The sequence below is a fragment of the Cavia porcellus genome, unplaced genomic scaffold (genome assembly GCF_034190915.1).
Source record: "Cavia porcellus strain 051 isolate PalLab524CR breed Dunkin Hartley unplaced genomic scaffold, mCavPor4.1 scaffold_12, whole genome shotgun sequence".
Taxonomy (NCBI): Eukaryota; Metazoa; Chordata; class Mammalia; order Rodentia; family Caviidae; genus Cavia; species Cavia porcellus.
Genome location: NW_026947495.1, coordinates 55,248,328 through 55,392,506, shown reverse-complemented (window position 1 = coordinate 55,392,506; position 144,179 = coordinate 55,248,328).

Sequence of the window (144,179 nt, the reverse complement as noted above, 5' to 3'; positions counted from 1 at the left end):
AAATGCTGAGTGCCTCTAGTCTGTTGTACTTCAGTAAAAACAAATTCACTCTATACTAGTAAACAACATATGTAAGCAGTCTCACTAAATGATTTTCCTGTCTGTCCAGAAAGGATATTTTTCATAGAGGTAAAGACTACAGTTCTGACACTGGGCCAGAAAGATAACTGCAATGGAGATGACCATCGGAGGTGTTCTGATGACTGTTTTACAGGAGACTATTGGCATAACAGGACAAGTTTGCTCAGCTTGCATCACTTTTCTCAACCTCTGCTAGCTTGTTGCTACTGGTCCCCTAGCAGCTTCAAGTCTCTATTTCCTCCCATTGTCACAATGCTCTCTAAACTACAACTCTCTAGCTCTCCTTTGAGTCTCATTCCAACTGTGTTTGTAACTCTCTCTCTTAGGCATGTGATAAATTTTAATTGTTACTTTTATGCTTAAATATTATTAATTTAAAGATATTAACTTCTGTTTATATAACATCAGTTTCATAGTAAAATGATCAAATCCACAGAGTAAAAAGAGAAAAAAAAACCCATTTCTCTATGATTCCTGCTGAACTCTGGCTAAAGTAGCTCTGTTGTTAGAGGTTGAAGATATCAAAAGTGGTTAGAAATTGACCTTGCCTCTCAGGAATTTATAACATAGTAGTGGAAACAGAGCATAAACATAAAAAACACTGTTAGAAGAGAACATTTTGGAATTGTTTCCTTGCCAAGGAAAGGCCAAATTCCCATTGGAACAGATAATAGAAAAAGTCAATAATAAAAGATGATTGCCCCTGGACCTGAGGTGCCAGTGAGTACAGTGTGTGCCTGTGATCTGCTCGTTCTCTATTGCCCCCAGGACAGCTTGCTGGCAAGAGAAACATGGTGATGCTGGTGAGAGGAGACATCCCGAGGAACAGACACCTGCTACAAAAGTCTGAACATTAGTGATAAGGCTACCTAACATTAGAAACCTAAAGGCATCAACACAGGAAACAAATAAAATAGAAAACAGAAACTGATAAGTTGAAAAAGCAAAATTCAATCTCAAATGTCCAGGCTACACAGGATAAGTCCAGAACACAAAAAAATCTAGAAAATTGGAAGCCAACAAATGAAATCCTCTTAAATTATAGCAGCAGAAGTGAAAAAATAGAAGAAGCCATAGAAAAAGCTAATCTATAAGGTACAAAAAGAAATGACTCATATTAAAGACACTAAATCAGACACACATAAACAGAAAGAGGATCTCAGGAAAACAATGGAAACCATGATTGCCAAACAGACAAGAAATGGAATAAATGAAACAGATTCAAAGAGAAATGTGGTAGATCAGAAATTCCACTGAAAGCATATGCAGCAGGTTGAATGAAGACAAGAAGAGAATATTAGATCTAGAAGACAGGAATGCAGCTATCAAACATGAACAGAAAGATATCTTAAAAATCACAAGAGAACATGAAAAATCTATCTGACAACTACAGAACAAAGAAGAACATAAGATAGGAATCAGTGAGAAAGCTGGAGACAGTGCAAAAACCATTAAAAACCTCTTCACAGAAATAATGGCAGGAATTTCTCTAGCATGGAGAAAGAATTTGACATACAAATAAAGCATATAGAACTCCAAATAGCCACAATCAAAATAAATCTACACAATTCCAAAAATTCAGCACAAGGTAAAATATTAAAAGCAACGAGGGAAAAGAAACATATCACCTATAAGAGAAAGTCCTACAGAATTATAGCAGACTTTTCAACACAAACACTAAAATCAAGTAAAGACTGGAGTGAAATATTTCAAGCACTCACACAAAACAATCTTCAACTGAGACTGATGTACCCCACAAAACTATCTTTCAAACTGATGGAGAAATGAGATACTTCCATGAAAAATAACAACTGAAGAAATTTATGACCACCAAACTAGCAAAACAGAATGCTCTGAAAGACATATTAGAAAGAGATAACAAATATCATAAATGAGGAATATCAGTAGAAAGAAGCTGCCAGGCAGGGCAAGCAATTAAACAGAACAGAACAACAGAGATTAAACAACAAGGAAACAACGTGAAAAAGAAAAGTCTGTATATATGAATTATAACTATCTAGGTAAGTCATCTCACCTCACCAATCAAAATAAATAGACTGGGAGAATGGATCAAGAAGCAAGGTCCAGCAATGTTCTGCATTCAAGAAACACATTTAACCCATAATGAAACTGATAAACTAAAAGTCAAAGGATAGAAAGGATGGAAAACAATTCTTTGTGCAACAAGAACCCAGAAAAAAATAATGGATATCTACTCTATGTGAATGTTAAGCCAAAACTGATCAAAAGGGACAAAGAAAGTCACTACATGCATATTCATTAAGAGCAAACTCAAAGAAGAGACAACAATCACACATATTTATGCACCAAATACAGGATTACTAAAGACATAAAACAAATATTAACTGACATGAAAAATCAAATAAACACTAACACTGCTATAGTGGAGGATCCTAATATCCCACTCTCACATATAGATAAACTAGAAGAAAAAAATAAACCAGCAAAGAAATATTAGAATTAAACCAAGCCTGTGAACAAATGGATTTGGTAGATGTTTACAAATTGCTCCACTACAAAACATCAAAATACATATTCTTCTCAACTGCACATGGGATGTTCTCCAAAATATATCTTATATTAGCTGGTGAAAAATATTTAAGTAAATGTAGAGAAATCAAAATCATGCCACGGATATTATCTGACCACAGTGAAATGAAACTGGAAATCAGCTACAAAGGAAATCACAGAAACTACATTGACACACGGAAATTGAATAACACCCTTCTGAACAACTAGTGGGTCACTGAAGCAGTTAAAAGATGAAATTAAACAATATATACAAATGAACAATTACGATGATACAACATACCGAAAATTATGGGATGCTAGGAAAGCAGTCCTGTGATGGAAATTTATAGTGATAAACTCTTAAATCAGGAAAACAGAATGAGTTCAAACAAAAAAGTCTAATATTGAAATTCAAAATTCTAGTAAAAGAAGAATTAATCAACCCTAAAGTTCATATGACGGAAGAAAACATAAAGATAAGAACAGAAATTAATGTAATTGAGACTAAAACATAATACAAAGAATCACTGAATTGAAAAGTTAGTTCCTTGAAAGAATAATTAAAATTGATAAAGCACTAGCCAACTTCATCAAAAAGAAGAAAGAAAAAAACATAATATCAAGCAACTAGAAATGAAAAAGGGGTGCTACCACAACTGATTCCACAGAAACCCAGGAGATCAACAACACCTCCTATGAGAACCTAATAAGATGGAAAACACAGACGAAATGGATACATTACTGATATAATCCAATTACCAAAACTAAATCAACAAGATATAAAAATTCTAAATGTATCAATATCAGCCAATGAAATTGGGAATATAATTAAAAATTTACTAACAAAGAAAAGCCCAGACCCTGACAGATTCACTGTTGTATTGTACAAGAAATTTAGAAAAAAAAATGCTATTAATGCTGAAACTAAACTCTTTAAAGAAGCTGACAGGGAGGCAGTATTCCCAAAGCCATTCCTGGAAGCAAGAATGACCCTGATTCCAAAATCAGAGGAGTCAAACCAAGAAAGAAAACTATGGGCCAATCTCCCTAAGGAACATAGACACAAAAATCCTTGATAAGATACTGGCAAATAGAATGCATCAAATCACCAAGATTATACATCATGGCCAAGCAGCATTCATCCCAGGGATGCAGGAATGGTTCAATATACGCAAATCAATAAACGTAATATATCATAGCAACAGAGCCAAAGACAAAAGTCACATGATCATCTCAATAGATGTAGAAAAACCTTTTGATAAAATCCTAAAGTCATTCATGATAAAAAAAAAACCCTACAGAAAACTGGAATAGATGGCCTCTACCTTAATCTGATAGAAGCCATTAATGACAAACCAACGGCCAACGCTAAAAGGACAAAAGCTGAAAGCTTTGGCTCTAAAATCAGTAACAAGACAAGGATGTTCACTATCACCACTTCTATTCAATATAATTCTGAAAATATTAGCCATAGCAATCAGACAAGACAGAGAAAAGGGATAAGGATAGGAAAGAGAGAATTTAAATTATTTTTTGCAGACGACATGGTGATCAAATTCAAAGACTCAGTTCAAAAATTGAGATAAATATGCAGTTCTCAGTTGAAGCAATACAGATGGTAAATAAATACAAATGGTAAATAAATATATTAAAATATGTTCAACATTACTGATCAATTGAGAAATTTAAATTAAAACAACACTGATACTCCATCTCATCCAAGAAAGGATGGCTCTTATCAGGAAATCAACCAATAACAAATGCTGGAGAGGTCATGGGGAAAAGAAACTCTTGTTCACTGTCTTTGAGAATGTAGACTGTTTCAAAAATTGTGAAAATCAGTGTGGAGATTTCTCAGAAAAAAATAAAGATTAGAGGTCCCATTTGACCCAGCTAATTCTTTTCTGGATATTTTCCCAGAAAAATTAAAAACATCATACCACAATTATACATGTGCATCCATGTTTATAGATGCACAATTTGTAATAGGTAAATCTTGGAAACAACCCAGGTGCCTATCAACCAAGGAATGGATAAAAAGGATGTTTATTTATTTATTTTCTTACATACAATGGAGTCATATTCAGCCATAAAGAAGAATAAACTGGAGACTTTTACAGGTAAAGTGATGCAACTTGAAATCCCACTCATAAGTGAAATAAAACTGACCTATATGTGTAAAATTTGTATTTTCTCACTAGCATAAGAAATTCGACAATTAAGTAAGATCTGAAATGTACAATATATATGGTGAATTGAGAAGCAACTGTTGAAAAGAATAGATGTAACAGGAGAAAGAAAAAAATGGAAAAAGAAAAACAATATATTTTTATATAAGATAGTTAAGATAACTATACATGTAGCTTCTCTCTGTTCCTTGAAAAGAATGTTTGTGCTAATAAAGATGTCATGCTTATATCTTATGCTGCAACTACTACAAAGACAACAATACACAGTATATCAACTGTTGTAACTATTCTACTTACCTGTTTTGTAACTCAGTTTCATTATTTGTTTGTCTTTTATTTCTCCTTAAAATAAAATTAAAAAAAAAAAGTAAAAAGAGTAAAAGATGCTAAAATTTACACTGGATTACATGCTGCCTCCAGACATGTGTCTATAATACCAATGAGGGGAAAAAAATCATTACACACTTAAAATCAAATGCTGTGCTAGCCAATCAGCTAACTTGCCAACCATAAACTTAGACTCTCAGTCAACGACTTGTTACCTTTTGGCCATACTCAGCGGGTCCAGCTGTTCTGTGTCCAGATTTAGGTGCCTCAAACACACTTCTCAGCTCATCAAGGGCAACAGAAATGCGTTTGATCCTGCGGCGACCCATCAGGGAATCTTCCTTTATCACTTCAGGCCGATTGCATTCTCTGGAATGGTCATTCTTGTCCTCAGGATTTTTGTGTTCAGTCTCTGCACTTAACATCTGCACTTTACTGCAGGGCAGACTTTGAGGGTCCGGAACCTCAGGCACTGAGTGTACCTCTCCTTCAGGCTCAAGCCGTTTGCTTTCCACAGGCGGAAAGAACCTGCAGTGACTGCCCCCAGGACACCATTCGCTCCTTGGGTGATCACTGGATTCCCATTTCTGCCTCAGAAGATTGAGGGAGCCTTTCTGTATAGGAAACAGGGATGATTCCTGCTGGTCCTGTAAAACCAAAAGCACTTTTGTCAAAAATATGCTCAGGTGTCGAGACATTTTCAAAACACCCTGTATGTATAGGAACACCAGCACTTGCACTTAGCTATTATTATAATATTATAATCATGTATAATATTTTGGCTTTTGACTCCACAATGTTAAGTCAGTTAAACCTGAATTAGATTGTAGAGAGAACTGGTTTACACAGAACTGGTTACATGGCCATATGAATATAAAGAGACAAATAACAAGAAAATGTAATGTTCTTTCTTTTCCTTCTATATGAAATTATCCTTGCTAATTCCTAGCTTAATGTATTGTGAGAAAAGGACAATTTATGAAAAGGTCAGTGAAGCAAAGGGGGTCATTTTCTGCCTAAAAAAATTAATATTTCCATGAAATTGTGTTTCTGCAAATGTCTTACTTTAGAACTAATAAACTAATAGTTAACAGTTGTTGCGATTTTTCTGGAAGGCAAGCAATTGGTTAATAACCATATTTATAAAATAGATGATAGATGGATAGATAGACACAGAGATAGAGATAGAGAGATAGAAATATATATGCATCATTGTACTATCAGCATCATGGCACACATGTTGGGTACTGTTATTATTATTATTTTGCAAGTATGATATTTTTTATGAGAATAAAACCAAATGAAATAAAACAGAATAGAATTGATCAAAACAAAACGATTGAACATGGTTTATGACTTTAAAACAAAATACAAGGGAGTTGATAATGGCTACCATAATATCTTTCTTGTCTTCAAAAGAATGCCCATAGCATCAGGTATAATAAAATCAAACAAAATAATATAGAATAAAACCAATAAAAACAAGGCAATGGAAACAGTACTGGACTTCAAAAAAAGATAAGTGAGACCACAATATGTACCATAATGCACCATATTATCTTCAAAGCAAGCTAATAGGAAATCAAAAATGGCTATCATAATATATTTTATTATCTTTGAAATAGCTGTTCATGCCATCAAATACAATCAAATTAGACAAACTGAAACAGAATAAAACTGAACTATACTGAAAAATGAAAGCAATATGTAGGGGCTGGAGATTTAGCTCCGCGGCATAAGCATCTATCTGCCTTGCAAGCAGGCAGTCGTGAGTTTGATCCCCAGTACAGATAAAAAGGAAAAAGGCCAAAAAACAAAATAAAATAAAATAAAAAAGAAAGCAATATGGGTTTCAAATCACGATAATAGATTAACAGTGCCACTGCCTTCCCTTTTTAGATACCTCCTCTCCTTTCACTTTCATAGGATGTATTGTGCATTACGGATTCCACTAAATCATTTAGTTTTTATACTACGAAGAAAACACCCTGTTCACCCATATGACTCTGAACCTTTTTGTCCATGAGCATGATCTCAAGTTGTATCTATTTATCTACAAGAGCCTCAAGGATATTTTTCTTTATAACTAAGTAGTTTTCCATTGTATAAAAGTGGCATGACTTTCTTGTCAATTCTTCAGCTCATGGGCAAGCTACCCTTACTTCTTTCTGGTTCCCTGTCACATAGAACATTGTTCTCTCTCCTGTAATTTTCAGTCTATGAACCCCCTTTTGCGTTAAATATGTTTCTTGTATAAAGCATATTGATGGACCCTGTCTCCTGATCCACTCTGCCTGTGTTTCTTTTTACTGGTGAAATGAGGCTGCCTACATTAGTGATTATGGCCAACACATGCACTGCCTCGTCTCCATCATGCTGTTTTCCTGCCATTGGCTACCTACTTTCCACCTCCACATTCCATGGTCTGCCCCATGTGGTGAGCCCCCTCTGCGACTTTTCTTGGAATTATGGTCTTTTTAAAAAATCTCTCTCTAGAATGTCCTTCAGTATTTTTTTGTAGGATTGGTTTGGTGATCATGAATTCCTTCAGTTGTTCTTTGTCTTGGAAGTATCTTGTTTCTCCATTGATTTTGAAAGATAGTTTTGCATGTTATGCCAAACTGGGTTCAAAGTTGTTTTAAGTACTTGAAATACTTCACTCCAAGCTCTTCTTGATTTGATGGTTTGTGTTGAGAAGTCTCTTACGATTCTGATGAGTTTTCCTTTATAAGTGATGCTTCTTTTCTACAACAGCTTTTAATATTCTGTTCTTGTGTTGAATTTCTGGGATCTGGAGTATTATATGTGTTGGTTATGAATAGCTGGAGTTCTACATGCCTCACTGATCTGAATATCATTTCCTTTTCCTATGCTTGGGAAGTTTCCTGAAATTGTTTCTGTAAATAGACTTTTTATGTCCTTTGTGTTGATCCCTGCTTTTTCACTCACATTTGTTATTCTTAAATTATATTTCTTTTGGTTGTCTTTCAGCCTTTGAATTGTGACTTCTTGGTTCCTTGCTATTCTTATATGTTTCCTTTTGCAATTGCAAGCTGTGACCCTGTCTTCAAGGTTTGAAAATCTGTCTTTAGTTTCTTTCAGGCAGTTTTGGAAGCTTTCAATGGAGTTTGTAAATTCCTGGAAATCTTTTTGAATCTTTTTCATATAATCTAAGTCTTTTTTATTTTCATTCAAGGTTTCTCTCATTTTCCTATGCTCTTCTATTCTTCCATCTATGTCTTCTTTAGAGATGCTTAGGAATTCTTTCAGTATGTTTTTCATTTCTTCTTTTACCTGAGATAGTATTTCTGTTCTAAGTTCTTTTATAGCCTCATCAAGTTGTTTCTTTACTTCAGTTGCCATTACTTCAGTGCAACTCCCAATTTCTTCTATGTTTACATCTCCTGGGCAGGTCTGCTTGGGTTCGAGGCCAGATACTGCCTTTTGCTACTGCTTTTTGTTCATCATCTTCTTCTTCTTCTTCTTTTTTTTTTTAAGACAAGTTCTCTCTATGCAGTTTAGGCTGGCATTGAGCTCACTTTGTAGCCGAGGCTAGTCTTGAACTAGCAAATATCCTCCTGCTTGAGCCTCCTGAGTGCTGGGAATACAGGCATGAGCCACCATGCCCAGCTCTTTGCCCTTTGTTTCTTTGTCTAGATATTCCTGGGTTCTTCCAGACAAGTGGGTAGTGAGGTTCCAGGCACTTCCCATATTGACTATAATTTGTCTGAGGTAAGACACTTTGATTCTTCCAGTTAGTGCTGGTCACCATTATCTGATGGTGACCATTGGGTGTGCTGGTGCAGGACTGTCTGCAGCTTTTCTCCTGCTTGTTTTGGCTTGCCTATGGCTGTTGGAGTGCAAGGGTTGGCTGCCATCTCCCTATGGAGCTGATTAATGAGCTGGTTAAGGGCAGGGAGCCCCCATCATAGCTGTTAGAGTCCGGGGTGGGGTGGGGCTGGCTGCAGCCTCCAGGCCAAGTTGGTTGCCAGTGGCAAACCTCCTTAGCCCATAGCAAAGGCTGTTATAATGTGCACAGGGTGGGGCGTCAGTCTAAACAATTTCCATGATACTGCTCCCAGCTAGGAGCTGCTGGAGGGAGCTGACTGCAGTCCTGCTTCTGGACTTATCCTGCCTGACTCCAAAGTGGCTCCCGACCAATTGCTCTCTTCAGTCAGGAGAACTGAACTCTCTGTACTCACCACCAGTCAGTGCAGTCCTCTGCATCTGTCACGCCCTTCCACTGCTGTGTCACTTTGCAGGAGCTTCCAGGTCTTCCAGCCATCACAGTCACTGTGACCATGAGTCCCCAGGTTCTAACAGCTCCTCTCACACAGTGAGTCCCCCTCTGAGTGAAGGTCCCACCTGCTATCCTCTTCTTGGTTTAAGGTTTTCTTTTTTACTCTCTCTGTGGGCTTAAATCCTCATTATAGGGTCTTCCTCGGTCCAGAGGGCCCACTTCTTCCTTCTTGTCTCCCCATGATGCTATATTTCAGAATCTGCAGTGTTTCTCTCAGAGAGGGTGTTTACTCTGCTCCTTACTGTTCTGCCATCTTCCCAGAAGTTGGATATTTTGCAAGTATGATATTTTGTATTAGAATAGTTTGCCTAGGATTCTTAATGATAAGTCCCAGGTCTGAATTATATCTGTGTAACTAAAATATCTGCCTCTTAATCCTAGAATTTAAGGTTCTCTTTAGACTTTAAGTGTTAAATTCTCATTTTATTATGAAACTGATTGGACTCTCACCTTGTTTTATATTTGCAAGATATGTAGTTTAAAAGGTAAACTTTTATAAGAAACAAGTATGCATATACACACAAATCATGGGCACAGAGAGTTACATAAAAATTGAGCATGAATTTTTGTCATCCATTCATATTCTTTCTCTTCTAATCAAGAAGGTCTGCATTACAAATGTGGGGCTTTAAAAATAAGTTTTATTCTTGAAGGATCATGCATTTTCCTGGAAAGTCTCAGCACTATGGGTATGGTATACAATGCCATTTGGAAAGAGTCTTGGAAATATCTCACTTAATGCAGTAACTTTAGATTTCTCTGTGATCCATATTATGAAAATATATAAACCACTTTAACTTAACAGATTAATAAATGCACATGTAAAAGACCGTTTCATTAATGTTCTTCTTAATATTTGAAAAGCCAGCTGACATTTCTTTTTACTATCATATCATCTGATCTTATTTAAAATTGATTTAATCATCTTATTTAAAATTGATTTAATGATGTACTAATCATTTATGAAACTGCAGAATTGTTCTATACTTAGAGCAAAAGTCCAGCTGAAGCTTGTGTTTTACTAACTTTGCGACTTTAAGAAAATGTCACTGGTAAAATATACACATACATAAATGACTTGATTTTGAGAAATAAATTAGGAAAGGCATATACATATCCAGTATGACTACTGCTCATTGACCAGTCTTCCTTGTCCCTCCTGCTGCTTCTTACTCTTCTCAGCCCCTAGTAAACACCATTTGTTTTCAAGTTTTATAAATTAAATATTTTTTGATTCTCCATTAGAATGAAATCTTGACTTTCTGTGTTCTATTATACAACCATGTAAGTACAAATGATGATAATATGCTGTTAATTCTTTTTAAAAGGTAGAAGAAAGGAACCTCAGCATTTCTGTTACAAAGAAATGTTACAAAGAAGAGAAATATTACAAAGAAGGTCTGCATTACAAATATAGGGCTTTAAAAATAAATTTTATTCTTGAAGGATCATGCATTTTCCTGAAAAGTCTCAGCACTATGGGTACCTAACTTAATTTGAGCACGACATAACATATACATGCATTGAAATATATGAAATCCCATAAATAAAGACAAATATATTTGTTAAGCTTTTCAAAAGTCCCCTACTCAAAAAGCAAATTCTAATGTGCATTATATCTTTCAATGACTAGTACAATAGAACTTCCAGGCCCATTTGACAATAATGGGCATTGTGCTCTTTGTTTCCTGAAATAGATTTGAGTAAGATCCAGAATCTCCTAATACAAATGAAAGATACCCAGAGCAAATTGAAACCCACTCTTACCAAGTGAGAGGTATATCTAAATGTGAAAGGAAATCAAACAAAAGTGACCAACATTGAGATGAAGTAGACACTGAAATAATATGGCCAAAGTTTTAAAGTAGTCAACATAAAATTACTTAAATGAAGAATTGTGAACGTGCTTGAAAAAAGCTTTGAGTTGAAAGAATGAGGAAACAAAAAGTAGTGAAACAAAGAGGAAGATATAAGCCAGAAGGAAATGAAAAATTTAAGATAATTAAAAAGTTACTGGGTGGTCTTCGTGGGATGGGAAAAAAAAAAAAACAGACAGATGAAAAGGATCAACAATGACACCTTCTCCCCGTGCAAAATACTCACCCTGATGGAAATGAAGAAAAAAAAAAAAAAAAAAGAACTGATCCTCAAGAGAAATGGGACTATAGATGTAGAAACAACTCATTCTAATAAAAGTCCTTTATGACAAACTGGGGGCCCACATCATAATAAGTTGAGAGAATCTGAAAGCTTTTCATTAAAATCAGGAACAAAATGAAGACATCTATCAACCCTCAGTTTCTCCTTCTGTAAGACTGGGGTCTTAGTGATCACGCATGGTGGTGCATATCTGTAATCTCAGCACCCAGGAGACTGAGGCAGGAGGATTGCTGGTAGTGGGAGGCCAGCTGAGCTCCATGGTGATGCAGAGAGGGAAAGGATTCACATGGCTGTGCAGCCATCACCACCAGCCACGTCCAGAGCATCCCCATCAGGCCCCTCAGCAGTCAGCCGTCCCCTCCCAGCCTGGCACCCAATTCCACTTCCTGTCTCCAGAGCCGCCTGTCCTGGGCGTTTCCTGTGTGTGGAGCCCACTCCGTGTCCTCTGTGTCTGGCGTCTCCCACTGAGCACAGAGTCCTCGAGGTCCCTCCATGCTGTGAGGAGGATCACAGCCTCCTGACTCAGTTATTCACGTTCAATATAATACTTGAAATATTAATGAGAGCAATCAGGCAGGAGAAAGAAACAAAGAGATATGTACAGATTAAGAATTAATCAAATTATCATTCTTTGCAGATAATATGACCCTTTACAAAGAAAAATATCTCAACTTAAAGACTTGTAGAATTAATAACCTATTTCAGAAATGTAGCAGGATACAAAATCAACACTGAACCTATACAGGAATACTGAACTCCTTAAGAAAGACAGTAGGAAAACAGTAACATTTTTAAAACCATCAAGAAAATTTAAGCACTCAAGAATTAAGTTAACCACACAAGTGAAAGATCAATACAATTGAAACTATTGAATTCTGTAAAAGAAAACAGAAGATTATATCAGAAAATGGAAAGATAAACCATATTCACAGATAGGCAAAACAATTACCTGTCAAAGTGGCAATGCTTCTAAAACTGATATACACTTTAATCCAATTCCAACCAAAATACCAACAGCATTCCTTATAAAACTAAAAAAGAAATTGTCAACTTTATGTGAAACCCGAAGAGACCCAGAATATCAAAAGCAATCCCAAATAGCAAGGCAGGGCAGGAATCAATCCTGTAGTTACATTACAAAGTTATATTGCAAAGCCACAACATGAAAACACAGTATAGTAATGGCAGGAAAACTAATATGTGAATCAGTGGAGCAGAACAGAGAATGCAGAAACAATCCTAGATCTTTGGCAAGGGCTAAAAATGTGCTCGAAGAAATATAAATATAACTGCTTCAGTAAATGGTGCTAGCAAAACTGGCTAGCACATGCACAAGGTTTAATCTGGGTATGTATCTCTCACCACATACTAAACTAAAATCAAAATGGATCAAAGATCTAAATGTTAAAATAGAAACAATCTGTTGAAAAAAATAAAATGAATAAAACTCTTTAAGTCCTGGGTGTAGACAAGAACTTTTCAAACATCATTAAATGTACAAGATAGAACATCAAAAGTCAACAAATAGGAGTATATGAAATTAAAAATCTTTCTTGCAGTAAAGGAAACAGCTAACAGAGTGAAGAGACAACCCAAAGAATGGGGAAAACGTTTTGCCAGTGTTGTTGTCAGGGGCTGTGCTGAGAACAATTAGGATCAGAACATGGAGTTTATAATACTATTTTTATAATGGTCACCAGGAGTTAACACAGCAAAATGCAGGAAATCTATCCACAACAGCAAAGACATAGAATATTTAGTCAAGAGCCTGAATCCCACAGCAATGTCCCACATGAGTCCAGATAAAAACCCAGAGCTCATGACAATGCCTCCCACGAGTCCAACTGAAGATCCAGAGCCCACAAGGACTCATATCAGTCTCTTTTACGGATCCATGCCGAGAAGGCTCAAAGGTCAGCGGTGGAAACCTGAAAGTCCATGCCAGAGGGGTGAAGGAGATGTGCTGGTGGGATGGGGGTTCTATGCTGGAACCGAAAAGTCACACTCACAATAAAGACCAGGGCTGTCCTGAAAGGCACCATGGCCATCCTCAGCGACACGGAGGCCCTGAGCTCCTCTGATGAGAAGCACAGTTGGGTACATGCCAAGAAGCCAGCGTGATGAGTTCATGGAGACCAAGTGGCACACATCTTCCCCTCTGGAGCCAGGAAGCAATGCTTGATGTGAGGACCAAAGCTTCTCCAGGAGAACCAACGGCTCAAACAGCAACATGTAGGAAAACCCATAATACCTCAATGCAATGCAATAACCCCTTAATGCCTCAAGGCCTCAACACCTCCCTTCTTCTCCACCTATTTATCCTGGCAACTTTCTTCAGGTGGAGCATCTTCACTCAGTGCCATGCTGATGTAATCCAGCTGGTATTAAGTTGACCACCAGTTCTTAATCCATAACAGCCAGTTACAACTTGGTCAGAGGACTAAGATCTCGACAAGATACAACAAAATCAAGATGAAAGGCCCAGTAGAAAAATGGACTGGTGATATGAATCAAAACTGCTCAGAGAAGAAATACAAATAGGTAAATGAAAAATGTTCAACCTCACTGCCCATTAGGGAAACACAAATTAAAGCAATTCTAAGATTTCATCTTAATCTAGAAAAAAAAAGACAATCACCAGGGAATCGAGTAATAACACATATTTGCAAGGCTGTAATGAAAGTGGAAAACATCTATTTTCTTGGGGGAAAATGTAAACTGGTAAAACCACTATGGAAATAAGTATGGAGTTTTCTCAAAAAATTAAAAACAGAAATTTCATTCAACCTAGCGATTCCTATACTGGGCATCCCCCTCTCATACTAGGTATCATCCTGAAAGAGTTAAAGATATCATGTTACAGAGATGCATGCATACTAATATTTTAACAGCATAGTACATAATAGCCAAATCTTGGAAGCAGCCTACATCCATTAACAGATGAATACATAAAGAAAATGTGATATTTATACACTACTTTTCTTTAAAGAATATTAGAGTTGAACTATTGGTAGGAACATGATTGTACCTTGAAAACATAATGTTGAGTGAAATAAATTAGACACACAAGTTTAAATGCCACGTGGTTTCCCTCATATCAGGAATCCAAAGTATAAGTAAGGCAAAATAAAAGACATATAAAAAGAAACAGAGGGACAAATGTACTGCATATGGAAAGGGGATCAAAAAGGGAGGAAAGAAGAAATGACAGGAACAAAAGAGTTAAAATGTGTCATACATGTGTATCAAATACCTATAACAAAAGTAGTCATTACATATCACTAGCATATAGTATTATACACATGTTTTATTTTATTTTTTGGTACCAGGGATCAAACTCATGACCTCATGCTTGCCAGGCAGACGCTTATACCACTGAGCTAAATCCCTTACCCTGATAAATGCTTTTTTAAAAGGATCTAATTTTCATGCCGTTGGAATTTTAACCATGTATTTTTTTGAATTCTTTCTGAACCACACCATCTTTTCCTCGTTCTTGAATCCAATGACATGAAAGTTAGATTTTTTGATAAACTCATGTTTTAAAAAGGTCTAACTTTCACAACCTTGCGCTTGCCAGGCAGACGCTTATACCACTGAGCTAAATCCCTTACCCTGATAAATGCTTTTTAAAAAGGATCTAATTTTCATGCCGTTGGAATTTTAACCATGTATTTTTTTGAATTCTTTCTGAACCACACCATCTTTTCCTCATTCTTGAATCCAATGACATGAAAGTTAGATTTTTTGATAAACTCATGTTTTAAAAAGGTCTAACTTTCACAACCTTGCGCTTGCCAGGCGGGCACTTATGCCACTGAGCTAAATCCCTGGTTCCAATAAATGCATTATTAAAAAGATCTAACTTCCATGTCATTGAAGTTCCAGAAGGAGGAAAAGATGGGGTGGTTGAGAATGAATTAAAAAAATATAAGGCTAAAATTTCCCCAAATTTGGTAAAAGATATATAGATATAGATTCAAAGAATCCAAGATAACCCCCAAATCAGAAAACATTACATTTCAGGAAAAATGTTTTTTAAAAATTCTTGAGATCAATCAGAAAGAACACTTTGACTACAGAGGAAAAATAATTAGTATGATAGATTTTTCATCAAAGTCATGTAGGCCAAAAAGGAAAGCAACATGATAATTTTCAAATGCTTAAAGAAAATACCTAAGGGGGGCTGGGGATTTAGCTCAGCGACATAAGCACCTGCCTTGCAAGCAGGCAGTCGTGAATTCGATCCCCAGTACCGATAAAAAAGAAAAAGACAAAAAAAAAAAAAAAAAAAAAAAAAAAAAAAAAAAAAAAAAAAAGAAAGAAAAGAAAATACCTGCTTTTCTCAAATTCTGTGCATAGCAAAATTATCATTTTAAGAATAAGTGAAGTATAAAAACATTCTCAGACAATGTAAAAGTAAAATAAAGTTTTTTAAAAGCCTACCTTGAAATGTCACATGCTGAATAATTCTATGTGTGTAACATTCTTGCGATGGTGAGGTCATAAATTTGAAGAACTGATTAGTGATTGCTAAGAATCATGAATATAGAGTGCGGTCGGTTTGACTATAAAGGAGTTGCACATGGGAGATCTGTGTGGTATTTTAATATCTGTTAAAGATCACTTCAGGAGATACGAGTGATGCATAAAATCAGAAGACTTTCCCAGCATTTTGAAAATGGCATGGTAAGTGAGATTTTAGGTGTATGTGAATAGAGGAAAATCGCTGCATAGTTTAAAACAATGTTGCAAGAGGTGAGCAATGTGTTTTAAAGACCTGAAATACAGTTCTAAAGGGCCATCTGGGTGAGAGCCTGTGACCATGATGGAAGTTTCCAATTGCTTCCAGGGTCCTCTTCTCCACACTCAGTGAAGCAAGCACAGACTCACAAGAATTTCTCTCTGTTCATATATGTGGAGGTATATCGCTGCCTATTATGGGACCTACTTATCATTTTATGCAGCCAGGTAAGTGGGCAAAGTTCAAGAATAATTTTGAGTTCATGAATTTTGGTCTTTGATCTCTTCAGTGAAGTATCATCCTCACTAAGATTCAATACATGAAGTTATTGAGCCTAAGGATATACCAAGGTAGACTGAGATAAGATAAAACTAAACACTTCCATGAATGCTACAAGGTTACTTTATGTGTTGAAAAATTAGCAGGGGACAATACAGTCACTATTTGTCTTTCAGCCCAAGAGATACATGCTGCTTTGGACTGTCACACATAAAATAATTTGGTTATAAATGAACAAATTCTGTTTTTCTTTTTCTTTTTTCTCTTAACAGAGAAAAGAACATACAACATCTACTGCATGCCTAATGCATGCGGTTATTATGCTCCTGAATTATCCCTGTTGGGAGATTTTTCATAATTTCAAAGATTTTCAGTCATAATTATCCTCATCATTCTCTTCAGCATTTAATTTGTCTGTCATTCTTTTGTTGTGCTGTAGTTCCTCAATATTTTTTAAGATAAGTGCTTTGCAAATGATGTTCTTCCTGTTTAAAAATGCTTCTCTCTTCTGTTCTCTTGGAATATGTTAAATATGTTGCTGTTCTCAGTTTAAAGCACAACTACTTGATTTGCTGAGAAGTTATAGCTCACTATTTAATTTCCCTTTTTGGCTCTCTTTTTTGTTTATTGTCAAAACCAGTTTCACATTTGTTTGTGTGCCTATTTGATTAATCTGTTTACTAAAAGGTCATGTACATGGTTGTACTTCAGCACAAAAATGGCTGTACTTGACTACAAAAACAGTGACTCTGCAGAGATGGGTTCAATATTTATATAGAATTAGCAGTTCAGTACAAAAGTTAGAGAGTTATATATATATATATATATATATATCATTATTTTTCATCATACTACACCTAATGCATGGACTTGCAGTTCTGAAATTAACTGCGGTTCAGTAGGTCTTCATGGTGATTCAATTAAATATACTTTTAATAAGTAAAACTGAGATGATTTTAAGGAAGGTAGTATGAATTTCATAATTGGTTAAATACTAGTGAATAATGGTTTAAATACTTCCAGAGAGAAAAATCTGCCAAGATTTTGGAAGCACATATGAGGTGACATTCACATTAGGATTCCAAAGACAGTATTTCATGTTGCTGTCGACTGATCTGCTTCTTTGTATGAAAGCATATCAGGCCTACAGAGGGAGAATTTTTAAGCAAGGATAGGATACGCAAAGACTAAGTTGTCAGTGTACTGAAGAGTAGATTTTTACAAAGATTTTTGAATATCTTGTGTTCTCTGTAATTGTAAGAATTGCTTCCTACTTATATGATTCTAATTTAGATCTTGGTCCTAATCATAATAATGTTAGAATTTGACCCACTGCATGAAACAACAAAACAAAATAAAACAAACAACCCCAAAATAACCCCACTGATTTTTATCTACCCAAGTGCAGCATTCTGCTCTGAAAAAAACAAAAAAAAATCTTACAGTAAATCTTAGGGAGTATAAAAGTATTGATGCCATCTCAGTCCACTGCAGTTTTTTACAGTAAAATTTTAAGCAAGTTTTGTAAATACTCTCATAAGACTTCTTTTAAGTAATAATGCCTATTTCCTGTATTTGAAGACATGCTCTAGTATCCTTTTTACTTAGGGTGTTTCAAATTGAAAGCATAGCTATTTATCAAATTGAAACACATTTCCAAATCTACGAAATACACGATTTTTACAGAATGATAATGAGTAAAGTTTTAAACATTCTAATAAATGACAAGGGGAATAAAAGCCCTGGCCACCTTTAATGCATATTTCTATAAAGGATTTATCCAAAAGTAATGGTTTAATAAAAAAGCAGAATGTTATTTACATGCAAATGAGCCTTGCAGATTTTAATAGTCATTAAAAGTACAAGAAAATCCTAAAGAAATGAGAGCAGTGTTTTTAATAAAGTATGGCCTAGCAATACAATGAGATTAGATAGCCATTTGAAATGGTATATATAAAGACAACACAGAAATATTGAAATAAATTGGTATAATATTAGGCAAAGCAACACAGAGGGAAATATTTTATGGTTTCAACACATATGCACATATTCAAAAAATAGAGAATTTTTGAAAAGGAAAATGATTGTGTTGGTGTATTAGAAATATAAATAGTGTCTGCAGTACCACTGGTTTAAACTATTTCCTTCCACGAACAGAAAAGATCTTGAAAACAATTATAGATTTTTCTGGTATGTTTTTAAATTTTCCACCAATCACTCTAATATTTATAGCATCAAATTCCAATATTCTCACTTTTCACTAAGCAGAGAATGATCACTGAGGGTAATTTAAACCCAAGAGTCAGTTTACTGCAGTCATCTCTGTTTTAAATTACAACACTATTAGGTCCTATTGAAAGTCAGCAGGCAATGCCTCCCTTTCACCTCTGGTGATAATAAATACATTTATTTATACTGTTCTGTGGCATGATACCTGATCCTGACTGGGAGTGATGCTATTTTCACTGCTCTAAGAGTGTGGTACTCTGTGTCAAGCAACCAGCCAAAGGTTACACTGGAAAAGAATACAAAATTCAGCTTTATGGACTGGCGATGATACCTCAACGTATTTGCCATGGGGATACAGATGAATGGCTTTCTTCTGAAATTCCCTGGAAGCCTCCCCCAGATGTAAGAGACTGTTTAACTCTGTTATACTCTGCAATAATTTAATGTTGAATTTGAAGTTCTGAAAACCTAGCACTTTGCAGAGGGTCTGGATTGCTCATAAGTGATGATTTGTAGAAAAATTTCAAGCATGTTTATTTCATTTTTTCATGAAAGAACAACAAATGCCTCTTTTCATTCACATTGTTTCCACAGGTTTTTATCTGCTCTGTCTTCTCCCTTCACTCATCATCCTACCATCCACTATACTTTAGAGATCAGAGTACTTCTCCAGGGGCCCTTTAAACATGACTATAATTATATTCTTAGGTATCTAATTTAGTAATTTTATACTAACTGGAATCAAAAAACTTTTTTTATTAAAATGAAGGCTCAGCCAATTTGCAAATAAAAATATCATTTTATAACCAAAAGGTATGATGGATAGATTTTTTTTTAGTGGGCATCTTGATGTTAGTAGGTATAGCTATATGTCTATAAATGTATATGGTGTTAGTAAATATAGCTATATGTCTATATATGTTTTTACAATAAAATTCTAACCTGCTTCCAAATAGTAGCTAATGAACTCAACAAGATGACAGAACATAAGACTGTCAGGCTTATCAGCATCAGCAAGCTGCAGTTTCAAACTACAAAACAAAAGGTTTCTAGGAACCTGCCAAATTTGTTTTGTCACTAAGCCAGACTCTCCATCAAGGAAACACTTGGTCTTGCAACTGAAGAGAACAGTTGGGGTTAGGGAAAGAGGGATAGGGCAGATACCTTCCAACAAGGCTAAAGTAGGACTATCACTTTAACATCAATTCAATTTGGTTTTCTGTTTTGCCTTCATTTCCCATTACAAAAACTTCAGCATTTTTATTGTGGCTGATAAGTACTCTCAGACAACACTCTGTTGTTTCTTGCAGAGCAAAAATTATAATGACAATGAATAAAAATGTTTATTAAAAAAAGAATTGGCTGATCTTTTCTGGAGGAGGAAATTTTTAATTAATTTTGGCAGACAGTTGCTGAACATCTAACTGATAAGACTACAAAGAAAATGTATTAAGAATTTCAAAGACATGTCATTTTCCTTATTTTTTTTAAAAGCTAACTAAACCTTTAATGTTAAATATTGCCAATTCTATTAACTTTCTGCTTATTCTAAGTTCATCAAAAATAGATTTTCAATTAGTTTTCCTGATAGAAAAGTGCATAGCAATACATTACTTAATTTGCCTTTAATAAGATGCATGCATAATTCACATATATGATTAAAATGATATATATGATTAAAATTGCATTTGTTTATTTTTCTTTCTTTCACCTTTTATCAGTTATTAAGTGAACTTACTAAAACAACTTATTAAGTAAGACAAGTTATTAAAAGAAGTCATGAAGTGATATATTTACAATGAACTTATCTTACCGCCATGGCCTTTTCTGTCAAGTTTCTGTCCTGAGACTCAGCTACCAACGTCACATATCCATTAAAGGAAAAAACAAATTTAACAGTTCTTTAACTCACTGATCTCATCTAACAAATGAACTTCAAGCATGATGGACATACGTCGTTAGATAGAAGTTACAAGACACCAAATCCCTCATAGCAAGCTCTGGGAGCTACATTATTTAGTAAGTCATGGAAGAGAGAAGTGCACGCACTATCATAACCCCTGCTTGTTCTGGGTACTCAGCTTACAGGTTTACCAGTTAGAAGCTGATTGACCAGCTTTTGTTTCCAAATTCTATCGTCTAAAAACTAATCCTCAGTAAAAGGACACATCTTCTAGCATACCAGGAAACTGCCTTCAAGATGTGGAAAATTTGCATTTAACAAAAGGAGATATTCATTAAATGTTTTGTAGATTATCTCTGGCAGGCTGCATACCAGATAACACCTATTATTTAGTGCAAAGTTGATGTGTCATATGGCATGCTTTTCCCACACTCACAAGCAGGGGTATACATGTTGGAAAGCAACCATTAAGAACTTGTTCTGAGGAAGTTTTAAGTACAAATCTCAATGTTAGTGATACAAAGAACAACAAAATTTTACTTTACAGTGGAGAGTTGCCCACGCATTAGAAAATCTGTCCCAAATTAAAGGGTTCACAGTCGAGTCCACAATACTGGCACTTATTTTTTTTTCATTTTTGATGGTGAATGAGGATGGAATCCAGGGCCCTTGTACTGAGTTACATTCTGTCCTTCTTATACTCCTTATTTGGTAACAGTGTAGCACTATGTTTTCACCTTTACCTTGTGAAGACATTATGTGGGAAGTTAACAGTGCAGATTCCTAAAACTCCACATGGAGTGTTCTAGATTTCATAGGGGTGGAACATGGCCTGGGCTCTACCTTACCACAGAGCACCACAGGAAATTCTGACGCCTAGAGACTATGAGTTCCCATTTTAAACATTACAGAATGTTTCAATTTTAAATTGAATTAGCTTTAAATTTTTAATAAGACTTTTTTTGGTACAGTAAATGTTTGTTGATTTCTTATTAGGGGAAGGTACTATGGTAATTAATTATCTTTGAAGCATTTATAAAACAGCATATAAAAACAGAAAATTACAAGTATTGGCAATGGTTTATAGAAATTGGAATATGTTCATTGCTGGAGAGAATGCAAAATAGTGTAGCTTTTCTGAGGGACAGTATGGAGATACTCAATAAATTAAACATAAACTACAAGTAATCCAACAATCCTACTTCTAGGTACATGCCTAAAGGTATAAAATCAAGAGCTCAAACAGATATTTGTATAGCAATATGTATAACATTATTGACAATAGCAAAAAGTGGGGAAAACTCAAGTGTCCATTGGTGTAGGAATGGATAAACAAAATACATACAAAATGTGTATATACATGTATGTGTGTGTTTTGAACATACTTGTGTATGTGTGTGTGTATATATATATGTATATATATACATATTTATGCATTAATGTCCCTTAAAAGGAAGACAATTCTATTATAATATGCATGAACTGTGAAGACACTATACTAATAATCTAACTAATATACTAACTGTAGGATAAATATTGGGTAATTCTACTTATAAGAAGCATCTGTTGTTCAAATTCATTGAGAAAGACCCCTCAATAGTGGCTACCTGGGCCTAAAGGGAAAGAATGGGGTGGATTTTTCTTAAATGTGTACAGAGTTTCACTTGGAAATGATTAAAAATTCTGGAGATGGATTTCATGCTGACTGCACAACAGTGTGAAGATGAATATTTTAAAGTAGTTAAAATGGTAAATTTTATTTATGCTTATTTTACCACAATAAAATCCTCAAAAGCATGTAATTGAAGAATTATACAAATAGTGATCAAGAACAAAGAAACTATTATTAAATGATTATTGTGAGAAAATAAAATAGACCTCCAGTAAAGACAATTTTTGCATGTGAGTGTAAAAGCAAAAGGATTCAATTACTAATACGTCTTCCCTCCCTCTAAGCACACATATTAAAGGGAAACTGAAACTTGGTAACCTATTTTATAATGTAAATATCAGATCATATGACATTAAATGGTAGATAAAATCAGAAGTTGTTAAATTTCTGTATTTGAGAAGTTGCATAACTAAGATTTTTTCCCACTGAACAATAACAAAAATAAAGTCAAAATCATCTTAATTAATAGACATGATTGAGACTAAGAAGGTGAGTTAGGATGCTGCAATAATACTGGAATGTCACTTACAGTATAATAGTAAAAACTACAGAATCAGTTCCACTCATCGTAACTGTTCCAAAACACTGGCTATTCAGCCACCATATTGCCCTGAGACTTAGTTTCCTTGAGGATCACTTGGGACTCTTAATGTTGTCTCTGACCTGAGATTGCTGTGTGGATCACTTGCTGGAATGAATATCTGCAAATTTTACAGACTAATCAATTTAAGCAGCACAGATATGGTATTAAATAGAAATATTTCTTTTCAGGAATATGCTATGTACATTGTTATTCAAAATTAATATACACTTAAATTTTTCCAAAAATTGAAAATTAATTTTGAGTTTGTAAAATCAATAGTACCACAAAAATGGTAAGTGTTTAACGTGATAGGTATATTAATTACCCTGACTTATTCATTACATATTGAATAAATATATCAAAATATCACATTGTACCTTGTAAATAAGTACAATTGTTATGCATCAATTGAAAGTATTTTAAATTAAATTAGCTTTAAATTTTTAATAAGACTTTTTTTTTTTTTTTTTGGTGCTGGGGATAAAATCATGGCCTCACACTTGCCAGGTAAGTGCTTATGCCACTGAACTAAATCACTGGCCCTTGGACAAATTATCTTTAAATGATGGATATAGGTTTCTAAAATACTCACAAAGACAAGGGTTAAAGTGAAATAAGATGGTTCATTATATTCTTAGAAAATTTCCAGAGATATTAAAATTAAAATCAACTGTCCTGAGTGGTAAACGTGCTCTTTAAAACACTAAAAACAAGCACTGTTTCTCTCATGGCCCTGGTATGTTTATATTTATGTAAATAAGCTGGTATTTTACAGTTTTGGGTTTTGAGTCATATTTGCCAGTCTACTTTCTGAGCACCATAGAGACAGCTGGAGAACACAAGGTTCTGACTGCTCTGAAATTTCTAATTCTACACTTTCGCTTGGTCAGGACCCCCAGACTCAGAGGCGACTCTAAATACTCTACTTTGTTCTTTGAACCTTGACACAGGTGGTGAGAGTTGACAGCCAAATATCCCTGTTAGAAGTCATAACATGTTTATAATGAGGCAAGAATTGACTTTCTTGGGGAAAAGATTAATGACATCAGAAAATATGTCGTGTCTGCTCATATGGGTCAAGCTGCCCACAATAATTTGGCTTCAAATGTGATGACAGGCATAGCATATTCTACTCAGGTCTCAAATGTGATTCAGGCTCATACTCATTTGCAGCAATACTTTGGTGAAAGTCATCCCTAAGAATTTTGCTCAATAGAACAAAGTCTTAGAAAAACTTTGTTTACAAAATGAGCCATTTCCCAAGGCAAAACTTATCCTATGGACTGTGTATTGAGTCTGAATTTAGAAAAAAGTAATTCAGACGTTTAGACTCACTGCTTTTCCATTTGCTCTGAGACTGCCTCTACCTAGAAATGTACTGGTTTTTATTAAAACAAGTATTCAAAGTAAAAGTGGGGCTGCTCACTTAGAATTTCAGATTTAAGAGACATAGTCTTTAGATTTTTGAAAGAATTTTTTCCGTCTGAGAAAGGTTATCCCTAATGAGCGCTACATCCACACTGTAATGAACCTCACAACTTCCCTGGGTAAAGAGAAAAGAGAAAAGAGACTTACTCCATGACAAGACAGTCTTCAAGGAAGATTTTCCACTTAGTAAGAGCAGAGACCATATCAATAACTTTTAAATTGCGTTTCTAGAGACCAGAGTGCCTTCTGACAGCACCACTGCATCTGTGAAACTTGTACAGCGCTGTTGAAGAAATGTGCTGCTCCCTGATGAAACAGCCCTCAAGTCTTAAAAGGAGAAAGGAGTATTGCCTCATTCATGAGCTCTTAAGATTTTGCTGGATAAACACAAAGGACTTTTTCAAATATATCTTATGAAGACTTGTTTCATTTCTTTCAAGTTGCTAAATTAGAAATGGATAGTAAGCTATTCTGCCTTCTGTGGAGTACCCAAGATGTCACCCATGCTGGGTTTTACCTGGCCCCTTTACTGAGAGGGTTGCAGGGCATTTTTCATGGGCTTATTATTTATAAAAGAAAACTGAAATAATTGTTTTTAAAATGTGATGGTTTAAGTCTCTGGCTGATGAGCATTCTCTTCTATTTAGATTTCAATTTAAATCTTAGAAAACAACAAAGTTTTTTTTTTTTTTTTTTTTTTTTAATCTCTTTCCTTAGAAACAAACACACTGCTGAGGGTGCGCAGATGGATGTCAACATTTAACACTGTCCGCTTTGACTCAGAAGCAATGGTTTTTAAAATTCACTTTATGTTCAAGATAGACAAAAATATTTAATTTTGAGTAGAACTAACTTAAGATTTGAGTATCATTGTACTTATTAGCATTTAAGAACGAGTTATGACCACCCATTGCAGAAAATACTGCCACAGAGACATAAATAGAAAACCCCACAACAGTAGATACGTATTTGGATAAAATGAAAGTTTGCAAGGATGTATTATATCATAGACCTTCTTCATCATCCTCACTTTCCAGCCTTGAATTCATAAAAAGGACACCATAACCATAAAACTAAATCTATATCTAAAAAGGAAGAAAGAAGAAACACAAAATGATCTCTTTGGATAATGCTGTTTCCCTTAGATTTTTGTCTCCGAAACTTCAGTGCCACATGGCTAACTTAGCTGCAAAGTGAGTCTTTGAGATCTAGTATTTTTCCCTGCTCTCCTAAGTACTTCAAATAAAATCATGTCATTGTGTTTCTCTTGCAAGATAAAGAGCAAATTGAGTAGGTGGTGTGGAAGTGTCCATCATCAAGTTTTAGTCCAAACACATTTAGGATACTATGATTCTATGAAATATATTCTATAATTGGTAACAAAACAAAGTATTTTCCTGTTAGAAACTACCTAAAGAGAAGTAGGATCTGTGCGAAGTGAAGTGAAGAAGACACTGTTTTTCTTAGGAACATCTTTGTTTCTCTGTATATTCAAATCTCTGTGGATATTCCTGGTTAGCTATCTAAGGAACTGGTAGATTCCTCTAAATGAACATGACTTCTGAGATACACTCTATGGAAAACTTGCCTTGTGTTCATCCGAATCTGCTCATCGTTTTGAATTAGTTGGTTAATCTGAGGAAGCATTAATACATGCTGTCAAGTAAACCACCTTTTATTTTCCTGTAAAATTCTGGTGATAAGTATTTATATAACCTAGAAAGTCCCTCAGCAGGCAGTAAAAAACATTCCATAGGGACTGGAAAATCTTGGAAAAAAAAAAAAAAAAAACCTTCCCACGAAAAACAGTCTTTCACAGCTATCTATGGATACACACTTTTTTTAAGATAGATTCAGATAAGCCACTATTTTGTTTCTCTTACTCTATATGATTTTGAATGCTGGAGTAACCTTTATGGGCTGTATGAATGAACTGCACATCAATCATCACTGAACTTTAGGGTTTATGTGCATCATGATGAACACAGCGATTTGTGAAAGTTTGGGTTGCTTGGCATTATTGTGGAACAGTCAAGTGTGGGAAGTCCAGATTTAGAACCAACTGGCTTCAAATTCCTACAAACACTAGTGTTTATATAACTTCAGAGGCACCATTTACTGTATCTCAACATCAGTTTCCCTTCTTGAATACTGGAATGGCAATAGTGTCTTTCCACACAGCTCTGGTCGGGAAAATAATGTAAATGAAACCATGTTTACAAAGAATGAAAGCGAAGTGCCTAGGGTGAAATAAGTGGCCAGTGGATTAGACATTTATTAGCAGTGATTCGCACCCAGAAGCTACTTCGACATACTTGTCATCTTCCTCCATAAACTGTGAAAGACCAGAGGTTCTGAAAATATTTCATTTTGCTTTCACATATTTCTAACTATACAGTATTTTAAATGCAGTTGTTAAAAAATCTGTCCCTTCAGAAACTATAATCAAAGAGTTAACAATCTAATTCCTGTTTAGTTTTCTACATAGCTATTTATACTAGTCTAGAGATTTTCATATATAATTGTTTCAGTGAGTATTACTCATATGATAGTACCTTCTTTGTCTGTATAAATAATTTCAATGACAGAAATTCACTTTAACATAATATCTTTACTCTCAAATGTTTAAGTAATGGATTTACATACATAAAAGACTTTATAACCCATAAAATAGCTACTAAATTTAACAAGTTGTCAAACTAAGTTTGCAAAATCTTAACTAAATGTTAAATTTATAGGTCAACTTTGATACGGTATTTGAAAAATTTTAAGGGTTTGACATTAAGATTGTACCAGTAAGGCAAATGATAAACGACCATATTTGGAGCTGCAAATTCTAGTGATTTATGATTTTTAAGGGTTTCCCGAAGCCAATAGTCTTAGTTACTTTTCTCTTGCTGCTTAGATAGAATGTCTGACACTCAAATGTAAGGGTAAAAGTTTATTTAGCTCACAGCTTGTAAGAGATTTCAGTCCATAATTGGCTGGCTCCGAAGTAGGATGGTTTGGCAGATGGGGATCACAGAGGAGAACCAGTTCATAGCAAGCAGAAGACAGAAAAAACAGAAGGGGACAACTACTGCTCATTCTGATCCTTTTATTTTTTCAGGCTACTTAGTGCAGGTGAACCTTACACCTTAATCCTAGTCTCCTTGAGCCTAACATTGCCTCATGATGGAATCTGAGGAAGAATTAATATATGCTGTCAAGTGAACCATCTTTTATTTTCCTTAGAATTCTGGTGATAAGTATTTATATAACCTAGAAAGTCCCTCAGCAGGCAGGAAAAAAACATTCTATATGGATTGGAAAATCTTGAAAAAAAAAAAAAACTTCCCATGAAAAACACAGATTAGATACAGTCACTCTATAAAAGCTCCACCTATAACTGCATGAGGTTTTAGGGTACACCTGAATGCAAGTCATAACACCAGTGAAGAACAAACAGCTCTACAGTTTTTTAATTAAGAAAGACAGGTATTTTTATATATTAAAATGACTACATACAGTACTTATGGTGTCTTTTTTCCATCCTGAGAATATGAAGAGGAAAAACATAATAACACTAAAAATTACAGACCTCTCATCATTACAACTAGTTGAAATTTTACTGAAACATCACAAAAAAAGAATCAATTTTCAAGCACTTAGAAAATCATAGGGTACTGGATAAACTTGGTTGGCACTATAAAAATATTTATCAAATCAGTTTAATTTCTTCCTAGGATAGAATGACAAAGTAGACACACAGAACTTGATGGACAAAATATATCCTGATGATCAGGATATAGATGCAGTTCCATGTGAGACAGTGAAAAAATACAGTTAGGGGGACATTTTATCTTTTTAAATGATCCCATCAACAATTTTCTTAATATATCTGGAAATGATACTCATATGGGTCAGAGGATCATTACAGATATAAAGAAGATAGCATTCTATACCAGATTATGACAGGGCTAATTCTGATTTTTTTCCTTTCGAATAAATGCCATTAGAAAAAAAAATATTTTACTACTTTTTTTCAAAAAGTAATCATTCCTAACCAGCATATGTCTCATCTTGTCCTCATTCATACTTTTACTAAATTATAAAAGTAAAGTTAAAGATCCACAACTGGGAAAGATGAAGGGATTGATAGTGTCCATTTGGTGTTTCAGCCAGATTCTTATCTAAAGTTTGAGCATCTGGAGGCAAGGGTGGTTAAGTATATAATCATATAAAACAAGATGTGTCCTGAGTTAATGATTCACCCCATTAACAGATCTGTTTGTATTTGGGATATCAAATGGTTCTTCTCACCAGAAGAGTTTGATACATTCCTCTAATATCCAAAGATTCAGGACTTACAACAAAATGAAAACAGCGTACTCAAATCAGAGTGTGTCATATTTTCAAGAAACATCAGTAGATTCTAATCAGGAAGACAGAAATATGTGTGTATATTAAAATAACAAACCACTTATTATAAGAAAATGATTAAAGTAAATTTAATAATAATGTTATAGCAAATTCTCAAGAATTAGCATATATTTAGAATATTTGAAAATGTATTTGAATATTGAATATTTGAAAAGGGATCTAACTTTGGTATAGTAAGATTCTAGGTCAGACAGTTTATGTTCATAAGCATGGAAAACAGAAGATAATAAGATTTGAAAAATACAGTGTTCCCCAGACCAGAAATAGAGTGTTTCATTAGACAAGGAATTAGAAATATTTTCATCTTGCATGCCAACTCTCATTTGTAGTCACTGCCTGGATTGACTTGAGAGATTGTAGTAAGCGAGCTCTAAAGAGAAATGTGATCACCAAGTGAGCCAGAAGTGTAGTGACAATTCAGATTGATATCAGCAGGTTTTCTCCATTTCAATAATGAGATAGATTCTGTTTACATCAGAGGCTAACTACAGTTTTGTGTTTTTGTGTATGGTGGATCCACAACAAATTCTTATTTCTCAGCTATCTGTTAATAGTGATTCTCAGCTACACTTTGTGATATTCACTAAAACTTGAAATAAAGACTTTATCTAGGAATTGTGCACATATGATCTGAGTAAACCTACCTGGTTGCTGATGTCTAGACTCTAGTACATTGAATGTACAATCAAGACCCCTTGAAGAACAGTTTCTTAACAACTGTCATTTCTATGGAATATGTAAAAGCATTTAGTCTAAACTGTTAGCTTATGCCTGAGCTTCTTCTGTAGTACATTTTTGAATGGGTTCTCCAGACATACTCCAGTATGTCTGACATGAGACATATTTTACCCACCCATTTGACACAAATTAATTGAAATCCAAATAGTATTGGAAAAAGTCATCTAATACTCAACTAGCTCCTATGCAGTCTTTGACTTTCAGGATCTTATAGTTTAGTGAAGGATTCTGATGTATTAATCTCTGACTGTGATTCATTGTTGAAATTGCTCTGGCAGAGGTGCTATGAAAGTATAAAGCAGGCTCCTGAATAAACTGTGACTGGAAAAATTATTCTTACATTAATCCCCAAATATCTCTGTAACTTTTCCCAGTAAGCTTATTCTAAGATTTAGAGCTACACAGAGCAGGTATAATCCTTCTTCCACATGAGAAATGTTCAAATATTTGAAGAAAATTCTAATGGCTTTTCTGAATTATCTTCTTTTATCCAAACTAACCATCTCTAATATAGGTAGTTTTTAATTCTTCCAATCATTATACTTCTAAGCTGTCTACTACCTATACTCAGGATTAACCATGCCTTTTCTTAGCACTTTATACATAACTTAATCCTCTTCCTTTAGTAGTATGAGAAATTATAAAAGACATTTAATATTTTTGGTCACTTGCAACCTCCTGCACATTTTTCCCAGTGCCCATATCAGTGCATTTTAACTAAATATGAAAGAATAATTTTTAAAATATACCTGGAAAACAAATGTAAGATATCTGATTTTTTGAAAGTATATAGCACTGATTCTCATCGAAATCTCAGGTATTCCTTTTTTTTCTCTTAATATAACAAACTTTCTAAGGTTATTTTCTAACCACCTGTGAAAGTATATGGTATCATACCAGTGTGATACTCAAAACACTTACCACCTGGTATCAGATGCCCATGAGTTTAGTATTGAATAAGGTACTTCTTTGCCTGTTTATCTTGCCCAGTGCAATGTTTCTCTTACATAGCTCTTGTCTTAAGATCTTGACCTCTTTGTGTGACACTGTATTCCTTCTAGTTATAAATGGATTTACCAGATAGAAAACAGTAGAAAGTGAAACAGCTCATCATTTTCCTTGTCCACTGACATAAAAATTGTAATCTATGAAACTCCCATGCAAACTATAGAGTACTGATTTCAAGTTTTCATGTACCCAACAATTTCTCAAAATGTTTTTAGAAAATGTAGATTGTCAGGTTCCATCATCAGGGATTCTGATTCAGTGTTTGTTATATGCTGAATTCTTTCTTTCTAAAATCTATTGGTGGAAGTCTTGTTTAATACGACTGCGCTTGCAGATAGGGTATATCTGTAAGGAGCTAATTAAAAATAAGTTCAGAAGTGTGGAGCCTCAGCTGAATAACACTAATATCCTTAATTACCTAGTAAAGATAGTAAGAAGAGGAATAGATAGCAGAAAGAAATCCATATTCAGAAAAGGCCATGCAAGGACACAGCAGGAAAAGTGGCCATATTGGAAGACAGGACTAGAGGACTTATTAGAAACCAAACCATGTTGCATCCTTGATACTGAACTTCCATCCTCTAGAGGTCTGCAAATATAAAATTCTACTATGTAATCCACCCAGTATATGGTATTTTGCTATACCTGCACAGACTAACACAATCTTCACAACAATCCTATAAAGGAAACATTGTCTTACCATTTTGCAAATGAGAACACTGATATTCAGAGAGGATCAGTGTTTTCAAATTACAGTGCAAATGATGCATAACACAGAAAAATAGAACACAGTACTGTGAACTTGGAGCAAGAATCTTTGTGACAAGTTTATTGAGAACCTATTTTCAGTTATGTACTGTGTTAACTTTAAAGTGGTCTATTAATGTAAAAATCAAAAACATATATTTTTAGATGAATTGTTAGTAGGATCACATATTGCATTTAAATTTCTTTTTTTAAAATTTTGGTTCTGGGAATTGAACTCAGGACCTTGCACCTGTCAGAAAAGTGCTGGGCCCCTTAGCTATATCCCCAGCTATGCATTTAAATCTTAAAAAGAATGGCACATATATGAAAATTCTGTTGGAGATAAAGGCTTTCCCAAAATAAAAGAAAATATATTTTTATGTCCTATTTTTCAGCATCATCAGATTTGATCAAGTCCTATTTCATCTTTATTAGTATTGATATTTCTTGTTATCTTCAACCTCAGGCATTCAAAAAGAGAATTATAGAAATTTCTTTCCATTACCTTGTATATTGAAAAAAGTTAACACACACAAACACACACACACACACACACACACACACACGTTTCAAATGAATCCAAGTGAAACTTCAGGTTGAGTAAAATAAAGAAGTGATTCTACTTTCTTTTATTATTAAGCAAAAAATATTGGAAACTCTGGCTATAATTTGTTGCATCTTTGATTTTTGTATTCCATTAGAGATTTTATATTTTTCCAATTAATATTTATAATTGTAAACTTATTTTCTAAAAAAAATTTCCATTGTGTTGTACAAAATGTTAAATTTGGACAGGTAAACTATGAAACATTTCCATATTTTAATGGGAGAAGTATTATCCTGCATATATATGATACATCAGTTTTTAGTCCATATACATTCCAGAGAAAAGTCAAATATGTATCTCGATTCTGGTGTTACTATTTTTAAAAAGGATCAGGGGAACTGCAATAACTTGCTTACCTACTTCTGAATGTAACCATATTATTTATAAAAATATTTTTATCTAATTACCAACATTCAAAGATATTGTACCCAACACTGTGGTAATATGTATAGACATAGACTTCAGAGAAAGCATGAAAGCTATGTTTTCAGGAAAAAATCACTCCCTGACTGAATTCAAGATGGTCTTCTCAGCCATCTTAGTCTTTTCTAACATGTAGTGGGATCATATTTTATTGCTATTCTTCTCCCTTTCTATAGCTCGTTCTGTAAAACAAGGAAACAGGCAATACCAAGATCTGATCCCAGAAATGTTTGTTCAGCTTTCTTTGTCTTTTTTCCTCAGTTGCTTGCTGTATTTCCTATCCCACCAAAGGCCCATATGTTAAGTGTTTTGGTCACCGTACTATGTACTACTGGGTGGCAGCAGATCGTATAAAGAATGAGCCTAGTAGGTGGAAGTGAGGTCATTAGCTATGGCCTTTGAAAGTGATTTTGAGACTTCAGTCTCCTACTGCTCTTTCTGTCTCCTGGTCACCATGAGGTAAGTGGCATCCTCTCCCATGTGATCCAACCATTATTTATTATGTCACCACAGCCCCAAAACAATTAGTACCATGGTGTGAAACTTTTGAAACTGCGCCAAATCAAACCTCTACTCATAAAATGAGTCACACTGCTACTTTTTCATCATAACACAAAGTTGAATAACAAACTCTCTGTTATTGAATTCCTTTCTTGCCATATCACTGAATTGCCTCCGTAAGTCAAGAAAACATCTATATTATGGTACAGTACAGATATTTTGTAGTCCTTGTCTTACTGAAGCTCATAGTTGTTAGCTTTTTATACTTCCTTTTTTTTTCTTAGAACTAGGAGAACTGTATTGTGATACAAACTGATTACTTCTATTTTGAATATCATTTTGAAGTATGAATTGTAAGCATTTGAGTTGCTCACACTGATTACTAAGAAATTCAAGGTGTCTATGCATAGACTAAATGCATTAGCAAATAGTCTTGAGGTAAAAAAACAGAATGACCTCTGCTGACTCCCCTAAGAATTCCTTGCATAAGAAGCATTACTGTGTGATTGGCATAGTTTTATGAATAAATCAGAATTTTTCAATAATTCTTAGCAATTTGCTTATTTCCTGATATTGAACGATATATCCTATTGCTGAAAACCTGCAACTAGTGGGCTGTACAGGAAGATACTATATTTTTCTTAAAACAGTTTATAAAATAACTATTAGATATTATTCCAGATTGCTTTGTTGAATGGATGTCTTGTCAATAAATATAGAGTAAATATAAAATCTAATGAAAATATGATAATAAAGATTAAACTTATTACCCAATAATCTCTCATATCCACACAAAATACTCACCCATCTTACTCTCTATCTCTGTATTTACATGGAATATCCTTATGTGTTGTAATTTCTGTATGCTTTTTTATAGTTGTTCTAAGATACAGAGCAAGCATCAGTGGAAATTTTTACTCAACCTGAATTTCTAGGGGATATATTTTCTTTTCAAGAGGCTGTCATTGTCAGTAGTATGTTTATTATCTAATCCTGGACTTTTAAGGGTGCCTGGTTATGTACATGACATTTTGTCTCTTAAAATTGGTAGGTTGAGGAGTTTCTGTAGTTTGGGAGATGACTGAACACTGTAAGTTTTGACCAAAACCCACTACATTTTAAATAATTTAAAAAATAGTCATGCTCATTGGCCTCCTTAAATTAATGATAATAAGGAAACAAAGATTAAAAATGAAGCTTATAAGTCATAGCATGCTTCATTTTCCAAAGCAGTAGTTTTGAAGATTTTCCTTTTTTAATAGACATTTAAGTTACTCCCTTCTAACTTACTTTATGTCATAACTTGCCAACTCATTAAGCTGCACTGAATTTATGCCCATCTGTTGTTCTATTTTTGCTCTAGCAGAAGAATGCAAAATTGCATTAAGTAAACTACATAGTGATTTATTTTGCACCTTACTCAAGACTGGCAGTTTCACAATTAAACTGAAGTTGTTATTTTGGTAGATAGAGTGACGGTCAATGGAGCATTACTCCATCTTGTGTAGATGCCAGAAGATCTGAAATCAACCTCACTAGAGCAGCCTGATTCATCCAACCATACAGTATTGCTTATAGGAGTTGGAAATGTTACTTCTTTTCGCCTGTTAAATGGACAGGAAATGCAAAACAAGAAACAGACAAAAAATACAATAGAAAGTACGAGAAATAAAACTTGTATCTTTCCTGATGATTTGCTGAATTTCCAAATTAAATCCATAAGGTTCATTGTTCTAAACAAAATACTGGGAGATGATGAAATAGAGTTAGTATCAATGGCAAAGTGCTTAGGGACTAGACTAAATGCATAAACTTTTGAGGTCGCTAAAGCACAAACAAAATCATGAACACATAGAACAAGATTTTAGTTCATAATATTGAATGATTAAAGTTCATTGTTATGGGAGTAATGACTAGTGTATCAGAGATTTTGTTGGAAGGAAATACTTCAGATCGTCAAATGTGGAACTGCTAAAATTATGAAGTCTGAAAGTCGTTGTTATCTCAAAATGAATTCTCCACAGCAAACACATGCTCATTAACCCCACATCTTTTTTCTTACCTATCTCTTTCTTACTTTAGGAAATCCTGTATGCATCTATGCTGATAGATTGATGGGAGTAAGAATTGCACAGCTGGAAACCTCTCTCCTGTAAGTGAGATCCTGTGATTCTTTAGCTGTTCCTCTCATCATACACACCAACGTTCTATCTTAACTTCAGCCTCATTATTCTCTTTGGAAGACATCTCTCTGTTGTCTGGGTTTCAGCCATGCACATCAATCTTTTCATGACTTTATTTATTAAAATAACAACTTTAGATTTTTAAGTTGTTGGATCTGCCTATGTGATATGCCAAAATAAACTCACAGTACTGCTGTTATTTCCACAATAACCATGTTTTTTCTTATTGTTATTACTGACACTACTCTATTCCCCTATTTTCAACATTATTGAGTCACTTTAAGTTTCATATCTTCATGCCTAGTTATGCAATCTACAACTGTGAGTTCTTTTCCTTATAACTGACTTTAAAGAATTCTAATTAGCAGCAACTTTTCTCTCCTAGATTTTCACTGTCCAAACCCTTCTCATGTTAGATATAGTTTCATCTAGCTATCAATACTTCCATGCTCATTTTCTAATTTTGCTATCAAAAAATATGTCCATGAAAATGTATGGTCAGTTAATTCTTCATGTAAAAACTGTTAGTCCTCTCTTACAATTCACAATAAAAACCCCAATCCTTTAGGCTATAAAACTTATATCATTCAATGCTATTCAAGCAAGTTGTCTTATAGTCAATCAAATATTGTTCTGAATCTTCCAAAGCCTGAACCTTCTACATCAGGATGGCAGATACAGTGGTACTGCACCAGAAACAAATAGCCATTGGCTGTTCCACTGTTGTTATAACAATTAGTACTGCCAGTAGAACTAGGTGCTCTGGTTAAAAAAACAAACAAACAAACAAACAAACAAACAAACTAGTAATGTTTGGCAGTCTAGAGGTTGGGAGTGCTCAGTGAGTCTTAGGGAGGACAACCTGAGGTATCTGAAGCACTGCTCCACGTCAGACTGTTGAGAAGAATCTGTTTCTTGCCTTTTCAATTTTTAGAGCTTTATTCTTGACTAGTGATACCTCATCTATCATGTATTGTAGTACTGGACAATGAATCCAGAGCCTTCACACATCTGCTCTTCCATCTCTTCTTAAGATTTTTATTTTTTGACACAAGATCTAGCTAAGTCACTAAATTAGTCAGGCTGGCTTTGAAATTCTGAATCTCTTGCCTAAGCTTTCTGGAGTGGTGGGACTACATATTAGTACTTCCATTCCTGGTATTTGACTATTAAAGCCAGCAGCAAAGTATTTTCTCTTACGCTGCATTTACTCCTTGCCAAAATTCCGCTAGTAAGGTCTCTAGAGTGTGCTCCTTATACCACAGCTTGGAGTCAGTTTAAGGTCCATCCAAATAATCTAGAAGAATAGCCTCATCTCAAGATTCTTCATCCCCTTGCAAGGTTGCACACAAAGTACGAATCACAAGTTCTGGGATTAGAACATGGACATTTTAAAGGGGATTACTATTCAAGTTAACACAGCGGGTAGCAATTTCAAATAATATTAAGAATCTATTTTCACACTGTATTTTAAGTAACTTCCTACATTACATTTCCTTTACTCTGCTAAAGATTCTGGGATGCTAACCCCCTGCTCCAGGTACCAGAAGCTAAGATCAAAGTAAACTGAGACACAGTTGCTAAAGGAGAGAGATTTCAAATAAACTGTACTCTCCTGAAAACAGAAGACTCCAGACCACTGTAGTCAGCATAAAAAGTCAATACTCTTTGTTTTAATTTTGATTAATGATGTAACCTAATGGTAATCAATCACTTTTTAAAAATTGTTTCTCACTTCCACTTTGCAAAATCTACTTCCTGCCATTGCCTTGAAGGAGCATGTGTGTACTTTGTAGAGTGGAAGATATCATGACTTACTTGAACTAAAATGTTTACCTTTTGAAAACTCCTAAATCTCAAAATGACTTTCTACCAGTCATCAGTGTAATTCAATATATAAACAAAAATTAAATAATTTAATAGTACTTAATTTCTAAATGAATGTATTAGGCACTGTGTGACATGTAAAGACCTTTTCTTGTCCTTTTCTTATGAAAACAAATATACTAAAGAAAAATAACATGCTTTAAATAATTACCAAAAAGAGAAGAACTTGTTTTTACCGAGTCTTATTCCTTTATTTTGTTTTCTTTTGTTCTTTATAAACAGCATTTGTCCCTAACATGCATCAATGGCTGATCTGACACGAATCACAATATCTATGATTGCTTTTGTATTTTAGTTCTTTCACATTTTCAGCAGCATTTAAGAATGTTCTACCTCTATTCAACTAATCTGAAAGGTGTTTTTAACAGTAAGAGTTCCCCAGAGAGTCAAATGCTTTATAAGGGGTGTACATACATGTATGTAAAATGCTGTCCACCAGACAACTTTTAGTAAACACAGATTTTTAAATCATGAATTTGATTTTTTTAGTTTCCACACATAAGAAGATACACATAAGAAACAAAGGCATAGAATATCTACTCCTGAGATACACATTCAAAACTTTAGAGCAAAGGAAGAAGATTAAGCAAAGCTCCTAATTGAGTACTGAGAATATAGCAAAATGTAAGTACAGTTTCACAATGCAAGAAAATAGAGACTGCTATGATTAATTTTGTGTTAACCTGGTCAGGTCCTAACATCTTGTTTTTGGTCAAACACCAGTCATGCAGTTGCTGAGTAGGTAATTTTAAGATATGATTAATCTTTAAATCAATATACTTTGAGTAAAGCAAATTACTCTCCATTATGCGGGTGAACCACATCCAATCAGTTCAAGGCCTTAGAAAAAAAGGCTTGTGTAACTATAGGAAGAAAGAATTTTGACTTTAGATTAAAATATTAGCTCTTTCCTGAGTATTCTGTCTGTTGATCTGCCCTGCAAATTTCAGGATTTTCAGCTCTTGCAATTATGTAAGCCAATTTTTAAAAACAGTTTATTGCTACTTCTAACACTCTCTCATTTTTATCTCTGCTTCCATTGTCTTCCTTTCTGAAAGTCTCTTGAGACCTTTCATAAGGACCTTTGTAATTGCATTGGGTCTATTTGGAGGATCCAAGACACTCTCCTTATTACAATATCCTTAAGATAATTCAATCTGCAAGGTTTCTTCTGTTCCAAAAACTAAATTAGCAATAGAATCTTCCTTTATCATAGTCTTAATTATTGGTTTTATGGGCCCAAGTTTTGAGAAATTGTCTCTAGAGAGTGTGTGCATTTCTTTAGCTGACGTATAGAAATAAAAAAATATTTGGACCACTTCATGTTCCCTAGGAAGTTTTTGATTCTGAATGAAAGACAGTATGTGTCAAATATATCAAAATAATTCAATAAAAGGACTTTACAGAAATTTATTTTATTCAAATGCATTTACCCATTCTTTAAAAACTCATTTAGTATATTTTAAATGACCTCTCTTTTCATTTTAACTTGGATAACTGAATTTTAAAATGTTTTCTCCAATAAGTACCTTTGTAATAGAATTTCTCTATTTGAGTGAAACACTGTGAACAGCCACTGAATTCTCACTTTCTTTTAGGCACTGTACAGTGTCCCATCCTAACCTTGTATCTAAATTGAATCATGAATTCCTGTTGTTCAAAAGCACCTTAGTATCTTTCAAAAATGATATTAAAAAATCATAACCGCGGAGCTCAGTTTACATATTAAGTTCATATTTGCTATGTTATCAGAGTTGCTACGTCACTTCAGTGTATAGACGTACAAAAACAAATACTAAGATTTCTTTAAAAGAGGTGTACTTATTTATATTTTCAGTTTTAACATTGGCATTTGTGTTTAATTTTAAATTATTCAAAAATTGAAGTATTTTTTCTTCAGGGTGAAAGTATTTCTGACCAAATAAACCTGCTTCCATATTTTTTGTATAACAACCCCAAAAAGGGTGAAAGAGATGTAAATATTAAAAATAAAACATCAAGACAAGTTTGTCTTTCCCTGTATAGGAATTTTTTCTAGTAAGCAACCCGATAGGGATATATATACACAGTGTACTCTGGCAGAGAATCACTCATAATCTCCTACATGGCTACAGAAGTATTTACATGATGGATGATTTGTTGCAGTTTATTTCAAATTCAGAGCATTATCACTCCAACAGATGACGGTTGTATATTCTTAGAAACTGTCATTTTAGATGCTGATATTTAGATTCTGGTGGAGAGTGGTAGGAAGCAGCTTTATTGGTCTACTTTATGAGATATGGAAAAAAAAAGTCAGCAATTTAATCTCCAAAGCCATGTTTAAGTGTCTTACTTAGCCACCATCTGGTCTATCGGCCATGGAACACTGCAGAATTATATGCATAAGATTCATATATATAACTTTAGGCTCAGCAATTAAAACCTGTATATGTTCACATAGTCAATTAAATTTCAACTTTACAAATCCTATCTTGGGGCATTATTTTATTTACCTTCTTTATTTTAATAAGATTAAAACTCATTTCATTTTAAAAAAACCATAACATTCACTTACAAATGTAGTATAATTTCTTCCATATAGTTAAGCTAATGTTAGCAAATATAGACATAAATTTACAGTTACTATCATCAGTTAGTACAGTAAATCCCTTTGTTCAAGGAGGATTTTGAAGATGACAGTGTCTTGGAATTGCGTATTTTTGTAAGTCAGTACACATGCAAAATTTTTTGAAAATTTGCCTAAAGCTCTTTATTGTATATTATTATATATGTATATTCAGAGCCCTTTTGAATTATAGTCTGTTGAAAATTTTAATCTCTAGTACTAAAATACTATGTACATTCACCTTTATTAAAATATTAGAGAAAATATATCAGCAGCAAAGTAATTAAATTAGAAAATCACTTTTGCAAAAACACATAATGAAACATCTCTATGTATTTCAAATACAGATTTTTAAATCAGAACAATCAAGATTACCTAGTTGATTAAAACATATTCACTCTGGACTTGATGGTACAGGTAAGTAATTTTGGCATTCAGAAGTCTGAGTAAAGAGGGTCTCAAATTCAATGCCAGTTTGGGTAATGTGATAAATTCAAAACTATGTAGTGAATTTTTGGGCCTGAAAACCCAAAACAAAGCAACACTAAAAACCTTATCTATAGCAAAAATTAGACTATATGATTGTTTCTTAATTTAGTAACCATAAATTCTTTCAAAATTTTTTGTTCTATCTTAATTTAGTTAACAGTTTGGCTGTAAATTCTATAAATTCTAGTAAATAAATGAAATCAGTCAGAATAAAAGGATGCTATGGAACCAACTGACAATTTTGTGTGTAGTAACTACCTTTATTAATTTAAAATAAAAGCATATAATTATTTGCTAAAAATTTATTTTCATTTATCTTAAAGAAATAAAATAAAACAAAATAAAACAGAATAAGCCAATCAAGACAAACCAGTGAATGCAATATGGGGCTTCAAAACAAAGTAATAGGAAATCAACAATAGCTTCCATAACACCACTTCTTATGTTCAAAATAACTGCCCATACCATCAGACATAATAAAACCAAGTAAAATAGAACACAATAAAACCAGTCAAAACAAAACTATGAAGATGATACAAGACTTCAAAACATAATTATGAAATCAACAATGGCTACCATAAAATATCTTTGTTATCTTTGAAATAGCTGCCCATGTTATCAGATACAATAAAATCAAACAAAACAGAACAAAATACAACCAAACAAAACAAAACAATGGAAATGACACAGGACTTTAATACAAGATAATGGAAAATTTACAATGGATATCACCTTCAGAAGGAGATCCCCCATAATTGCTATATTGCATATTGTTATCCTTTTAAATAGATGCTCAGGTTACTGGCTTTAGGCCTACAAAGTCAATTCAAGAATACAAGAATGAAGAATACAGGAATTGGTTTTTTCACTTCAGCGGCTATCATCTCAGCTTTGTTTCTACAAATCAGTCAGTTGTTTATGGGAGGTGGTGGGGGGACCTCTTTTCTGGCTCACAAGAACAACTGGCCCATGAACAAAAAATTGTAGTGCCATTGTATATTATCTTACTTTTTATGAAGACTTTACACAAATTTTCTTTAATTCTTTTTTATTTTCCACATTTTTTTAGGAAAAATGGGCAAATATTAAAATTACTAAATTAAAAACATCTAGCTTTAAGTAACTTTTTCTTTCCTAATACTCCATTATGAGTACAAAACTTGAATTTTTTATGATATCACACTTTTTAAAAAGATTATAGCTATTGGTTAGAAAATAGGTAATTCATGGAGTTTTGAGTAACACATAAATGTTTTTCCAGAGTCATTCTATCTTTCCAATACAAACATACACTCCAGAAAACTATTCAGATGTAAATTTTTATATTTTCACAACACAATTATATTGTTTGCATTTGAGTATTTTATATGTTTTATTTGTTTGTGGTTCCTAATTCAAACCATCATTTTGAGATGCTAAGAACCAAACACATTTTTAGATCCAATATATCCGTATTATGTATTTTTATGAATCATAGCACTCTGAGACTCTGTTTGAAATTCTTTATCTTGAAAAAAGTGAACATAACACATAAAGTCACATACATATTTTGTGTACTTGTCTTATGCAGTTTAGGGCTCACTCTGAATAGTGAAACTGCTCAAAGTCGTGCCTTGAAGAACTGAGTGCTCTCTTGGGTGTTCTGAGTCTTTTGCCTTTAGAGAGAGTCTATGACAAAGTTCAAGGTCTCCTGTGATGATGCCAGTCTAATGGGTAAGGCAATCTGCTGGGTGTTTACTTCTGTAAAAGCACATTCCAGAAGTATGTGGAAACTTGACACATTGTGGCTCCAGATAACTTTAGGAACAGAGGAAGAAGAAAAACTCACCACCTGTGAGATTTCTATCTCCTCATAAGATGGAAAGTTCAGCTCATGCTTTTTTAGAAGCTCCTAGTCAGACATGCTAGTAATGAATAGTCAGGAGGGCTCTTTACAGGTGTGTATGAGTACTGTTTCCTTTGAGTATTTCGGTACTCTCTCTCTTTCTTTGACACACACACACACACACACACACACACACACACACATTTCTCCAGCTGGTAAAAGTGTGTTTATTCTAGGTCTTAGGATGTCTTAGATATGTCACTATATAAGGGTTCTTAGAACCAAGAAGGAAAAACTATAGTCTTGAATCATCTCTGTTTTATCAATACAAAACAATAAATTTAGGACCGTAACTATCTACTATTTTATAAGTAACAGCTCAGTGAACTTTCTAGTGCTAGAATATGCACACAATCATTAAAGGCAGATTAAAAGGGGGGAAAAACAGGATATCTAAAAATTGTATGACACCTTATAGAAAATATTGAAAGATATAGAAGGGTGACACAGCATTCAACAAATAATTGATTATTATTCATAACTAAGAGACCTACAATGTCAGCCCCGGACTGTGGAGTTACAAGAAGGAAGAAACAAATGAAAAAGTTTCAGACTGACTCTTTATCCATTCCACAAATGTTGGAGGGATTCTATCTCAAGCCATATTGTAAAGAATAAAACAATGAGATTTCTTCATTATTTTAAAATTATTTCTCTGGAAAGAAATTTGGCAAGAATAATTACTACAATATGCAGATGCTTCAAGTCACATGAAGTCATTGCCTCCTAGTTTCTATGGTCACAGTTCAGTTAAGTCATCTACTTTGAGTCTCAAAAGTTGTTATCAATGTATCCGTCAGGCAGGGCTAATGATGGAAGCATGTTGATAAATATGAGAGATGAAAAATCCAAGCACAATCCATTTCTCCATGGATTTTATAACACAATGGAAAAGTTCCAGTAGTCGATGGATTATGTCAGTATACTACATTATTTATGAGGTAGAAAAGTTAGAATTTCATGATTGACTGACTGTATCTGGAGCATCAAAGAAGACAGTCAAGAAAGACAGCAGGGTTCTGATTTAAACAATTTTGTGACTTGTGTGTCATATAGTGGTTTGAGTATAAGGGCATAAAAACAATGGTTTGACTTCAAATATACTTCTCAGAATAATAAAACATTTATTGATACCGATGTATTACCTTCTGCTTTCTACTATTCATTTACATATAAAAAATATGTATGAGCCTCATAATCAGCTTTACAAGAGAACCAGCTTGTCTCTTCTTGCTTATCTTTAATTAGCAGTATCACTCCCCTGACATGGCTGATTAAACCAAACATAGCTATCCAGCCTCAGAGGAGCCAATCTATTCTGATCGGAATTAATCAGATTCCCTTTTGAGAATTTGAACTAAGATGCATAGAAACCTATTAATTTGCTAGCTGAGGTAATGGTAGATAATCAAGAGTAAAGGTCCATGAACTCCTATAGCAGAGCTCTTAAGAGCTCTCTTGTAAAACTTACTGAAATTTAAATGTTCTGTTTTTTCCTTAAATTTAAAAAAATATCTTTTTAAGACAATAAATTCTATTATTGTGTGCTAAGTTGAGTAGACGTTACAGAAAACACTTTTATCTCCCTATAATGTGTTGAAGACTGATGTCTACTAAAAGATCAAGAAATAAATCTTAGATCCTATCTTAGTACTATGGGATGTTGTGTCTATCTGGATTTAAAAACAGAAAATTGATCATGATAGACTTTCTATATCTGATTCATCTTTTTATAGGTCCTTTCTTAATTGCTTCATATATGCTCCAGAATTTCCATGAACATCATGAGTATATATTTACCTTGGTTTCCCCACCATACCACAAAATCATAAAGGAAGAATTTTTAGGTTCTATTATATCCTCCAGAGTTCCTAGTATAGAGGTTTAATTAATACTTTTTGGCATTTTGATGAGTTGAAGCATATTTAATTTGGAAAAAAAACAAATCTCTCAGGACAAGCACAAATATTACAATCAAGTATCACTCAAATTATGGTTCAATTATGAACATAGTATTTCAAGTTTTGATGGGAAACACTGAGATTTGGAGAATATCCATTGTTAACCCATCCTTTGACTTTTATACACCACATATCATGTTTCTACCACTTCAACTGCAATAATATTTAGACGTTGCCCTAGAAAATTTAATTACTATACATATGAATTTATACCTAGGGTCTAATTAAAACAATATAAATTAAAAATGGTAATTTAGCATATGATACATTTTTCTGAATTTTTTTTTCAAAAAATATTTATCCTTTTAAAGGAAATATTGACTTATATGCTCTAGCTAGTAGACATTGTGTGAGGACAGATCCACTATGGATAACAGGGAGTGAAACTTAAATTCAAGAAGTTTATGGTCTACTGTAACTTTTACATACATTTATAATAAATTTAAAGTACAAAAGAAAACAATCTACTTGGAATAATGTTTAAAAATATTTTAAATGGGTTGTGCTAAGCCATCGATCCATTTCTTCTGGGATTTTCATGATGGAGCATAGTTTCAAGAAGCAGCAAATTAAATTCATCTTCAAAATGTCTTCTCTATTTTGTAGTTATGCTAATGATGAGAAGTAATTTCACCAACATATAGAATTTGGAATTCTAAATCTTAGTAGTTTTAAATGCATTGGCAACTAATATTTTCTAATTTAACAAGTGATTACTTTGTATCCTTTCACTGAAGCAGATGTGTAAAATGATGTATGAAAAAATTCTATGGAGTTATGACAGAATAGACAATACAGTATCCACCCAGTGTATTGTCACTTCCAGTAATTTTGCTAAGCTAAAGAATGTGAGAAATTGTATTATATTAAACAATCCACCAAATTTACAGAAAAGAGCTGCTTTAGCAAGTCGTCTTTGGCATGCAACTATTATCAGAAACCAGAATCACCAGTAATTTTATTTAAGCTCTGACAGAGTATTTGACATTAGAATTTCTCTTAATGTCAAATCTTTTTTCCCAGTTTCCTGTTCTTTAATGTTACCATCATCATTCTTTAATTTGTCTTCAGTTTATATTCAAGTACTAAGTGTTAATATTAAACACGCTGCTTTCATTCTATCAGGTAGATTGTTAAAATCCTTAGATTTTAGGTCAGCTTGCTGGCCATTTACTTTTGGGACAGATCGATTTGCATGTTTCCTTTGCCTTTTTTGAACTATCATCTGAAGGAGCCATTAACAATATAAGTTATGATTTTACATCCACCAAATATCTTTAATCTTAAATACTTCTTTAATGTGAAATATTCTTTTCATATGAAATATATATTATTTAATTAGGTGATTCATCTAAACTATATCTGCTAGCCTGGTTCGCTTTATCACCTACATGAGAACCTCAGCCTTATTTACTCCTGTATGCTAAAACTGCTATATTCCCTTGATTTGCTGGTTTGTTGTTGCTGTTGTTGCTTTGTTTTTTTGCTTTTGTTTTCCCCTGCTGTTTCTGAGCTTAAGTTTGCCACCTCTTCTTAGGAAACAGAAAATTGGTATAAAATTAAGTGTTTTCCCTTGTGTCTCTAAATAATTATCACAGTTTCTAATAACTTATGCAAGATTTATGTGATTCTTTTTGGAATCCTGAACTCATGAAATATCAATTAATTATCCAAACACATGTGATATATATACTTAATCTCACTCACCAGTTTAGTTTGTACTTTGATTGTTTGAACATGTCTCCTTTTAGTCTTAGGCATCAAACCAAGAACCAACATTTTAAAGAAAGACAAAAAAAAAAGACCAAAAACAAACAAACAAACAAACAAACAAACATGTCAGTTTGCTTAGCATTTCTCCTGGCTTTCCTGCCCCTTTTTATTGTTAACATTTCTACCTTAAATGATTGAATCCTTTAATTTGCATCTGCCATATTGAACAATACTAAACAATTGGCTTTCAAGTAGGTGCTCATTTTGCTTATTTACTGTACTGTGATTTCTGAAATGTATTTCTTTATCTTAAACCAATGTGAGCCTTTATTCTTCCCCATAGGCATTTTTTCTTTCGCTTTTTGAGGTGACAATGATGAGTGAATAATTCATCCAAATACTGTGTTTTTATACTTTTTTGAAGCATTATTCTAGGGATTATAAATGAATTTGGCACTGCAGTTGTACTTTCATTATTTACTAGCATGTAATATGGAAGAGGCAGGTATACTCAGGTTCAAAAACTGGCAAACCTTTAGGACAAGTTTCACCCGTAAAATTGTTTATATGAATGATATAATTTTCTTTAAGTTTGTTGGAGAGCATCAAAACTGAATACCTGTGCAGGGCTGTGGTGTGGCCGGGCACGACTGAATTGAGAACAAGAAGACTCCTCAGGGAGCAAGATAGGTCACAGCTGTGGCCACCTAGAGACTTCCTGGATAGTTTTCCTTAATTAACATAGTCTGTTGCTCTGAGGGTCCTTGAACTCCACCCAAGATCCTGTTCAGGTTTCCTCCATTGTCCACTCAACTTCTTGCTTGTTCTGATTAGATACAGGCTGCCTAGTGTCAGTTGGCCTTCTGCATCGCAGAGTTAGGAGCTCTGCTGAGAATTTCACTCCTCCTGCAGCCCTAAAGACCATGCCGTGTGTCTCACTCCTTTGAGTCTTCACAATCCACCCATTTGTGAGTTTGGGGGTCTAGGCACAGACCCAACATATATTAATATTTATTTCTTAAAGACAGAGTCTATATTCTGCTCCATTTTCTTATAGCAAGTTCATGTCACATATTTATATTCTTCCTGGCCTTTGTAGGCCTCTAAAATTGCAATTTTCTGAAACAGAAGAGGTCTCGGTTCCACAGAACCATAGAAAGGCAATTAACTCCCTGATATCTTACAATATGTTTAATTCTATCACTGATTTCTTATTTAACATTAGGCTATGAAAGCAAGATATTAGGGCATTAAATGTGGACAAACTGTAAGCCCCTTGCCTAAAGAGAAGCAATGAATGATCTCATTTAATTTGTGAAAAGTTGGATAAAGAAATTCTGCAAATGAAATTAAGTGCTGTGCCTCATCGAATGAGTTCAGGGCTTTCAAACAAAATATCTAAGCGTAGGATACAGCAAATAACAGGGACTGCCTTCCACTGAGCTGTAATTTTGAGTCGTTAGTTGGCAGAGGATATTGAAAAGAAGGGGCTGAAAATGATCTAAACCTGAGGAATCTGAAAATTGTACCTGTTAAAGGACCTTCAAAAATTCAAACTGCGATAAAAACGTTAGATTTACATTTTTATTTTCCATTGGTCAAGTAATTTTAACTTCCAGTTTCACGTACAGTTTCCAAAAAACCCACATGTATACTTTGGTGAAATTCCTAAATAGATTTTTCTGCTGGTGCTCATAAATGATCTTGCATTTTCTTTTTTATAATTGCCTTCATCCTCTTTTGACATTTTCTGATCTATCATTAATTTGGCACATTTTTTGATCTCTACAAGAAAGAAATTAGGTTCCACTGAAGTATCTGTCACTTTCTCTCGTCTTACTTAGATACCTATCCTGCAAATGCGGTTGTGATATCGTAGGCAGAGGCTGTAAATGGGACAAAACAAAGGTGACTGCCAGTGCTACAGGTGAAAATGACTGAAGCGTGCATTTCCACCATTAGTCCCTTCAGTTTAATGCAGTCATTATATGGCCTGCATTGAAACAGTTTTATCTCATTAGTCTTTTTCTACTGAATTTATTTAAGCCCTGTTTTTAAAAGATATTTTGGCATTGTAATAATTTCAGGCATGACATTTACTTTCCCCTCCTTTCACTTTTGGCTTTTATGAATGTGTCAAAAACTAATTTTGGTTTAATTCATTTGTTAGATCTCATATGTTGGGTAGAGCGCAAGGCAGAGAAACATACGGTCTGAATTTAAGTTCTGCTCTGAAACCTGATAGTTTAACCTTCTTTTAGACACATTCCCTACATCCAGTGATCTTCTATTTTCACATAAGTTCTGTGGAGGTCAAAGTCCATAACCCATGGAGTTGTGAACACTAAATGAAATAACAGGTGCAGGAGAACTTTGTAAATGGTTGAGTCTTACGTTAGGCATTGATATTAATAATAATTGAAATTATGTTGAGATTTAGGAATTATATGGCAGTTAAATCTGTGTAAATGAGATGTGTGCATATTGGCTTAGTGCCCCAACTAATTATAATAAGGCAATAATGAGATTATTCTGCTAGATTCAAATGACTGAGCTAACTTGTCTGGGCAGGTTGATATTGGGACTAATTAAAGCTCTGCTTATTACTTTATTGTGTATGACTTACAAAGAGATAGCCAGGCATCTTCAAGTTCACTTGTAAAACAAATTTATGATTAATAGCACTCTGAAAAAGATTTTCAGTGTTTAATTTTGAAGTATGTAAAAAATATTTCATAAATAATATGTGAAACTAATTAAAGTGATGCAAGTTATTCAGCATGCCTAGATAATCCCTAGTGGCATCATGTTTTTAATTAAAATATGAGTACCATGCTCTAAGTTCCACAGGTTTAAAGTTGCAATTTGACAAGATTTAGAAATGAATGTAACCATGTAAGCATCACACCAAGAAACCTGTTATTTTTATTTCCATCACTCCAGAAAATACCCCAGTGTCCTTTTACAGTTAATACTTTGATGTGCAACCGTTGCAATTATTCTTCTAATAATACATGAACATTAAACTTCATATAATGAAATAATAAAAATATGAGCTTTTATGTGGCTTATTTTATTTAACAAAATGTTTTATTGATTTATCAATGTAGCTTTATACACTCATTCATTTTTGTTCATTGCTAAGTACTGCACTAAATAGAATGTGTCACAGTCTGTTTATTTATTGTTACATCAATTGTACAGTTTTACAATTTGAGTTTGAGTAAAGTTTGAAAATATCTCTTAATAGACACATGTTCCATTTCTTTTTGTCTAAATACTCATGCATGGTACCAGGATGATAAATGATAAATGAGAGTTTTACAAGAAATTGCCACAATATTTTTTGAAATATTTGTATTATTTAACGTATGTGTCAGTAATAAATGTCTCAGGTGCTGATATACTCATAAAAATTTAATGTAGTCTTAGTCAATTTATTTTTGGCTATTTCAGTGGATGTTATATAGTATCTCATTTTTGTTTTGGTGTTCATTGATGACTGATGATATTGAATACATTTTTGTGTTACTAAGCACTCATGTATTCTCTTTAGTAAAGTTTATTTGCCTGTATTTGCAATTGAGTACTTTATCTTTTTAAACCCACCATTGTGTAACAAGTTACAACAAATTTAGTAGCTTAAAAATCCATTGATTATATTTCTATTCAATAGATTATGTAGCAAGTCTCTAATAATTGAGTGAATTTCCCCAGGTATATAACAGTTCTCACAACTTGGATAATATGAAGTCATTATTATATAAATAGCAAGCTTACATAAAATGGTGTGTTATAATCACAATTAATCTTCTTTCTATGATTAAATTACTTTTTACTAACATTTCATCTGGACTTCTTGGGGAATAATAATATTTGTTTACTGCATAGCATTTGTAGAATAGAGATCAATGTCTTTAATCAGCACACCATCACAGGAAGCAATACTTATATTTTTCAGATAAAATAGGCAAAAGCTATGTCATTTATGAAAATATAATTATAATTTTGCATATTTATTTTTAATTGTATACACAGTACTGTGCTAAACATGTCTCAGAACAAATATAGTACTATTATTATATGCCTTTTTAATTGTTCTTAGCAGTTAAGGACACTAAAGTTTAGGATATTAGCAATATGGTTAATTCAGGTGGTCTCTTTCTAAAGAAAAGCTCCTAAATGCTACATTGTACCATTATTAAATTACACGTATTTTGATAGAGTTAGATTTGTCTAGTTATTTCCTATTGGTAAGATCTACAGGAATAGATTGCTTCAAAGACAATAAAAGTAAAACAGAAAGACAATATTTTTCTCCTCGCCATGTAGGAAGTGACTAGATAGACAGTGATACATTCTGTGTCCTTCCAAAAGCTAACATGAATTACTGTAATGGATAACTTACATAGTATTTCATGTAGTTTGGTTTCTAAAGAATCAGATTATAATCTTAACATTTCATTGAACTCTATTGATGATTTAGCTGAGAAACATTGCTACAAAAATCCCCTCTATATTTTACTTAATCTATCTTTGCTTTTAACCTTCCCTTAAATTTTAGATCCTCTTTCTCTACAGAACTCTAAATTTAACAGCTACATACTGGGCTAGAGATTTGAAGAGGGCAGTAGACTACAGGCAATCATTTCTTTCACTTAATAAAGAAGTCATGGAATTGAGGAACACACAACAATGACCAAGGATAGAAAGGGCAGTGATTTCCCACTGTTGAAAAACAATGATAATTTCTTTTTTGAGTTCTGAAACTTCAGATTATTACGGTTTAGATTTAGAATGTGCCTCAAAAATCTCATATGTTCATACACAGGGCTGAAAGTTTTAAAAACTGTGGGAGAAAATGGATCCCTTCTCCTTTAATTTGTAGGTATTGGATAAGGTGTCTCATTGACAGGAAACTGACTATGATGTAATAAAACCAGAGTGTCTGAAACATAGTGAAACAATATTTTTTATACCCTAAGTGTCTCAGTGCTGTAGCCTGTGGGAAGGAAAGTAAAATTTGGGAGGAACTAGGAAAAGAAGGAAATAGAATAAAGGTTTAATTTTCCTTCAACTGTTTCATGTATTTATTGTGATATAACTGACATACATTGAATCATCCATACCTAAAGTGTGAAGGTTTATAAATTTTGGCACACATGCTTGTCTGTGAAACCATCATGGTAATCAAGATAATAAACAAATTTCTCACACCAAAATACTGCTCGAATTCTTCATCAAACTCCCTTCTGTGTTCTCTGGTATCTTCTACTCATTATGATTACTTTTAATTCATCTGAAAGTTTATCTTCTAACTGTTGAGTAGTATTCCACTGTAAGTATTTGCATCAGTTTCTCTAATCTACTTAGCTTTCGATGGATTTTTGGTTTTATTTAGTTTTGAGAATTAGAAATGAAGCTGTTATGACTATTAATATTCAGGACTTTATATGGACAAACGTTTACATTTCTCTTGGGTGAATACCTGGGAGTGAAGTGGCTAGCTTATAGAAAAATACATTTAACTTAAAAAATTAGTAAACTATTTTGGGCAATTAGGACTGTAAGGAAAATTTAAATAAAATAACCATAGAGCACCTACAAACCATCTGAACTATCACCTCCTTGCTACATTTTTATTTTTAATATCTGTCATTAGTATAACATATTTATTCCAATTAATAAAGTGTTAATGAATTTTATTGACTAAATTCTATAGTTTACATTAGCATTCACTTTGAAGCTATATATTTTATGGATTTTAACTAACACATAATGGTGTGCATTCATTATTACAATATCCAGAATTGGTTTCACTTCCCTAAAATTCTTCTAAGCGCTATTCATACATTCTGAATGCATTATTAAAGAGCAAATTGACAGAGAAATATTATAGAAAGGAAAAGCTTGATTCTCTATTTCTCTTCAACAGAAAGAAAAGTGAGCAGAAAAATGTCAGAAGTTGCAAAGATGGAGTCAGAGTAGCTCAGTGACCCATCTATTGTCTAGCTGTCCCCCATACAGCTCATACAGCTGAATATGATAATGGGTGTGACCTGGTAAGGTGTGTCTCCTTTTCAGGGTCATCCATCCTCATTCTGCTTCTCCAGCATCACGAAGGGAGCAGCATTTCCTCCATCTTCCTCTCTGTCATACTATCCTGCCTTGGAAACAGCTGAACATGGACTAAAATGTGAGCCAAAATAAACCACTTCCTTAAATTGTGGGTAATTACACAATTTTAGGATTGTTTCAATGACGAGAAAGTGACTAATTGTACTCATGGCTATTTCTTGTTTTGTTTGTATACTTGTGCATGTATACACAAATATTAAGGAGATGTCTTTGATTTTTATAATGTTAATAGAATGAATTTCAGTTCACACGTGTAGTGTTAAATTTCTATTTGGTTATTTAACTTATAGAATGTTAGCAGAAGAGTAAGCATTACTTAAAGAAAAATTTTACCTTCCTTTTTGGGGAGGAAATTCCTATGTTTCCTATGTTTCTGTTTGCACACAGAATTTGTTGTATCATATGAGGCATAATGAGAAGTTATTATTTTATAATGAAGCTATTATTTTATTTGGAGGTTAAGTATGATTAAAGGAAATATGTCTGATGGTCAAGTTGATAAGTGGTGGATTATGATGGTTAATAGTGATATGTCAATTTGAATAAGATTGACACCGTAGATTAGTAAAGCTCTGTGGATGGTGGACAGCTAAGTAAGACCTGGAAGCGGGTGGTGCCATCCACTAGCCTTTTAGCATATATGGCATAAAAAGTAATAGAAGGAAGTCTTTCATTTCTTTTTTTGAAGAACCTCAAGTCTTCACCATTGCCTCCAGGTATTTGTCTCAAGTTCCTTCAGGGCCCCACTGCAGACACTTCAGCCTTGCAATGCAGACCTTTTGACTTTCTAAACAGGCTCACACAGGACTTTCCACTGAGTTCTAGTCCAGCCTGCAGTCAGCCATTTTGCATTATTCTACCAAATCTGCAGTGGTCATTTTAAGGTTACCTAGTAAGTCTTTTATATAATCACATATGTACTTTATACTGAGTCTAATCCTCTTGTGAACTCTAATACACTATCCATCACCGACAGTACTGAAAATTGAAGTGAGTCGTGTCCCTTTGTCTCTTTCCTGAGAGTGGGAAGTGAAGTGTTAAATTGCTGAACATCACACACAGCACCTCAGCTAGGCGAGACTCTAGCACGGAATGTGTTGCCTCTTCTTGGAAATACACCTTCAGGCTGATTGGAACACAGGGATCATTTCTACACAAACAATTAACATTTTAAAAGCCTACTTTCACCAGGGTACACTGTGGGTAAATGATAATACTTCACAAAGAAATAAATTTGTTAAATGATTTGAAACGTATTATTCTAGACAGAGAGTACCAGAGTCTGCATTTTATACTGTGAAATTCTAGGGTAGGCCATGATCATACATGAGGACATGAGGTTAAATACAATCAGATTTGAATGTCTCAATTATAACTTCATGAGATATTTTGAAAAATGCTGAGACCAACTTATGTCCCACCAGATAGCTCCTTCCCTAGCTTGCCAAACTGCTGTCTCAAAACTCAGAGAAGCTAATTGCTTCAAGTTAATTTTCAGATGTTTGAAGTGAATGTGTTGTTTTTTATACACTTTCTTATCACAGTTTCTGGCACCTTTTCTCAGCCAAGGCATTGAGAGAAAAATGACTTGGATATGAAGGAAGAAGACAAACAATATTTATTTATTTGTTTGTTTATATGTTTTGTTTTTTGAGACAAGACCTTGCCATGCAGTCCACTTTGGTCTTGAACTTGCCTCTTGGTGATCTTCCTGCCTCAGCCTCCAAAGTACTGGGATTATGGGCATGAAATAATATAATTTCTCAGATGTAAATATCTGCAAAAGTCAAGTATGAAAAAAAATTATGGCAAGCAGATGGTAGTCAAAGGGCATTAGATACATCCAGAATTTAGGTAAATAAAATGTCTGAAAGAGAAAAAAAAAACAGCCAGGAAAGGGAAATGTCACTAAACTACAAGCTGTGCCTGTCAGAGGATTGAATGGGTCTGTTGTAGCCATAAGATTCAGTTTCATCTGCAAAGAAGAAATACAAAAGACTGCAGCATGGATACATTCGTCAACAACACTCTGATGCCTCTGTCCATGATCATTCATCTCTGTTCCACCCCAACACTGTCTCTATCCAACTGCATCACATGTTTCCAGAATACTGGGGTATAGCAGCATAAAGAGACAGAGCAGGATATAATTACAAGATATTTGTAGCAGATGCTGACTGTGCCTGGTCTACACCCCTTACATCCTTCCAGCTGACTGATAACTGTCAGTAGCTTCATCTGTGTTGAGTTTTTTTTCTTTTTTCCCTGAAACTGAAAAGTATCAAGAAATTAAATTTCCTCTCCCTCCTTCTTAGCTCTCCCTAAGCAATGCCTCTCTGGCTGCTTACATTTGAAATAGGTATTTTGTGTACATCCCAGAATTTTCTCAAGAATTTCAGTTCCTGTAGCAGTGAGGGCTCCTTGGAGGACTCTTTATCCATTGACTTCCCTTCCTAAGACCCTTTCCATTCCCCTGCCACAGCTACTGAATTTCCCAAACAGATTACTGCTCACTAATATGCACATCCCCAATTCTGTCCTAAGGATGGTGTAGACAGTGTATAAGAAAAAGAAAACTCATCAAAAATTAAAGTATTACCAACATCAGAGGTATACCTACATTTTTTCTTTTTCTTTTCTTTTCTTTTGAGATGGGGTAAGGTTCACCCGTTAGGTACACCATTTTTATCAGTCAACTTTCCTTTGGCTGGGACTAACTGACTTACAAATGTGAAGAAGGAAATGGTGTATCTGACTCATAGAGGTTTCAGTCTGTGGTGAACTGGCTCGAGTGCAGGAATACCATGGCCCTGAAACACCCATGTTCATTTCATGGTGACTGAAAAACAGAATACAAGGCACAAGTGCTGGAAAGAGAGATATCTGTTGCTACAGTTATTTTCTAGATGTTCTCCCCAAAATCTCGTGAGCTCAGAGGTGGGCTTTTGTAGCTGGCTGTATCTAGAGTATGTGATTCTGGGATTATGGGTGTGTGGTGCTAATTTAGAATAGTTCTAAATAGGCAGCACCAGTCAGTAGGCATATGTCTTGGATGGGAGAGTGAGAGTAGGCTTGTTGTGGCTTCTTGCTGCCTGCTGTCTGCTGTCTGCTTACCTTGGGCTCGTCCTCCTCTTTGATGCATTTCTGCTGGGCCACCCTGGGGTACAGCCTACTGATTATGGCTCTACACACCGTGAACTAAATTAACCTTTCCTCCTTTGACTTGGAGCATCCTGTATTTTTGTCTCAGCAATAAGAAAGGTAACGAAGACTCCTTCAAAGGCACTCCCTCAGTGAGCCATCTCTTCCACATAGGTCCCAGCATAGCACTTTCAGATATGGACATCAGTGAGGCAATCCACAGGTGAATATAGGGCTACTCATAGTCCAGGCACCTCTCCAACAAACCCTTACTACTGTCAAGAGTTAAGAATCACTGTACACCTTTTAAGACCCGTGGGCCGGGAGGCTTTAGTTATATTTAATAGAAATTTAATGATGGTTATTAATAGCAGATGGTTGATACATAGTGTTAACTTGAGAAGTTAAAAACTTTAAGAGACTCAGCAAGAAGCCAAGTTCTTTGTAAATATCTTCATCCTGTGCAAGAGGAGGGCAAAGGATTTTTGTGAGTGCTACACCCCAAGGAAAAGGCACTGTGTACAATATAAAGGAGGAAAAGAGACTTTTTCTTCCCCCATTTTTTGCTCTGGTTGCTTTTGCTGGCTGCTACCTTGAAGTGTTGCTCCTGTGCTATGCCACCCTGCCTTGGAGCCAGCTGATTATGGACTGAAACCTCCACAAACAGTGAGATAAATAAACATTTCCTTCCTTCATTTTGGGTATCAGATATTTTATCCCAGCAAAGAGACAAGAGTAACTAAGAAAGCAGATATTTTACTACATTCATCAGTATATTCTTAAAGTTTGACTACAATCTAATTTCAGTAGTGTCTCACTGTAATTTCTTCTATTTATAATGTTTGCCTTGATGGATTTCAACAGTCAGGGAATGAATCACGTTATGGTGATGGCCAAAAGAATAATGTGTGTGTTGTGTGTGTGAGTGTGCGTGTGCATTTGTTCTTTTCACATTAGCAAGCTGCCAAAATTCCTTTTTGAAAACTTGCATGAGTTTTATTACTCCTTAGTTCTTATTACTTTTTTTGGGGGCGTGGGGGGAGAATAAAGTCAAATATGGCAAAACAAAGCTGTCAGTCAAAACCAAGGATAGACATAGCACATGATGTAAAACAGTGTACAAGGTTTTCAACAATGGTTATCAACAATGTCTCTTGTTTCCTTAAAAAGAATTGTCTATCTCATTAGATATTATAATTTGAGCAACTATCTCCAAGATGATAATATGTAATCTATTAACTGGTGATTTCTTACTGTTTTTTTTTTTTTGTAGTTCTGTATTACTTGTACCCTTACACTGCTTTGTTTTGTTTTGTGTTTTTCTCTTTTTCCTTTTAAATTAAAAAAAAAAAAAAAAGAAAGAAAACCTGCATGAGTGAAATAGTGTGTGGCAGGGTGGATTTGATTGTTTCAATGAACAGAAACAAGCTCCTCTTCTTTATCATGCAACATCTACCATTTAGTTTCTCCTTCTACCCCTTGCTTTGCTTCCAAAGTGTCCAACGTTAGGCTGCTGATAGCTGTGAAGCCATCTGAAGGTGATGTTTTGCTTCTCTTTTGTACAAGTAATGTCTTAGCTTCCAGTAACAAAAGGTGGCTCAGAGTTGCTGAAACAAAACAGACTTGGGTTACCTCATATAGTAAGAACTCTAGAAATCAATCATCTTAGAGGTTGGAGTAGAAGCTTATATTATTATCAAGATCCCAGGTTTTTTTCTTTCTTTCTTTTTTTTTTTTTTTTCTCTTTATCTGCTCTACCAAACATAGGTTGTTGAAAATGTTGCTCGATTTGGACACAGAATGGCTGCTAGAATACCTTAAATGCAACATGCTAATTGGTAAGGAAAGAAAGGAGTGCTCAGACAAAAAGATTTTCTGTTTTATTAGAGAGAAAAACCTTAGGCAAAAGTACAAGCAGAGTTCTCTGTGTGTCAAATGGGCTATCATTGGTTTACTTGGCCACATTAGATGATTCACTGACAAGGATGACTGAAGCCAATCACAGTTTAAGTATATTTTTTATAAGTATATATTTACTTAAACTTGGAAGTTATCTAGTAAACTAGACACAATGGTGGATTCCTGTAGTCCTAGTTACTAGGAAGATCGAGGAAGGAATAGTTGAGCCTAGGCATAAAGGTGACCCTGGATACTATAGCATGAATCATTTTGAATAAATTCATGAAATAAGAAGGCATTCTTTTGACAAGTGTAAAGGAAGAGATGGCCGGTGGATGTAATCAACAGTATCTTCCATGCTGTCGTGCTTTTTGACAACAACCAAAATGCTGCTCTAGGGTAACACTGCACGATTGATTAATGAGAATTCCTCTCCGTTTCCTTTTAGATTTATTCTTTCATGCATGTTATATCCATGCTTATTTTGTTTCTACTATTTACATATTATTTTCTTTCAAAATTTCTTATATTTACAAGAACTCTTCTTTATTGTACGGGAGTCGATTGTCATGGACAGAAAGACAAAGAGAAGCTTCATGCTACTAGTACTGAGAATTTTAACTACACCAAACCCGTATGACTAATTCCTTGTCAACTTGGATTTTTTTTTCCTGTAACCCGTCTGAGTCCAGTATAAAAATTTTCATAATCTCCACAGAAATATCTGAAACATCATGTGAATATTCTTTATGATACTCATGTAAATAGATATCTACCTACTTCTACTCTTGTTTTTATGGGTTTCTGTCCTCTTATTCAGAATTTTGAACTTATCTTTTTATAACTTCATCTTTTATCAGAGTTGTGACAAAAAAGAGCATATTGAAAAGTGCAAAATTTTTCTATTTTCGCTTTCCTGACATCAATTATCATCTAATTTTTGTAGTATTCACATTGCTTTTTAAAGCAATGTAAAAACAATGTAAAACATGTTCAAGGACAAACTTTCCAATAGTCAAATTTATTTAAAATCAAGGAAGCATAATTTATCTTGCATCAATAATATAATTTTCAAAATATCAAGGTCCCATAATTCAGGCTTCTTTTTATCCTAGATTTTTTGTCGAGTGTATAAGAATATAAATATTGTGTGCTGTATTTTTAATTACCTTCAAGATGCATAAAAGCCTACAAAGTATATTGCTATTGATTCTAGCAAATCTTCTGATAGTCCATCTTTTTCTTTCCTATACTTGATCAATGTACACGGGATCTTCCTTATTTCCCACTGTCCTAACAAGTTCAGAGGTGTCAAAATACTGATGACTACCATATATTTACACTCCATGTAAATGTCTCGAGTAATAACTACCAAGTAATTCTTACTTCACTTTACTTCTGTTATAGTTATCTTAATCAGAGACCCTGGATTGAACATAGCATCTTTTTTCTAAATATATTCCTTAATGCTACCTCTTTTTTCAGGGCAATAAACAATCAGTCAGTCAGTTTTTAATGTCAATAAATGAACTAATTACACTTGATTTCTTACTTTCCTTAGTATTTCATCTTGTTTTTTCTTATGATATATAGCATGATGTTTGGCATATGTGTACAGTTGAGAATGGCTAAGTCAAATTTTAGTTTTTATGTATGGATTGCACACTTATTTTTTGGAGTAGAAACACATAAAAGCTATTCACCTAGCAATTTTCAAATATACAGTAGGTTAAGTCTAGTCACCATCTGTGCAATGATCTCTTAAACTTATTTTACCTGTCTAACTGAAATTTGGTGACCTTTAACTAAAAATTCCCTCGTTCCCTCTGTTTTAGTCACTTTCCTCTTTCTGGTATGAAATACTCAAACCCTACCTTTTACAGAAGAAGTTATTGTGGTTCACAGTTAGGTCCATAGTCTGAAGGTTTCAAGGCCAGATGGCCTCACAGAGGGACATGGTGGACAGGAGCAAGGTGTGATTAAAGTTCTGGGAATGCAGCAGCTGAGTTCCATTCAGGGAAGGCAAACTTTCATGCTTCATCCTGACGCGCTTTTTGTCACTAATCCTAGCACCAAAATCAAAACAACCTTGAAGATAAGTGTTTTGAATCAACTCAGGACACTGAGGCAGCCATTAGAGCAACTAAAGACACTCACAAAAGAGGACTTCAGGACTGACTGCTTCACAAAGTGCCATAACCAATGGGATACGTGTCTTTCAAGCAAGGAAGATCTTCCTGAGGGGATTTAATGCATCTGTCTTTCACTGTAATAATTTTTATAATTTAATCTGTAACCATAATTTTGATATATCATTGTATGTATACCACCTTTTCTTTATTTGTTATCTGTTGAATATATTCATAATATTATCCTGGGTATTGTGAATAATACTGCAATGAATATGTGTTACTTATTATACTGCAATGAATATGTGTTATTTATTATTGTTGGGGAGCCAAAATGTGTGACACTCACAATTTAAAGGAGGAAAAGTTTATTTTAGCTCATAGTTTATAGAGATTTCAGTCCACAGTTAGTGGTAGCATGGAGAGGCATATCAGGAGGAGAAATAGTCCCTGGAAAAGTGGGCAGGAGACAGTGAAGCAGCAGCCAGTCTGCCTTCTGTCTCTCCTTTTATATCCCATATACTTATTTTACCTGTCTAACTGAAATTTGGTGACCTTTAAGCAAAAATTCCCTCGTTCCCTCTGTTTTAGTCACTTTCCTCTTTCTGGTATGAAATACTCAAACCCTACCTTTTACAGAAGAAGGTTATTGTGGTTCACAGTTAGGTCTTCCTGCCTGATGCAATCCACACCCAGGGAAGAGCTCCCATTATCCATACCCAAAATTATGTTCATTTCAATCAGTTGGCCAATTTATTACCATACAACCTTAATCCTAGTATCACATCCTAGATCCAGCCACCCCTGAATGCCCCTCCTATAATCACATGAGTTTTGGGGGGACATCTAGATATAAGCCACAGCAATCAGAGAATATCCATGTGTTTTATCTTTTGCATACTAATTTCACATTAATTTGAAATAAACACAGGACTCAGATTGCTAGATCATATGGCAATTCTACTTATTTTATTTTTTAAGGAAATGTCATACAGTTTTCCCTAATGGTTATGTTAACTTGAATTCCTAAAAATGAATAGTAGTAGTAGTAGGTTCTCTTTTCTCCACATCTTCTCTAAGGTTACCTTTCTCATTTGGTAATAGCCATTCTCATAGTTGTAAGGTAATACATACTTCATTGTAGTATGAATTTGCATTTTCCTGTTGATTAGTGATATTGAGTATTATTTCACATGTCTGTAGGCCATTACATGTCTTTTAAAACAGTGAGTATTCAGTTCTTTTTTTGGTTACTTTTCTCTTGTTGCTGAGACAAAATACTTGATGTCCAAAAGAAGGGAGGAAAGGCTTACTTAGCTTACAGTCTTTGGAGTTTCAGCGCATACTCAGCTGGCTCCTATGTGGGGTGGCGTGGTTGAGGGTTAACCGTCCACGGTGCCTGTGGCGATACCAAAAGTGACAAGAGCAAAACAGAAAAAATGGAAAAGCACACTGTTTCCCTCCCTTATATTTTATGCTGACTACCTGCCCCTGGGTTCATGAAATGCACACATGGCCAGTCCCAGCGCTAGACAACAAGCCAATCACAAACGCTAGACTCAGCCTGTCTCCATGACTACATGAGGCTTTGGGGGGATATGCAGACACAGAACCATAATGCAGCTCCTTAATTCACTTTTTACCCAGGTTGCTTCGTTACTTACTGTTGAGTTGTTTGAGCTTCATATATATTTTGGACATTAAACCTTATGTGATACATGATTTACAAAACATAACCTCTGTTCTGTAGGTTTCATCTTCATTTTATTGGCTGTTTCCTAATAAGAAGCCTTTAATTTGGCATAATCCCATTTGTCTATTATTAAATTGTTATTGCCTTTGCTTTCTTAAAAAATCATTTCCCGGTCCAGTGTCATGTCTTCTGTTTTCTTCTGGATATTTTACAGTATGGGTCTTACATCTAAGGCTTTAATCCATTCTGAGTTGATTTTTGTGCCTGATGTGCATGAGATAAAGTTGTATTTTTATTCTGATGTGTGTGAGTGTTGTTCTGGCACCATTCATTAAAGAGACTGTCTTTTCCACATTTTGTGTCCTTGGCAGCTTTATTAAAAACTAACTATAAATGAATAGATTTAATCTTGGGCTCTTTGTTTTGCTCCATTGTTCCATATATCTGTTGTTCACTATAACACATATGTATTATGATATAAATCACGGTGCTATAAAAATGGGGGTTCAAATATTGCTATGATATGATGTTTTCAATTCTTCTGGGAAAATACCACGGGGAGGGGAATACTGGATTGACATTCAAACCTAGATTCTTGAGAAATCTCTACACTTATTTCCAGTGGTTGAAAGTCTACACTTCCATCAATAGTGGAGTGTAGACTTTTTCCCCATAGCCCCTCCAACATCTGTTATTGGTTGATTTCTTGATGATAGCCATTCTTTCAGGAGTGAAATGGAATCTCAATGTTGTTTTACTGTGCATCTCTTGAGTGATGTTGAACTTTTTTCATATATTTATTTGTCATTTGTATTTGTTCATCTGAGAAGTGAATATTCATCTCATATGCCCATTTTTTGATTTGGTCTTTGAATTTGGGGGTCCTGTTTTTTTTTTCAATTATTCATGTGTTATAGACAGAAGTCTCTTGTCAGTGGGCTAGATTTTTTTTCCCATTCTGTGGGTTGTCTTTTCACTCTGCTGGTGATTTCTTATGTGCAAAAATTTTTGAACAAGATTAAATCCCAGTTGTTGATTCTTTGAAGTACTTCCCATGCTTTTTGCATTTTGTTCTTGAACTCCTATGTCCTCAAGATTTCTACCTACGTTTTCTTAAAGTAGATTTAGTGTTCCCATTTTAATATTTAGATCTTTGATTCATTTTGACTTTAGTTTATGGTGATAAACATGTGTCTAGTTTTAAGCGTGCAAAAAACCATTTTTTTCCAAGCACCATTTATTAAAGATGTCATCTTTCTTCTAGTGAACATGTTTGGCTTCTTTGTCAGACATAGGTGGCTAAGTGTATTTGTGGTTGTGTCTGCATCTTCTAAACTATTCCACTCAGCCTCAGCTCTGGTTTTTGTTTGTTTGTTTTGCCAGTACCATGCTGATTTTACCACAGTAACATTGTAGCATAATTTCAAATCAGGGATTGTGATGCATCTTTCCTTGCCTTCATTTCCCATAATTACCTTTGCTCTTTTAGATTTCTTCTGCTTCCACCATGAATTTTAGGAATGTTTTCTCTAGGTCTGTGAAGTATGCTAATGGTATTTTGATTGGGATTGCATTAAATCTATATAATAGCTTTTGAAATATGGACCTTTCACAACCTTGACTATTCTTCTCCATGAGCAAAGGATATCTTTCTATTTTGATATCCTCTTCAATTTCCTTTTTCAAAGTACTGTAATTTCCAATATATACATCTTTTAGATACTTCTCTAGACTCAGTCTTAAGCATTTCATTTTTTGGATGTTATTGTGAAAGATGTTGCTTTCCTAATTTTCTTCTCAGTGAGTTTGTTGTTTGCATGTGGGAATGCTATTAATTTTTGAGTGTTGATTTTGTATCCAGCTACACTGCTGAATTTGCTTATTAATGCTAGTGGCCTTTTGATGGAGTGTTGGGGGGTGTTATGGTTTATGTCTAGTTATTCCCCCCAGACTTCAGGCAGTCATGGAGGTGGCTGAATCTAGATTGTGATTGGTTTGTTGTCTAGCACTGGGATTGGCAGTGTGAGTGTTGCACCTGCCTAAGGGCAGACCCAACATAAAACATAAGGGCAGGAAGAAGGTGTGTTTTTCCCACTTTTGCCCCATTTGCTCTTGCTGTCAGTGGTGGCCACAAATGACTGTCCCTCAGTCATGCCACCCTGCCTTAGACCCAGCTATGTATGGACTGAAACCTCCAAAATTGTAAGAAATAAACCTTTCTTTCCCTAATTGTGAGCATCAGGTATTTTATCTCAGCAACAAGAGAAAAGTAACCGAGACAGATTATCTATATAGATTATCATGTCATCTGCAAATAATGATAATTGATATTCTTTATATCCTCTCCTTATTCCTTTTATTTCTCTGTCTTATAGGATTGTTCTGGCTAACATTTCTAGAACTATATTGAATAGAAGTGATGATAGTGGACGTCCTTGTCTTGTGATTTTAAAGTGAAAGCATTCAGTTTTTGTCTGTTTAGGATGATGTTGCCTGTTGTTTTGTCATAAATGGCTATACCAGATTGAGCTAGAGACCATCTATTCTCATTTTCTCTAGGGTTTTTAGTATCAAATGAGTGTTGGAATTTATCAAAACCTTTTTCTGCATCTATTGAGATGATCATTTGACTTTTGTCTCAGACTCTATTCATTTTGGTGCACTATGTTTATTGATTTGTATATGTTGAACCATCCCTGCACCCTTGAGATGAATTACACTTGGTCATGGTGTACAATCTTCTTGATCATTTGCTGCATTCTGTTTGCTAGTATTTTATTAAAGATTTTTGCATCTATGTTCATTAGGGAGAGTGGCCTGATTTGCTTTTTTGGTTAGGTCTTTGTGTATATTTAAAATTTATTTATTTCTCTTAAGTTATCCAGTGAATTGGTATATCATTTTTCACAATTGTCTCTAGTAGTTTTTTTTTTTAATTTCTGTATCAATGGGTGCAATGTCTGCTCTTTTATTTCTGATTTTATTTGGAACTTCTCTTTTAACGAACCCATTAAACAGCTATCATTTTAATTTTTGGCTTATCATTTCAAAACCCAGGTATTAGTTTCATTTATCTTTTTCTAATGTTTCATGAAGATCAATACACTGAATATCTCATACAACAGAAGAAATCAAGGAATATATCTGTTTCATTTATTGCTGTATCTCTCAAATCTCATGCTCTATGGTTCTGTCCACGAATTGAACCTAAGGAAAAAATAACAATATGTTGCCCAAACTCCCTCAAGTCATTATCTTGGTCTATTTTCCCTGTTTTACGGATATATTTAGTGTGTGTGTGTGTGTGTGTGTGTGTGTGTGTGTGTGTCTTTTCAGAGCTTCTCCTTACATCTTCATCAAAGTTTTTTGTCTTTTCTTATACTTAAAGAATCTTGATGTGCTGAGTTTGACATTTTTCTTCTGCTTCAGTTTTCACTTGTACTTACTTTATGTTAAATAATGTTCTTTCCCAAAACTGTTCTAGGCAATATAGGCTTATAAACTCGATTCATTAATTATTATATTCTTAGTACTTTCCAGTATTATCTATAATACTTGAATGTATTATAAACTGAAAATAATAGATGCACATTTTTCTCAGTCTTAACTTTTGGTAAATGGTTGGGACTTCTGTTTCTTACCCTCCAAATCATCCCAGGCATTATTATGACTATCCTAAATTTGTTATTGATAATTAGTGCTTGAACCAACAGTGCAAAAACAGTTGTTTCTGAGGAAAAATAAAACTATCACAATTCTTGCTTTTAGAATGGATTTAAATAATCATTTGTGTTTCTTGGAACTAGTGCTGAAAAGAGAAATTTCTCACCTGAATTCTTATGTTTCAAAATCAGAAAAATATGTCAGGGATAATTGAATATTAAGTACCTTTCATGAATAAAAAAATTTAAACTTGCTGCCAAAATTATGTTTCGAAAGTAGTTGCAGAGAAAATACAAATTTGAGAAATTAAAGCTAAAGAGACAAAAATAAGAACACTGTTGCCAAGTTACTTGCAATTTAGTATAATCGCCTTCAGAGGAGTTAGTTGTCTACATTTAGCCTGAACATGTCAGTTGTTATATTAGATATGGGTAAAACATACATAATAATAGCGAAAGGTAAGATAAAGAGTGAAATTCTTAATTCATCATTACTCCTAGGGCTTAGATCAGTTGTTTTCCAATGGTACAAAAATATAGTCAAGAGTTACAATATTGGGGCTGGGGATTTAGCTCAGCAGCATAAACGCTTGCCTTGCAAGCAGGCGGTCATGAGTTCTATCCCCAGTACCGATAAAAAGGAAAAAGACAATATATATATATATATATATATATATATATATATATATATATGCCTTTATTCTCCAGGCCTTTTGGAGCAGATCTTTTAATACTTTGAGAAACAAAATGCCAAGATTATTTCTAGTAGAACAAAAATTTACCAAGCTTAGTTTAGGAGTCCTTCTTTAGAGGGACCTCAACCTAAAAATGTCCCCACAGGGGCTGGGGATTTAGCTCAGTGGCGTAAGTGTCTGCCTCATAAGCAGGCAGTCATGAGTTCAATCCCTGGTACCGATAAAAACAAAAAGACAATCAATCAATCAATCAATCAATAAATAAATAAATAAATAAATATGTTCCCAGGGTTCCACAGCCAATGAGGAGAGCTTTAATAATTTTAAATCCTCTCAGGCTATCTTGGAAGTTTCCATGTGGCCTTAGAAGATTTTTATTTATTTTTTTCTTGTGACCCCTGCTGAGACACGCACCAGGCACTACATCATAAGCACTGAACTCTGTTGAAATAAAAAGTGCTACTTTGTGTAGCATTAAAAGCCACCAACACATGGATATTTTGAGAAAAAATATATCAAATGGATTATACTTTCTAATGTAACAGTTTTGGTGCTTAACAAATATTAGATAATAAGTATTTTTAATCAAGCTTAATCTGTTGAATTAGTAAACAAATGAATCTTATATAATCTCTAGGCTATGTTTATAAGCCATTTAGACAATGGTTCGGGGAGGAGCTGTTGGAATAATAAAACTAAGAGAAAAGTGTAGCATTAAAAGAAGCCAATACCGGTATGACAACATGGGAATCAATATAAAAGAAATGCAGTTTTTGAATGTTTGCAGATAAGCTTCACTAACAGCAATCAAAGATCTGTTGCGGGAGGAATCTGATGTTTCATATGTTCTTAAGAGCTTCTGCAGAAGCAAAATTTATTTATGGACTTTTCCTTTAGGAATAAGAAAGGTAAAAAGCAAGTTTCACAAAGTAATACAAATAAATGATAGCCCAGAAGTTTTGAAAACTGTCAACTCATCCCAGACAACATGTAAATGCACATAATCTGAACTAAATGTGCTGATCTCAGATCAACCACATGAATTGTTACAACCATTGTCAAATCTCTCCACTTTATAATTCCAATTTGTAAAAGGAAGGGGGTGGTTTTAAAGAATGGCTTTTTTTTTTCTTATTTGTGATTCAGTGAAATGCTGATTCTACAGGATATAGTAAGAAACTTCAATTTGTATTGTCAAAATGTCCTTAATAATTCCCAAATAAGCCATGGTTTAAATAATATGATAGAGACAATATTCCATCATCATACCTTTTATCTCTTCCCAGGATTGTACATAATGTAAAGCTAGAATATATTTGAAAATAATAAGATGTGTTCTCAGTTTCAGAAGCCTACATGATCTGAATATTGTTTGATAGAGTCATCCACCTCTGTTTTTGAATGAGATAATTTGATAGTCTGAGAGCAATTTTTAGAAGGTTAATGAAATGCAGGGTAGATTATTACTCAAAATAAGGTCTAAAGACAGACATAATGATACTATTTATAACAGAATACTGATGTATCCTCTAAAATATTTCTGAACGAAAGTATTTCAAGCAATTTTCTTTGATCAGAAGGGCTAGGAAAGAAAATAGGAATGATTTTATTTCTGCATATACCTTGAATATTGGAAATTTTTAAATTATAAAGTAATATCACTACAGGTCCTCACAAACAAGTGAATATGCACGTTTAAGATGTCGATTACTATCTGTGTACATGATCATGACTGGTGATTATTGGGGTGGTCACCCTCTTTCTGACAAAGAGGTCAAAATAAAGAATAAAGAGGGTCTGTAACTTCATTTCCAGTTCATGTTCCTTGCTGACTTTTGAAATGATCCCTATGTATAGAGTGCTAGTTAAGTCTGATGTACTTTCTTCAAAATCAGCTGTGACTTCCATAAGGCAACTAACTGTCAGGCTCAAGATATATTGATGGTACCCCAATGTGCTATGTAGTCCACTGTTGTAACCTCATTTATTAATAAGGCCTTATTAAATATTTTGTCACATTCTTAACAAATTGTAAAATTTCTAGAGGTAATATTTCTCATGACTAAAAAGCACTGGTAGGCTACGCTTAATTATAATTTTTCTTCATAGCTTCCTTTTCTCCTAGTAAGCCAGTGTAGTGGCTCAACCCAGAAATATGGAATCCTAAAAAAAACTATTATTCATTGGTCAGTTTTGGCAATATAGGGACAGAACAAAGTTTTCTGTTTCTCTGGACTATCTCCAATGTAAATTTGTGAATAAGAGGCATCATAGAGACAAAGAGAATTTATGATAGATTTATCTTAGAATAATAAATTTCTGCATATATAGTATCCCCAAAAATAATGCAAAAATAGGCTAATAGACTGTTTAATAGCAGATGGGTGCTTCACAGCAACTAATAGAAACAATATAGTGAAATGAGAAATTGCACACTTGTAAATGTCTCCAAGGGTCATTATCATTTATCAAAATAAAATGTAGTAGTTTCAGTTTGCTAAGAAAAATTGCATGCTAGTTAGATGCTTTGTTCTATTTCCTTCCTCTCATGAAATATATTAGTCTATTTACAAAAACGTGTCATTTTGTTAATATAAACTGCACAAATCTACATTCCTAGGAAGATGAAATGTTTCAGAATGTCAAGAGACTGATTTAATAAAACAGCTAGTACAAAGTAATAGCAGGCCATGCAAAAAGAATTAAAAGTCAAGTCAACTATGAGAAGCAGCCAAGGGTATCTATTTCCTGTTTTAACTCCATTCCTTTAAATGATACAGTGTAAAAGGATTATTACCCCAGCGCTTCACGTAGTATGTATAAGTTCCCCAATTGTAGGCTCAGATATCTGAGGGGCTTCTGAATCCAGTTAGCTGGATTTACATAAAGAAATAAACAGGGAGTCATTCGGTCTTAAGAACCAAATGAAATAATTTTATCTAAGTAAATAATACCTTGCCTCCAACTGACTAATTTCAGGTACCTCTGTTTAGTGACCCAGTAAATCTTAAGATGAAACACAGAATTTGTAAATTTTGACCATAATATAAATGACATAATATTGTAAAGATAGATTTCCTTCTCTAAACCAGCATGGTTCAGATGACACGGCTTGCACTGTACTTCTTAGGGCATGAATCCACAGCAAGGAGATTTCATTACAGCATCACAACATGTTTTCTGATACCTAATTCTTCTTCTTCCTCTTTTTGTTTGTTTGTTAAGCTCCCTGACTACCTTATTCACACGTGCTCTCTTAGCGAGGTTCAGGTTTCACGGGGGCCAAGCTAATTCTAAGAGTCACTTGATGCTGTCCTCTATGCTTTCTGCTCTGCCCTGACCTTCACCCTCCCTCTGCTCTGCTCAGGATGCAGCTGACCGTGTCACACAAACCATTTCTTGATTTCTTGCTTTTTCCCCTACTTACTCATTCCTTTCACAATTCTTTGCTCTGTTTTTTTTTTGGCTTCCTGAAATTTAGAACATCCTATAATTTTCTTTTATGTCTTTCCGAAAAAGAAAGAAAGAAAATTCTGTGCATAACAGTATTTCCTATACATTTTCTTTTCTACCCATCAAAGATTGTAAAATAAACTTTGCTGGAATTGTGACCGTATCAAAATGAAGCTTTACATTTTACTCCATTAACTATTCCATGAAAGTAAACAAACAACAACAAAAATTAACAGCAAGGAATTTTAAGTCTGATGATAATAATAATATTTTATTTGAAAATACAAGGTTAGACAGGAGTAATTGAAAAGAAATAAAAATACATGTATTTTTTCCCTAACGGTCAATGTCTTTTTTTGTTTGTTTTAGGTGCAACTAAAATAGACAAATTACTTAAGTGACTTGGGAGCTTTATTCTCCTTTGTTTTGTATATTTGATTTGAAATCTCTCATCTAGTTCACCAACAATCATTTGAATAACTGTCTGCACTTAGAAACACTGTAAAAGGATTCTTTTAATGAAAGAGATAGTAATCCTGAGCTTGCAGGTATCTCCCCACCCTCCCTCCACTCCACTATTCGCATTTTTCCTTATACATACATTTTCTTTTAGGAATGCAAAATTTCATTAAATCCTCAATCACAAAATAACCTCAGAGAAAACTAAACCTTATTACCTTTCCCTCCGTCTTTCAGATGCCTAACAGATACTTAGAGCTTTCACCTGTTTCTCTCAGTCTCACCTTGTGTGTACCACAACACAAATACCATTGTTCATTCCTATTTTTACAAATAAAGATAATGATATTGAGAAGAAACTTATTCGTTGAAGGTCACAAGGTAGTTGTAAGAGAAGGATTCTGATATATAATGATAAATAAATATGAACTAGAATTAAAATTTTATTTTTTGAAAACCAAGATTAAGGATAACAATGTAAATTTATTGTCTTTGAAGGGCATGAGTGTTACTCAGAAATCCTTGTCTAATTTATTCCCCTTTTTCTCCCTTTACATCATGAGGTAATAGTATATTTTCATTATTCTTTTTTACTTGCAACTCAAGTTATTTAAATCAATAGCTTGTAAGATAAATATATGTTAAAATAAAGAATCTTGTTTTAATTAAGAAATATTTTGTAACTTTATTATCTACTGATTAAAAAGACAAATTGCACTGAATTTTATCCAATGATACTGCACAAGACTGCAAAAGAATTTTCAGAATTTATACTTCTCTAAGTAAATTCTAATTGAAAATTTTTCACATTTCATTGAAATATATAGCTTTTACTGTTTAGCCGTTTCTGAAGCTATAACAGGAAAAGCAAAAGTTAAGGCAATGAAATTTAGAAATGAAATAAAAAGTAAAAGACAATAGAAGTCATCATTTCATTATGTTAACATAAGTAATGTAATTAGGGGCGGGGCTGAGGAAGATGGCAGATCAGTACACAGCAAAGTAAAGAATTTCTCTGAGGGAAACAGCTTAGATGCTGTAATAAAACATTCTGGAGAAGACCAGATGGAAGGAGATATATCTTCTTGACCTAGGAAGAAACTAAAGGAGGAAAACAAGAAACAAACAAACAAACAAACAAAAAAAAAAAAAAAAAAAAGAAAAGAAAAAAGAAAAGAAAAACATGGACAGAAGGCTGTAGACAGACACACTCTTACCAGAGCCAGTCCCACTGTGTATGAAACGCTGCTGGAATCCAAATGCACAGTCATAGTAAAGTTGGGGACTGGTGAGCCTGAGGCCCTTGGTGGGAGGATGCGGATGTGGATGGGAGTGGCGAAGTGGAGAACAGTGCTGGCATGGAGATCTGCACCAGTTCAATTCATGGTGAGTGCAGGAAATTCAGTCCTCTCATAGGAGTGGGTGACATTTTGGAGTTGGGCAGTATAAGCCCAGAACCAGAACTGCAGTGCCTTCAGTCAGCCACTCCTAACCCAGAGCAGATTGGCCAGAATTGCTTGGAGTGAGTCCTGCCTCTGTGTGTGATTCAATACCCAAGGATGAGGTCTCCCTGAAGCTATCCCTAACTGGCCGTCCCTGTGGCACACAAGTGGTGAAGACTCCCAGTGGTTGTCCAGCTCAGAAGTGAAGTGCCAGCCTGCCCAACCCCTGCTTGTACTTCAGTGGCCATCAGCAGACTGGAGAGGGCAGCAATCCCTACCCAGCATGCTTCAGAGCAATTGTAACCAGTGCAGGAAGTGCCAGGGACCTCCTCTATCCGCTTGTCTGGAAGAAACCAGAAACATGACAAAAGGAAGTTTCCAGCCTCCAGCCCAAACAGTACTACCCCAAGAGAGAAGAGAGCAAGGGTTGCACACCTGTGATTTCAGAAAAAGCAGCATCTGACATAAAGAATTATCTTCATGACATTACAAAAGAACTAAAAAGAGAAATACTAATATATGTAAAAGAAGATACAGAAAAATAATAAAAGAAATGCTAAGTACCTCTCAAGAAGACACTGATGGGAGAATGGAGGACCATAGAAAAAGGATAGAGGGGCTGGGGATTTAGCTCCGCGGCATAAATGCCTGCCTTGGAAGCAGGCAGTCGTGAATTCGATCCCTGGTACTGGTAAAAACAAAAAAGACCAAAAAAAAAAAAAAAAAAAAAAGGATAGAAATCTTTGATGAAGAATATATTAAAAAAAAAAAAAACAGAATGCATGAAACAGATTCAAAGAGATTACCTGGAAACAAAAAAACTCCATTGAAAGCTGACAAATCTGCTTGAAAGAAACTAAAAATAGACTATCATACTTTGAAGACAGGTTTGCAATGTATGATCGTGAAAAGAAAGATCTCTTAAAAATATCAAGGAACCAGGAAGGAACAATACAAAGGTTAGAAGATGATAAGGGGATCTATAACTTAAAAATAAAAAAAATGTGAGTGAAGAAGCAGGGGTAATATGAAATACAAATTCATTTACAGAAATAATTAAAGAAAACTTTCCAAGCATGGGAAAAGGAAACAATATTCAGATATATGAGGCATACAGAAATCTAGCCAGCTATAATCAAAATAGAGTTACACCCAGATATATAATAATCAAGATCCCAGAAATTCAACACAAGAACAGAATATTAAAAGCTGTCAGTGAAGGGCTGGGACTTAGCAGCATAAGTGCCTGCCTTGCAAGTATGCAGTCATCAGTTTGATCCACAGTAAAAACAAAACACCAACAACAAAAAACACTGCCAGAGAAAAGAAACATCACTTATAAAGGAAAACCCATCAGAATCATGACAGACTTCTCAACACAAACCATCAAATGAAGAAGAGCTTGGAATAAAGTAATCCAAACCTTGAAAGAAAATAACTTCCAAGTCAGATTGATGTACCCTGAAAAACTATCTCTCAAAATTAATGGAAAAACAAGATGCTTCCATGACAAAGAGGAACTGGGGAGTTCATGACCACCAATTCAGTCTTACAAAGAATACTGAACGTCATTCTAGAAAGAAAGAAAAAAAAACAAGGTTTCAGGAAGAGTGACAAAGAGGGCTCACTGAATGGGGCAGACATTGGAATGAAGGGGAAAAGTAGACTAGCAATGGCAAAAAAATAGCATAGCACAGATGAGGGAGAGAAGGTTGGCCATCTATTTTAGGTTGGCTAACATGGATGGCCTTGATGCACTAGTAAAAAGAAACACAGGCAGAGTGGATCAGGAGATAAGGTCCATCAAGATGCTCTATACAAGAAATATATTTAACCTGAAAGCGGGTTTATGGACTGAAAGTCAAAGATGAGAAAATAATGCTTTATGTGACAGGGAACTAGAAAAAAGTGGGGGTAGCTCACCCATCAGCTGCAGATTGATTAGAAAGACAACACTTTTATACAATGGAGAACCACTCAGCTATAAGGAAGGAAAACCTTGAAGCTCTTGTGGGTAAATGGATACTTGAGATAAAGCTCAGGGGTAAAAAGTTTCAGAAACACTTAGGTAAAGAGTGGGTTGCCTCCCTAATCTAAAATCTACAAGAGTTAGTGGGATACAGAATATACAGTGTACTCTGGGAAAGTGAAAGGGAAGGAATTGTCTAAATAGAGAAGGCAAAGGACATTGTTAATCTTGTATCATGATTTGAAGCCCATCCTGCTTTCATTGATCTGCTTCGTTTGATTATATTCTGTTCCAGTTTGTCTACTTATACAAGATTTGAGGGCATAGAGAGCTATTCCAAAGATAGCAAGATGTACAAAACTAACCATTTTTAATTTCCTATTAACTTAATCTGAAACTCTGTATTGCTTTCACTGCCTTGCTTTGACTGATTTTATTTGAATCTGTTATGTTTGATAGTATCAAGTCTGAGAGTATAGGCAACTACTCTGAAAACAATAAGATTCACTATGATACCCATTGTAATTTCACTATTACCTTCTTTTGAAATCCTATAATGTCTCCGATGTTTTGTTTTTATTGATTTTGTCCCATACTGCTATGTTCAATTTTATTGTACCTGATGATATAGGCAATTCTATTGAAGATAACAAGAGAGATTATGGTAACCATTATAGATCACCTGGTATTTTGTTTTTAAATCATGTAATATGTCCATCCTTTTATTTTGAATGATCCCATTTTAGTTTTTTGTTCTCATTTGGCTTTATTCTTTTCAAAATAAAAAAAAAAATACTTTAAAATTTAAAAAAGTAACACAATTCAGTGGCATTTTAAACCTAATTGATATTAAATATGAATTGTTATTACATGTATAAAGCATGTTATATATCTTTTATTTAAAGCAGTATTAATCTTATAATTGTAAACAAAATCTTAGGAATTTCATTTGACTTTTTTTTCTTATACTCTCTTTTTTGTGGCAGAGTTTCACTGTTTAGTTCAGGTTGGCCTTGAACTCACTTTGTAGCATAGGGTGGCCTCACACTCACAAAGATTCCTCAACCTCAGCCTCTCAAGTCCTGGGATTACAAGCATGTGTCACTGCTCCCAGCTCATTTGACTTAGTTTTGCAAGGACACTTGACATTATATTAAATCTGTTACACATATTTAAAGAACATGAGAGGTAGACAACTATTTTTCTCCGGCTTTTATATCACTTTATATTTTCCTACAGTATTACTGAACATTTTTATAAACATGCTGAAATTATTTAAGACACTGATTTTAAAAAGAATAGAAATGATACTAATTGCAGCAAAAATTACTTTTTCTCAGAAGTTAAAAAAAGCATTTTAAATTTGAATTTTTATGGTAAATACAGCAGACAATTTGAAGTGAAATACACAACCAAATGGTGTTTATTTGCATAGTATTATATATGTGAAATTTTAACTCAAATGTAAGATATTCCTCTGTGAAAAATATGCTCTAGGAAAGCAAAGTCTTAGTTTGAGTTTTTAAGCAGCAGCGGGCAGGAAATAATAGATAATTTTATGATACAGGTAGTGATTCCTCATATAAGGATCTTTCACAGTCTTCAGAAAGAGAAGCTATTGAAATTTGTTAAAAAGTTTCGTTAATATGATACAGATTTGTTTCCATTGTAGTTGTTTAAAGACTCCAAAGATATGCCCAAGAAGAAAAGAGGTACCCAGCAATGGGGGTAGCAAACATAATTAGAAAGGGGTTGCAAACTGAAGGAGACCAGACCCAAGCCCAACATCAAAGGGATTTGGAAAGGGAAGAAAAGGGAAATCTCTCCTGACTGCAGTCACCCTCACACCCAGCTCACCTTGTGAGAAGATCTAAAGTCCTCAGTGAAGCAGCCTGCAGGTCGGTAGGAACCAGGTCTCTGACCTTCCTTCTGTGCACCTGCAGTAGGCTAAGGTTCCTCATGCACAGGCAGGCAGTTAACAAACAAGGAGGAGGATCAGCTCATAGGCTCACAGGAGGGGCCTGGGAGTGTAGACTGGTACAGCCTTTGTGGAGGTCTGTCTGGAGGTTTCTCAAAAAGTTGGGACTGGAAATCCCATTTATTCCAGCTATTCCACTTCTAGGCATATTCCCAGAAGAACTGAAAGCATCATACCACAGGGATATATGTGCACCTATGTTTACAGCAGCACAATTTGTAATCGCCAGATCTTGGAAACAACCCAAGTGTCCATCAACTGAGGAATGGATAAAAAAGTTGTGGTATTTCTATACAATGGAGTATTATTCAGCTATAAAGAAGGATCGCATTGAGATATTTATCAATAAATGGGTGCAGCTTGAGACCATACTCATAAGTGAAATAAATCAATCTCACATGTATGAATACCGAATAGTTTCCCTAATGTAAGTAATGATTCAAATATATAAAAATATGTGATAATCATGACTCCCCATTATGTGGCCTTGAAGCCTTATAAAATTTTCACTTATTAATTAGAAAGGCTTTATTCTGGGCTTCTTGATACGGAAATATTTGAAGCTATAGTATATGAAGTTTTATCCAAATATTTTAAGGAAAAAGACAGACACTGTGGTAACTACTATTCTTTAAAAAAAATTATTTAGCTATTTCTTATGTTTATTTTAATTAAAGGAAAAATTTTAAAAATTAGGATATATAATAGTAACTCTTTTCGATCTCCTATTAACTTGTTTTGAAGTCCTGTAATACTCCCACTATCTTGTTTTGACTGATTAGACTCTGTTCCATTCTGTGCAATAGTAGCAAGTTTGAGGGTATAGGCAACTAATTTGAAGGCAATAAGATTCACAAAGATGCCCATTCTGGTTTGACTATTGTCTCCTTTGGAAGTCCTGTAATGTTCACAATGCCTAAGTTTTATTGGTCTTGTTCTCCACTGTTTTGTCCAACTTTATAATATCTAATGAGATAGACAATTCCTTTTAAGGAAACAAGAGACAACGTTGATAACCATTTTTAATAACCTTGTACTCTGTTCTACACCATGTGCTATGTCTATCCTTGTTTTTGACTTACAGCTTTGTTTTGCCATATTTGACTTTATTCTCTCACCCCCCAAAAGTAATAAGAACTAAGGAGTAATAAAATCCAAAATGTGTAAAAAAAAAAAAAAAAGAATGGTAAAGCAAAGAAGCACCTTGTAGTGACAAAGTCACAAGGATCCTCAGAGGAGGGTGGAGGTGAGCAAAGAGCCAGATCTGGAAGCCACCCTTCTGCCTTCCCCAACACAGGTCAAATCAGCCCCACTAGAGAGCTTGGAGAGAGAGGCTCCCAGGTTTAATTCAGACTACAATGGCATAAGACTACAAGTGTGATCTAACTTTGTGTTTTGCAGCTGCATGGGGTTTTTCTTTTTGGCTGTTTCTCTCTCTCTCTCTCTCTCTCTCTCTCTCTCTCTCTCTCTCTCTCTCTCCCTCTCCCCTCTCTCCCTCTCTCTGTCTCCCTCTGTGTCTCTCTTTCTCTCTCTCCCTCTCTCTCTCCACCTTCCCTCTTTGCTTTCTCTCTTCCATATGTATATATGTGGAAATGGGCAAGTCAGGGAAGTCTTCTCCAAAGCTGTGTACAGAAGATTAGAATAAAAGCTACCAACACATCAGCAGGTTGTAACTTTTTCACAGCTGCTCTCAGCCTCTAATTACATTTGCCTCCTGCCACATCCCTTCTCTAGATCCTACAAATACTCACTGAAAAAACTCCTCCACTAGCCCTTTCACTGGATATGAAAATAATGTAAAAGAGTTCAAACTGCCATCTTTCTTTTGTTATTTCTTTTCTCCTTTTCTTCACTATGATCTGTCTCTTTCCTTTTCTCACTTTCCTTTCCCTACCACCATATTCCAGCCTATTTTTAGTAGTAATAGATTACAGCCTTTATTGGTTACTGATAAAAAGTGAAGTTTATACAAGTTGTATTATTTATTTATTTATTTGTTGCCTTTTTCCTTTTTATCGGTACCAGGGATTGAACTCACAACTGCCTGCTTGCAAGGCAGGCATTTATGGTTCTGCTCACAGGCTCACAGGAGGGGCCTGAAGAGCTAATTCTCCAGCCCCAATAAAACAAGTTTTAATGTACATGATTGATGTGTGCTTGGATCCACTGAGGTTAACTTAACAGGGTTGGATTTTCTCCTCGCAAAATAGGGACCAGATCTGATCCTATTAAATGAGTAGGTAGAACATAGAGTAGAACAACCAGATAAAGATCACATCAATGAGGAGAGATCAATTAAAATATTTCCATACTGATAGTAAAATCTTTCCATGCTAAGGATGAGTAAACACATACACACACACAATTTGAGAAAAGATGCAATGAAATGCCTCCAAGAAATCCTAACTTCCCTAAAGGTAACTCAATGGGCATTAATGGGGAGAAATTCAAAAATTGAAATGTATGAAGAGCTAAAAGAAATAGGTCAATCAGGTGTTCAACCAGCTCAAAGATGATGTAACAAATAATTGACTCAAAGACAGTTGACTCAATAAACCAGTCAGTGAGCTTAAAGATGTTAATAACTACAAGCTGACTGGGTTAACCAAATCCATAACAAGTATATGAGTGACCAGTTTAGTGAAAAATTGCAGTTTGTGAAAAGATAAGAAACAAATGTAGGATAAAAATTCTGAAGTATGAGCAATTGCAAACAAAGTGAGGAGAAAGCATCAGAACTAAAAGATAGGCTGAAATAAGAAACTATATGCTTAGAAATATTCTAAAAACAAAGAGAGATCATGGAAAATAGATCTAATTGATGCTAGATGATACAAAGAAGACTAATCTAAAATTAATAGCAAGTGAAGAAAATTAGAAATTAACATAATATTATTTAAAACTCAGTTTACAGAACTCTTAGCAGAAAAAATTTCCAAGTTTGGAGACAATATTTAACACTTAGGTAAAGAGGGGAATAGAAGCCCAAATAACTATGACCAGAAAGGATCTGTCCACAACACATCAAAAGTCTAGTGCAGGAGAAGTATTTTAAAACTTTTTAGAAAAAAGGGACAAATCTCTTATAAAGATAAGAGTCTGGAGTTACAGTGAATCTATCAAAACAAATCTTAAAGGCCAAAGAAAGCTTAGGGAGAAGTTCTTGAAGTTTCTCATCACAGTAAATAAATAAAATAAACTTGCAATTCAGATTAATATAGCCTACAGAACTGATAATAGTATACCCTGAAAAAATTAATGCATCTTTTCAAAACTGATAGCAAAATAAATACCTTATGACTAAATGAACTGTCAGAAATTCATGACTAACAAACCAGCAATACAAACAATAACCAAGGCTATTCTAAACAGAGATAATGAAGTTGACAAGACCAAAGAGCGTAACAGAGGGAAAACATCAAGCAAAGTGAGCATTTAAGCAAAAGAGAAAATAAAAAATTAACAACAAAAAATTTAGCGATAAGAATTAATATACAGTGTTTCTCTAATAACTCTTAATGAAAAATGGTCTCAAGTTTCTAATGAAGAGACACAGATCGGCAGTTTGGATTTTTTTAAAAAAGCATATGCTGCATACAACAGTAATACATATTCTTTAAAGAAGCTAAAAATTTAAAACAAAATAGAAAACAATAGCTCATGGGAGAATGAAAGCAAATAGGAATACGTATCCTATTTTCAGACAAAGTGGTCATCAAGTCAAAACTGATAAGAGATAAAGAAAGTATTGGTTAAGGGAACAATTTAATGGGAGAGATAACAATTATAAAATAATATGCATTCAACATTGATATACCCAACTTCATAAAACAATTGCTACTAGACATAAAAGTTTAAATTAACATTAGCAAAACAAGAGTAGGGAAACTCAGCAAAGAAATTTCAGAGTTGAACCTCACCTTCTAACAAATGGGCTTAATAGATATCTACAAAGTTCAAAAAAGCAACAAAATACATATTCTTATGTACATTATCAGATCATAGTGTGATAAAACCAGGAATTAGTAACAAAAGACACTAAAGAAGTCATTCAAATGTATGAATATTAAATAGCATGCTTTTGAATAATCATTGGATCAGAGAAAAAATCAAGGAAGAAATTTAATGTTCTTATAATCAAATGATATCAGCACAATAAATGAGAACCTATGGACACAATGAAAGCAGTCCTGAGAAGGAAGTTTATAGCAGTGAACATCCACCTCAGAAAAACAGAGTGATCCTGAGTAAGTAACCTACTGATTTACCTTAAATTTCTCAAAGTACAAGAACAATACAAATCCCAATGAGCATAAGGAGGGAAATCATAAAGATGAACATGGATATTCATCAAGTTCAGATTCAAAAACTTAGAATCAATGAATCAAAGAGCTAGTTCTTTGAAAAGATGAAATAGAGAAACCTTAAGCCAAAATTAACAAAAGAAGGAAAGACTCATAATAATGCAAGAAGAAATGATAAATGTTACATCATAATGGAAACCCCCAAAATCCAGAGAATTATAAGTAACTATCTTAAAAATCTGTATTTTGATAATCTGGAAAATAAAATAGATTCATAAACATATATGAATTATGACAACTGAAACAAAAAGATAAAAACCTAGAATAGTCCAGTAACAGTCAATGAAACTGAATAATCTGCCAACCAACGAAAGTCCAGTACCCAAAAGCTCTGAGAATAGAAGAAGATTTCCAACATGCCCAGGGGAAGCCTTGGAATAACACTTGAAACAAGGTAACATAGGAAAATGACAAAACGAAAGACCAAAATGCAATCTCAACCCTCCAGCCCATCCCAAGAAAGCTTAGGAGCTAGGTACATAGAAGAAAACATATGCCATGCACCTGAAATAGTGGAAATAATAGCAACTGAAATAAAGAAGCAACTCCAGGAAGCTTTAAAGGAATTCAAACTAGAAATAATCTCCCATGTAAAAGAAGAAATGATAAAAGAAATGAAAGAGATGCTGAACGTACCTAAAGAAGAGACAGTTAAAAATTGGAGGAACTAAACAAAGAGATAGAATCCATGGATGAACAATATAAGAAACAAACAGAATACATGAAGCAGATGCAAAGAGATATACAGAAAATCAAAAATTCCATTGAAAGTAGTAAAAACCGCCTCAGTGAAAGTGAAGATAGAATTTCAGAACTCAAAGACAAGATTGCAGCTAGTGAACAGGAAAGAAAAGATCTTTTAAAAAAGACAAGGAATCAGGAAATAACAATTCACCAGCTGCAAGATGATGCAAAGAAAAACATAAGACTGATAGGGATAAATGAAAAAGAAGGAGACAATATAAAGGATGTCAAGTGGATATTTAGAGAAGTAATAGCTGAAAATTTCCCAAACATGAGAATGGAAACTGACATCAGGATCAGTGAAGCATATAGAACTTCAAATAGCCATAACCAAAATAAAACTACACCCAGACATATAAAAATCACCATCCAAGAAATCGAATATAAGAATAGAATAGTAAAAGCTGTCAGAGAGAAGATACAGACCACCTTAAAGGAAAACTTATCAGAATCACAGCAGACTTCTCAGCACAAACAATAAAGTCAAGAAGGGCAAGGAGTGAAGTATTCCAGATACTAAAGGAAAATGATTTCCAACCTAGACTGATGTACCCTGCAAAACTGTCCTTCAAAATGGATGGAGAAATAAGATACTCCATGACAAAGAACATCTGAAGAACTTCATGATCACCAAGCCAATACTGCAAAGAATACTGAAAGACAGTTTAGAAACACTTAGGAAAAAAACACTAAGCAAAGCAGACAAACAGAACGGAAAGATAAAGATGCAACAGCAGAAAGATAACATGCCAACAATAAACCAATATATAAGTTATAACCATTAATATAAATGGTCTCAATGCACCAATTAAAAGAAACAGACTGGCAGAATGGATCAAGAAACAATATCCAACCATACGCTATTTACAAGAAACCCATCTAACACAAAAGGATACTCACAGACTGAAAGTCAAAGGATGAAAAACAGTACTACATGCAACAGGAACCCCCCAAAAGCGGAGGTAGCTATTATGTTTGCAGACCATGTGAATTTCAAACCAAGAATGATCAGAAGACATAAAGAAGGTCATTATATACTGTTTAGAGGGAAACTACAAGAGGAACAGATAACAATCTTAAATATATTTGCACCAAATTCCAGAGTGCCCAGTTCTACAAAGCAAGTATTAATAGAAATGAAAAATCAAATTAGCTGTAACACAATTATAATAGGAGACCTGAGCACACCATTGACACCAAGGGACAGATCAACCAGATAGAAAATCAGCCAAGAAATAACAGAACTGAATCACACCTGTGAATAAATGGACTTGACAGACATCTACAGAGTGTTCCATCCAAGAACATCAGAATACACACTCTTAGCAGTACACGGGACATTCTATAAAATAGATCACATACTAGCCCACAGAACATATTTAAATAAATGCAAAAGAGTTGAAATTATCCCATGCATATCAAATCATAGCGCTATGAGACTAGAAATTAATGATAAAAGATACTGCAAAATGCCCACAAACACCGTGCCCATACATAGTCAGATTAACCACTGACTTCTATAAATATTTCACCAAGGCCTATTTTAGCACTTCTCCAACTCTTCAATGAAATTAAAAGGCCAGGAGTATTGCCAAACTCATTCCTGAGAAAGTATTATCCTGACACAAAACTACACAATAATTTAATTTTAAAAAGGAAAGCTACAAGCCAATCTCTGCAATAAACATAAATGCAAAAATTCTCAATAAGATACTAAAAACACTGCAACAAATCATTATAAACTATTTTGTATCAGGCAGTGGTTTACTAGAGAAACAGATATAATTCAAGATATATAAGAAATTACAAAACTGGCTTATGTTGGTCACTCACCAAGTTGGATGAAGAATGAGAGGATGTGTGCACACTGGAGATTGAAGGATTCAGCCCAAAGTCTGGAGTTCACTGCAGTGTCCTGTGTAAGTCAATATCAGGAAATTGAAGGATCTATGAGGAAAGACTGAAGAGACTATAATAGAAATCCAAAGACTCTCACCAGAAGGCTTAAGGATCCAAGGCAGAAGCCCAAGATTGTGCTAGAAGCCAGAGGTGACAACCAAGCTGAAGGTGAACACTGGAGCTCTTCTGAAGAACAGAAAGAAGCATTCCTCCTCATTTCTCCTTTATACAAGCCCCACCCTAGGGTGTAGAATTACTGAGGTGATTTATTTCAGCTTCTGAACTCAAACTGACAGACTCAATCAACAATTGCAATTATGTACCATAACCAAATAGACTTCACCCCAGGGATGCAAGGATGGCTCCACGTAACAAATCATTTTATGTAGTATATCACATAAACAGAATAACAAAAGTCACATAATCTTCTCCATAAATGCACAGAAAGCCTTTGACAAAATAACAACATCCAATCATGATGAAATCCCTGTAGAAAGTAGGCATTTGAGGATCCTATCTCAATGTAAATAAAGCCAGTTATCAGAAACTGACTGCCAGTATATTAAATGGGGAAAATCTGACAACTTTTTCTTTAAAGTGTAGAACTGAAGATGTCCACTCTGCACTCCTGTTCAATGAAAGAGGAAGTTAGACTTTGCTTACTGACAGACAACAGGATTGTTTACACACAAGACCCAAAAAATTCCAGAACTGGTAAACTCAGTGAGGTAGTGAGACACAAAATCAACACATAAAAATCAATAGTATTTTTGTACACCAACAATAAGCACACAAAAAATGAAATCATGAGAACAGTATCATTCACAATAGCTTCAAAATATTAAATACTTAGGAATGAACCTAAAACAGAAAATGATTGATCATTATAATGAAAACTACAGTACACTGAGAAAGGAGATCAAAGAAGACTTCAGAAAATAAAGACATACTTTAATGTTAAATAGGCAAAACCATCATTGTCAAAATGGTCATGCTAATGAAGCTGATAGATTTTATGCTGTTCCAATCCAAATGCCAAAAGGCTTTTCTTCACAGCATTAGAAAAGCAGTCCTAAAGTTTATACAGAATCTGAAGAGATTGAGAACATTAAGTAAAATCCTGAGCAAAACAGTGAACACTAGACATCACAATTCTGGATTCCAGTTATATTATGAAGATTACAAAGCCACTGTGATCATAAAAATGACAACTGGTACTGGCATAAAAACTGACACGTGGATCAGTGAAGCAGAATAGCGGATGCAGAAATTACCCCAGGCACATTTAGCCATCTAATGTTTGACTAAGGAGACAAAAACATTGGCTAGAGAAAAAAAAGCATCTTACAAAAATGGTGCTGAGAAAACCGGTTACTCACATGGCAAAGATTTAATGTAGACCTGTATCTCTCACTATGTGCTAAAATAAAATCGAAATGGACCAAAGGCCAATCTCTAAATGCAGAAAAACTGCTGTAAGCTGAAATGAGTAAAATTCTTGAAGACATAGGCATAGACAAAGACTTCTAAACAGTTTCAGTTGTGCAAGAAATAACATCAAGAATCAATAAATTGGATTATATGAAATTTTAAAGATTTTCACAGAAAAGGAACCAGCCAGAAGAGTGAGGCGACCACATACAGAAAGAAAAAATTTCAACTATTCCTCAGAGGACTAATATATAAACACATAAAACCTCACAAAATTAGATTCCCCAAAAAGACTTGCACTAAAAACGTACAATTGAAATTAATAGACATTTCTTGAAGAAGACGTACAAATGACCAATAGGCACATGAGAAAAAAATATTGAGCATCTTTGAGCATCAGAGCAAATCAAACTACTACCAAAATTCTATCTTATTCCAGAAAGAATGCTTACCATCAAAAAGTCAACAAACAACACATAATGGTGAGGCTTTGGAAACAATGGAGTACTTTTACATTGTTGGTGAGAATATAATCTAGAGCAATGGTTATGGAAATCACTATGGTAATTCATTTAAAAAAAGACAACAGAAACAGAAATTCCATTCAATGCAGCTCTTCCTACTTCTAGGAACTTTCCCAGAGAGTTAAGGACTTCATATTTCAATAATACATGAACACTCATGTTTATGGCAACAGATTCATAATAGCTAAATCCTGGAAGTGGCCTACATACCCAGAAACAGATGAATGAATAAGGTAAATGTGGTATTTACACATGGTGGAGTACTACTCAGCCATAAAGAAAAATTTTAGTCATTTGTAGGACAATGGATGAGCCCTAGTAACATCATGTTAAGTGAAATAAGAAACAAAATGTTTTATTTTAATATATGGGCTTCCAAACCAAACCTTAAATATCTCATAGTTTTTCTTATATGAGAAACCCAAAATATAAATAATTTTAAAAAGACAGAAAACACAAAACAGAGATATTTTGCAGGTGGACAGGAACCTACAGATGGAGGAAACAGAGGGGAAGGGGAACTAAAATGATGAGTGATTCTTTCATATATGACTTTACCATGGTGAATGCATTCGATATACATTGCAGACATGTACTAATAAAAATGAATTCTACTAGACATTTTCAGGATACATAGTACTCTTTACTATGCCCCACTTTCTTTTCACAAATGAAGTCACTCAATACACTGGTGTTTTTAGATAGAAATATTCTGTAGACATGAATTTAATTAGGTATATAAAATCATTTTAAAACTATTTTGAATTTTGAATGTGTGGTTCAATAAATGAACAATATTTTTAAACTTGTCTTTGTTATATGTTTTTTAAAACCATAATATCTTTAATTAGTTATTTACTGGATTCTCTTACATATTTACATCTTTTATATGACTCTTGTATTTTTAGACATGCAATTAATATGTAAGTAGTAACCCACCTATTTTTCTACATTTATTACTTAAGTATTTTGGAGCAATGCCAAATTAATTTTTATGTGATATCTTGCATAATAGCTCTGATTTTAGTAAGTATAATATGGATTCTCACTGTTAACTACAATAGTCATCTTAATCTGAGGTGATTTCTTGTTCTAATTCTAAGTCTCAACATAGCTCTTCCCTTCCACTTTGTCAGCATTTTTCTATTAAATTCCACTTATGCAAGAGTGCAAGAATTTCTTCGTTTTAAAAAATAGTGATGCATATTAAACTGCACGTTTTAAAAATCTTCAGAATTATTTTTATAGGACTTTGAGTCATTTATTGAAATTTGCTTATCTTTGAGAAGAGCTGTGTGTGGATCTTCTGCTTATTTACTATGAAGTGGATCCTCTGACATCTTTCCTTTACTCAGATCCTCCAGTAACAACAACGACAACAACAAAAAGATTTTTCCCCAAAGAAGAAACTTTATAGACCATACTAACTTTTGAGATTGGCCAACAAGGGCTTCCGGGAGAACATGGCGGATAGATAACAACAGCTATGGAGGCTCTCTGAGTTAACCAGCTTAGAATACAGGAATGGTGTGGTGTGAGGAGTCCTAAACAAGGGGAGATATGCCCTGTCGACCCAGGAACAAACTAAGCTGAGAGAAACCAACTGGAAATGCAGTCCCAGTGCTATAACCGGAACAGATAAAATCTCATCGCTGAAGCTGGAACCTGTGCCTTTGGAAGCCACGATTTGAATTTCCTGCTGCAGCAGCTGCGTCTGAATCGGCACAGCAGGGAGAGAGACAGGAAACCTCTGAGAGCGGGAAACTGGCGAATGGAGTTGAAAGCAGGATTGGCAGGGAGCCCTGCATCGACCTGTGGTGAGTGAGAGGAACGGGGATCCCTTCATAGATAAGGAAACTCCAACAGAGGACATTCTGAGACTGGGCAGACTAGCGAGAGCAGGGCGCTCCAGTGACTTTAGTCACATACTCCCCTCTCCATTGGGATTGGTGGGGAGCGCTTGGCCTGGGTGATGCCGCAGACTAAGACACAGTAGGCTAGCCCAAACCAGGTCCTTGCACTTGATGGTGCACCCTAGCAGTGAAGTCTTCAGTACGTTGACTGACCTGGAGGGGCGGGCCAAGCAGAGGCTTCCCAGGTCTATGTCTCCCTAGTATACTGCAGTGGGCGGGAACAGCTAGCTGGCACACTTCAAACAAACTGCAACAGACAAAGAAAGAAACTGGGCCTCCTATATATGCTTGTATGGAAGGAACAGAAAATATGGGAAGAGGGAGCAACAAGAAAGGGTTCTCGGCCCCCAATCCTGAGAATACTGATCCAGGAAAGGTAAATGCAAAGGAGAATGAGGACAGAAAACATGCAATATCAGACATGGCATCAATAAACTTAAAGCAGTATCTCCAGAGACTCATAGAAGAGTTCAAAAGTGAAGTATTTAATGACCTAAAGCAAGATATAAGAAGAATAGTTAGAGTAATGCTAAGTACCACCCAAGAAAAAAACAAATGGAGGAATAGAAGAACAGAAAAAAAGGGGAGAATTGTTTGATGGAGAAAATAGAGAAAACACAGAATATGTGAAGCAGGTTCAAAGAGATTACCAGGAAACTAAAAACTCTATTGAAAGCTGGCATAACAGCTTGAAAGAAACTAAGGATAGATTATCTGAACTGGAGGACAGATTTGTAATGTGGGAGCATGAAATGAAAAACTTCTTAAAAATAACAAGAAAACAACAGTAATAATACAAAGGCTTGAAGATGATAAGAGGATCTATAATTTAGGAATTAAAATGCAAAAGATGAAGTAGGGACACAAACAAATGAACTAAAAAGGCTATTCACAGAAATAATCCAGGAGAATTTCCCTAATTTAGCAAAAGGTAAAGATACTCAGATGTATGAGACATACAGGACCCCCAGCCACCTACAACCCAAACAGAGCTACACCCAGGCATGTAATAATCAAAATTCCAGAAATCCAATATAAGAACAGAATGTTAAAAGCCATCAGAGACAAGAAACAGATCACTTACAAGGGAATACCCATCAGAATTACAGCAGACTTCTCGGCACAAACCATCGAATCACGAAGAGCGTGGGGGGAAGTAATTCAAGTTTTGAAAGATAGTAACCTCCAACCAAGGTTGATATATCCTGCACAACTGTCCCTAGAAATTGATGGAAAAACAAGGTGTCCAGGATAAAGAAGAACTAGAGGAATTTGCAACCACCAATTCAACTCTATAGAGAATACTGCAGGACATTCTAAAAAAAGAAAAATACCAAGATTCCAGAAACAGTAGCAAAGAGGCCAAAATGAATGAGCAGAAAGCGAGATGAAGAAGACAAACTGACAACTAATGACAGAAAAAGAGCTCAACAGAAATGAGGCAGAGAAGGTTGGATGGTAGGAACAGCTATTTTGGAGAAAACAAGACATCATAATATCTAGTGCTGATTTAATATCATCTTGTTTTGAAGTCCCATCAAGCTTTTGTTTTTCTTTTTCCATCAGTCTTAACATGTTGTATCTTATTGGATTTTATTATATGTGGTAATATAAACAAAAACTTTTATAGGCAAGGAGATTATACGGAAACCATTGTTCATTTTCTAATAGTTGGTTCTAAATACCCTGTAATACTGTCATTCTCTTGAATGGTTTTACGCTGTCTTGATATGTTTGATGCTACAGTATACAAAGTTATACTCAAAGATTTTAAGGAAAGAGACACTAAGGTAACTACTTTTATGTCAGGATATCTGGTGGTGAAACACTATTTTGCTTAAATGTTTATGTTCTGACCTGTGCTGTTTTGTTGTTATGCCCTCTTTTATCTCAATCTCCTTTTTTTTATTATATACTTTTTTTATTTTTATCTTTTTAATTAAGGGAAAAATAAAAATAGCAGGATATATTATAGTAACCCATTTTGATTTCCTATTAACTTGATTTGAAACCCTGTATTGCTCTCAGCATCTTGTTTTGACTGATTTTCCTCTATTCTGTTTTTCTTGATACTTCCAAGTTTGAGAGTATAGGCAACAACTGTGAAGACAGTAAGATTCATTATGATGCCCATTCTGGTTTGACTATTATCTTCTTTTGAAGTCCTGCAATGTATCCAATGTTTTGGTTTTATTGGTTTTGTTCTTTACTGTTTTGTTTAATTTTATTATAACTGATGATATAGGCAATTCTTTTTAAGATAATAGGGGGCATTATGGTAACCAATGTTGATCACCTTGTATTTTAATTTTACAGTATGTATTATGTCCATCCTTTTGATTTGACTGACTCTGTTTTGTTATGTCACATTTGGTTTTATTCTCTTCAAAAAAAGTAATAAGAACTGTGGGAGTAATAAAACCCAAAATATGTAATTGTCATTGTACAAAAGAGAGGAAAAAAAAGTGCTCTAAATGATATAACTGCATGTATATTTAAGTGTATGATAGATAACCATATTACTGAGTTTTGTTGAATCATTGAACAGAACTGTTTGCAGTCTCGCTGTTTGAATGTCCACTTTATATGCTTTAATTTTGTAACTTGAACAACTATTTCTAAGATGAAAATATGTAATCTATTAACTAGTGATTTCCTACTATTTTTTTTCTGAAATTCTGTATAACTTGTACCCCTTTTTCTGTTTTTTTTTTTCTCCTTTAAATAAAATAAAAAAAAAAATGGCCAACAAAATTCTCACTTCCTAGAGGTTTTATGATGTAACTAAACTGTTGGTATGTTTTCCACTTTTCCCTAGAGTCAGAACTCACACAGTGAAGGCTCAGACGCAGCCCAGGTGTTCTCGGCACAGGCAGGTGTGGGCAGCGAAGAGGGTCCGTGTGTTTCCATCATTTCTTCGACCTCAGCGTGATATAAATGGATTACACATGTCTCTATCCAGACTCCAAAGCGCAGCTGTCCAACCCACCAAGCAGGCCCATCTCAGCCCTGCTCACCCGCCCCTGAGGCTCCTCCAGGCCTTTAGGTGCTGACGCCCCACAGAACCCTCTGCTGCCGGGTTCCCACAGACGCTGCCCTCGGCCTTTGCCACCGTCAGCTCCGGTTAAACAACCCCTGCTGCCTTTCCACTCACGCCTGTTAGTATCCCGTCCATCCATTCCCTCTAGAGCAGCTCGTGCATATCAACAAAACATACACCACAGCACTTACACTTAAAATTCCACACGACTTTTCCTGCCACCCTGGATAAAATGTAAGATTTAAATAGCAGCTGCGAGGTCCTCCATAGCTGACTTACCTCCCCATCCTCGCTGGTTATTCTCTCTAATTCACAGTACCGATGTCTCTCTGGGCAGCCTCTTTGGCATCCTTATAAGCCTGCTATGGGTTGGGGTCTTTGAACTTATTTTTCATTTTACTTTCAAGACTCTTCATTCAGCGACTGAGTAATTATATCTCTAGTTTTCCCTGACCCTTCTTCAAAGAAGCCCATCCTGATCCTCAATTCTAAACTTTTATCCTCTAGTGCAGTATCTTAAAAATGTTTTATTTCCTATACCACACAATAACTGATATTAATTGTGCATTTTTAATGACGTCCTTCTACAAACCTGTATGTACTTGAATGTTTTCCCTGACTGTAATTTCAATATCTAGGATTGCTGCACGGGGCATTCAATATCGATCATCAAAAGTAATGAATGTATGAGCAAATTGATGGGTAAAAAATACAGATATGCATTATTAGCTCCAAAAGAAATCATTGCATGGAATTACAATAAAATTGCATTTTGTGAGTGGTGCTTGTCAAGTTCTATGTTTGACAATTCTCCCTGTATTCATCTAACCTGAAAAACCTTTATGGTCATCTACCCTGCACTTGTTCATTTCCCCATTCTCCACACTCCTCTTTCTTCTGAGCCAGGTCCCTAGTGGCATTTACTCTTCCTTTTGTACTTTGGATACTGACAGGTGTATTTTAAACAGAACTGACATATTCTTCAGTTTTTGAAATTGTTGGCCTACCGAATGTGACACAGCTGCTTTCACAACTTTCCTATCAAGATCCAGATCTAGAAACTCCTACTTAATTCTGAGTGTTGTTACCAGTCTATTTTTGGAGTATACTGACTCATAGTAATAATCTGAATCTTGATTTCCTCAATAATTTTTCATGCTCTTTCCTGTATTCTTTCTCATACATATATTATAAATAAAACATTTTGTGAACTCTGGTGTGTGTAATATTGTGGAGTTCTTACAGGAAAATCAACATGTTAGTTATATGGGAGTGGTGCCACATTGAGGGTTAATTCTTGCTTTATTTTTAGAATGTTCTTTTATGGTGACCCAAATCAGAAATTTCTAATTGCAATTAGAGATTACCTTCTACATGGGCTAAAATTTATGATAGGTATAAGGGAGCAAATTGTGAAATACTATGTTTTGCTGATCTTCAAAATAAGAGTTAAAAAAAGTTAAATCTAGCAAGTAGATAAGGGTTTGAAAAACAGGTTGTGCATAATAGTATTCAAATTGGCTTTTTCCTCCTTCAGAACAGAGCTTTCATCTTTGAAACTGACAACAGGGGTGATGCTGGGGATGGATTATGTTATCCAATTAGAGTTAGCCAGCCTCAAAGGCAGACAAAATCATTCATCTTGCTTAAAAGTTACTGAGTCCTTTCTTCCTTTTGAATTGATTTCAAGGAAGGCAATTTTAATCTGAATGTGTGCTTCGAGTCACTTGATATTGATGATCAGGATGACTTCCTTGTCCAGATACTTGACACACTGAGACAAAGAGAAGATCTGTGAAAACAATCCTGCCTACATTAAACACTAGTTTTACTATATAGGACATTTAACTCTATTTCAATAAACTGTTTCTTTATAGTCTTACCCAGATATGCTCATAATTTTTTTGATATCTGTGTACTCTCTCAAAGAACAATTACTACATCCAACGTTCATTTTTCAAAGTTCGTTTTTCCTGTTTTCTCATGTACTTTCATTCAAATATATGTATGCATGGGTGTTTGCATGTGCACGTATTCACACATAATACATGCCATATTAAAATGAATTACACAAAAATTTCTGAAAAAATTATAATATTTTACTCTTCCTTGTTTGGTATTCTTTAGAGTTGAAAGACTACATGGATATTTTAATGAATGTATATTCCTTTTAAAAAAACTTAAAACTATGATAAAGCTTTAAATTTGAATTAGACTTGACAAGTAAAAATGAATTTAATGATTGTGTTCAAAGTAACTAATTGATAGTTCTGATGGTTATATATATGCTTAGAACATTTTTAAGGGATTTTTAAAAAATTTTATTTAAAGAAAAAAAGCAAAACAGCAAAAGGGTACAAGTAATACAAAATTTCAAAAAAATAAACAGTAAGATCAATAGTTAATAGATTACATATTGTCATCTTAGAAATAGTTGTTCAAGTTACAAAATTAAAGCATACAAAGTGGACATTCAAACAGTGAGACTGCAAAAAGCTGTGTTGAATTATCCAACAAAAACCTAGCAATATGGTCTTCTATCTTACACACCTAAACACACTTGCAGTTGTATACTTTAGAGCATATCTTTTCTTCTCTTTTTAATGATAACAATTACACATTTTGGGACATTACTCCCACAGTTCTTATTACTTGTTTTTTTGGAAGAGAATAAAACAAAATGTGACTGACAAAACAAAGCAGAGTCAGTCAAAACAAAGAATGGGCATAGTGCATGATGTAAAAACAGAATACAAAAATGGTTACCGTAATGCTTCTTGCTACCTTAAAAAGAATTGCCTATATCATCCGTTATAATAAAATTGAACAAAACAGTACAGAACAAAGCCAATAAAACCTAAATATTGGAGATCTTACAGAACTTCAAAAGAAGATAATAGTCAAACCAAATGGGCATCAAGGTGAATCTTATTGCCTTCAAAGTAGTTGCCTACTACCCTCAAACTTGATACTATCAAACAGAACAAAATATAGTAAAATCAGTCAAAAGAAGATGGTGAGAGCAATACAGTGCTTCAAATCAAGTTAATAGGAAATCAAAAAAGTTACTATAATATATCCTGCTAAATTTTTAAAAATTTCCCTTAATTAAAAAAATTAAAAATAAATAAATTAGAAAAAGGGAGCATTGAGATAAAAGAGGACATAACAACATAACAATACAGGTCAGAACAGAACAATTTAAGCAACATAGTGTTTCACCACAAGATAACCTGACTTAATAGTAGTTACCATAGTGTCTCTTTCCTTGAAATAGTTGAGTATAATTTCGTATACTATAGCATCAAACATATCAAAACAGTGTGAAACCATTCAAGAGGATGAAAGTATTACAGGGTGTTTAGAACCAGCTAACAGAAAATGAACAACGACTTCTATATTATCTTTCCCTATAAAAAATTTTGTTTATATTATCACCTATAATAAAATCCAATAAGATACAACATGATAAAAACCAACGGAGACAGAAGAACAACAGTTTGATGGGACTTCAAAACAAGATAATATTAACTCAGCACTAGCTATTATGATTTCCTGTTTTCTTCAAAATAGCTGTTCATATCATCACAGACAATGATATCAAACAGCCCAGAATAAACCTTTCCAATTAATGAGTGAAAATTTTAAAAGGCTTCAAAGCCATATAATGGGGAATCATGATTACCACATACGTTTATGTATTTATATCAGTTCTTACACTAGGGAAACTATTCCGTATTCATACATGTGAGTTTGCTTTATTTCACTTACGAGTATAGTCTCTTAGAAGTTAGTGATAAAAGCTACTGCAAAAAGCCCACAAACACATGGAAACTGATTAACACACTCTTGAGAAATCAGTGAGTCACAGGGCAAATTAAAGGAGAAATTAAACAATACCTACAAGCAAATGAAAATACAAATACAACCTACCAGAATCTGTGGGATGCAATGAAAGCCATCATCAGAGGAAAATTTATTGCACTGAGTTCCCACATCAGGAAAACAGAATGAATACAAATAAATACCCTGATGTTACACCCCAACATCTAGAAAAAGAAGAGAAAGTCAAGCCCAAAGCCAAAAGAAGAGAGGAAATTACAAAATCAAAGCAGAAATCAATGCAATAGAGACTAAGAAAACAATCCAAAGAATCAATGGATCAAAGAGTTGGTTCTTTGAAAGAATAAATAAAATTGATAAGCCCATAGCCAAACATTAAAAAAAGGGAAGAAAAAGCTCAAATTCATCCAATAAGAAATGAAAAAGGCGAAATCACTAAAGACTCTAGAAATACAGAAAATCATCAATACCTATTTTGAAAACCTCTACTCTCAAAGTTTTAATGACATAGAAGAAATGGACAGATTCTTGAAACATATGAAATACCAAATCTAGGTCAAGAAGATGTAAACCTGCTAAATAACCCAATTTCTATTAATGAAACAGAAAATATAATTAAGTCCTTACTTACAAAGAAGAGCCCAGGCCAGATGGATTCACTGAAGAATTCTACAAGAAATACAAAGAAGACTTAATGCTGACACTCCTCAAACTCTTCAATGAAATTGAAAGGGAAGCAAGCCTTCCTAAGTCATTCCTGGAAGCAAATATTACCCTAGTACCAACACTTGAGAAAGACCCAACTAAAGAAGAGAACTAGATACCAATCTCCCTAATGAGCACAGATGCAAAAATCCTCAATAAAATATTGGCAAATAGGATGCAGCAAATCACCAAGAAGATCATACACCGTGACCAAGTGGGATTCATCACAGGCAGCAAGGGATGGATCAACATACATAAATCAATAAATGTAATCCACCATATCAATAAGCCAAAAGTAAGAATCACATGATCATTTCTATAGATGCAGAAAAAGCTTTTGATAAGGTCCAACATTCATTTATGATAAGAACCTTACAGAAAATTGGAATAGATGGTCTTTACCTCAATGTAATAAAGGCCACCTACAACTAACCAACAGCCAGTATCATATTAAATGCCAAACATTGAAGGCCTTTACTTTAAAATCAGGCACAAGACAAGGATGTCCCTTATCACCGCTCCTATTTAATATAGTACTAAAATCACTAGCCAGAACAATTAGACAAGAGAGAGAAATAAAAGGCATAAAAATAGGAAAAGAAGAAGTTAAATTATCATTGTCTGCAGATGACATGATACTCTACATAGAAGCCCCCAAAACTCCATTGAAAGACTCTTAGATATAATAAATAAATTCAGCAATGTAGCTGGATACAAAATCAGTACTCAAATTCAATAGCCTTCCTGTACACTAACAACAAAATCACTGGCAGAGAAATAAAAGAAGCCACACTCTTCACACTAGCAACCAAAAAAATGAAATATTTAGGAATTACTCTCACGAAAGTAGTGAAAGGCCTATACAGGGAAAATTATAATACACCGAACAAAGAAATTGAAGACAATCTCAGAAAATGGAAAGACATCCCTTGCTCATGGATAGGAAGAATAAATATTGTGATAATGGCCATTCTCCTAAAACTTCTATACAGATTCAATGCAATCCCAATTAAAATACCATCAACATACCTCATAGATATTAAGAAATGACTTCTAAAATTCATCTGGAGTGAGAAGACATTAAGAATAGCAAAGACAATTCTACGCAGCAAAGTCAAGGCAGTAGGTATCACAATCCCTGACTTGAAGCTATACTACAAAGTAACTGTAGTAAAATAAATATGGTACTGGAATAAAAACAGAGCTGAAGATCAATGGAATAGATTAGAAGATACAACCACAACTACAAACACACTCAGCCACCTTATCTTTGATAAAGGGGCCAAACTTTTCACTGGAAGAATGACAGTCTCTTTAATAAATGGTGTTGGAAAAACTGGCTCTCCATATCCCCCCAAAAAACTAGACCCATGCCTCTCACCATGTACTAAAATAAAATCTAAATGGATCAAATATCTGAATATTAAAACAGAAACACTAAATCTATTGGAAGACAAATTGGATAAAAACTTTGAAGACATAGGAGTAGGCAGGGAATTCTTGAACAGGAATCAAACCACATGGGAAATACTTCCCAGAATCAATAACTGGGATCACATCTTATTAAAAAGTTTCTGCATGTCAAAAGAAATGTCTTGCATAGTGAAAATAAAACCCACAAACTGGAAAAAAGTCTTAGTGAACTGTCCCTCAGAAAACGGACTTCTTTCAAAAACATACAATAATTAAAAAATATCAGAGCCCCAAATTCAAAGATCCAATGGGCATCTAAGATGAATACATACTTCTCAGTTGAAGAAATACAAATGGCAAATAAATACATGAAAAAATGTTCATCATCATTAGTCATTAGAGAAATGCAAATTAAAACCACACTGAGATTCCAACTCACTCCTGAAAGAATGGCCAGGATCAAGAAAACCACCAACAGCAAATACTGGAGAGGCTGTGGGGAAAAAGGAAGTCTCCTGCATTGTTGGTGGGAATGTAGATTGGTGGAACTATGGTGGAGGTCAGTCTGGAGATTTCTCAAAAGCTTGGGATTGGAAATTCAATTTGTTCCAGCTATTCCACTTATGGGCATAATTCCAGAAAAACTGAAAGCATCATACTACAGTGATATATGTGCACCAATGTATATAGCAGCATTTTTATACAATGGAGTACTACTCAGCTATTAAGAAGGATCACATTGAGATACTTTATAAATAAATGGGTGCAGCTTCAGACCATACTCATAAGTGAAATAAATCAGCTCACATGTATGAATACCAAATTGTTTCCTTAGTGTAAGAAATAATATAAATACATAAAAGTATGTGATAATGATGATTCTCCATTATATGGCTTTGAAGACTTACAAAGTTTTCACTCATTAATTGGAATGGTTTTATTCTGGGCTGTTTGATATCATTGTCTGTGTGATAGTAGTTGTAAGTGTCTTGTGACACTTAGTTGTCACATTGTCTTGTCATGTGATGATATGAACAGGTATTTTTAAGGAAACAACATCATAATAGCTATTGCTGATTTAATATCTTGTTTTGAAGGCCCATTAAACTATTTTTCTTCTGTCTCCATTGGTTTTATCATGTTATATCTTACTGGATTTTATTATATGTGATAGTATAAACAAAAATTTTATAGGCAAAGAGATAATATAGAAACCATTGTTCGTTTTCTGTTAGCTGGTTCTAAATACCCTGTAATACTTTCATCCTCTTGAATGGTTCCCACTGTTTTGATATGTTTGATGCTATAGTATATGATGTTATAAAACTCAACTATTTCAAGGAAAGAGACACTATGGTAACTACTATTAAGTCAGGTTATCTTGTGGTGAAACACTATGTTGCTTAAATTGTTCTGTTCTGACCTGTACTGTAATGTTGTTATGTCCTCTTTTATCTCAATGCCCACTCTTTTTTCTAATTTATTTATTTTTTTATTATTTTTTAAATAGGGGAAATTTTTTTAAAAATTTAGCAGAATACATTAAAGTAACTTTTTGATTTCCTATTAACTTGATTTGAAGGGCTGTATTGCTCTCACCATCTTGTTTTGACTGATTTTACTCTATTCTGTTCTGTTTGATAGTATCAATTTTGAGGGTATAGGTAACTACTTTGAAGGCAGTAAGATTCATTATGATGCCCATTCTGGTTTTACAATTATCTTCTTTTGAAGTTCTGTAAGGTCTCCAATATTTAGGTTTTATTGGTTTTGTTCTGTACTGTTTTGTTCAATTTTGTTATACTGATGATATAGGCAATTGTTTTTAAGGTAGCAAGAGGTGTTATGGTAACCATTTTTGATTACCTTGTATTCTGTTTTTACATCATGTACTAAGTCCATCCTTTGTTTTGATTGACTGCTTTGTTTTGTCATATTTGGTTTTATTCTCTTACAAAAAAACAAGTAGTAAGTGCTGTGGGAGTATTAAATCCCAAAATGTGTAAATGCTATTGTGAAAAAGAGAGGAAAATAGTGCTCTTAAAGATACAACTGCAAGTGTGTTTAGGTGTGTAAGATAGAATACCATATTACTAAGTTTATGTTGGATCATTGAACATGACTGTTTGCAGTCTCACTGTTTGAATATTGACTTTATATGCTTTAATTTTGTAACTTGAACAACTATTTCTAAGATGATAATATGTAATCTATTAACTGGTTTTTTCTTACTTTTTTTAAAAATTCTGTATGACTCGTACTCTTTTACTGACTTGTATTTTTTTCTTTAAATAAAATTAAAAAAATAAAATGGAGTAAAATATTTAACTAAAAAGCATTATTTTTCACAGTCTGAACTTGAGGTTCACATGTGGAAACTTTGCCTGTTTTGAGCCACTATTAATTCTCACTGGCATATCAATAAAATATGCTTTATTTTCTTTATCTTTCCTTTAAGTAACACCCTTTTAAAAAACCAAAACATCACAAACACTTACTACTTTGCAAGCTATATTTTATTTTATCAGTGTTTATTTAAATTTTAGAATGTTTTTCAAAGAAATTTAATAACAAGGAAGTTTAATAAAAAATTTAAAATTTCATGTATAATGCGCCCAAGGACATTACTAGATTTAGATAAGGAGCTAGTTCTTCAAATTGAGAATAATATCAGCCAATTTAGAACAGGAAATATTGTAGTTTTAGATAATTTATAAATGTACTAGTCCTCCTGCTCAGAAATTTAAGGAATTAGAACAAGTGAGGAGCTAAATGGTCTAAAATCTTGTGCTTTTTCAAGACTCAATCCTTGATTTAATCCAAATTCCTCTCAGATTTTATTTCTAAATGATTTGAAAGCAGGGAATAAACATAAAATACATAAAATCCTGCAATACTTAAATTCTGGATTTAAATGTTTCTTTTCCATACATCTTCTGAAATACTTCTGTGGCTGGCTTTTTACTTGTCCTCAGGTTCACATTTATCCATGTTTTTACTGTAGACTAATCTAAATTGCTTTTTAAATAAAAGATCATACACAAAATAATTTTAGATGTAATGAAAAATTTTCAAGAGAATAGTAGCATTTAAGACTTAAGGGTCTTTGCACCCAGTTTCACTCATTATAAACATCTTACATTAAAATGGTTTATTATATGCAATTAATAAAGCAATATTGAAACATTGTTATTGAAGTCCATTGTTCATTCATATTTCTTTCATCTTCACCTAATATGCCTTTTCTATTCCAAGATTTTATCCAGAATGTCACATTCACTGAATTGCCATGTCATTTCAGTTTCTTCTAAGCTGTCACAGTGTTTCAGACCTGCATTCTTTCTAATTTTGTGACCGTTTTGAGGTATACCGGTTGCGTATTTAATAGAAAGTCTCATTCCTGGAGTTTTTTTTTTTTTTTTTTTTGATGTTTTTCTTACGATTAGGCTCCAGTTCGGGGTGGGGAGATCACAGAAGTAAAATATTTTTATTGCAGTTTTTCAGGGTATATGGTTTCAGGGTATACGGTTTCAATATGAATTATGAATTCGATGTTGGCCTTGATCACCTGGCTGAAGGAGTGTTCCTTAGAATTTTCTACTGGAAAGTCACTGTTTTCTGCCTTTCTGCATTGCAGTCTTTGGAAGAGAAAGTAGTCATTATGAACGACCTATATGTAAGGAATGTCATGTTCTTCCTCATTTATGATGGAATAAATGCATAAATTATTTGGAGTTTACTTAAGGACAGATTCATGTCTAGTGTATTCTTTGGTTTATAATTCAATATTATTTTGTAACCCAAATTTATTCAGCTTTAGTTTTCAGCTGGCTCATATATCCTTTTGTCATAGTCTCTTCAAGAGGAACATTTTTAAAATTTTATTTTTTGTTTTGTTTTGCTTTGCTTTTAAATATTTCCTTACTTTTCAGTATTGCAAGAAGCTTCAAGCTGATCTTGCTTTTCTTTTTTCTTTCTTTTCTTTTCTTTCTTTCTTTCTTTCTTTCTTTCTTTCTTTCTTTCTTTCTTTCTTTCTTTCTTTGTCTATTTCTCTCTTTCTCTCTTTTTAAAGCCAGATTTGCTTCTTTGTTATTAAACTTATTGCCGACTTATCTGACGAGCTGTGTGGGGAATGGGCCAGGACCCTGGGTTCTTCAGGCCAGGGTTCTCAGGAGGGCAGAGAGGCAATGCGCAGGGTTTCTCTGTTCCTCTGGGGTTCGCTCAGGTTCCCCGTGGCTGAGCTCAGGTTGCTAAACTCTGTACTAGAATGAAGCTCTCCCTGGTTTTACACCACATTTCTTCTTACCAATATCCTAGATTATTTTCAATTGGAGAAAGAATGTCCTATCTTTGTAAAATTTATCTGCTTCAAAGACATTTTAAGAAAGAGCAAATGAATTTTTGAAGAGAAGAAAGCCATCGAAAAACGGTGCTCTTCTGTGCAGTGAAGGGAATCTGGCATCGTGCCAAAAGCTTAATAGTACAGCATTCTGCACTTAGCTGCCATTTACACAACATTTCTTTATAGTGCTAGAGCACGAATTTTCTTCAGAGAGATTTCCTACATGGCGAATGAAGATAATCAACATCCTTGAAGAGACTTTACTGTGAAGTTTCACAATATTGGAACTAAATTGCATTCATTTTTACTATAAAATGTGTTCATTATTTGTTCTTCTTTCACGTTATATAACATTATTTGTGTTTGTAAACTATTCAATGTATTATATTACACTGACCTTTTGTATCTTTTATATGTTAAATCTGTGGTAAAACTTAAATCAATAGAGATGATGGATACTCAAAAGTGTCAGTGCAGATTCTTCAATTTTATTTTTAAGTCAAAACTGGTAAGGAAAACATTAAAAAGAAATTTTATATTTAAGTTATTTAACTTTTATTTTTGTGATGCTATTTTAAATCCTTAAGTTCTTTAAATATAACAGAAGATGAAAATTATTGTCAAAGAATTTGGTTCTATAAAATATGTAATATTTATAGTGTTGACTGATTATATATGTACATATATATATTTTATAATTATTTATACACATTAGTAGAAAATATCAATACATTCTGAATTTATTAGAGCTTTTTACTAAGCTATCTTCCCCAAATACAGTTCATTTTTATTTGGTTTTTTTCTAACTGTACTGATATCCTGGGCTGCTTAATAGTATAAAGTATTTTTCAGAATATCTTTTAAAAATCAACTTTGAGATACATTGTGGCACAGCTTGTATTTATTCAATCTTTACCTATCTGACTTTAATTAGTAGCATACTATAATTTTGCCTTTGTTTCCATAATTCCAATACTAGAGCACTGATTTAGATAATATTTCTGGCCCTCACAGCTCTAGCTGTGGTTTGTTTTCTTTAGTTATGTTCTTTCCCTGAATATAATCAATGAACAGGAGAAATAATTTGTAGCGAATACTTTCTCCATGGCTTTTCCATTCAGGAATTATTTCATTTGTGGTTTCTTCATAAATGACTACTAACACTGATCCCCAAGGAGAAGAATCAACAGAAAAATGATGCCTTTCAACCAAATGATATAGTTTTTTTTTTTTTTTTATCTTACTGCATACAACACTTTAAACAGTAATTATCTGTGCAGGAAAAATGAATGTATCATTTGCTAACTTCTGCTTTTGTGTTCTAGAGCAGGGTTTTTAATATTTTAGAAGCAATCAATAACAGATGATATCTTTTAGCTACTCTACTTAGAGAGCCAACTTATCTTCACTTTATTCAGCCTCAGTGTTCTATTTAGCTGTAAATTATTTATTTTAAACTTTTTGGGATGCAGAAGAAGTCATGTTTTGGAAAATGAGAAATCCATAAAATTAATTCAAAATTATTCATGTATGCTTCGCATAGTCCTGGATTTACATTGACGTACTAGTAGGCATAAAACAAGAACACAGTGCTTCCATAGTGAAATTGCTAGGCAGATTTTTTTTTTAAAGAAATAGAATTGCAACCGCATGAGACTGTGAGACTCACAGATGTGTTTTTTGATCCAAAGATTGTTTTGTGTATTTCATACAATGGAGCAAACAGTTTGGTATCTTTTTGGTTGAGATCGCTAAAATCTACCATGTTTGAAACATAATAGACATTTAAAGCACTTTTGTTGAGTAGATAAATGAATGCAAAATGAATAAATGATTGACTACCTACACCTACCCTCTTTGATTACAAATAGATTTTGCATGTTACCAGTCTCAATAGATAGAAAAGGAATATAAAAATCTGTATGAAATTCAAAGCATTTTTTATTGTGGTGATTCTTCTCTTTGGTAATACTTATGATTTTAACTATATAGTCAAAAATGCTTTGAGCTTTCCCAAGGCAAGGTGGTACTTGATCCTCAGAGGTAAAATGCCCTGCTGATTGCATCAGAGCCTAGCGAGCAGTGGACCTTAGCAGTATCCACGTGGCACTGGTTTTAGGCACATGCAGAATGCACAGGTTCTGAGGTTAAACAGGTTTACACTCTAATTTCAGAAAGCCTAGCAGGCCAGGCGGTGTTCCCCAGAGAACGCGGTATGTGAAGCTATGAGTGTGAAGCCAAAGGTGCAGTGGAAATCCCAGAAGTCTGGAAAAGTCAGGAGCATGTAGTGACCTGCAAGGAGGGAGCAATGTAGGCCTAAGAGAAAAGCTCTTGGAGCTATAACTACCAGAAGTGCTGTGGGGGTGGGGTCACTCAAGCCCTTTGGAGCTCACAACCAGATTGCTTCAGATGCACAGTATGGAACTCAGGACTTAATATTTGCCCTGTTGGATTTTGGACTTGTGCTCCCAATCGTTTGTATCCTGTTTGTATCTTTTTAAACAGTAATGTTTATTTTTTACCCTTGTATGTTGGAAGTCTTTAACTTTGTTTTTATTTGTACAGGGGGTTACAGCTAAAAGTTGGCCTTGGATCTTGGAGAAGACATGGGACCTGAGATTTTCAACAGTACTGAAACTGTTAGGACTTTGACAACTTTTGGAGATGGACTAAATGTCTTTTGCATAAAGGATGTGCACGTGTCTTTGGGGAGCCAGGGGGTGGAATGTTATGGTTTGTGTTTAAATGCTCTCCCAAAGCCTCAGGCAATCATGGAGGCATCTGAATCTAGCATCTGTGATTGGTTTGTTGTTTAGTGCTGGCACTGGTGGTATGAGTGTTGCACTCACCCAGAGGCAGGTAGCTGCCATACAATGTAAGGGAGAGAAGGAGGCACGCATTTCCATTTTTGTCTTTTTTGTTCCTGTCACTGTAGTTGCCTTGAATGGCTGACCTTTAGACACACTATGCTGCCTTAGAACAAGCTGAGCATGGACTGAAGCCTCTAAAAACTGTAGCTGAATAAACCTTTCCTTCCTTCATTTTTGGTGTCGGATATTTTGTCTCAGCAGCAAGAGGAAAAGTTCCAAAACAAAACACACTTTACATTTTCTAAAATGCAGGTTTCTTGATTCTACTGAACCAAGGATTTGTTTTTCACCTTATAACAAATAATATTTAAATCTTCCGTCTAGCCATCTACACTGACATTCAAGCTCAATTATGCACCTATTTTTAAAATAAATATGATCCTTATTTATCTCAAAATTTATTTATTGAAAACTAAGTGGTATTAAGAAGGATAGTTATATTTCCTATCATTGGGAAGTTTATAATTTCACTGCAATTACTTATGAAATATAATATCACACATTTTAAAATATTATATAAGGGTATACATTGAATGTTGAATGAGTGATGTAAATAGTTAATTTCAATTTATATTGCATTTCTGTTTTCAAATATATATGTATATTTACTTGTGCAATTATCCCCAGAATGTTTAATGTTATTTTGTCCTTCTATTCTTACAACTATTGCCTTTGTCTAGATCTATCACATCTCCTGCCATGGCTACTATTAGAATGCTCTGCATGCAATGGCATACTCCTCCAGCTCCTTTTTTTCTCGAAACAAAGTCTTTAAATCCCTGCTTCACATTGTGGCTGTTACACTCATATCATATTCTTCTGATGTAATTCGTTCATAGATTTCTATCACAGTGAGACATCCATCATGTCTGGGCACAATATTTGTTGAAAAAGTTATTTAATTACCTAGTCTTGCTTATTTTTCTGGTCCCATTCTTCATATTTCCTCTTGTATCCCTTTTATTCTGATGGCATTTTGTTTTTGTTTCTGTAAGTGCATCATCTATTTTATGCTCACATTTTGTTAATGCAGAAACATCCTGCCAATCTTACTTCCTCTGGATAATGCTCACTCAGTTTTGAGCTTAATTCAGTATTATTTCCTCCCACAAAATTTCTTCAAGTCCCTTTATTAGTCAAATATATTTACTGCTGAGTTAATACTTAGGACATGTGTCTATCTTAGCAATTACCATGCTATATTATGATAGTCTCTTTAATGCATCTGATTCTTTTTCAGATTGTGAGCTCCATTAGAACAGAAGACATATTTATCTTCTTCACCTGTGAAACCTCATTGCTCTGCATAACCCTTCCCCAGTTCAAGAATTCAGCAAATGTTAACAGAATTTGAGTTAGAGAAAAATGACACTGCCTACTTTCTGATCTCTCAGTCATATTGTTGTCATTTTATAACCTGCCAATACATTATTATGGTAGGTGATTTCTCAAAGATAGAAATCTCCTATTTAAATATTTGATTCCAGAAATTGTGTATTTCCCAGGTTGATATATCTCGCTTTCCACCTGTTCAATGAACAGTATCCCATTCTGTTCAGAGGATGGTTGTACCTGAAGTATTTGTTAATATTTATACAGATGAGGATTTGAGTCATGCCATTTTTAATCTATATAAATTTGGACAGTCTCTTTTTCATTTTCTATAGTTAACTAAATTAAAGATCTATCCTGAGTATTATGTAAGGGAACAATATGAATATTTGATAAAGTGTACAATAGTTTTAGCAGAAAAAGAAACCATTATCATTTGTATTGTTAATTATCATGTAACTCATACAGTCATATTGAATAATGGTTTATTTCAGTTAGTATGAGAAAATGTCTGCAGAGTACACTCATGTTTCAAAAAAAATGAATGCTCTTCAAATGAATCTTTCAGGAGAAACCCATTGTCTCATTTAGGGAAAAACTACAAGAATCTCAAAGTGTTTTATATTTGTTTGTTTGTTTGTTTAGAGTTTTTTGTTTTGTTTTTGCTGGCTCATACATTATTGGTGGAGATTATTGTCATATAACTTGCATATGATCTTTTAGGCATCCTCGAATGCTCAAAAACATCTTGATAATTCATAAATGAAACATTATTTTTACTCCATAAATTGAAATTATTGATAATATGATAGCAAATTAAATATAATAATAGTTAACATGTTTTAAATTCTTCAGGAATAATGTGAAAATTCCAAGTCACTTCATCTTTAACTCAATGTAATCTCTCTTTTACAAATGAGAAAACTGAGACTTAGCTGGATCAGATATCGGAGACATAATGAAAATCACATGGATAGCACATAGTAGTGATAACAGGATTTGACTCTTTCCTGAATCTGTGTTTTAAAAATCTTTGTGTTTTTGTACCCTATTATTTTTTAGCATTATGTAAAGGAACACTCCCAGGCACATGTACATTTCCTTACTGGGGTTAGAGTCTGCGTGCTTGAATGTTCATCAAGGAGGCTGGGGGTTTAGCTCAGCCACTCAAGCGCCTGCCTGGCGTGTAAGGTCTGAATTTGATCCCTGGTACCAAAAACAAAATCACCATTGGTTTATCTTTTTGAATACTCATCAACATGAATTGCTTTCTTCTGGGCATGATTTTAATGTGTTGTTAACAAACTAAAACATAATTGTTTTAAATTAAAATGCATCATAAATCTAAATATTAAAACTAAAACACTACACTGGAAGAGAGAATAAATAGAACTCTTGGTGTAGTCAAAGACTTACGAATAAAACATTGATTACACAAGAAGTATCATGAAGAATCAACAACTACAGTCTTATTTATTAAAAATGAAAAATTTGAGTTCTCTCAAAGAGAATCCACCAGCAGAGTGAAGAAACAACCAACTGAATGGGAAAAATTTTTTTCTAGTTGTTCCTCAGACAAAGGGGCTGATATCTGGACTATATAAAGAGCCAAAAAATGTGTATCTGAGATAAAAAGAAAATTTTCTGATGAAGAAATAGAAATGGTACATAAACATAAAAACGTTTACTATCATTTGTCATTGAAGAGATGCAAATTAAAACACTGAGATTCCATTTCACTCTGAAAAGCATGCTTATCAGCAAGAAACCAAACAATAACAAATGCTGGAAGGGCTGTGGGGGAAAAGAAACCTTTCTCTGATGTCGGTAGAATGTAGACTGGTGCAGTCACTATGGAAATCAGCATGGAGATTCCTTAAAAAATTAAAACTAGAGATTCCATTTCCTTTCTTGATGTTTTCCCAAAATAATTAAAAACATCATACCACAGTGATATATGCTCTTCCAAGTTCATAGCAACACAATTTGTAATAGCTAAATATTGGACAGAGCTCAAATGTCCATCAGTTAGTGAATGGATAAAGAAGATGTGGGTTTTTTTTTTTCAAACAATGGAGTATTATTGAGTCATAAAGAAGGATAAACTCGAGGCATTTGTAGGTAAATGGATGGACCTCAAAACCATATTCTTAATTACACACTGGACATATGTGTGTTAAAATTGCATTATTTCTCTGGTATGAAAAATTGAAAATATAAATAAGGATCAAAACAGATATTGTGAAACAGGAAGAAAATATTCAAATAGGAAGGGAGAAGGAAAAAGGTAAAAAGGGAAAAGAAAGAAATGAGGAAAGAAGGAAAAAAGGAAACAAAGCTGTTGTGAATCAGAGGGACAGGTGAGTTGAAGGGAGGGAAGGGAAAGGCAGAAAAGAATCAAGATACATCATGTACAGGTACAAATTCTCTCTGATGAATTTGATCAGTATGTGTACATAAAATGTACCAATGAACTAATTAATTAAAAATTATTCTGAAACTATTTGAAAACCTTATTCCCTTTTGCTCTTTTATATTTTTTTTTTGTACCAGCGATCAAACTCATGACCTTGCACTTGCCAGGCAGGAGTTTATGCCACTAAGCCCTGCTCTTTTATAATTTTAAGGTCCACCTGCAGTTCAAACCAAGATCATAAGTGTCAAGCTGTTCAAATTGGACCCAGCTAGAAAAAGTATATTTTATGAGAAATATAGCATTATGTAATAATAGTATTGTATTCCTACAATTATTTGCCCATTGTGACTATAAATTTGAGCTATATACTAGTTATATTATTAAAAATTCTGTCTTACAAATGTCTGTACATGCAAACTTTGATAGACAATATGAAAAGAGGATTCATATTTTGAACTATCCGATGACTTAAATATTGACATAACTGGAATATGAAGAAAATCTATGTGAACAGATTGTGATTTTATAACTATCAATCAACACAGTTTAATTCTACCTAAGAGAGAAAAATCAAAGAATCTCTAGGTTCTTTTTTTACTTCTTCAGTAAATTATTTAGTTTTTGTAACATACTGACTTTATAGATGCATAGGGGAAATTCATGGACAGAGGAGAACAGAAGAATAAAATAAATAAATAAATTTAAAAATACCACTTATTACCATTGCACAAAGTACATGCCTTCTAAAAACTGGACTAAGTTAAATAATGTACATATACCAGTTGGCTTATATCAAGATTATTGATTCTTTTTGCCAAATGGTCTCTGATCATTTCTTAGAACAGCATACAACTGGATATACATCCTATCAGTGTTCTCTCACAAAGGAGGAAAAATAATGAAAATACTAATAGGTTCTATGCAAGTAGATGACATTGCACATTAGCATTCTACTGTAATTTTTAAAATAAAGCTAGTTTTCAAAATGACAAAAATAAGTTTGCTTAATAAAAGGAGAATGGTGCTTGTATTAGTTTCCCTGTTGCTGAATATGGTACCTGATGCACACATATATTCAAAGAAGAAAGGTTTCATTTATCTCAGTTTCCAGTAGGTTCACTCCACGGTGGTGGATTGGCCTGGGCTGGTGGAAACTGCCTTGTGGATTGTCCTGGGAGAGGATAGCTGGTCACCTCTCAGAAACCAGGAACAAGAGAGAGAAGGTATAAAAACACATCCTTCCAATCCTCGCCTTACCCAGTAAGCTGCCACAGGCACTTCTTTCTAATAATGTATTCAGCTTCTGAGCTCATCAGTGGGTGACATGGTGCCCCTGGTCTGCTGATAGACATGGTGCCCCCTCCGGTCCAGTTCTCCTCCAAAAGCCCACATCTGAATAGTGCGACATTTGGGAGACATTTTATATCTAAACAATAAAAGCACTTACGTTTACATAGCTGAATGTAACCCTGAAGACTATTGCTAGAATATTCTTCCTTGGAGTTAGTCTCTTAATGATTTCTGGGTAATACTGTAGATGAATTATTAAAAAAATTTTAAATTATATTTTATGAATTTTTGATAGGTGAGTTCTTATCACTTCAAACACATCAGTATTCAGAAAAAAAAAACCTGAAACTGTATTCAAAAGTGTCTAATCATGATTTTGGTGGCAGATCTAGCAAAGTAAACAATGTAGTTTTGTCCCCACATTTTAATGAGGTCCGACAATTAGATACAGGTAAAACATAAAAATTCTACTAATTAGACATTGATTAGATTTTAATCTTATGGCTGTGCTAATAGTTTTACTATTTATATAAATGGAATAAGTTATACACAAGCACTAACTCAGTTCTCCTGTTTTGTTATGTATTTCTAATACTAAGAAATCTCATAGTTTTAAAGGAATTTTTTAAAGTAAAAGCTTGAGGCAATTTAGCATCATAGACAGTTTCATGACAGGTGTCAAGTGGCTAGGATTCTATTCTTTCCTCATTAGCTTTTTGGCCATAGGCAAGCCAATTCATCCCTTCCAGATTTTGTTTATTCACTTATGAAATGATGGAAAAAAGAAGCACAGCCTATTTTTAGCATCACTTTTCTAACATTGATTTATACTCTTTTGTGTTTGATGGTTGTTTTCAGGTACTATGTCCGTTTTGGATCAGAAATTATATGCAATATTATAGCAACATTTTCATTAAATCAGATGTCCTTTATATATAAGAATTAAAATCAAATCAGTGTAAACACTGAGTGACAAAGATAAAATTTTAGAATTGTTCTAATTACTAAGAGGGTGTAGTATGAAGAACATGGTAAACAACTTTGCTCTATTTCTATGTGTAGGGAAGCAGTTTTTCTCTATACTATCATTCAACATAGAACACGTCTGTGATGAAATGCCCAGCTTTCTTTTTACCTGACCAACTGTCCAGCTCCAGCTGGATGACTTACAAATCAATTGACAGTATTCAGAGTTACTGAGAACCCCACAGGTTAAGGGTTTAGACTCGCAGGATTATCCTGAGATGACAATTACAAGTCCAGCTCTTCATCTGTGGTTCTGACTGACCATCTATAAGGTCAAAGGTTCTCACCAGCCCTTTTCCAGGTTCAGTCCTTTGATAGAATGGATCAAGAACTCAAAAACACTATTTACTTATCAGATTATGAGTATATTAAATGATATTTGGGTATCACATACACACACCTATATACATATAGGTATTAAAGGGCACAACTCTGGGAAAACTGGCTGGAAGACAGGCATAATGTAAGCTATAGGAGAACAGGGTATAGCTTCCATTTCCTCTCTGGACGTGCCACCTCTCAACATATCCATAAATCCAGCAACCTGGAACTTTCTCAACTCTTTCCTTTTGGGTATTGTGTGGAGGCTTCATAACCAGGGCATGACTGATTAATTCATTGGCCACTGGTGATACAATCATTTTTCCTCCCTCTTCTCATTCTGCATTTGGGCGTGAGACTTAAAAGTTTCATCACTCTCATCACGTGACTAGCTCTCTTAGCAAGCCGCCTATGTCCTGAGATCTTGGGAAAGCTTTTAGGAGCTATGCGCCAGGAATCAAGGTAGAGATCATATACATATTTTTTATTATGTCACAATATGATTGATAGGAGAAGAACTATGGCCAGATTCTTATAGGACATGCACAGGTCTCCTATGAGGACAAATGCACAGCGTTCAAGTTCGCCTAAGTAGGAAACATGTTTAATTCTATCCAGAGAAGCTAAGAAAGCTTTTTTGTAAGAGTGAATAATTTGGAACCTGTGAGTTTCCAGAAATAACTGAAGAAATAATTGAAGAAAAGGGCATAAAATTATCAGTCTATAATGTTCTAGAAAACTGTTCCTAAAGCCAGTGGAACAGTCTCATAAAGTCTTGACATAATGAGTGTTGGCTCTTTTTGGCTTGCAACTGTGTGTAGATTTGCTGAAAACTTGCAGATATATAACCTCATACTCTTTCATTTTGTCAGCTGTTGATAAAACTCCACTTCTATGAAACTCATGATAAACATATATACATATTTTATATATATAGTATTGCCATTATAGAATGTGGCTGTTGTGATTCCAACTACTGTGAATGAATGCTCCATAAGATTCTATGTATTTGAAGCTCACTGAAATAAAAATGACATGAGAAATGTTCTCGAGAAGTTAACTCTAGTATTTAAAAGCACTATACATATTACAGTATGAGTAAGAAAAAGGTCATAGTTTAAGAAAGCACAGAGGAATTTATTTTAAAAGGAAGTCTCTGTTGTATGAGAAAAATTAAAATTAAAAAGAAATATGATCTTTCCAGGCATAGTAGAGCACACCTGTAATCCCAGCACTTGCAAGGCTGAGGCAGGAAGATGCCTACAAATTCTGAGGCCAGCCTGGATTACATAGTGAGTTGCAGACCAGCCTGAATTATAAAGAAAGACCCTGTCCCCCAAAAAATATCTGAAATTTTTGACTGACATGTGAAATGATTTTATATTGTGTATTGATCAGCTTTTAGTTACTGGCAGCACAAATGCAACACTACACCATAAAGGAAAAATGGTTCGATTTGTCTGAGAGGATTCTGTCCAGCTACTTCCAAGCCAGCAAAGCGTTTTGATAGAAAGGCCTGGCAGAGGCAAGTTGCCCAATGTATGTCACCAGGAAGCAGAGAGAGCAAGAAGAAACAGAGAAAGAAGGGAAGATTTAGTAACTGCAATATACCCTTTCAGGTAACACAACTCCTCCAATCTAGCACTCTGCCTAATAGCACATCAATGGATTTATACACTGATGTGTAAAGCTTTGCCATCCAATCAACTCTGTGAAGTCCACCTGAGACTTGAGAGGCAGAGCTTGGTGAGAGGATGTTTGGTCCCTGGAGTCACATCCTCAAAGGGGAAACTGGTGCCTGTCTCTCACTTCAAACCCCAGTGACAAAGAAACCTCTGAACTATGAGCTGAAATAAACGTTTGCTCTTTATTAACTTATTATCTCAATCATTTTGTTATAGTGACAGAAAAGCCAAATTATATAACAGTCATAGATTTATAGAAAAACTGAAAAGATATGGGTATTGATATATTGTATGTATAGATGTTCCTATTATAAATACCTAACATTATTCTTGTACTTTTCTTATAATTAACTAGTTAACAGTAATATATTAGCTAAAATCTGTATTGTAACAAGAAACCTGAAGTTCTCACTAAGGTAGTTTTTTGGTTCAAGGATCCTACTAATTTGTAATCTGGATGTGATTATATACACATGAAAATCCAGCACTCTACAGGGATGTATTCAGAGGATCAAAAATTTTAGACCCATCTGGCCAATAGGGTGACTCAGTGCGACCTTGTCTCAAAAGAAATAAAGTAATTGAAGTTGTAAATGTGTTTGTGATGTAACTCAGGATGGAGACTTTGTGTCAAAGCTCAATTTGAAAAACCTAACATTTAACGGTTAGGTCTCCTTTTCCTTTCTGAGATAAAGCTACTATTATTTTCATTACTTTCCATAACATTGATGGTTCTGAGCAATATTAGTCAGATAGATGGTAGGATGTTCTCCTACAAGAATTTGTCTGAATTTTTTTATGAGAAAGATCATAAAACTAAATGCGCATTTTCATCACATTATATGAAATGTTTATATCATCAAGAACTATGATGTGATATTGACTTTGATCAGTTAGTTCACATATTGTTTGTTAGAATTTTCCACTGTAAACTTACTCTATTTTCCTCCCATTGGTTGTTATGCTGGTTAGAGGGAAAGGCATTATGCATGTGCACTTAACCAGTCAAAGGCAAGGCTGGGGATGTAGCTCAGTGGTAGAGTGCTTGCCTAGCATTCACAAAGCATATGTTCAACACCCAGTACTTAAAAATAAAAACTGTGCTATACTTCCACTCCTTGAGATCAAGTGGTGGCACAAATACACAAATCACTTGAACTATTTCTGTATATTTGTCTGTTCTTCCAATATGTACTCATTCATTTATATTAGAGATTTTAGATATTAGAAATTTTATCATTCTGAAAATAATCTAGTGCTAGTTTGTTTGTTTGTTTTGCTATTTCATGAAAATTTTGTTTGGTTTGGTTTTGGCAGTTTCTTAATTTCTGTAACTATGCATGCTCCAGGTTCATTTTGTATATTTCTTTAAATTTTTTTTTACTATAAAGAGATTAAGATAAAATAGGACATAACAAAGCAGATCAGAACAATTCATGCAACACAGTATTTCACCACAAGACAACCTGATATAGCAGTAGCTACAATAATGTCTCTTTCCTTGAAATAGTTGAGCATACCTTCATACACAATAGTGTCACACATAACACAATAGTATAAAACCATTAAAGGGAAAGAAAGTATTACAGAGCATTCAGAAGCAAATAAATGAACAATGGTTATTATATTATCCCACTGTCCATAAAAATTTGTTTATACTACCACACATGATAAAATCCAGTAAGATACTACATGATAGAACCAACTGAAATAGAAGAACAAAAGTATGGTAAGACTTCAAAACAAGATGATATTAAATCAGCACTGGCTATTATAATGTCTGTTTTCTTCAAAATAGTTGTTCAGACCATCACAGATAACAAAATCAAACAACCCAGGGCAGAACCATTCCAACTAATGAATGGATACATTATAAGGCTTCAAATAAATGTAATGGGGAATCATGATTACCATAAACTTTTATGTACTTACCATTTCTTACACTAGGGAGAATGTACAGTATTTATACATATGAATTTGATGTATTTCATTTAAGAGTATTATCTCAAGTTGTGCCCATTTATTTACAAATGTCTCAATCTGATCCTTCTTTATAGCTGAGTAGTATTCCATTGTATACCACAACTGTTGTATCCATTCCTCAGTTGTTGGACACTTAGGTTGTTTCCAAGCACTGGCTATTACAAATCACGCTGCATAAACATGGGAGATATATATCACTGTAGTATGATGTTTTCAGTTCTTCTGGGAATATGCCTAAAAGTGGAATAGCTGGGACAAAAGGGACTTCCAATCCCAGTCTTTTGAGAAATCTCCAGACTGATCTCCACAGTAATTGTACCAGTTTACACTCCCACCAACAGTGCAGGAGAGTTCCTTTTTTTGCTACAGCCTCTCCAGCATTTGTTGTTGGTAGTTTTCTTTATACTGGCCATTCTTTTTGGAGTGAGATGGAATATCAGTGTGGTTTTAATTTGCATTTCTCTAATGAGTAATTATGATGAACTTTTTTATGTTTATTTGCCATTTGTGTTTATTTATCTGAGAACTGTGCATTCATCTCAGATGCCCATTTATGGATTGAGTCTTTCAATTTGGGGTTTGATTTTTTTAATTCTTTATATGTTTTTGAAAGAAGTCCTTTGTCTGAGGGATAGTTCACTAAGATTTTTTCCCAGTTTGTTGGTTTAGTTCACTATGCAAGAGATTTCTTTTGACACACAGAAGCTTTTTAATAAGGCATGACCCCAGTTATTGCTTCTGGGAAGTATTTCCCATGCAGTTTGATTCCTGTTCATGAATTCTCTACCTACCCTTATGTCTCAAGGTTTTTACCCAATTTGTCTTCCAACAGATTTACTGTTTCTAAACACTAAATCTTTGATTCATTTAGATTTAGTTTAGTACATGGTGATAGGCATGGTCTAGTTTTAGTTTTTGGCATATGGAGAGCAAGTTTTACCAACACCATTTATTAAAGAGACTGTCGTTCTTCCAGTGAACATGTTTGGCCCCTTTATCAAAGATAAGGTGGTTGAGTGTGTTGGTAGTTGTGGTTGTATCTTCTAATCCATTCCATTGATCTTCAGATCTGTTTTTATTCCAGTACCATGTTGATTTTACTACAGTTGATTAGTAGTATAACTTTAAGTCAGGGATTGTGATACCTCCAGCCTTACCTTTGCTGCTTAGAATTGTCTTTGCTATTCTAGGTCTCTTCTGGTTCCAGATGAATTTTAGAAGTGATTTCTCTAGATCTATGAGGTGGGTTGATGGCCTTGATGGTACTGGGATTACATTGAATCTGTATAACAGTTTTGGGAGAATGGCCATTTTTCACAATATTTATTCTTCCTATCCATGAAGAAGGAATGTCTTTCCATTTTCTGAGATCCTCTTCAACTTCTTATTTTAGGGTATTATAATTTTTCTTATATAGATCTTTTATTTCTTTTGTGAGATTAATTCCTAAGTATTTCATTTTTGAGGAGATGTTAGTGTGAAGAGTGTGGCTTCTCTTATTAATTTCTCTCTCAGTGATTTTGTTGTTAGTGTATAGGAGTGCTATTAATTTTTGAGGATTGATTTTGCATCCAGCTACATTGCTGAATTTATTTATTATGTCTAGGAGACTTTCAATGGAGTTTTGGGGTTTCTAAGTAGAATATCATCTCATCTGAAAAATAATGATAATTTTACTTCCTCTTTTCCTATCTTTACCCCTTTTATTTCTCTCTCTTTTTTAATTTCTCTGGCTAGTATTTCCAGTACTATGTTCTAAAGGAGTGGTTAATAAGGGACATCCTTGTCATGTGCCTGATTTTAAGGTAAAGGCCTTCAGTTTTTGGCCATTTAATGTGATACTGGCTGTTGGTTTGTCATAGATGACCTTTATCATATTGAGGTAAAGACCATCTATTCCAATTTTCTGTAAGCTTCTTATCATGAATGGATGTGGATTCTTAATTTTGGCTTTATTGATATAGTGGATTACATTTATTGATTTACTTATGTTGAACCATCCCTGCATGCCTGGGATGAATCCCACTTGGTCGTGGTATATAATCTTCTTGGTGACTTGCTGTATCCTGTTTGCCAGTATTTTATTGAGAACTTTTGCATCTGTGTTCATTAGGGAGATTGGCCTGTAGTTCTCTTTTTCAGTTGGGTTTTTTTCTCAGGGTTTGGTAGTAGAGTAATATTTGCTTCCAGGAATGACTTAGGAAGAATTGCTTTCCTTTTAATTTCATTGAAGAGTCTGAGGAGTGTTGGCATTAAGTCTTCTTTGTATTTCTTGTAGAATTCCACAGTGAATCTGTCTGGGCCTGAGCTCTTTTTTGTAGGTGAGGACTTAATTACATTTTTAATTTCATTAATAGAAATTGGGTTATTCTGCAGTTTTACATCTTCTTGACTCAGCTTTGGTAGTTCATATGTTTCTAGGAATCTGTCCATTTCTTCTGTGTTATTGAACCTATGAGAGTAGAGTTTTTTGAAATAGATATTCATGATTTTCTGTATTTCCACAGAGTCTGTAGTGATTTCACCTTTTTCATTCCTTATTGCACGAATTTGAGCTTTTTCTTTCATTTTTGAAATGTTTGGCCAGGAGTTTATCTTTCAGAAAACCAACTCTTTGATTCATTGATTCTTTGGATAGTTTTCTTAATCTCTATTGCATTAATTTCTGCTCTGATTTTTATAATTTCCTCCCTTCTTTTGGCTTTGGGCTTGACTTGCTCTTCTTTTTCTAGATGCTTGAGGTGTAGCATCAGGTTGTTTATTTGTATTTGTTCTGTTTTCCTGATGTGGGAACTCAGTGCAATAAATTTGCCTCTGAAGACTGCTTTTATTGCATCCCACAGATTCCGGTAAGTTGTATTTGTATTTTCTTTTGCTTGTAGGTATTCTTTAATGTCTCCTGTGACCCACTAATTGCTTAAGAGTGTGTTATTCAATTTCCATGTGTTTGTGGGGTTTTTGCAGTATCTTGTATAATTAATTTCTAGTTTCATGGAGCTGTGATCTGATAATACGTTACCCCTAACCAGTATGTAGTGAACTCACCCCATCCAGGAGCCCAGTTCCCTCCTCCAGCAGCCTAGTTCCCCAGATTGAAAGAAGATCACTGGGCATGGCCCAGGCAGGCCCAAAAACCTGCAGAGCCCACTCTAGTTGGCTGGAAGCTGGACGCATTCTTGACCACTGTGAGTGATGATCTTAAACTCTCCCAGGTCTTGGGATGGTGAGCAGGAAGCCCAGTTCCCTTTCCGGTAGCATCAATTTTGTATATTTCTTAACACAGTTATACAATCAGTATATTTTTCAATCAGTGTACTTTACAATGATATTTTATATAATTTTTTAAATGCAAAAATGCTAGTCTCAATTTTATTTACTTTTTCCTTTTTCTCTGTGTGAGGAATTTGTTGATACTATCTTGATATGTTACATTAGTTTTAGGTAGACCTCATGAAAATAACACTTAGGTAGATTTACATCATTTTGAGTAGTTACAGATAATGTCTAAATTATTCTGTGAAAGTAATTGATCCCAGCTCATCTTTGTGTATGTCTGCCTTTATTTTTACTAATTTGTATTTACTTTTAAACTATACATCGGGTTTTACTTTTCATGCCTCTTTTATTAAATTTTAAAAATTTCTTTAATTTATTTTTCCATGTATCTTTGTAACTATACTATACTTGGATTTCTAATTGGTTATCCTCAAATATTTAATTTCTACAGTCACCTGAATGTAATCCAAAGATAATTTCTCTTCTTTCAACATAAAGAATATTCACATACAATTCTTTGTGAGTATCTTCTCAACTTCTATATTATTGTATTTAAGTATAACTTACTTTATAAATCACCTACATTTTAAATATTATTATTGTTTTAGTATGAAAGTCTTATAAATTTCACCAAGGTTTCCAGTTTATTCTTTTATCATTCCTTTTTAATTTTGACAGTTTGATTCTATAATGATAATGAGTTGAAAAGTTCATGATGTAAAACAATTATATAATACGCCTGATAGTGAGCATAGAATCTCATTATATTTTATTCTTAAACTTTCAGCTTAGTCTTAGTCTAGCATTCAAAATCAAGAGTTTTATCATTTAGGTAATGTGATTATGTGTTGTTTGTCCTCCTTCCCTGTTATTTTCTGGAACAACTTAATGTAAGACTAACTAAACACTGGGGCCAGGGATTTAGCTCAGCGGCATAAGCACTGGCAAGCGCGAGGTCCTGAGTTCAATCTTTGGCATCGGGGCAGAAAAAAAAAAAAAAAGACTAACTAAATATTACAATTTGTAGGAAACAGTTAACTACACTTAGATGTTTCTTAATACTTTTTCTTTTAGTTTGGTAGTATATTGTTTAACCATGTTGAAGGTGATCTTCAACATGAAGTCATTGTCTTTTGTTTTCTATATAACTTTTCTGTATCCTTTCTTTCTGGAAATTCTATTTTAAAAATGAAAATTTTCTAATTCTTTATGTTTATGTTAGTATCCTAACGATAACAATTAGCAGTCTCATTCAAGCAATGTAAGGTACAAAGGCAAGAATAAATTTAAGTCATATATAAATATAAATCATGAATATAAAATTTGAGATCATTGGAAAGATGTAAATAGTTTGAGTAAATATTCACATATTGCTAATACAAGAATAAGAATTTGTCATGGTTTGTAATAATCCAAAGCTAGTCTCCTTTTACTTATTGTAGTATTTATTACTCTTCTAAAGAAATGAATATTAGGGAGCTGGGAAACAAAGCAATCCGCTCACCTCCCTGGTAAACAGCCATGAGCCTAACAGTATGCAGGCTGAGAATCAAAGATCTCCCCCGCCCCCATTACCAAATGGTAGCCAGAGGTCTGAGCATCTCTTGGGAGGTTGGTCATTATGCAATATAGCAAATAGGGGGATTTCCTCTTACCATCTCTTTGAAGGCAAATATTGCTATCACAGTTTTGCTTTGTTCTGATTAGTTGTATTGCTCTATTCAATTTCTATTTTGCTAAGTTCTATCCATGTTCTGTATTTGATTTTATTTTGTTATACCTGATAGAAAGAACAACTATTGTGAAGATATGAGATATACTATAGTACCTGTTACTGTTATCCTGGCAACCTGCTGTGACATTCTGTACCAATTTCACTGCACTGTCTCAATTGGCTTTCTTCTGTCTTGTTCTGTTGTATTTACTACCTTCAAAATAATAAAAAATTTAAAACAAGCAGTGAATAATTACTATTTTTATCTTTTGAAAGAGTAATATTCCTAAACTGAGTTTCACAGTAGCCTGACACTATCTCTATGGACACATGAGAAGTTTAGTTACACCAAAGTTAGAAAATACTATATAATTTAGCAGAGGCAAATTTGAAAGTCTTCCTTTTCCATATGCACAGGTGCCTGACAGCTTATTAGCAACTCTTTAGAAATAATCAGAGTAATACAAGAAATATAAAACTACTGAAGTGAAAAAAATGTATGAGAATTACATGGAGCTGCCAACTAGCTTTAAATTTTCAGCATAGCAAACAACTTTATTATTGATGAAGCTGAACAAAAATGAAAAACATATTTGAAGACTCACACTGGGAAGATAAATATGTTACCATCTGGCAGCAAAGCAGTATTTTCATGTGAAATAAGGAGCTAGCTCTGTTGAGAATGTTGGGTTTATTCAGATACACAGAATCCTACTGCAAAAGCTTAATATTCGAGTATCACACTCATCTTGCTAAAGTCTCTGCCTCCATCACTGACTTTGGAGAGACAAGCTGTGAATTATGTCCACAAACGGAGAGAGTTTGGGAACAGATTCTTTCCCACTTGTGTCTCTAAATAAGACTCCAGTCCTAGCCAATATCTTCTCCTCTATTTTGCAGAGGATCTCACTAAACCATTACCAGTCTCCTGACCCGTGATAGGCCTTACTGTCACCTGATAAGCTTGTGATAATTTTGTTATTTAGCAATAGACTACCGATATATCTATTTTATTTAGTTACATGTTTGTGTGTTTATTCACTCAAGATATACTCAGTTACTATGAAGAATACAGTGCCAAACCAAATTCTATAGCCTAATGGATCAGATACTCACTATATTATGCAGCATTTTAGAATGGCTGTATCATCCTATTGGAGTTACAAAGACTTTCTGGAAGAAAAATGTTGATAAAATTTGAAATAAGAATACCAAATTTTCTAGATAAATAGAATGTGAACAATACAGTGTTTCAGGAAGGGAGATCTCATATAATTATTAGTAAAACTGAGAATAGATCAACCTGATAGTTCATGGATTTGTATGTGCTAGCAAGTATATGTATTTGGTAAAGATAGAAACCAACAAAGATAAAGCTCAAATGGGAAATTTCAGATTCTGTAGGATTGTTTGGATAAGTCATTTTGAGAAGTTTAGGCTGTATTTTAATTGGTATTTTCCTCTAGATATCTATTTCTTATGTTGGTTTGCCTTTTTATTATTTTTTGGAACATACAGGACATGATAGGTAATTTTTTGTATTTTTTATCACTACAGTTCACTCCTTCAACTTTCTTATAGAATGTTATCATTGTTGGATTTGGAGAAAATAAATGACAAAGTAATGTTGCAGAACTTGCTTCTAATATGAGAATTGTTTGCATATCCATGAAAGCTTCAAAATTCACAACCACAGAGGATTTCAATCACATGAGCAATGTTTTTCAGTTATCATAATGCATGAGAAGTACCTGGGGATCTTTATAAAGCACTGGATCTGATTTAGTATGTATGGGAAGGGCCTGAGTTTCTGAATTTCTAGGAAATCCCAAGTGATGCCAAGTTGGTTGGTGCATCATTCAGTATTAGAGCAAAATTGGAAGCATAAAGCTAAGAGATTTCAGGTGTGTTTGTGGCAATATGGTAAAGTTCATTAAAGAATAAGTTAAACTATTAAGGAATGCTTCTGAGTTCTTTGTAATAAAAATAGGCTTAGTGACCCAATCTGGTTTCTCAGGTGACATATTATAAATAAAAACAAACTGGAGGACATCATGTTAAATGAAATAAATTGGGCACAGAAAGACAAGTATTGCATGCACCATTTGTATGAAAGCTTATAAGTGGGTTCTCAAAGAAATAGAAAGTAGAATAGTGATTTACAGATCTTGGAAAGAGTGAAACAGAAGTAGGAACACAGAAGGAATGGAAATCAGGTGCAACACTTAATAGATTGCATAACATTTTAGCAATCTATAGCACTGTAGGATAAGTATGACATGCAACATATAACTGAGTATTACACTATAAGCAGCTAATGGGATTCTCAATAATCCTGTCTTAGTTACTTTTCTCATGCTGAGGCAAAGTACTCAAAGGCAAAGTACCCAATGTTAAAGCAGGAAAATTTTATTTTGGTTCAAAATTTGTAGAGGTTTCAGTCCATAATCATCTGGCACTAAGACAGGGTGATACATCAGAGGGGCATTACAGGAAAGGAACAGTTCGTGGGGTGGCAGGCAGAAGCCAGCAAACAGGAAGTGAAGCAAAAGCAAGCCTCAGTGCAGCCCTCTTGCCCTTATATCCTCCCTGGGCTACATACCCTTAGGGTGGGCAGCACTCACACCCATGGTGGGTTTTTCCACTATTCACAACCAGAAAAATGCCAGACCAGTCAGTGAGTAATTAGCAATCAAACACTTTTAATCCCAGCATCACACCCTAAATCCCAGCATCATTCACTAGAACCCGCCACCTCTGAAAAGGTCCACTTTTAACCCATGAGGTTTTGGGAGGATATCCAGACACAAACCATAAAAATTCCAAGAAAAAGATACAAAAAGCACGGGCAATTTGCCTTGATCCAGTCATCACATGTTTCATACAATATTGAAATATCATATTGTACTCTGTAAATATGCATGATTTTTTCAATTAAAATGAAAACATAAAATATTGACAACTAATTAGATTAAAATTTATCTCTACTCCAATACCAGGTGAAGCATATAATTACTAATAGTAATAATAGTAAAAACAATAGTGATGGTCTCTTCTGGGGAAAAAAGGGATTTTGTGGGCTTATAATGTAGTACTGAACAACTACTAGCACTAAAACCCCAGACACGACTTTGTGAGGGACAAACTGAACTGTTTTCATTTATGAATATATAAAATTTATAAAAACATAAAAGAAAAAAAAAAACAAAGAAAGTAAGTGTTCTATCTGCCAATGAAAGAGGAAACATGTCTTCCTATGCTGATAAAGAGCATATGCCTTTGTGGTACTGGACACTCCATTGCTAGCCCAGGTGACCTGGACACTCAGTTCTAAGCCCACAACTATTCCTATTGCAGTCCCACATCCCCAACTCACATAGCTTTGAATTATTTCATGGCTTTATTCTTATGATGATGATTGAAACTAATGTAAAAAATATCTATCCACAAGTCCTTGTGAAATTCCTGTTCACAGATCAGTTCTTTGGAAAGGGAACCCTGAGACGCAGATGTGCATGCAGGAAGTTTTAGGGAAGCATTCTTGCGATCAACAGCTGTGGCTGTGTGAAGGGTTTCACAAAACTGGATCGAGGAAATGGATAGGCTATGATAATAGCCAGGCTCAACATACCACAGGGAGCTCTAGAAGTGGAATGGGTCTGAAGAGTTTCCCACGAGAGAAACAATGGGGACAGGCTCATTCCTCAACATACCTAAATTGTTAATTAGATTCCAGTTGCTTCAAGAGGCTGCACGCTGTCAGTGAAATAGTTCTCAGCCAAGAGAAAACCTCAGAAACACTCCACAGCCAGTGGTCAGCTGTTAGCACTCTGAGGAGTTGGGGGATAAATCCTTGAATTCTGTGAAAGGAATGATAGAAACCTAACAAGAGAGTATCATCTGCCAGGGATCATAAATTATAAATTCAGTCTAGAAGACATCAAGGCCATTCTTGTCCTACGCTTTGAGCCAGATTGGAATGAAGAAACTCCCCTGGAATAAGGAGGTTTCACGCTTTCTTCTAATCCCAGCTTAAGTCATACGGTGAGTGATGCCATGGCACTTACAGGGAAAGACAGGACCTGCTGATGACAAAGTTCTTTAAAACCATATAGTAGCAGTGGTAAACAGTTCCACCTGGGGAAACTACCATTTCTTTATCATCCCTTGGCTCATCCTTGCAGAGAATGCATTGTTCCCTCTTTTACAAGCCCCGCAGCCTGGCCACTTCTCTAGCACATCAGCCTTAATCCCCTCACTTTTTCCCCAATGTGAATGTGATCAATAAATGCCAACGTTCTGTTTTCCCATGGCCTTTTGTTCTCTGTGAACCACTGGTCATCCCAATCCTCATCCATTGCCATCTTGTCTCTTGTTCTTTCTTTTTGCCATGTGTGGTAACACCTTGCAGAAGATTGGGGTCCACTGCAGGGGTCCCCACTACTCTTCCATGACCTCCTCCATAAATCACTTGTACTGTAAGACCTTAAACTGGTTTACCACATTAATGCAAGAAAACAAATAGCTATTTTGGGCTCTGCAGAAGGAGTATTTTTTGTAAAAATGTCCGCTGGGCCATCTGGATCCATGCTTCTAAAGCTAACTTTGTGAGCAAGTAAATTTGTTTTTTCTGTCTTTCTTGTATTTGAAAACTGTCATCCTGTCATGAGCAGATATATGATTTTATCACACATGATGGCTGCACACAGCTTGCACAGCAAGAGTAGAAAAACACCTGAATGCTGGATACCCTATTTGATGAGATAAGTCCACCGATCATGAGCTTAAATGTTATACAAATGTCAAATCATTACAAACATGTTTTTTTGCTCTCAATTTCTGTACTTATCTCACCTAGATGTTAATGGTTCACTGATGGACATTGGTTTTTTTCTGCTGCTCACACAATAGTTTGTAAAAACTCTAATTCAACTGGTCACTTTATTTATTATGTCTTTGTAGAAATTAAAAAAAAACAGTTCAAAATCCAATGATAACTGTAGAAATTACACCAATTGCCATCAACTATTTTTCTACCTAATAAAGCATATATAAGTATTATTACTGTAGGTAATATTACTCAGTTCTTAACTCTGTTTTATTGCTTTAGTGAGTTGAAGCTCATTTTCTTTATGTTAAAATAGTTGCTACAACAATTGGATTCAAGCTCAGGCTCTGTCAGAAAAAGACATTTATGATTCAGTGCTTCTGTTATGTCTCTTAAGCTCTTTTAGCTGATTTTGAATTTAATATACTCCTTCATACTTGTAGGACTTTTACAGACCCACACTGAGGTGTTTCTAAATCCAACACTGTTATGGAAACATTGTTTTCAAAGCCTACTTCTGCTAAATTTGAGCCAAGCACCTGTCATAGAATGTCGCTGTAAAATGTAAGCTGCTACAAGTTCAAACAATGTAAAAATAAAGCCAGACAGGACCCTTGTGCATGTAGTACAACTTCTTTTAGGTCTTCTGAACATCAGAACTGCTTTGACAAATCCACTTGGACTAGAGCTGAGCTACAGTGCTGTTCTTTTTTGGTTGTCAGCAGCTGCTCAGTTGCAGACAGAACTTCTTGAAAGCTGAAGTGTGGTTTTACTTTAATTTTTAGTTTGCCTTTAGACTCCAAAAAATGTCTGTTCTGAGTATCTTCATTTTCTTCATATCCACAAAAATGAAGAAAGAACATATAAAAGAATCATTAGTGACAATTTTGCTTTGAACTCTCATCATGATTACGCTGAAACAAAACCTTTGTAATAACTAAGCAACCTGGAAAACATACAGCCTTCTGAATTGTGGAGCAAGACTCCTGGAAATTTACACCATGACAAAGGTCTACTGTATCAACAGTTTCCGTGTTGTTAAGATGCTGGGAATTGCACCCAGACACTTGTGCGTAGTAGGCAAATGTGCTGCCATTCTGCTGTATTCTCAGCCTGATGAAAAGCTTCTGATACAAAATTTATAATATTTATCAATTAGCTGCGGCTTCTTCCTTGGTTTAGGAAGGGGTAACAGTAAGACTGTGATGCCTGTAGAAAACAGTCAAATATAATTAGTTCAAGAGCTGGTGATTATTATTGGGTCTTGTTACACACTATATTAATGTAGAATCTGATCCGGAAAAAGCAAAGGAAGTTATAAATCAACTAATTGATTATCTCTCAAGAGTCATCATCATCACTGTAATTATAAGTCTAGCTAGATATATGCGATTTTTACCATATGCCCGTAACTATAAATCTAAATCCTCTAGTCCTTTTAACATATCTATGATATAATTAGACATAGTGGTAACTATTACATATACTATACACATATATCTATCTTATTAGAAAAGGCAGCAATTTTAAAGAGCTGTATTAATATCCCATCTAAAACAACAACCACTTAATTAAGTCAGTCAAAAGAAGAATTACATAATGTTCAAGGAACTTGAAAGAGAGAGGGCTCTTTTAAGCCTAAAATATGGTGCCATATGTGCTGATGTCATTTGTTTTAAGTCTCAGAATCAGTCCGGACTATACATTAATGGATTATGAATTTTATTTAAATCCTGTATATTTAGTTGCCGACTTTTTAAAGGTAAAATACCATTAAGGTGCATGCTGTGATCTTTTCACCCGAGCATTTTAGTGTTCTTGTAAGTAGAAAGCCAGAGTATTATTAACATATTTTCTGAATTTCGTTTAGGGAAATTATACTTACATTTTTATAGTACATCACTATTTAGCAGCAATTACTGGTTGTATTTGCTCCATATAAATACAGACAAAGATAAAATATCCCATTTGTGTTGCTAACTAGGGGGAGCACAGGAGCAAGACTATAATGATCTTATTTGACCTCTTCTTTCAGGTTTTATTCTTTTTTGCTTGGTCTCTTTTCTTTCAGTTCTGTAAATATCAATATAACTATTTCTAAGAAATCAATTTCACATATTCAAGGGCTGTATAGAGTTTAATTCAACAGTGATCAAAAGTGACCAGGGTAGTTTCTCATTCAATTTACTAGATCTAAGTTTTTCAGCTTGTCTTAGTCAAAGTGTTTCTAGAATCATGCACCAGATTTGAAACTGATAGCAAATTTTTGTTTCTTATGCATATCCATCACCCTATGAAGAAGCAAGGATCTGAGATGTCTCTACTTGGAGCACTGGAGCTCCTACAACTGAACTTATGGAGCAGCTTCAAGTTTAAGAGTGACTCAAATTGGGCACTCATTGGGAATTAGCTTAGGTTGTAATAGTGTGCTCAATTCTAATAGAGAAATATGATCATATGCATGAATAAAAATCAGTTTGCTTCTATACTTACACTTTTCCTTATCTTTAGAAAAGTAGAGGAAAAGAAAGTGATTTTTTCAGACTAAAATCCATTTGTAGCAATAGATTTATCTGGCTTTGTTGTTAGATTTAGTAGAGGCTCTATGGTTAAATGGATTCACTGATCAAATTATAATTTTACTTCCTTAATCATCCCACTATTAGATACTTGTTATTCTCTGACCTAGCCAATAATAATGAGGTATTCTGATAAATATTAAAGCTAACAATAGATCTTCACTGTCACTATTGTTAGGACTAAATTATGAGGTGTATCTATAATGCACAAACGAACAATGAAGATGGATTATAAACCTAATGGTGAATTTACTGAGAAATGAGTATTTGTTAGTCCTTCTATAACTAGTCCTTTCATTATTCTTAAACAAGATTGAGGGTAAAGAGAAGCAATGAAACTATTTAACAACTTATATGACGTCGCCAAAGTTACCTAATATGGATTCCAGTACGTAATTCTGTATTCTGATTCTAAAATCTATGGTTTATTTGGACTTGTGATAAATCCATAAATTTGGAAGCTTATAGTTGAAAAACATGACAGTAAATTGAAGTCTGGACATATCAGGAGGTTCATCTGAGACCTTTTAGAAAATTTTGATTAAAGATTCAATTAGTAACATATGTATTTTTAGGTGTACACACACATATGTTAATAAAGATTCATTAGAACAAACTACAGACACAAATTATTCATCTGTATAATGAAGAATTATACCATAGAGCATGACTATATTATTCTAGAATTAGCTATATAAACACAAGGCCACTTGTTTGTATTTATAGAAATAAAACATAGTATGACTTATATCAAGATAAAAAAATCAACAACAAGCCTGATGACAGGTATTATGATTTAGGAGAAAAATTAGCACTCACTGGAAGAGAAAGATAGATTTTTAATTTTATAATTTTCTGAACTAATTGACATGGTCAGTATGTTCCTATAATGCTTTTACAATTAACAATGCAACACAAAAATAAATACTAAAATATGTACAAAAATACGCATATACCTAAAATTTTAAGTCATGGACATATTTCAAAGTGTCAGTGAAAATCATTTTAAGTTAATTTACTGTGAATTTTTTAAATGATCTGCAGTCATGTATTTTTTCATCTTGTCTAGTTCTTTTTTCTCTGGGAACATTTGCCACATGCCTATGACTGATGGTATTGTTACTTCTAGACTTCAGCAGGGAGAAATGTTTTCCATTTACTTTTTCTTATAATTATGAGTTCACGGAGAGACACAGAGTGAGCAATGAAGGGGAAATATTGGTCTGACGGAAGTTGCGAGTTGGTAATTAGTTGTCTCCTGCTAAAAAGAATCCAGTAAATATTTCTCTGAAGCAGCTTTTCTAATAACCTACACAGAGAAGGAAGCAACAGGATGGCTGAACTCAATGCTGCACTTCAATCTGATGACAATAGGTGTGACAGCCAAAGACAAGCCTTCTCCACGAGCTCAGGGAGTTAAAGCGATTGTTCATTGATTTCTTCTATTCTGTTCTACTGAACACTTTAACTCCCTGACCGTTTTTTTGTATATATATATATATATATATATATATATATATATATATATATATGCTCTATGGAAAATAATATGTGCAGGCATCTGGATGAGTTTTCAATTCATAAAAATTACTATGCTTTTAAGTACTCCTTTTGACTTTCCTTCTGCTGTAATACTTGGCAATGTGAGCATTTTCTTTGTGGCTAGAGCAAGTGATAAATTTACAGAAGAGATTATTTCACAGAAATTGAGACATTTCTTAATAGCAAGGCGAGAGATAACAAGTTAAAAATGTGAAATTTAACCTGAATGATACAAATTATTTGTAATTAATTTCAGTTGAAAAGATACTAGAATACTTAAAACAGTATCTGGAAGAATAACTCATTTTGCCCATTTTAATCCAAGAAAAATACTCACATATTTTATTTTGTAGATTAACTGGCTTCCTCAATTAGAAAAGATTGCAGTTTTTAGAAAGATAGACAGATAGAGATATGAATATCTTATTTCTGTTCTGAGTAAATGCAAGAAATTGATACATTTAACACAATTTTGCTTTTCAGTTATTCTAGTAAACTTTGTGTTTGTCATTGGTGGAGCTAGGGAAGAGAGCTAAAATCATTTCTAAGCGCCCTAAGGTGAAATGACTTACATACCAAAGAATAGCCAATTGTCCTTTCTGAGGTGTCTAAAGTTACGCATGAATAGACAAATGTAGTTTTTGGAAAAAGTAATGGGAATATGTTACTTCCCTGAGTAGTCAGCTAGGTGCACTTTGAGTCACCAGTTCTTGTTCTTTCATAGCAAGAAGTTAACATAATTTATAAAACCCATATAAGTGGCTTTTTTTCCTTATTTGAAATATTATTTTGAAAAGTGCAATTAAACATATAAGAAATATGTATCATATCTTAAACAGGGCTAAGTGCTTAAAATTAATTCTGTGATTGATATTTCCAAGTAAATAATAATATATGTGATTGTATAAAATTCGTAAGTGTGAAAGGTAATGTAAATTCTTTTGAAAATCTTTCCAGGGAAACAGAATGAGTCTAGAGTTTGAACACTTCAAACATATGTACACTTTTGTATCATAAAGTCAATTACAAAATGTACAGAAAACCTACACTTCAAAGAGAAGCAGTGCTTCTTTCTGAACTTTTGCGACATGAACTAAAGAATATTTGAGCCACTATTTTTGTTTTCTTGGAAGAATAAATTATTTTGTGATCCTCACAAAACCTGAAAGTAGTCAAATAATTTTAGTAATAATTAATAAAATAAAAAAAGAGTTAAAAAGGAAAAGAAAATATTCTGTTTTTCAAGGTTGAACTGTGGAAAATTTTGCTCACAACACATTTCTATTTAATGTTAAATAAAAGTGCAACATAGAAGTATAAGCATAGCTTTACAACAATATGAACTTCTTGATCCTATTCTTAAGTAAGTACTTTGCTATTGACTTGAGAGGCTAGTTAGAATAATGATTTTTAAATTGGAAACAGCTGCAAACAAGTGGCAAACAGAAAACATACAATTGTATTTTTGACATATTTAATGAAGTATCACAACCTAAGAATCTGAATCAGAGTAAATGAAGTATATCAGCTTCATCATCTTCAGGATACAATGAGGAAATTCCAGTTTTACGAGGCAATCTTGGTCCTGATGGCCACTCAGAGACAGTCAGTGTTTTACTGGGCTGTGAGTACAGCTTTGTCTAATCATTGCACCATTATTTTCTCCATTTGAATTGGTTAGATAATGTTTATAACTGGATTTTAAAAGCTCTAAAATGCCAATACAATTACTGTATTTGTGTTCTTGCAGCAACCTGAAGTGGGTGGGCTTTGTCAGTGGAAGGTGTACAAAATTATTCTGACAAGAGATTTTTCTGCAGCCAAGGCTCTTCACTACATAACTTTGAAGTGTCCCAGGGGGACTTGACTCTGTCCTGATTAGAAAGGACAAGTTACATGAAAGAGAATAGGTGGAAGGGATAATTTTGAGAATATATCTGGAAATAACAATTATAACTTTGACAACGTTCCATTGGCTACCACATAGTCCCTTGGCAATAAGAAAGTCTGGAATTTTGTCTCGCTATTTGCTCAGAAAAGACAGAAAACAAATTTTGCTAAATATCAGTACCTTTCATTTCATGGTATATGAGAATTATCTACATAAATGAATAAAATGCACTTCGCATGCTATTCTTGAAATCTAAAAATCAGAGAAATTTGGATGGCTGGTCTTGGGGTGTCTTCCTCAATCATAAAATCTCAGGTTCCATCACAAATGTGGCTTCTCCTCAACACCAATCCTGATATAGTACTTTATTCTTCTACATTTTACTGAATTTCATGTGCATCTCTGCTTCCAGATTAACACACAAGTACTAAAAGACATACATTCAAATGGCCACTTTAAAAAAATAAGCTGTTCAGAGCAGACATCAATATAGACAAACTGTGTACATTTTATTAATGAGAAAATACACACTGGAAAAAGGTTTGACTTGAATTTTAAGGACATTTAGTTTGAACCTATATTTGATAAAATCTTTCTTCTGAATGAGCTAACATAAATTTGGATAGATAATATGAATAAGCTATTTCATAACTATTAGAATGTATATTGTTTAAACATGGCTTTCTGATACCTTTTTGTCCTATTCAGAAAACCAAGTTATTTCTTTTGCTTGGTGAGGGACAGAAGAGAGAAAATAAAGGTCTTCTAATTGCTCTAACTTTAGAATTTAAAATTGACAGCACTCACAGCATAAGCAACAGATTTGGAAGAACAACATACCAATGTTTGATCAGGATTATCACTTGAAGAGTACAAACTGCATCACTGTCTAAAACAAAAAACAAAAGAAAACAAAAACTTAAAAAGAGGAAAAACTGTGAGAGAGTGATCATTCGAAAATCCTAATTAGAGGCCTTAAACCCTGCTGTCCAGGCTCTACAGAGTGGTGAGACAGAAAAACCAGAAAATAAGGTTTCTTTGAACTTGTGAATACAGGGTTTTTTTTTGTTTTTGTTTTTGTTTTTGTTTTTAAACCTATCAGAGTCATTGTAATCCAGTAAAGCACAGGAAGGTTTCGAGATCTAAAAGAACCTATGGACATTGCTAACAGTTGGTTAAGGTCTTGTGTGAGCAATCAAACATCAAACAAGATGATGAAGGAAATTCACAATAAATTTGTACTGTTTATGGATGGGAGTAGCTGCCTTGATTACCTTTCTCATTGATGGCAGATCAGGCAGATAAGTTAGATAGAAATTGACATAATCAGAGAGGGACAGGACTTTTAGGATGTCAGTGCAGAAGAGAAAAACACATCAAAACTGTGACTAGAGGTGCACATGAAGAAGGCAAGGCTTTGAGAATAAAGCCAAATGGCCAGATTTACACACTCCTTAAGGGATGAGTGGAAATTTGAGTATACTGTAATTGGTGCCACCTAGTCCATTAAGTCCAGATATGCATCAGACACCAGTATGAATAATCAGAACACCTGGACCCGTCCCTTCCTCAAAATGTTCCTATTTTTGAAATCATAGATACATCAAGGTTAATTATGTCAGCCATATACACTTGCTACATGCCCTGGTGGATCAATATTAGCTAAGGAGTTGTTATGGCTTGAGTCTGGATGCCCCTTCAAAGCCTCATGCAATCATCATGAGGGCAAGTTTATAGAATTTGTGATTAAGTCATGGTTCAATGCTGGGATACAGTTATGAGTGCTACACCTACCCAAGCGTGAGTGTGTTCTACATACAATCTAAGGGCCAGAGTCTTCTCTGTCCGTGTCTCCATTTTTGCTCTTGTTCTTTTTACTGTCTTCCACCACCACAAGTGGTTCCCCCTCTCCCATGCCACCCTGCTTCAGTGCCAGCTGATTATGAATTGAAATTTCCACAAACTCTGAGTAAAATTAACTATTTCTTCTTTAATTTTGGGCATTGGATATTTTGTCTCAGCAATGAGAGAAAAGTAACAAAGACTGGGATTATACTTGTAGTCTTGTTGGTTGATTATGGTTTGTGGTCCATCTTGTACCCACCTTGTGATTTTGTACCCATCCCATGATTTGCTCCATAAAATATTCCTAGAGAGTATCTTATTTTCTATGACAACCTTCTTCCAGAACCCCCCTATCTCTCAGGAGCTATCCTTCAATAAATCTTTCCTACTCTTACCCTCCTTTTGCCTTTGGAAGTCATTCTTCAGTTTCAGGGGACATGAACTAAACACATTTGACACCTAACAGGTTGAGAGTTATATCTGACGCCCATAAGAAAAGGTTAATTATAGCTCACAGTTTGTAATAGTTTTAGACCATAGTCAGCTGACTTCAAGGCAGGGTGGCCCAGCAGAGGGGCATCACAGAGGAGAAATAATTCATGGCATGGCAAGCAGAAGCAGCAAGTAGTGTTCCTGCCTTTCCCCTTTATTCAATCCAGGCTATAAGCCTTTTCGGTGGTATCACCCATACCAAGTATGGGACTTCTGTTTTCAGTAAATCCATTTACTGAACTATCCACACCCAGAACTATGCTAATTCCAATCAGTGGACTAATTTAGTACCACACAAATTTAATCCCAAATCCAGCCAGCTCTGAAAAGCTTCGCTTAGTGCATGAAGTTTGGCAGAACCTCTAGATACAAGTGATGACAAAAAGTTATATGCAATCAAGTCATTTCGTTCAAAGGACTTGATTATCCTTGAACCTCATTTTTGCTGAATACTAGAATCAATGCCTCAGTGATACTAAGTTACCCTGATAAGTGTATAACTGGACTCATCATTTAGACCACAAGAATAATTTCCCGTACTGTATTGTGCTTTTGCATGATTCCTTTCAGATGATATTCTTCATCTTGTCTCTCAAGGTAAGCACATTCTAATTCTGGTTACAATAGGTCAGATTTGGTTGTTTTATTGCCACATAAATGCAACCAAATGATATGGTTGGCTAGAAGTGCCTGGTTTCTTTTTCTCAGTACTTTGCCCAAGTGATCAGTTTTTGTGTAGCAGTTGGTCGTTGATAAAAAACATTGCTTTCTGTTCCAAATGTTGTATATTTTACACTCATACCTTACACTACAACTTCTTTCAGCATAGTCTTATTGATGACAGTACAAGTTATTTTCACTTTGAGACTATTACATAAATCTACTTATTACTGTAAATGTTTGCCAATAGACAAGACTATTCCTTTTCCTTGAGTATATACCCAGAAGTGTTATCTCTCATCATAGACTATACATACATTTACTTTTATTTCTGCCAATCAGTTCTACAAAGTATTTATAAATTAATGTCTCACCAGCAGTGTAATCAGTTTTCAATTGTTTCAAAACCCTTGATAACACTTGCAGCTGTCTTTTTTTATATATTGTTTGAGATGTAATTATGTTTCATTGCCATTTTAATTCATATTTCAAGAATCAATAATGCTTCTGGGCAATTTCAAACAGTTAGTGACAAATTAGATATTCTATTTGAGAAATAGCTGTTCAGTTTTTTCCCCATTTAAAAATATTGACTGTCTTTTTTATTGACAACTCTTAAATTTTACATTCTGCATAACAATTCCTTGTCAGGTAGTTATATTTTTCTTGTATTTTCCACACTACTAGCTTGCATTATTACTCAAAGATGCTTCTTTCTGAGCAAAAATTTATAAATTAAATAAAGTCCTCACTTAACAATATTTTCTTGTCTGACCAGTGTTTTCATTATTAATTAAAAAGCACTTTCTCTGTGTGAGTTAACAAATATATTTCCATGTTTCTATGTAGTACTCAGTGTTTTATCTTTCAAATGTACTTGATTTGCCACACATTAAGTTTTTATGTACTGTGAGAAAGAGTCAAGGGTCAAGGTTCATTTTTTATATAATTGTATTTATTTGATCCTCACAATTATTTAAAAGATCATTCCTTTCACATTAAGTTAAATTTATGATTCTAATATGTGTCTCTATTTGGGGTATTTTCTCCTCTCATTTTATTCAGGTTTCAGAAATAGTACACCCTTTTTAATTATGCCAGTTTTATAATAAAGCTTGCTCTCTATAAAGAGTAAACCCTCCACAATCTCTGCCTCTTCCTCTTTCTGCTTAAGCCAGTCCATATGCATTTCCAAATAATATTCTATATAATATATATGAATATTTTTATTTCATGAAAAAATTCCTCATAAATTTTAGAATAAATTCACCAAGTTCATTTGCAACATTAACAATAGCTACCATGTGATTTTGATTGCTATTGAATCCCCCACTAGACCCTTAAGGTCTGCTTAGTATATTCTTTCCTTAAAAGGAAAATACCCCTGACAGTAGTTTGTATTTTAAACATCATGAAATTGTGGCAGATAGGACTCTGTCTTTTAGAAACCCTCAGCAGAGGCCTCCTTCTCCTGTCTGCAGACTCAGAACTCAGGGACCCTGGGAAAACATGGCTCTTATACTTCTGTTCTTCAAGTTTCTTATCTGTTGTGTCAGGCACACTGGACCCAAGAACTTCATAGGTTTCTATTTTCTTCTGGTAGACTCTCTGAGTAAATCAGAAACAAATTTTTGCCTCTGCTCAGAATTTACAAATATCCTTAAGAAAGAAAATGATCAACAGTTATCAGCTCACTTCAGAAAGGCCCTGTTTCAGAATTAAAATTCACTGCTATTCTCAAAGTTTTTATATATTAAAAATATTATTTCACAATATGTCTCATCCTTTCTACTTTGAAAGTTGGGATATTGGCTTGGAGACATCTATCTCTTTCCATTCAAAATCGGAAGGCTAATTCTATATGCATTCTTGTTTAAAAGAAGTGCTATCTGTGAAAACTCGCCCAGAATCCTCATTGCCCACTTATAGTCATAACATTACAGAAGCAATAAGCTGTGGCAAAGTGTAATATAAGCGATGTATGTATGAGAGAGAAAGATATAGCTGAATTCTAGGAAAATGCAGTTATATTTCATGCTAATCTGAAATTGTTGAACCAATATAGGGACTCAATATGTTAAAATTTAGACAGTCTGAATCATACTTAAATACTATAACTTTGAAAATCTTGTAAAAAATGTGTTTTTTCTTTGAAAGCAACATAGACTTCAGATAGTTCCTTCAGAGGCTGAGATGGATGGGCAGTAAGCATGGTGTATTATTTATATATTGTATGTGCCACACAGATTTGATGTAACTCAGCACTTCAGAAATACACATAACAAAACCAAGTAAACTAATAACCAATCCCAGGCACAGCAAAGAGAAATAACAACAGGAGGTGAAAATAAAACAGGAAAACTATATTTGAGGTCAATCTTCGGGTGACAAACAGACTACCATCTTTCAAAACTATACTATCAACATTTCTTACACAATTTTTTATATTTCAAAATCCTGATTTGTAAAAGTTCAGCTTATAACATGACAAATAAGTAAATTTCATGGGCTTATATTACAAAATTTGGTTTGATAATTATGTGCAGATGCAACTGGACTTAATATATTCTACACATTTGGAAAAATGATAGAAGATATACATGGCTTATGGTTTAATTGGGGAGACAAGCTGTACATACATGAAAAGCAAAACTGAAATATAACAATAACATAATGTTAATGTAATGTTAATAATTTTAGTGGATTTTCTTTTATCTCTTTCTTTCTTTCATTCATTCTTTTTTTTGCATCACCAGATTCTGTTCAGACAAATATCTCCATATTGACTTTCATCTCAGGAAGCACACATTGCTCTTGAAGTTTCAGTCTTTCTGTTTATTCCTAGATATATTATCAAGGTAAATATCTAGAAAGTGACAGGAAGTGTAGACCTTCTTTATTTCTTAGCTCTTTTAAGTACCAAGAGGAGGTACAAAGAAACAAAACACACAAAAACAAAGAAACAAAATACAACCAAACAAGGTAAACAAAAACAAAACAAAACAAAATAAACAAAATACAACCAAACAAGGAAAACAAACATACAAATTCTAAATGAAAGAGTAAAGTCTTACTGAACTGTAGATGTGGTGGCTGCAGCCTCACTTCTTGATATCTTTTCTATTCTTCTTAGGCAATAGAAGCAGACTGCTGTGGGGCACAGATTCTAGGATAATATATAACTTGTTATTTTCAAATGTTCAAGATCTGTCTTTTCACTTTTAATCAGATATGTAATTGAAAACCATCTAGCGTTGGGCTTTTCATTGGGAAGATATTTTTAGTTGCAAATGCAATCTATTATTAGATTAAATGGTGATCCAGATTATTTATTGTTGAAGCAGTGGTTTCTGAGCTCCTAGAAATTTACTCAATTCCTCTTGAGAGGCAGGACAAGTGCCTTACTTTTTCATTGTCTTCCTTGCACCAATTTGAAGAGATGTGCAGCTTGACCAGCAGCTGTCCATCTATGTCCCTCACTTATCTTTACTGTCTTTTGCTGTCCAATAGATTGGGACAGTTGGCTTTGGTAGCCTCTATTAATCAAGCTGCCACTCTGCATTCCAATCTCAGTACAGCCATAAAGGCAACATGGTACCTCACTCTCAACTCTGCCACATCAATTGTCACTGTTACCTTTTTAAGGAAGGGAGAAGTCATTCTGGAACACCCAAGTTTGGGAGGGAGGGATCTGGGTCTTATGAGCATAGTCAGCACTTACAGTAAACCTTGCAGAAGACTCTCTGGTTTCAACCTGGTCCTCATGGACATAGGGTTGCAGTTGCTCTCTAAACCCCACTCCCCAGTCCCTTCTTGAGCTTTAGTCTAGGAAGGCCCTCCCCTGTGTTGCACCACACACCCTGTTAAAATACAGACTTGCTTTGGTGCTCCTGTAAATCTGCTCATGATTTATTTCTCAGATAGTATGAGCTCCAAAAATCTTGTGAATCTGCTTAGGACTTTTATCCTGAGTAGTGTGGACAGAACTGTTGTCTCAAAAGAGTAGTAAAAACTCAGAGCTCTTAACATCAAAGGACTCCAGAGACCAGCAGCCAATGAAGATCAGTGGCAAAGTCTAGTACCAGATGTAATAAACTATAATGTCCTGCAGAAACTGGCTTGGATGTGACAGCTGACAGTGACAATAATCAGCAATTAGATGTGTCAACTCTACACAGTCAGCATGATCTAGTGATGTTAGGACTTTTAGCAGAGATGGACTGTACCAACTCACTGTTCCCATCTGAATCAAGGAATAGAAACCTAGACTGATTTGCAACACTCTGGCTTGTCTTCACATACAAATGTCCATATTATTCTTATAATATAATCATTATTAGATCAGTAATAGTATCCTGCTTTGTTTTTGGCCCAAGGAATTTGAATGTTCTCTCTTTTGATTCATATAATGAAATTTTTGTTAATTTTATCATTTCAAGGAACTATAGTTTTGTTTAATTGAGTTTCTGAGTATTCATGTGATGTGCATTTCATTCATTTTTTTGCCAATCTATCCTTTACTTGGTTCTCTTTGCTTAAAGTTTAATCTATTCTTCTTTTTCTTTTTCTCAAAATGGAATTAGGTTATTGATTTGAGAAGCTTCTATTTTTAATACTGGGATTTGCAGTTTTAAATTTCCCTCCAGGAAATGTTTTAGTAACGGCCCCCAAATTCTGGCATGTTGTGACAGTTTCATATTTGAGCTTTCCTAAGAATTTTCTCACTTCACTTTGATTTGTACTAATTAGGTGTTTAGAAACATTTTGTTTAACTTTCTCATTTTTTTGATTTCCCCTAATTTCTATTACTAGTTTCTAATTGATTTCTATTGTTGTAAGAGAATATAATTTGTATACATTCTATGTTTTGAAATGTATTAATCTTTGATTTGGGTCTACCACAAGTTCCACTTCAGGTAATATTCTCTGTGCTTAACAAAAATGTATATTCTCATCTTGTTTGTTTTTCTATTCATTATTCAATTGTGGTACTAAACTCAATATTGTTCAAATATTTGTTGTTTTCTTTATTTCAGTCACTTTCTCTGACTCACTTTTTGCTCTGTTATTAGGTTCATATATCTTGTTTATATTTGTTGTATCTTCCTACTAGAATGACATTCTTACCATTTTTAAAAAAGGTTACCCTTCATCTTTATGTTTTCACTTGTAAGGGTTTTTTTTTTTTTTGTCTGATTAGTAGAGCCCTTTATCTGCTTTGTTATTGCTATTTGCATGTCTTTTCTATCATTTTTTTCTTTTCTTCCATTTTACTTCAATTTTTTTTTGTATCTTTTATTCTAATGTGTATCTCCTATAGAGAGTACACTATCAAGTGTTGACTCTTCTCTGGTATCTCAATGTCTTTTTTGATTGGTTGTTTTGCCTATTAGCACATAATTATTATTGATACATTTTTAATGTTTGCCATTGTACTTTTCATTTTCATGATTTCTATTTTTTTCTCTACAACTTTCTTTTTAAGAATTTTCAATAGAAATCTAATTAATAATTTTAATAATTTAATTTTTATGCTTTTTAGCTATCTATTAGGGTTTTTATGAGGCTTGCTGTGCACATTTTAACTTATTAGAAAAAGCTCCAGTTATACAAATTAAATGCCAGTGACATAGGAATGCCATTTTATACTGTTTTCCCTTTATTATACTACTACTGTTTTATATCAAACTACTATTGTTACAGATCTAAAAATATAGTATAGTAATTATTAGTTTATATAATTTTGCCTTTTAGAGAAGCTATAAATAGCATGGGTGGCACATATCTGTAATCCTAGCACCAGGGAAACTGAGGCAAGAGAATTGCAAGTATAAGGCCACCCCGGGTTACATAATGATTTCAAGGCCAGCCTGAAACACACAGTGAGAAAAAAAAAAAGTAAGAAGAGCATGTATGCATTACAGTTTTTATTGTAATATTCTTCTTAAGTTTCATTCCATTGCTTTTCATTCTGTCCTGTGGAGTTTGAAGTATTTCCTCCCCTGGAATCATTTTGTTAGTCCAACACAGAATCGCATCCTTCTACCTTCCTGGTATGATTATTAGCAAAACTTGTTACTTTTCAATGTTGTAAGCCTAGCAATATTCTTTCTCATTGCCTCTATCTATCTTTTATTTATCATATATGCATAAACTATGAGTATGCAACTCACAATGCTGTTTCAGACAATAACCAACTGACTGTAACTAGCCCCATAAGATTATAATGGGCTTGAAATTTCTCTATTATACTTGTGTGAGAAACAAGGTTTTTTCCATAAAAAAATATGAATGAGAGAAGGTATCCATCTTAAACTTTAGTCTGGCAGCCTTGCATCACCCCTTACACCAGGGTGATGAAAAATGTCTACTCGGATTAGATTCTGGGAACACAACTGACCACCAAGGATAACTTATCAACCGCTAAAGACTTTCAGTCCCCCATCCTCTGCGTTGTCCCACTCTGCTCTCCCGGGGCAATGCTGCCCAGCAACTCTTCAGGCCCTCACCTGTGCCACTTAAACTAGCCAATGAAACATATTGTGAATCTTTAAATCAGCCAATGAGGAAAAGATCAGCTGCTTCACACACATAAGAAAATAAAAATAATACATTGTATGGCTCTGTGCATCTGCTACCTCATAACAGAAATGGGCTTCTGCCCTTCTTCGGTAGTAAAATTTGTGAAGATTTCTTGATGTTTAGTCCTTTATAAATTAGGTCTATGAACATATTTCCAAAAATTTACAATGCAAAATGGAACTTTAAAAGGTAGATTTTTTTTCTTTTAGAGATAATCACTCTATAAAGTTCCTTTTGCTAAGCACGTAAAGAACATCTACTGCCCATCCCACCCCTATTTTACCCCTCAGCACCAAGTCCTCAGCCTTAACCAGGATGAAGTGACAAAATCTGCAGATGTTGTCCCCTGGATGGTGAACACAGTTTTCTTTCCACAAGAAAAGGGACAATGAGTTAAAGATGTCTAGAAGCAATAAAGCCAAGTGTGGAGGTTGGCATGATCACTCTGTTCTCTCCTCTATGTTCTTTACTGTAACACTGTTATCTGTGTGTAAAAATGATGATCTGAGGCAAATAGATCCTTTTATTTCCTCAGAGCTAGCTTTGAGTGAATCACTCAAATAATAGCCTTCTTTAATTTGTTCATTAGTGAACAAATGAACCTGTGAAGTTGGTGTCTAGTAAGGCTATTTCCTAGTGAAGTTGTAACTGTCATAATGTTACAGTTCAACGGGCCAGTAATAGTTCAGCTTCCTGTATATGACAAAGAAAGAACTGCCAAGCATACACACAGCAGTAGTAAACAGATATGTTTATTGAAGTTCATGAGAAATGGTGTTCAAAGCCAGTCTTCACCAATAAAGGACAACACAGACCAAGAAAGGTGATGAGGTGAAAGAAAAGCATTGCAAACTGGTCAAGGTAGCAGCAGAACCAGAAAAAAAAGGCTGATACTTCAGACTTTTAGAATTTAAAGGCCAAGTACCTCTGCTTTAGATGTCCCCACTTAATCTCCCAAAGTGCCAGTATTTTGGTGCCTGTTGTTCTTGATTAGAGCATCAGGGATCTAAGATTTTTTAAAAATTTATTTTCTATTTTTCTTAGTATAATGGATTCATGTGTAAGTATTGAGCGTTGTTCAGGGTTAAATGGAGAGAAGGGAGTGACTCACTCAGCGATTCTGTTTCTAACTGTACTAATAATGTGATGGGAAAAATAACTGCCACCTGGTTAGTTGTCAGATGTGCTGTGTTTGTGCTCTCACAATATTGAGGAATGACATAGAATGAAAGGAGGAAGTTAGTAGGGTTTTACTGGGTGTAAGGAGGTAAAATATTTAAAGTAGCTACTTCAAAATCTTTTTCTGTTAAGTCCATATCTGTTTTCCATCACAGATAGTTTCTGTTTCTTGTTTTCACTTCAGTGTATGAAACATACTATCCTGTTTCTTTAAATATCTTCTGTATTTTGGTTGGGAACTAGATATGTTAGGTAACATATAGTAACAGGTTTCATATGGATGTATTATCCTGTCTTATGGTGTTGAGACTCCTAAAATAATCTTTCTAATTTCTCTCTTGTTCTGAACAATGAAAAATACAAAAAGTAATAAGGTTTAACATTTAGTAAAGGTAGGAAAAATGCTCTGAAGAGTGACTGTGGGCTGATTTAAAGTAGGAAAAGTACACTCTCCACAGTGAAAGCAAACCATTATGAAACACACAGCAGTGATCAAGAACTTCTTGGCAGATGTCTTTTGAAAACTTGCTTGAATGCTTGTAAGAAGAACCAGAGATGGTATTTTCTGATTGCTCATGGGTGCAGGGCTTTGGGAACTGTTCTGGGCTCTATTCTGGAACTCTGTGACTGAAGGGTCAGAAGCACTTGCTGGATTGGTTTGTCACATCCCGATGCCTTGCTTGAGATCTATCCTGTTCACAAGCAAATTATGCATCCTCTATCCTCAAGGAATCAACAGTACTAGTGGGCAGCATAGCTCAACTTCCTACAAACATAGATGAGTGGTGTTCTGTCATCTAGTACAGCCTTCCAGATGGGTTACGTGACAGACTGTGATATAGGGAAGATGAGTCACAATGCAGGATCCAGTCAGAATAGTGAGCATGAAACATAAGCAAACTCTTATCTCCTTCCAGTGGATTCAGTGGGACAGCCAAGATGACACAGAAGGGATATAATTCCCAACCTGCTGCCTGTAATATTTGTGAAGTTTGTGTTGCTGAAACTAAAGAGCAAATTTCAAGGAGCAGTGGAGGTTAAGAGTGGGCAAGATTTATTGGAAGATATGGGGCACACTCAAGAGAGGAACCTAGGTGTTCAAAAAAAAGAGGCACCAAAAGTTGATTACTGAAGATATTTTATGTGTTTTGTGAGGTGTATCTTTAGTCCTACTCTTAGATTTAATGAGTGAGAGAGGAGTCCACCCCTAGTGAGACAATGATCTATTTCTATGGGAAATCCCCAAAAGGTAGTTTCGATTACCATCTAATGTCAAGCTTCCATTGATCCCTTAAGGAAATAAAAATGTGGCCATGTGATTTTAATCTTGAGGTCTTGACTTCTTCAGATGGATCTCCAGCCACAATTTTGATGTGTCCTCGTCTTCTTTACTGACTCCCTCAGTGGCCTAACTCTGTCTGACTGCTTATTAATTTCTTTCTAACATAGCTGCTTATAACAGTAGAAATACATATCCTAGATGACCTTGAAGGTAACCCCAGATTCCAGAAATATATCCAGCTCTGGTTCATGATCGCTGTCTCACTTTCTCTAAGAGTTCCCTATTTCATTAATTTCTGCTTAATAAAACCCTTCCGATGGCTTTTTAGTGAGTAGTCCTGAAACTTGTTTTTCAGCTACAGAAATCAGTGAACTTCCAAACACTGTAAGTTCTTCATCATAGTTTGGGGAACCTCCGAGACTCTATGTGATGACAATGCCATTAGAGAGAGATCTCCAGCTTTCAGTTCTACTTTTGCCCTAAGGAAAGAAATCTCTGAGCCTACACTCTGTTACATAGGGAGAGGACATCGGCTTGCTTTTCTCTGAGTGGCATCTCTTAAACTCTGAGTACTTAGTGGATGGGGGAGATCTCAGCTTGGCATTCTCTGCATTTACTCAATAATCTACAAGCCAGAGGCAAGATCATGCTAACCTAGTTCCACTGTGATAACTAGAGGAAGAAGGGAGCCAGCCCAATTTCTCATTTGTATTCAACTGCAGTTTAACTCCTACAACAAGTAACCTTGGCAGATGAGAAATTCCAATATTCTGCACCTCTGAGGAACATAGTACCCTGACCCGTAGCTGGCAGGGAAGCAAGCCCTGCAGACTCTCAGTGTACTCATGTAAGTGTTCCTGAGGCAGAGTAATAAGCCTTGGTTGAAAGACTTCCCACTTATTACTATGTTTGCAGATTTTCTAGTATCAATGTTTCATTTGCTTTATACCCTTAAAGAAAATTACAGAGATTTAAGTTGATTGAGATTTTGTTTTGCTTTTCAGATAACTTCTCGTTTCACTGAGGAGCAGGTCCATAGAGCAGTTTGATTTGCCATGCTGGAAGTAGAACTGGCATGCGTTTTTTCTTTTAATACTTACAAATTTGGTGCTTTAAGACAAGCAAAGAAAGTATATTATACAGATCATCCTTCACTTACCTTAGCAAAAGAAATTTCAATATTGAATGGAGTTTTTATTTTTGCTTTTGTCCTTTGCTGGCATCAGCTGTTGTTTTCCTAAAATAAAAAATACTTTGCATTTCTTTTCTTAGCTATAGCTCAGAACATAGCTGAAAAATAGTGGTGTTAAGGAAACGAGTGGGAATTGCAGTCTAGGTTTCCCTGTTTTTCACAAAATTTTAAGTACCAAAACAGAATTTTTATATAATATTTACATATCATACACCAGGTATAATAATATATGCTATCAACTTGAATACTTAATTACATTTCTAACTGCTTATTTAAAATATTATTGTATGTCTTCTTCATACCAGTCCTTTTTTCTGTTTTGTTTTGTTTTTTAAATTTAAAGTTTTTATTTATGTATTTCACTGTAGTACTATGACAAAATGACAGCAGTGTACTGGAACATACATATATCACCAGTAATAAATAATTTTCATTAGAGCACTGCTAAAATATTTAGCTTTTTGTAGAAGACATATGTATGCAAAATGTCACACCACATAGATTTTTTCTTTAGATAAACTTAATTTTTAAATTAGTAACACTTTACCAACTTTGCTGTTAACAAGACTGTAAATTACCTGGGTGCTGGGGTGTGTGGGGGCTAAATCATTGAACTGTACACTGTAATAGTTGCTACAATAATCTCACATACACCAATAATAAACTGTCATGATTAAGAGTTAATTATTGTCATCAATTGCACAATAAGGTCTTTTGAAAATAGCAGCCCACTTACATGTAGAAAAATGTCCTTTCCACTAACATAGAGGAACAATATTCAGAAACTTATTTTTGTCCTTGCTATGTCAACAATTCAACTATACAAAGATCTATGTTTTAAACCTAAAATTATAATTTTAAAAGTCTATTAAAAACAAAAATGCCATGTATTTTTATTATCAAGTATGCAAAGGCTTTAAATCTTGTGAAAGACCATACAGTATATAGTAGCTTTCATACTGCTAATAGACAACTGATAATAAACCGGATTAGATTAGCAGAAATCTGTCTTAATTACACCTTTATATATTACACTAGAGAGACAAATGCCATTACATTTGCAGAAACACTCTGTTTTGAGCACACAGTAAGAGGATAACTACTTGCTTCAAATAAAGGACAGCAAAAGGAAAGAATTCTGCAGTCTTATAAAAAATCTTACTGCTAAGAAATATTAAGGGTCAAAAGATATCCTGTATAATACAAAATAACTTATAATTTGTGCCAAAAAACAAACAAAATTTGTAAATAAAATACAAAATGTGCAGAACAAAGCACAAATTCTCCGTTAAATACAGCAAAGATGTAATAAGACAATAAACTACCTAATAGGACACAATATTAGGGGAACTAGGACACCTATAAATAAAACAAAATAATAGGAAAAGAAATGGAAATCCTTATTCTTCCATTATTTGAACTAAAATTATTTTGTGGTCTTTCCATTCATATAATACATAACATTATAGAAAGACTTAATTCTTCCTTGATAAATTTTTCTAAGTAGACATTATTATGAATGAAAAAAGACAATAAAAGGGCACTTGTTCTTTTAGTTTAACATTAATAAATTATTACAGAAACATTTTAAAAGTTACCATAATTTTTTTTTTGTCTTTTTTTTCCCCTTTGAGGGTCAAATTCATCAGCATCATCACCTTTCCTTTTCATTCCCTCCTGTTGTGGATGTTAACAAACACACTGGCTCATCTGAGGTAATGGATCAATGCCTAGAACTCTGTGCCTCTGTGGAAGGGAGCAGGGAGAGAAAGACAGCGAACAAAAATTAGACTTTAAATATATTCTGTTTAATGTCAGGCAGTCAGGAATATGTGACATACAAGGATACAACTTCTATAACCCCAGGTCATGAGATAAAGAAATCAAGAAGCAACATAACTGTGAAATGATTGTGTTTTGCATAAGGAATTCTAAACCAAGCACAGATATACAACTTACCCATTTAAGTATTTCCATCATGCTCAAATATTGTAACTTTTACTCTGAGATACTGTGTACTGGAGTTTTCTAAATTAGAATTTTACATGAGGTGATTTTTCTGTATCCATGCCATAGAATATTGAGCAGTGTTTATTTAACATGTCAATTCTAGTACCTAGCCCCAACCATTTAAGTCATTACAGTGAGGGACTGGTAGTGTAATGATGCATTTCTAAGGAGCCCGCTGGGCACAGGAGCAGAGTTAGCCATTCCTCCTGTCCTTGCTTTATGTGAGGGTTCATTGAAATGCTTTGCTACAGGAAGTGACCATGTGTGACAAAGAAGTTTGGAATGGGAATCAGGAAAGGCTTGTTCTGCCTCTCAGGAGTTGACCATGGCAGAGCAATATGTTTTCCTGAGCATTGCTACGTTCATTCATAAAATGTGAATCATATTTTCATTTACTTCTGTATGCTGATGTATTAAATGAGCCAAAATAATTCAACAAAATTGCTATGTAAAATGGGGTGTGCTTTACACACACAAGGAACTTTAATTGATCTTTACAATGACACATTTTACAATTTTGCTGTTGCATTAGTAAAACCAAAGTTTAGAGAATTATAATTATAGAATAAAATAAATTAGGTCTGCAAAAACTCATACTCACTTTATTTCTAAGGGAATTCCAAGAGCTAGAAAGTGTTGTATATGCATCAAAATATGTTCAGTGTACATACTGAGGAGTGTTTTATGTAAATTTAGTGAGTCTGAATAAATTATGAATGACTTGTGATTAAAAATATAGATGTTAACCATATTCTCAAATCACAGCTTGTGTGTTTAGTCCCTACAGAATAGAATGATCTTCAGGCCTGCAATATTTATCAAAGTGACACCAGCATCATAATGTCTTCATTTCCTCAAATTTACAGACTTTGATTAAGCCATGTGAAATATATGCAAGATATCCTGGAAATGCTGCATATCAAAAGGACAACTCTGTTGATGGTTTCCACTTGAAATATCTGCTAGTCACCAAATTCTAGAGGACATATTTCTGGAAATGGTCCCAAGGACACACCGCTGATATACAAATCACTTATCTGCCAAAAATCCTCCACCTCTTTAATAGCATTCTATACTTTTAGAGATCATTAATTAGTTTTTAAAGAGAAAGATACAGTTATCTACTGGCTTTCCTGCATGCACATTGCCTATGTTAAGGTTATCACAGAGAAAACAACCACTTCAGCCACATTTGGGAGTGAGAGGTACTGATATAAATATGTGATATAGATGGGCCAGGTGCCATATTTCAGCCAATCAGAATGTTGTTCTTCTTACCAGTTTTCTTGATTGCATTAATGCATGCATGACAATTTAAAATTATATCACAATCATTATATATTATTATTACTGATATTCTTGAGAAAAAGGTCTCACTGTGGAGGCAAGCAGGCAGAATAATTACAATCTTTTAGTTCTTTAAATGACTGATGTACATTACTGGTTCAATAATACTTTATTAAAAACAATACTTTAGTTTTTAATAGCTGTGTTTATCATGACATGCTCTATTTAATAAGCATAGTCTTTTTCAATAAGATATGTATATCTACATAATTGTGCAGACATATATGTTGTTTTCTGCCACTTCTAAGATGTTTGTGGCTAATTCATAAGATATTTTTATGGATTATTTCATCAAAAGTTAGCCAGTCAAATTGTTTCTTTAGTATCATGGTGTTTAATGGATTATTAGCCTCCTAAACTGT